Below are 102,199 nucleotides of genomic sequence, written 5' to 3'. Positions count from 1 at the left end.
TATCACTTCACAAAACCTGATTCATATTTGTGAATTTTAGAAAAGGTGGAAGTAGTATTTTCACCAAATTTGCTCCCTACACATCCTTCTAATGAACCACTGTGTGTAAACAGTAGTGTTTCAAGTGTATTGAGTCTAGGTTTGCATTTATATATATTTGTGTAGGCGTACATGTGTATTGTCTGTAGGGCTGGGTATTGGAATTCCTTCCTCTCATGGTATCAAACGATCAACAGATGAAATCCAAGAAGCATGGACATTTGGTCATCAATCCGAAAATAACTGACCACTGATTGCCGCTACTGACCAATCCGAGTGTACCACAGAGCCGTGTAATAATATATATTATATACTTTAACAGATGTGTTATGTGACAGAATAGAAAAAAAAATAGAAACATATATATATATATATATATATATATATATATATATATATATATATATATATATATATATATATATATATATATATATATATGCACCGATCAGCCACAACATTAAAACCACTGACAGGTGAAGTGAATAACATAGATCATCTCATTCCAATGGCACCTCTCAAGCAAGTGAACGGACAGTTCTTGAAGTTGATGTGTTGGAAGCAGCAAAAATGGGCAAGCGTAAGGATCTGAGCCACTTTGACAAAGGCAAATTGTGATGGCTAGACGACTGGGTCAGAGCATCTCCTTCTTCTTCTTTCGTATATCATCAGATGGCCAACTCAGTGTCATATAGCCACGCCCTCGTCTCCAGTCCTAGGTCAAAAAGGCCAGCTTCTGAGGGTGGGCTGTATAGGGGTCAGCTGGTGATTATGTGCTCGGCAGTCTGTTCAGGTTCGCCACACTCGCATGATGCACTGTCGGATAGGCCCCACTTCAGAGCATCTCCAAAACGGCAGGTCTTGTGGGGTGTTGCCAGTATGCTGTGGTTAGTACCTACCAAAAGTGGTCCAAGGAAGGATAACCACTGAACCGGTGACAGGGTCAAGGTCGCCCATGGGCTCATTGATGCGGGTGGGGTGCGAAGGCTAGCCCGTCTGGTTCGATCCCACAGAAGAGCTACTGTTAAAAAAGTTAATGCTGGCTACGATAGAAAGGTGTCAGAACATGTATGGGGCTGTGTAGCCACAGACCATTCAAAGTGCCCAAGCTGACCCCTTCTCCACCACCCAAAGCACCCACAACGGGCACGTGAGCATTAGAACTGGACCATGGAGCAATGGAAGAAGGTGGCCTGGTCTGGTGAATCATGTTTTCTTTTACATCATGTGGATGGCTGGGGTTAGGGTCCAATCTGAACCGGCATCTGTGGGATGCGCTGGAACAACAAACCCGATCCATGGGGGCCCCACCTCACAACTTCCAGGACTTAAAGGATCTGCTGCTAACGTCTTGGTGCCAGACACCACAGGACACCTTCAGAGGTCTTGTGGAGTCCATGCCTCAATGGGTCAGAGCTGTTTTGGCGGCATGATGGCGACATACACAACATTCGTGGTTAGTAGTGTGGTTAGTGTTTAATGTTGTGGCTGATTGGAGTCTACGTATATATATAACTCTACTTGTACTGCATGTTCCTAGAGAATGTTTAGCTGGCTGTGACATACAGTACAGTGGTTTTATACTGTGACAAATGTATTTATTGTAAGTCACTTTGGACAAACGCCTCTGACCAATGATATAGTGTAATGTAATGCAGTCTCGTCTATTTTAGTGTGGGCACTGTGTGCGTGTGTGTTTACGTCTGTGCATAGCCGCCTGTCCAGCTGATCGCTGTGACATGAAGGGGATGTAGGGGGGTTAAGGGTCACGATGCAGCTGGATGCAGACCACAGCTGGAGAATCCTGCTCTTTGTTGGAGTCACTACGCAGGACCAACACCTCCCAACTGCATCAGGGAAGTTACAGCCCTATACAGCACATCTGTTTTCACCTAAAGGTATGATTAGTATATATATATATATATATATTTTTTTTTTTATATATATAATTATATGTTGTATATTTTATATGTGTGTATATAGTATGTATGTATGTGTATATATATATATATATATATATATTGTGTAAAAAAAGATATATTAACTTGTTCTTTGTATTAGTTACATAGGCATACATATTTTATGCCTTTTAAAGTTGATCAAATTATTTTCCAGTCTTGTCACACGGTTCAGAGATGCTCTGTACACATCGTAGTTAATATATTTTTTTGCTGTTAGTGTTATAAACAATAATAATAAAAAGTAAAATATATATATTTTTAATAGTGCAGTTCATTTGATTAGAATCAATTTTACACATAAATTGAATTAGACAATGCATTCAACAATTTAGACGGCTTTTAAATAAAAGTGCAACGCAATGTGCTTGACAAACATGGAAATTAAGGAATTGAATAGACCAAGAGAAATTAGTTTATCTTTTATACTGAGGAACCCATTTCCCCTCCACGTTCTGTGCTCAGTATTGTGTATCGAGTCACTTTGACACACACCAACAAAATCCAAAGTCTTGCTCGTGGAAAAAAAGCTTGCTCCATGAAAATCTGTCATTGTTGCCATCCTTGGCTGGCCTTCCTTAGATTAATGTAGAGGATTGGTGATAATCCCCCGATCAGTTGTGAGTCGCCACTCTGGCGATGATCAGAGTTCAACCAGATGAATCAGTGTAATACTACAAAAGAAGAGCGTTTTAGAACAGATGGTCCAACTGGAATGAAATGCCAGCATGTCATACAGCGTTCTAGTAATCTTTCGCCCACGAAAGTAAGCTACAACTATATGGTTTAATTAAAACTCTGTGGGTGAATGATGCTAGTTTAAATCCATATTGGGTTTTAAGACTACATTTCCATTACATGATATGGGCTAAAGGCTGCATGAAACATTTCAGCATCACTGGCCTCGTTGATCCAACATACAGTTCCTCGACAAAGTATTGTGGCAGTTTCGCCTACCACACACCAGCCAAGTGGCGTTGTCAGGGCCCTCCGGCACAGAGACACAGACGACGGGTTGTAGACACATGACTCAAGATTCAAGATTCAAGAGGTTTATTCGTCACATACATAGACATACTTTCATACATATATGCAGTGAAATGTAATGCAATGCACCCGGTGATAACACACAATATGTCCTAGGAAAATTTTCTTTCTAATAGACTAACTAACTGACCCCTAAAACGTAATACAGTAAGTCAAATACTTATAGAATAAAGTAAAAACGTATAGAATAAAATAAAATACAATAAAATAAAATGAGATAAAATGGAATAGATAGAAGGAATATACTTATGTATATGGAATAGGCAATTATGTATATACAGATATGTGCATTAAAGTGGCATGTGAATAAAGTGAGGTAGTGTTTGGGATAATACAGCACAGTATACAACAGTACGGCGCAGCAATACGGCATCACGAACAACCCTGAACAGTGACACAGTATGCGGTACAGTATGCTACATACAGTACAGTAGGTAGTTGAGCCTATGTGTATGGCTCAGTGAGGACCCCTGGTGAGGTCAGCATTGACAGTTCTTATGGCTTGCGGGAAAAAACTCCGTCTGAGTCTCTCTGTTCTCGCTGTGTGACTGCGGAGGCGCTTGCCTGACCGCAGCAGCTGGAACCGTCCGTTGTTGGGGTGATGGTTGGTGGGATCCTTCATGATCCTGCGGGCTCTGCTACTACACCTCCTGGTGTAACTCCTGCAAGGGGGGGAGGGTAGTTCCAGTGGTACGTTCAGCTGAACGCACCACCCTCTGCAGGGCCCGCCTGTCCTGAGCAGTACAGCTCCCAAACCAGGCAGTGATGTTGCCTGTCAGGATGCTCTCCACTGCTCCACAGTAGAAGGACTTGAGGATCCTCACCGAGACCCGGAGTTTCCTCAGCTACCTGATGTGGTAAAGACGCTGCCTCGCCTACCTCACCAGAGTGTCTGTTTGTAAAGTCCATGTTAAGTCCTCTGTGATGTGGACTCCCAGGTATTTGAAGCTGCTCACCCTGTCAACAGAAATCCCGTTAATCACCAAGGGCACGTGCGTCCTCGATTCTCGATTGTGGTCCTCGCCTAAAGTCCACAATCAGCTCCTTAGTTTTCCTTACGTTCAGGTGGAGGCCGTTGTCCTGGCACCAGAGTGACAGGTCAGCCACCTTCTCATGGTAGGCCTTTTCATCGCAGTCGGTGATCAGGCCCACGACTACGGTGTTGTCAGCAAACTTGATGATGGTGTTGGAGCTGGACCTGTGTGTACAGGGAGTACAGTAAGGGGCTGAGGAAGCAACCCTGGGGGGATCCTGTATTGAGGGTGAGGACGCTTGACGTGTGCTTCCCCACCCTGACCACCTGGGGGCGGGCTGTGAGGAAGTCCAGGATCCAGGCGCACAGCGGAGCATTCAGTCCGACCTCCTTCAGCTTGACAGCCAGTCTGGTGGGGACTATGGTGTTGAAAGCTGAACTGTAATCGATGAACAGCATTCTCACATAGGCCCCCTTCTGGCCATCCAGATGCGTGAGCGTGGTGTGCAGTACCTGGGAGACCGCGTCATCTGTTCTGTTCTGCCGGTACGCGAATTGCAACGGGTCCAAGGTGCGGGGAGGGAGGCGCAGATGTAATCCTTAATCAGCCTCTCGGAACACTTCATGATCACCGAGGTGAGGGCCACCGGAGGGTAGTCATTCAGGCAGGCTGGAGAGGCGATCTTTGGGACGGGAACGACGGTGGACCTCTTGAAGCAGGACGGGACCACTGATTCAGCCAGGGAGATGTTGAATATTGTGGTGAACACCAGGGCTAGCTGGTTAGCACAGGTCTTCAGTACTCGCCCAGATATGTCGTCTGGGCCCGCAGCTTTCCAGGTGTTCACCCGCATCAGAGCCCTCCTGACCTCGTGCACGGACACTGAGAGTGCGCGCTCATCCCCAGCGGTGTAACTCCAATTAGCCGGCGAGCTAGCGGTGCTGTTGCCAGACTCGAACCGCGCATTAAAGGAGTTCAGTTCGTTGGCTAGAGAGGTGTCCACACTCGTGGCTGGGGAGGGGCTGCTCTTGTAGTTTGTGATCGTCCGCAGCGCCTCCCACAAGCGTCTCGTGACCCCCCGCTCCATCTGTAGCTCCACAGTCTCTCTGTACACCCGTTTGGCATCCCTCACCGCCCTCCGCAGATTGTACGACGCCGCTTTGTAATTGTCCATATTTCCAGATATATTTCCAGATACCAGTTTATTGTAAAGAGTGGGCTAGTTGGAATAAGCCCAGGAGCTTGCCATGTGTCATGGCAAGGGCTCCTCTCCTGATTGTGTGTGGGGATGTGGCTTTACCTGTTGCTCGTTAGATCCAGGTCAGGTGTGGCTGCTCAAACACCATATACTCCTGAAACCAAAATGATGCCAGAGAGAATACCTGGCAGAAGCCTACTCAGAAGCCTCCCCCTACCAAGCAGAGAACAAAAAAGGGAAGAAAAAAGCCTAAAATACAGATTCTGACACAGGGTTACTACCTAAAATAAATAAAACACAAGTCTCTGAAACAGGGTTCCAAAAAAATTAACTGGTCCCATTCCATTCCAAATTGGTTAATTTTACCAATTTAACCAGGTCTGGTTTCCCTGGAACAACACGGGCCATCGGCTTCCTTCCCCCAGGGCGACGACAGACTAGCCCGTCCTCCCTCCTTGAGCGCGGGGCCTAAGGCTGCAGCGCTGGCTGGTGAAGACGTGGCCGGACTTGGCTGTTGCAGCGTCTGCTTGGAGGGGTGGCCTGCCTGCTGGGCTGCTTGATGATCCCGGTGGTGGCTGCTGGGCGGAGTAGCTAGCTGCCAGCGGTTACCTGTGGTGGTTGCTGCGGCTGCTTCTCCCCCGGTGCTCCGCCGGACACCCTGGATGTGTTGCTGCCAGCTGGGAGAGGGCTGCTGCTGTGTCCCTTACCCGTGCCAGAGAATCCCTGTTCAGGTGCCAGTGTGGCAGTTTTGCCTACCACACGCCACCCAAGTGGTGTTGTCAGGGCCCTCCAGCACAGAGACACAGAAGACAGGGCTGTAGACACACCAGTTTATTGTAGAGAGTGGACTAGGCCTAGGAGCAGATACACATGTGTCATGGCGAGGGCTCCTCTCCTGAGTGTGTGTGGGGATGGAGATTTTTACCTGTTGCTCATTGCTTGTTAGACCAGCCAACGAGCAACAGGTATTCTCATAATATTCATAATATTCATATCATAACAATTCATAACAGTTGTAAATATATGTCTGAGTTTGCTTAGGTCCAATATCTTAATACAATAACTTAATAATTCATCAAACTTGTCAATGATCTCCACTGGTGTAGGAAATTGGTGGAACACATGTTTTCAATGAATTCATGAAGATGAAAGTCATGCCCCCTCTCTCTGTGAGGTCCAACAGTAAAATGTCCTGCAAAACAAAATAAGGAAGAGTCTAAAGAAAGTCCCGGATCGAATTATAGAGAAACACAAACGTGGGGAAGGATACAAGACCATCTCAAAGGCACTGAACATACCTCAGAGCTTAGTGCAGACAATCATACAGCGGAGAACATTTTTTTTAACTACAGCCACACTGCCTCAGTCAGGTTGCTCCCTTAGTCATCGAACCAGAATGGCACTTGTTAGAGAAGCTACTGTTCTGGTGCCACTGGTGGTGATGGAGAACCGATATAGATGTATTTTCTGCCTTGTTCAGCCTAAAAATGGTGATTAAGGGATTCCCACCAAGAATAGGCACCTGGGATAAGACACAATAGTGAGGCAATCAACTCTGCAAACACTGTCAGGGAATAAGAACTGAGGGTCAATGGTTTCAGTGGGCCATGCCCACTGAAACCATTGACCCGTTGGTTGATTGTTCATCAGTGCGACAGATTCAAATCCCTGAGGATGAGAAGTAATCTGCTGTTAAAGCTCAATTTCTCTTGCCGTTACAGATCTGCAATCTCCCCACGCTCAGTGATAATCTCCAGTATGATGTGCAGCAGGGTGATGCTACAAGATAGTCATTGTAACAGTCATAGCAGGAATCCAGCCAGACTCAACCCTCGCAGGAACTCCATTCCCCCAACACAGACTCTTACTGCTAAACATCTTCTGGCATACCTTCCCAGACCACCCCCTGACTCTGTGCACTACACTCCTTATACGCACAAGGTACAGTATATTGTTCTGCCTGTACTACTCAATCATTTATCCAATTCAGCTTTTTTTGCATTAAACGTGTATATGTGAAGTTATGGACGTGACATTATCTCCTTTCTGCTTGTTGCTCTTTCTGTTTGTAGACATCTGTGAAATCCACCATGCTAAGCACAAGAGGAGTTTCTCTCAGTCCCAGTTTGAGTGGCTCCAACGATCCAAATCTCCTAAATTTCCCACCATCCTGTGAGGTCTCGCAACCCTTTCGGGCAGACGGCCCTTGCAACCAAACCCCTCAAGATCCTGCTGCTGAGGAGACCCATTGCTATTACACCATCGAAGCAGCTCCACTGGAGCAAAACGCAGAAAAACCGCAACACTCACATCGTGGTCGACAATTCAAGCGTTTCAGCTCTAGGTGGCGCACCACCACCCCGATCGGCAGACTCCCCATTCACACCGATAGATCGACCAACAAATCGGCCCACAAGCAGCACTGTAAACTGCTTGGCGAAGGGCACCTATTGTGTGGAACCGCCAACAATCAGCGACAGCGTTACGTAACCAAGGACGGCAAGTGTAGGGTCAACTTGGGCCCCATTGAGGACAAGAAACGGTTTATCTCAGACATCTTCACTACACTGGTGGACCTTAAGTGCCGCTGGTTTCTTTTTGTCTTCACCATGTGCTACATTCTTACTTGGGTGACCTTCGCAGTGATCTACTTCTTGGATGCCTGGCTGCGTGAAGACTTAGTTCACGTCCACGACCCAGAATGGCAGCCGTGCTTCGAGAATGTAGATAGCTTCCTGTCTGCCTTGCTTCTGTCAGTGGAGAGCCAGAGGACTATCGGGTACGGATCGAGAATGGTGACAGCGAATTGTCCTGAGGGTGTGGTGCTTCTGATGGCCCAGTCAATCCTGGGCTCCATCATTGATGCTTTCATGGTGGGCTGCATGTTTGTCAAGATCTCCCGGCCACAGCAGAGAGCTCAGACGCTGATCTTCAGCAAGCACGCCGTCATGTCTGAGCGCGATGAAAAACTTTGCTTGCTCTTCCGCATCGGAGACCTGAGGGAGAGCCACATGGTCGACGCCAAGATCAGGGCGAAGCTCATCAAGTCCAGGCAGACCAAGGAGGGGGAGTTCATTCCGCTGGAGCAATCTGAGATAAACCTCGGCTACGACACTGGCGGGGACAGGCTCTTGCTGGTGGAGCCCCAGACCATAACCCATGTCGTCAACAACACCAGCCCCTTCTGGGAGATGGGCGCCGAGCGTTTGAAAAGGGAGACGTTCGAGATTATCGTCATCCTCGAGGGCATTGTGGAGGCCTCAGGTTTGTACGGGTTGTTTTCTCACATTGAACACCACTTGTCATGAACCAATTACATCGTAACAAGATACAATGGTCCTGAAGCAAGAAGTTTTACTTTCTCTTAAGCTGCCTTTACACTGGATTTGACATGGGATCCAAATGAAGGGACTCACTAAAGCCCAATAATGGAAAAACAATGAACATTGACATCCACAAAGTCACTGAAATAAATAATAAAATTAAAAATAAATGAAATAAATGTTAAAATCAATTTTTTTGCCATGTAAAACGGTCAAATACAAGTTTCAAACAGGATAGACTGGACCACCAGTAAATCTGGTTCCTGCCAAGCAGAAAATTCAAAATGCAATAAAACTGTTGAATGCGGAAAGTTTTCTTAGATAGCTCGTACAGGCCATTGGAGAAAAAATCTGGTTATGCACGGTTCTTGCATGAGGCCTATCATGGTAAATTATTTTCAATTTGAAAAAAAAACCCTATATTTTATTTTCAAAAATGTATTGATCTTTGTCTCACTGTGTTGCAGGGATGACGTGCCAAGCGAGGACGTCCTACACGCAGGATGAGATCCTGTGGGGAAACCGCTTTGAATCCTGCATTTCTTTGGAGAAAGGAGCGTTCCTCGTGGACTACGGAGCATTTCATAAAACCTTCGAAGTACAAATGTCCCCACTGAGCGCAAAAGACAGAAGCATCGCTAAAGAACCAGAGGTTGTCTTGAAGAAAAGTTAAAGTAGTAAATCCATGAGATCATTTGGTTTAAAAATCCCATTTTTGATTGACATTTGACCTTTTTAAGAAACAGACATTCATTGTATGCATGTGGATGAACATTCACAAAACAGAACAATGCAAACGCAAACTCAAACCAGCCCCACCTCCTTAAGTGAGCAAGACAAAATTAAATAAAGTAATATAAATCAATCGATCAGATTTGTTAAATAACAACTTTCCAATGGAATTATAGGAATTGCAATGTGATCCACCCAACACACACAATGTTATGGATTGCTAAATTAAGCAAGGAAAATTCCGATAAATGAATCACATTTTTTTAATATTTTGAAAAAGGACGCTTAACAGCAATTTATATGTTATTTCAATCTTTACTATTGCACCACCTGTATTACAAGTTGTTGAAAAGGTTTTTTTCTGTTTCTTACTTGTCTCTTTAATAAATGTGGTCATGTTTTTAAATCCTAAATCCTTTTTGAATCTCTTTTTAGTGTATTCACTTAGTGAATAGCATCCGTTTCTGCAACTATCACTGCATTTTGCACAAGAGCAACAACAGCCCATAAGATAAGATAAGATATAGTGTGGTGTAATGTCCTGGTGCAATTTAACATGTCCATCAATAGCTCACAACAGAAAGAAACAGTTGACTGCATCCTTTAAAATAGATCAGCATCAGCAAAAATCTCCCTTTTTTTAAACTCAAATTCCAAATTTGTGTACTCATGTATTTGTGCAGAAGGCTGAGAGAGTGTGTGCGCGCACACACACAAACACACACACACACACACACACACACACACACATACACACACACACACACAAAATACCCACTAGATGGTAGTGTTACTCCGCCGTCGTACGGTCCTCGATGCATTAGGTTTCTGATCAATTGTCATATTAAAATAATGTAATACAGCATACACCAAGGCACATGTGCATAGTATGCAATGTTCATTTTAGAGGCACACTCCATACAGCTTAATTCTTCAAGCTTAAAATTGCGTAGTTCTCTCTGCTCTCTCTGTGTTCTAAATTGAAACACAACAGTCTGACTTGAAGCCTTTCCTTCAGACATTTTGAAGAACCCTTGTAATTATATCAGCAGACTGTAGAACAGGACCGTCCAGCTACTTTGAGAGATTAAAAATCTCTGGGGGGGGGGGGAGGCTCCTGTAGTCTCTTCCATAAATTGGACAAATAAAAATGTCTGACAATGACAACATCGTCTGCCTACCGTGACCTCTAATGTTATGATTATACATCCATGTACAATCACATTTCTATGGCAGAGCTGGCAATTTTGACTTCTTTTGATGAAAAAATTCTCAACATAAACGTGAAAATTACAAATATGAGTTACAATTTACTAGTAACTTAGAACTAACTGTAATCTATTGTGTTCCACTCTGCACGGACAGTAATTTACTCGGCAATTTACTGATCATGAACACGGAGGTTCCCGATGAGAGGAGGCTAGGAAGACCACCATCTGCAAAGATGATAAAGAGATGAAATGCATGCATGAGAGGCTCCGGCAAAAAATATACTCCTGAGCCGCCCGCAGAACTTCCCAAGTGACAGTCATTTCCCTTGTCCAAGGCAGGCACCATGTGTGCACTGAATGACCAAGCTCGCACAATCCCTTGAGTATCTGCGACAAAGAAAAGTGCTTCTTTTTAAGCCCTCCCCTCTCCCCTGTCAGCATATGGAGACTGCTACCTCCAGTCCATGGGCCCTGTTCCGCCGTGCGATTGTATTGCAGGGGCTCCCTTCAGCATCTCTGGTGTAAGCTGTTCCATCCACAGTATATCGCTGTGCCACTGCTGAGGTTTTTAGACCACGCCAGTGAATTGAACCTCCTGCAGTCTTCATTGATGGACTCCTCAAAGTATTCCCATCACCTCCCGTCAACATCCACGAGATCTGTCAGCAATTCATTCTCCTTGCCGAGAACGGCTTGGGCAGTGGGGCACCAAACATTCCCGGGCCATCAGCCATATATGCAGCACATCTCCGGGGCTGAAAGATAATTGGTCTCCATGGACTCTCTCGCTATTTGTTGCAGCCTTTCTTCTTTTCTTTTTTATTTATTTATTTTTTTGGGAAATGCATTGACCAGGAGTAGAGTTTGGTTTTTTTCCCTGAACCGGTCGGTGGACTTGTAAAGAAACGTGGTCATCTGAATTTAAAACCCTTGGCTTCTTCACCAAAAGCAGTGGAACACTTACTGTTTGTGTGTTGATAGCTTGACTTGAAATGAATGGGCAGAGAGGAGGTAGTGCAGTCCAAGCAGATTGTCTGCACAGTATGGCTAGGAAGCCAGCCAACAGCCCAGCTATTGTAGTTTTTGCTGGAAAAAGAAATTAGATATAACTCAGAAACCTCCAAAATAACCTTGGTCAATTTGAAGTGCTGCTCGACAATTGCATCTATGCAAAATGTATATATGGAGAGTATTGCATGTTAAGCGGAGTTCAGTCAATCGCAGTACCCGGTTCCCATCAGCTGTGCATACAAATGTGCTGAAGATGGTTGGGTCACAGTAAGAGGTGGGTCTATGGGAGAGGACAGGAAGCATTATGTTCCATTAGAGGAAACTCAGAGGGAAAATCTAACATAACAACCATCAACAACATACCCCCATACCCCAATCCCAAGCTTTAACTGGTACTGGGACTTTCTGTGCCGTTGTTGTGGATGTGCATGTGCTTGTGTCAGCATGAAGCCTGAAGATCTGACCTGTCCCGGAAATGACTTTTAATATAATGCTTTATATTTACTGTTCAAACCAGTGGCATGCGGTCAGGGTAGACATAATGTAACATCACATAATGAACATTCGACTTACAAGGCATACTAATATTAGATATGCAATTCTTTTTTTCAAATTCACAAAATACCTCATCTAATACATGTTTGTTAAACTTTGGCATATTTGGATGCTTCAAGTAATGAAAGGCACTCAAATTGGCCAGCTTGAAGGCATGTTGTTTGTCCACGGTGCACCGCCAGCAGCATTCAGAGTCCTAGCTGTGGATGAAGTCTGTACTGTCTTGGATTGTGACGGATTGTCTCGGATGAACATTCAACAAAAAAACCTAGCTACCTGGTAATGAATAATTGAATAAACACATGTGCAATAAACATGTGATGAATAAACACATGTACAAGGTAAAAGGTCAGGAGTGTCTCTCTATATAAAGGTGCGGCGAGTTCAGCATGGGAATAAGAGCATTTTCTGCCATGGCCAAATGTTTTTTTTATATCAGCCCAACCCCTGAACTGTGCCTTCACTTGTGAGTGCGGGTGTCTGCCTAGCAAACACACGTCCATATTAAAGAAAAAGTCATTGCAAGATTTATTTTAATTATCATTATTATTCATGAATTTAAAATAAAACATGTTGATGTACAAAATAGGAACATACACACAAATGCAATATACAAATTAGGTCTAAAGGAAGTGTGGAAGTAAACAAAAATACAAAATAAAAGCTATAAACATGAGGTATAGCACATATTATCCACCCTGTGCTATTACAGTCTGACTGATACGGTGGGATTGAGGTCGTGGGCACGAAAAGCGATGTTGCATGATGGATGTGACCGTGCCAAAGAGAGGCCTGCCTGTGAGTTGTTACTGCGACATTGTGGTGGACTGTAAGTGTGCATAGGTATATGTGTGTGTGTGTGTGTGCGTGTGTGCGTGCATGCGTGTGTGTGTGTGTGTATGTGTGTGTGTGTGTGCATAGAAAGGAGGGAGGCAAATTGTAGCCTGGTTCCTTTATCTGGGATGGGTGGAGCAACATCCTGCACGTGACGAGAATTAATCTGTATAAATGAACAAAAAACCTTTTCTCAATGACAAAACCTGCCATTCCTCCATGTGACACTCGACCTATACCAACGCTTATATCCATTCATTTATGACTCCATTTTACTGTTAGTTTAGTATTTCATAGTACGTTTGTGTCCTGTTATGTTTTGTGTAACGGCCAATGTTCAGTATGTCAGAAGCGTGTGCAGTGCTGAAGACAAATTTCCATTTCATTGTCAATTCACATGATGAAATTCATCTCAACAAGCTGAATGAACAGTAAAAGATGACTTTACAGGGAGAACACTGCACCCATTTACCCCTTGTATTCTATCGACGGAATATGGACTCGTTGGTTGATGTGCTTCTCCCAAGTAACGTAACAACCATGAGGACTCCGGGCGAGTCAGCGCTGGCTCCACTCCTGTCATGTCAAGCTGATCTTGGGGTCTTTCCATGAACCGTAGGCTCATCAATTTCTCAAATCGATATCGCGAGGAAATATAAATCTGATGACACCGTAAAAAATACGCTATTTTGCCTTGGCCCATTTGTCAAGCAACTTTTACCAACTTTTCAAGCTGCAGTGAAGTGGAAAACTGGCTGTTCATTTTTTTTTTTTCACTATTTTGCAATTGAACATTGCAAAGAAAATTCAGCTCAAACTTAAGTTCTTGATTCAACAAATCCACAATTGTTTTCTTCAGACGTAACCCAAAATATTTATTCCAAAAAAAACTTTTGAATTGACAAACAGAGTGAAGACATTTCAAATATTCATATAAGAGTGGCAATTCTTCATTTTCTCATACATTTTGGTTACCATGTCTTCCGACATAGTGAGGTTCTCCTCACCATATCACTATATCCTAAACCAAGACCCTCTGCAGTCGTATTTTAAGATGTTAAAAATATTATATGTTGTATATTAATTTTTGAAATAGGCTTTCCCCATAAGGGAAAATGACCATTTTGATTTCAGAATCTCAGACGCAATTTGCATTGTCATTTTATGAGCGATAAAATGAAATATAACATATAAAACATGTTAACATGTAAAATCGGTCTAACCAAGCCTACATAATGTCTGTGTAATGCCCTTAAAAAAGGGCATTACACAGACTAGGAACTTTTTGTTTTCATTGTCACTCACTTTCAATAAACAAATCCAGCTGAAGAAGATTATGAAACAATCCTATTGCATATACATATTCAATTACAAATAGTGAACCATGATCGGTCCACTCCAATTGTGTTGGTCTGTCTGTTTTCCAATACAATTTCCATGCTTTTTTTTTTCTCCCTTTTCTGCAGAGGAATATGAAATCTAGTGTCACGTTCTACACCTAAAACAGTCGTCCAATCATACTTCCAAGAAGCAATAACAATAAAGAAAACACAGTTTTGAATGGAAGGGGTCTTCACAGGAGCAACCAGTTACATGCAGCGATTAAGGAACAGCAATAGGAACAACGACTACATTGGCAAACGCGTCTCCTCCGAAACAACCCCAAACTCCAAAGCCCTAAGTTTCTAACTTTGACCTGCTGCACAAGTGTTGACTGTGTTTTGGCACAGGCTTTGTCATTGACTCGTTTGCCTGAGAACAAAACCATTTAGGCTTCGTACCGACCTTGAATGCCGGTCGTCAGGTCGCGGGTAGACGAGGAGATTTAACACACAGTATCTTTTTAAGGCTTCCTGGGTTGAAAAAATGGCAAACATGTCCTTTGAAAGTGACGTTTTTTTGTTTTTTTTTTGCAGCATAGTTATTTTGTTGACTAGCAGATCATAGACTTTCAGTTTGGTTTATTCCCATTTCTTAGTCTGGACCAAGCCTGTGTCATTTGGGGAGTGGAGCCAACGCCCCGGGTTCAGACCTGCACAATCCCATCAGAACAGGTCTCTGAAGCCGCAGGACTTGTAATGGCCGGGAATAAGGTTAGTGGAATTGAGAAGGAGGGAACCTTCCGTGAAATAAGACAGAGTTTCCACGTCGCTGCAGGGGCGAACGAGAACTGGATCGGCTCCCCAGTGAAGTTGGAAATAAAGCATCCCACTTAGCCTGCAAAGGAGGAGCCTCGAGGTGGAACGCATCCCTGGATGAGCAAAGAACCCGTGTTACAGTAGAAACGGTGGGGAAGAGGGTGGTGGGTGGGGAGGGAGCTCCGGTGAAACCCTTTTATGGCCGCCTCTGCACCGCGCTAAGAATACCCAGTAAGTGGGTTGGGGTCGTCAGCGCTGTAGTGTGTGTGTGGGACATGGGCCATGTGGGAGGCGGGAGATGGGTGATGCTATCATGCACGCTAGATATTAATCAACACCTACGTTTTTGCAGGAATGAATAGTTTCACTGTGGAGTGGTTTCACATCGATTTGAGCATCTAGGAGTTTTTGCGACAGAAAAAATGTTGTTGTTTTTTTGTTTTACATAGTGATTTATAACTGGCAATTAGTCCGAGGAAATAAAAATGAGTAATTCTCACAAAGGTTGTTTCAAAGCAAAACTGTTGTTTCAAAGTCGTTTTTTAAGAGGAAAAGGGGATGATAAAAGGGTATTTGTTATAAGTGTAATTACATGATTATAGAATATTATTATCAAAAATAATGTGTTTTGTGTAGATGTCAAAGATTAAAGTGCGACTTGAAACATAAGGACCTTTGTAGACCGTTGTCGTGGTCAAATTACATTTCTCCACAACACACGGGAACAAAAAATGTCGACTTTTGTCTGAGATGGCGTGGGCAGGTAGGGGTTGACATTACTAGAGTGAACGTAGTTGTCGTGTGGGAGGTGGAAGAAGAGTGATGTTGTGCAGTTCGAAAAGTGAATCACGGCTTCTACAAGGGGGCACAAAAGGGACTACGTTGACGGCTGATCAGAAAGGTGTACAGAAGAAATAGAATTTTCTCACAATAACAAATCCTTAAAGTCCCTAAATAGCACTGAGACGTCTCCCGACAGGGAAGATTGTTGCTCATGTACTGTAAGGGTAGTTCAATTCCTACAGTGATACCTTGCACTCTAGCCTCAAATTAACATATATATCAAAACTCTACCTCTGTGCCTAATAATTATAATACTCATGTCTGTTGTTTTTTTTTCGCAAACGTGAGGGACGTGATATGCAAAGAGAAATGACTCACCCTTTGACTTTGTCTGTCCACCATGGATTTAGATCTATTGATTATAAAAATAACAACCCCATCAATTAATTACTCTGAGATTATGGAGTCAATTTAGACCCACCCCCACCCCAGGGGAATCTGAGATTTGATGCTCTTCCAGTCCAATCCTTTTGTTCTCTGTACGATTAGAGGGCCAAAATTATTTCTACCTCTTAAGTAACCTTATTATTCGAAAAGCCTCTTATTAATGTTTGTCCCTGTTCAGCTGCTCTGTTCATTTTGGTTGTATCCGTGTCTGTAAATAGACCCTCGTCTTAGTGAAAGAAAGCCCCCTTCTGTTATATTACTCATCCAAGCCTTAGTTATAAGGTGCATATTGAGACAGTGTGCATTGAAAAAAAAAAAAAAAAGCTAAGGGTTGGCTTTAGTTCAGCCTTTATTAATTTCCCTAAGGTGAGCTGGTTGCAGCAACATAAAGAATAGGTTCCCTATTTTTCAACCCAAGCCTTAGTAAAATGTTGGCTCCCATCCGACCTCATATACCTGTTGAAAGTATAATGTGGATTTGGCTACACATAAATTTATAGTCATGTATCATCAGTATAGCTATGGCGACTGACATATCACCTAATGGAGGCTTGTAAAGTGAGTGTTTGTGAGTGCAATCTGCACCATGCCAAAAACCAGAAAGCGTGCCACTACGATGGTGTCGGACCCATCAGACACCATCACTGCCTCTTCAGAAAGCTTCCATCCGGCCGCAGGTTCGGCTCCATCGGCGCCATAACCAACAGACACCTGAACAGTTATTTTCCCTGAGGCCGTCACATTCCTCAACAACCCATCCTTGTCCCCTTCTCATCCCACGGCCGTCCACCACGCACAGAGACCTACCCCCCCCCACCCCCCAACACAACACACATACACACACACACATACACACACATTGTATGGGACAGTACATCCCCTTACTATGCACCATCCGTCCTGCCAGGACTGTGCAATATGTACAAATGTAGCACAATACAGAATATTTATTATTCTGAACATGCATACAATGCCAAACAGTATAAAGTAGCACAATGTAGCATACTTTATTATACTTTATTATTCTTAACTTGTACATAATTCTTGCATTTCAGTTATTTTTTAACTTTTTGACTTAACCTTTTTAACTCTCCCGTTGTTTCACCGCACTGCATCACCAAGTCAAATTCCTGTGTACATTGTACGTATGGCGAATAGAGCGATTCTGACTCTGACTCTGATTCTGAAAAGCAAGGGCCCAAGGCAGCTCCCTTGTGCAACACTAGAAGTTAATCATCATGTTTCTTCAATACATGATCTCCAAGACAGATGAAAAACTTCCTACCAGTAATGTAAGTGTTTATCCAGTTCAGGACACGTTCAGACAGACCAACACGCTTCTTGGGATGATCTATGAGTATACTGTACCGTGTCAAATGCTGCCCTCCAGCTCAAATAGGTCTTAAATCATTGACTATTTTGGAGAGACCAGCTTTTGTGCTGTGATTGGCTCTGAAAAATGGACTTAAAATGTCAGGATCAAGGGCAGGATTAAGGAGTTGGTCAATGAATTAACAGCATTCGAGGGCGACTCCCACTCTCTGGAATGATCTTTTCAATATTGGCTTTTCTTGCAGCACACATCAGCATTTTTATATGCAAAGAAGGATTCTTTATAAATGCTATGATGGACCTCAAATCCAGATTTCTTTTCCATTTCCTTTCAGCGGCTCTACGTGATCACTCGAGCTCCCGGACACAGCTATTTATCCACGGCGATGATTTTCCACTTAACCTCATTTTGACCTTGAGTGGGGCCATTTTGTTCTCTGTGTTAATCAGATTGTTATTGAACACATCAACCATCTCATGTACGCAGCAGTTTCGACGACATGAATCCAGTTCCATTACAAGCTCTGTGAACTTTGGTTCTGCTGCCGCATCTCGGAAACCGTTTTTGAGCTACGGTTTTTTCTTTCGTGCTCCTGGTTAAAATCAAATGAGCATCAAATAATAGGCAACGGTGGTCAGAGGAGAAATCCGGGAGGATGTGTGATGGCCGATAGAGCGTTAAAATAAGAACTGAAGCTTCAGCCATAAGGACAAAGGCCAGATATTCAAAACAATAGTATGACGTTGATAAAACCACACTGCCATACTGATATCGCATTGTGTTCATCTCTCAGTTATTAGAAGGCGATATCTGATGTCATTTATCACTGGCAACAACCCTGTCATCGCCGGCTCCTTGGAACCACTGGGTCATGGTGACACCCTATTCTGTCTCTTCTGACTGGGAGTCAGGACAACAGGAATGAATTACAATGATAACACTACTTGCAGTGAAAGTCACTTTCTAGTCTGGGTCGTATACTTGATTTATTATTAGACACGGCCTGAATAGCCAATGCTCTGTTCCACTTGTTCTGTCATCAGACTGCCTTCTCAGCTTTCCAAAAGCTTTCCAAACAGTGAGTATATCAGCCATGATATGTTATTATAATATAAAATATTAGATTTTTTTATATTTGAATTTAACCTCCAAATTGAACAAGCACTTCTCACATTATGAAAGCTCATAAGCGATTTCATAAGGGATTTATTTGATAAATATTTGTTTTCATATTATAGTGTTATAGTGTTATACAAATTATACAAAAATTCCAACAAACAAACAAGTAACTCATTGAAAATAAATTCAGTGACTTTTTTTTTTTTAAATCCTTTGTCACTTCTGCACCCTTTGCTAGTCAGCAGCATAATACCAATGTGCAGTAACAATATTTGCAACAATAATTAGGTTGCAATATTTTGGGGAGTGTGGCAAAAATCTGTTCCACTTTGGATGTGCTGCAGTAATTGCAAGTAAAATGTGATATTGCGGCTATTGAACACATGTTCAAAAAATCTACTAAGATACATCTACACTGTGTGTACACATATACACTGTTTTTGGAGGAGTTTTAACCAGTTTTTATTAATAGTTTGGGTATGATTTTTTTTGCCGTTACATATATTACCTGTCTGCCAATGGCTCACTTTAACACAGTCTATTGTTTGAAGGGTAATGAGGCTTTTCTCTGAACCGTCCCCACTCTCCACTGCACATTCATCTCCAGGTTTGATCAATGCCTGTGATGTCACTGGGTATTGATTTGTTAATGGAAATTCTGTAACACTGCAAATGGGAACTTTGCAGGCTGCAAGTTCCTGGTGATTGCTGATAACCTTCCAAGCTGCACGGATCACCGCCCTGAAAATGGAGCTTTCCGCTCAGTGCTCCACAATGGAAGTGGAGTGGGGCTCCAGTGTGGGGATGGAGGTCAGAAGAAGAGCAACCAAAAACTTTAGATTAAACAAAAATTCTAAATCTCTACCGATATGAAGTCACTTTTTAAGAGGGCAAATGTTTTTGTACAAAACCTATGGAACCTTTTTTTTTATTTTTGAATGCTACCACTAGCTACAACAAATTGCTGTGTCTCGAAAGCTTGTAATGTCTTCTTCACAACATCACACCCCAATTGTAAAAAGAGAAAAATATGTCTATGTGAAAGGACTTTGTTGTTGTATGTGGTTGTAAAAATGCAATTTTGTGCAAATTTTTTTTTTTGTTTCTTTCAAAACAAGCTGTTTTGTTTTATATCCCTCAGTGACATCACATGGGGTTCACAATTACCGGTAGCTTTTCCAGAACTTTCTCTGTTTTCAGCCCAAGCCAATTGGAGCAATGCTTCATTAATTTAAGATTGGTGCCCACAGAAAACAGCCTGGACTGAGCCTAGAGACGCTGAAGCACTGAAATACACTACAAGAAGTGCATTAAGCTGTATTTGTAGTGTACAGTATATCCTATTTATAGTTTGCAAATCTTATTTGCAGGGAATTGTTTTAATTCCTAAGAAAAACTGAAATATGCGGCCTTTTATGCAGGACCACCATTGACCTATCTAATCAAACAATCTGATGCTGAATATAAAAACGACCATTAGCATCACATACGTATTAAGGCGCCCATCTATCCTGAGTTCCATTATTGCAAGAAGACTTTGAAGTAAATTGATAGCGCAGTGTAGCGCAAGGTCACCCCGAAAGAGCGCCGAGTCAAACGCAGCAAAGCGGACCAATCAGAGATTTTGTGTTCCACCCCACTTGTAAAATGAGAGGTACGGCTTTGAGCGAAGGACTACTGATACACAAAAGGAATGCAAAATTAAGGCTTGGAAAGAAAATCTAATTTGGACCGCATTCTGAACCGCCTATTGAACCAGAAGAATGTTGGCTGTAACGTTCTGTCCCTTGGACGATGCTCACACTGAGTTACGTCCGTCAGAGGACATTGCCTGGAAATGACTGCAACTGTGTTATATTTGAACCTGAAGGGCTGAGAGCCCTTCCACTGGCACAAAGCCTGTCTTTAAAGCACTTTATTCCTGGTAAGAGAGCCATAATGACCTTTATTGCTGCAGCAGCTAATAACACGGCACGCCTGAAAACCTCAGTCGTGTAATGGGAAACGTTGGCTGGAGCAGCTTTAGGGGAGTGTGGAGGGGAATGGTTCCCACTTTCCCCGAAGTTACTAGTTCCTGTTATTGTCCTTCTTTGAACCGAGCCTTATCTTTTCACCACAGAGCTGAGTAGGACGCAAATGTATGGTTTTAGGCAGTCTGCAGCCTGGCTTTAAATTGTGATGATCTTGTGAAAGTGGATATGTACAAAAGAAGAAGAAGAAGAAGAATCTTTAATTATCACGCACCACACCACACTACAACACATGCACACACACACACACACATGCACATGCTTTGGATGGTGGCCGGTGAAATGAGGCCTCTGCATTTGACCCACCCTGGCTTGTCCTTCCTCCGGGGCCACAGCCAGGAGCAGTGGGCAGCACTCGAAGACGCGCCCGGGGACCTGGTAACAAGTTTCCATCGCTGGTCAGACGATGATGGGTGCATGTTTTTGGTGGGGGTCCTTACTGACGGTAGGTGGAGGAAACCCCATGTGAGCACGGGGAGAACATGCAAACTCCACACAGAAAGGCTCCTATTTGGGAGATAACCCCCCCGGAGCACGGTGCCAACAGCGCCCCAGGCGGGAATCGAACCCAGGACCTTCTTGCTGTGAGGCAGCAGTGCAATGCACTGCGCCACCAAAAGGCAAAACAATGTATCTGGCTAAAGTAGTTTACGTCAGATAAGGTATAACATATGCGATCTTTGGTTTTAAGAACAATCCAATCAAAATGGCGCAGATAGTAGTTATCGGTAGGAGCCCGAAAACGCCATCTTTAAGATATTCCATGTGATGTTACCGCTCCTGGCTGAGTGTGAGCACCGACAGCAGCACTGTCCACCACAGAAGCGAGGCCGACTAATAAAAGTAAATTAATGTGCCCGGGCGGTAAATTCAAGTCTTGTATTAAAGCAGTATCGGAATTGGCCTCATCAAGTTCCACGGCTCGGGAATCATTGAGTGGCTAGAAATAATATCGCAGCCGGTGAGGACTTCCCATTAATGCAATAGATACCAGAAGGAGAGTGACGACCGTAACAACGGGCTGAGTTGCGCTGCCACGGCTATTCTGAAGACAAATTCAAAGGCCCGCCTGAAAGCCTGAGAGTCCAAGGGAAGATAAGGGGTGGCTTTCAAAAAAACACACCGACGGTTATCGCTGCTGCGCTTTCAACACTGGAAGGAGTTGAACGATTGTTGCAGACGGCGACACACGCTTATGTGGATGAGGCGATTTCTGTGCAGCTGCATCTCTGGACCGTCCAACATGTCGAGTTATCCTGTCCAGCTTTGATTGACGGTATGGAGCCTTGATTTACAGTGTTCTAGCAATGTTGACCAAAAAAAAGGAAAAAAAATGTATTTCCTTAAAAAATAAATAAATAACGTATTGGCAACACCAAGTGGTTGCATAACAGCTTTACTCTCTCAATGGGGAAGGGATGGTGTTGACGCTTATTCACAGTTTTTTTTTTAGTTTGTTTTTTTTATAATCTGCTCTGATTTTGGCAAGCGGGGCACACAACAGAACGGATCCGTGTGCCACTGCATCCAAGAGTTAATCCGCAAGTGGAATTTCAATTCCCAACCTGCGATGCCCGGCTTTAATATTCATCATAAATACAAAACAAGGAACCCTGTCCTTCAGCTGCCCTGTGTACCACCCACCCCTATGTTTTGATTTATCACCAATCAGCTAATCCCCATAGCCTGTCCAAGAGGGGACAATCACCTCAAGTGGAGCACGCACGTCAAACAAACAAGAGATCGACAAAACAACACAATTAAGTACGTAGAAAATCTGAACAGTTATGGCACATGGCCATTACCATCTGTAACAAATACGAGACAAAAAAAAAAAAAGATTACCAAGAGGGTGTTTAAGGGTGTGTGTGTGTGTGTGTGTGTGTGTGAGTGAGTGAGTGTGTGTGTGTGTGTGTGTGTGTGTGAGGTAGATATTGAGTGAGTGTTTTAATTAGTAGTGGTGTTTGGAGTCAGAACAGCATCATCATGTCCCCGAGCAGCAGAAAGACAAACACCCTGCGGCCGCAAGAATGCTCCAAGCCAAGTCCTCCGGCGGCAGAGAGTTCAGAGCCTCAAGACTGACTCACAAGATCAACCTCACACTGATCGTTGGACATCCATTCCTTGTCACCCATGACTTTTGATTCCTGAAGCCATCCACAGCTCTGGGACTGTGAGGAATGCTTCTGAACGCTGAGGACAACGGTCGATTTTGGCTACTTGAGCCCACAGCAAATTAATTCATATCCGTTTGCAAAACGAGTTTCACTTGAATCGGCGGGATGATCTAAAAGCGGCAGTATACTCACAAAGAAACGGAACTTTTTGAGCAAAGACATGCATCCAGAACAAGGAGCAAATGAAAATACATGTGGGATGCGCCAAAATGTGTGTGGTGTGGTGTTTGCAAGCCCCCCTGTGTGCAACGCTGCGCATCGGTCTGGGCTGGCAGAGTTCAGCCAGGTTTTCCAGCTAATTTCCTCACTGCATTGTCACAAATACACTTTGTAGTCGGTGTACTGAAAACTGTGTTTGGGGAAATGAATTATTGAAATAAAAAACACTTATCTTCTGATCGCGCAGAAATACAGTGCACGTCTCCTTTCAGCACAGTCCCCGATGGGCGCTCAGAGACTGTAGGGTCGGTTTGCTGTTGTGGCCATAAATCCCGCTGTACTGTATGCATGAACACAGCCTGCCCTCGGCACACTCCTGACCGAGCCCTTTCCCCGGAATCAATGAATGATTTAAGGCGTTGTCTCTCTGGTGAAATCCAACGACTTGTGGTTGTATATAATGCATCGCGTTGGAACCGGGTCAACGACTCACTGTTTGCTATATCAAGCGCTCTCTCTCTCTCTCTCATCAAAGTGTGAATCCACCTGACGGCTTGATTGTGTTTCATATCAAAAGGAGGAAAATGAGGAATGTGACACTTCTGGAAGCGCTTACAGCTTCTCGGACAAGCTCCGCCGGCACCTACTCAATCGCTAATAGATATATGGTTTGGGAACCCGACTGGATCCTGTCAAAGTAACCCGTGTAGTGATCAAAAGCAAAATAGGCTAAAACCATTGACCTTTACCGTATAGCCTCCTGGATGTTTGACTTGTTCCTCTTCCTCTCTGTATATTGTGTGTGACCTCTGCGGTTCAATCTTTGTCACCGTGATATTTGGTCTATCCACCTCCATAAACTGACAATACTGTATGTGTACACAATAAAGTAAAAATCGATGTCATTGACAAAGAAAACAAAAGCCGTTAGAAATTAGACTTCCCTTCTTGATCTGGGCCTCGGACAAACACGCCCAGTTTGAACGGGACATCCATCCTTTCAGAAAACGCTTTCTTGCACCCTATAATTCATTTCGCCTGGAGATCTGGCTTGGGGACCAGGGAAGAAAAACATCCAAATGTGATGATTTGAGCAATTACGAGTCGAAAAGAAACAAAAACCTAATTTGTCATCACGAAGGTTTGGTGTTGAGGTCTGGGAAAAAAAAATGAATTGGCCAGCAGCGCTGAGCCTGGAGCAAAGAAATGAAAAGTGAGGTATAGTGCAGGGTGATATCCCAGAAAGCCGTAGCGTGGCCTCTCCGAACTGACAATGGACGCCAGGCAGAGAGATGGACTCCCTAAACGGCAAGACCATCACAGGTTCACACACCCTTCATTCACACACCATTCACTCCTGTAGATAATGAACGGACTCCAATTAGGGTGGAGCTCCACGCCTTCGGAGGCAAGATAAGACAAGATAAGATAAGATAAGATAAGATTGCACGTTATTTATCCCCCAAAGGGAGAGGAAACCTGGAGGAAACCCACGCAACAGCATCGTAGCCTGAGGAAAATAAAAGAAGACGGCTTAGCTGTGACCGACCGGAGAGGGGCCAAAACACGTTGGGAGGGAACAGGGTTGTTAATATAATTGACGGCATGGAGAGGACGGGGAGGACAGATGCGTGGAGGGGAAAAAAAAAAAAAAAACGGTCAGGGATTCTCCCGCAACGAGACACTCAAGACTAATCCCCCATTTCCATTGGGGGGGACTTCCGGTTTTTACATTTCTTTTCCTTTTTTTTTCCTCCCCCCTCAACCAAAGCGAGTTCCGCGTCGGAACCAAAGGAATCGGAATGGAAAGTGTCGGTGTAGTATTGTGACACTCGCTGTCAACTTTACACACGCAAGGAAACAGGGCTGAAGGACAGAACACCAAAAACCATCAGCACGTCACCCGGACCATGTCACATCCAAATACGTTACGTGCGTGTGCCATCTGTGTGTTATCCAGAAGCAAGGTACAGATTCCAAACACTGATATGGCTCAATATTTTCTTAACTCTGACAGTGACATTATTTGACTTCCAATGGGCTCTATTAGCGACTGGTTTACTACACTGGATATTTATAGGCAGTATTTTCAAAATTTGTACGCAACCTTGTACTCTTGCGTGGGTGTTTACGTTTTCAGTCGTCCATCACAGACCGAGCTGAATTCCAAATAGATGATGCAATAGAACAAAAAAAATACGTACGTTTGAAGCCGATTCATCCTCGGCATTAAGACGTATTTTGAAATACACAATTCTGTCCTTTGTGCCTTGTAATGCTGAACAGCTCTGGCATAATGTACTGTGCCCATATTGTTGTTGTTGAGTGGACAAGAAAGATAGAAAAAGGGAAAGACGTAAAAAAAAAAACTTCAAATGGAAAAAAAACACTGGATATCGTTTTTAAAAAAACGTATTCATGACTTCACAGTGAGAAAATGAACCGGAAAGGAAAGTTGACATTTATTTGTTTTCTTCTTCCGCCGATTGAATGACGTCACGACACAAAGCGACAAACGACGCCGCAGACAATGGCGTCGTTTGTCGTTATCGGCCGATCAGAGCCCAGCGCTGACAGTCGCACACCTGCCTGCACTAAAATATTCTTCGGCACAAATAAGTTTCAAACTAAAGTCGTAATTCCGCGCTGCTGAACGGAAACCCTGTGTGAATCTCACATTTATTGGCCAGAGATAAACGTTTGAGAGAAGAAAAGGGAAAATTCATTGCAGCTGAATAACAATGTACATGGGGGTGCAGCTCTGCTCGTCATGTGACTCCTCTCCAACCGGATGTAGAGCAGGGGGGGGCAGAGAGAGAGAGAGAGAGAGAGAGAGAGAGAGAGAAAAGGAGGGAGGGGGAGATACAGAAAGAGGGGGGGAGAGAGAGAGATACAGAGAGAGACAGACAAGGGGAAGAGAGAGAGAAGAGGAGAGATATAGCGAGAGAGAGAGAGACACAGGGGGAAGAGAGAAGCGACAGAGGGAGAGACAGGGGGCGACAGGGGGAAGAGAGAGCGACAGAGGGAGAGACAGGGGGAAGAGAGAGAAGGAGAGAGAGAGAGAGAGAGAGACAGAGACAGAGACAGGGGGAAGAGAGAGGAGAGGGAGAGAGAGAGAGAGAGACCGGGGACGAGAGAGAAGGGGGAGAGAGGGGGAAGAGAGAGAAGGAGAGAGAGAGAGACAGAGGGAGAGACCGGGACCAGAGAAGGGGGAGACAGGGGGAAGAGAGAGAAAGAGAGAGAGAGAGAGAGAGAGAGAGAGAGAGAGAGAGAGAGGGAAGAGAGAGAAGGAGAGAGAGAGACAGAGACCGGGACGAGAGAAGGGGGAGACAGGGGGAAGAGAGAGAAAGAGAGAGAGAGAGAGAGAGAGAGAGAGAGAGAGAGAGAGAGAGAGAGAGAGAGAGAGAGAGCGAGAGAGCCGAAGGAACAGAGAAGGGGGAGGGGGAGACAGGGGGAAGAGAGAGAAGGGGAGAGAGAGAGAGAGAGAGAGGGAAGAGAGAGAAGGAGAGAGAGAGAGAGAGGGAGAGACCGGGACGAGAGAACGGGGAGACAGGGGGAAGAGAGAGAGAGAGAGAGAGAGAGAGAGAGAGGGAGAGACGAAGGAACAGAGAAGGGGGAGGGGGAGACAGGGGGAAGAGAGAGAAGGGGGGAGAGAGAGAGAGAGAGAGAGGGAAGAGAGAGAAGGAGAGAGAGAGACAGAGGGAGAGACCGGGACGAGAGAAGGGGGAGAGAGGGGGAAGAGAGAGAAGGAGAGAGAGAGAGACAGAGGGGATGAGAGAAGGGGGAGACAGGGGGAAGAGAGAGAAGCGGGGAGAGAGAGAGAGAGAGAGAGAGACAGAGGGAGACAGGGGGAAGAGAGAGAGGGGGGTGAGATAAGGGTGAGAGAGAAAGCGAGAGGGACACACACGCGCGCGTTGTGCGTGAGCGCGCGCGCGTGCGTGTGCGGGGGGGGGGGGGGGGGGTTGCGGCACGTCGCTGCCCCCCCCCCCCCCAGTCCTGCGTTGCGAACAAAGCGCGCGCCGCGGCTCGTAGTGAGCATGCGTCACTGGCGTTAACGAGGCTCCTTCCGACCCGTTGTAGCGCCGCTCTTCAGAGACGGATCCGGGGAGAACCGCGCCAGGTAAGAACCATCTCCACGCGTGTTGCGCTGTAGAGACGCGGGGGGGGGGGGGGGGGGTGACCGACACGCCCTCTGCAAACAGTCCAAGATGAACGTACAAGATGTACAAGTTGGCGTTTGCGCCGGTACATATTAACACCCCCGGACCCCGTCGATCGCTCGTTCCGCGTTCCGTAGTCGTGCGCGTTTCCCGTGCCGAAATGGCGTGCACGGGTTACGGCCCTCTCCGTGGCGCCTCTATATATATATATATTTATATATATATTTATTTATTTTTTGGAAATGATTGGTAAAAATGCTCGTTCGTGATTATAGGACGTGGGTGATTGAAATGGGCGTGCCCCTGACGCTCACAGCCCCCCCGCAGAGAGAGAAAGAGCCGCTAATGACGCTTCGACGCTCTCGTCTCGGTCTTCCCGTTTTGGTTTTTTTTGTAGGAATTCAGATGGAGCAGCCGAGGCGTGCGACCCTCTCTCCCGCATCCCGCTGAGCACCGGAGGGGGAAGGGGACACATCGGAGACTCGCGTATCGAAAGGGGGGCCTCGGCAGCGGAGAACCAACCGAATGACGGCCAAGACGTCAGGGGACGCGCGGTTCTCCGCGCTGCGCGGCGCTTGCCAGGACAACGGCACCTGCGCGGCGGCGGCGGCGGCGCAGCAGCAGCTGAACCGCGCCATCCTTCCGCCGCTCTCCTCCACCTTCGCCCTGGTCGTCCTGATCGCCGTGCTCGTGGGGATCGTGCTCGTCTCCCTGGCGACGTTCCACCTGCACAAGCGGAAGCTGCGAAAGCGGAAGATCCGCCGCGCGCAGGAGGAGTACGAGCGCGACAGCCGCGCCGCCGCCGCCGCCGCGACGGCCAAGGGGCGCGGGGAGCCGCTCAGACAGTGCGTCATCGTGCGCCCGCGGAGCCGGGACCCGGACCCCCACCCGGACCCCCACCCGGACCCCCACCCGGACCCCCACCCGGACCCGGACCCCCACCCGGCGAGCCCGAGCCCGAGCCCGCCGTGTCCCGCGCGGGAGCACGCAGACTCGAACGTCACGGCGCGGGACGCGGTGGACCCGCGCCGCGGAGAGGAGGAGGAACAGACGCTCCGCGCGGTCGTTTCCTCTTGACAATGCCGCACCGATGGTGACATAGACCAGTGGATTCACTTCCAATTCAGGGGTAAAAAAATAAAAATAAAAGAGGAGGAGGAAACTCCCCATCATCGCTTGGAAATAACCCGAGGAAAGCAATATGGCACAAAGAACAGCCCCCCGCCCCCCAAACACACACACACACACACACACACACACACACACAGCATCATCTCAACCTATTTGAATATTCATTGATCCTTAAGGACTCAATTAATCTGCTTATGACTGAACGTATAAGATAGAAAAGTAAAAATGTAGATTATAGAATAGCTTTGAGACCATGTCAGCAATAGAGAATTAGCTGCTTTCTGTAACAAAAAAAAAACAAAACGAAAAAAAACAAAAAAAAGAACACATAACAGTAAGGAGTTAGTTATAGCAAAGTGGTTATTTTGTTATTGCTAAGCTAAATCAGTTGATGCAGATTATATTTCTGTAAGAATATCTACTGTATAGATAATTTGCTTGCCTGAATTTGAATGTCTTCCCTGTAGATGACAAAAAAGTGAACACTCTTTAATTGTTTCAAGATAGGGCTATATATCATATATATAATATCGATATCATGACATGAGACTAGATATCGTTTGGGACTTTGGTTACCATCATACTGCGGTATAGTCAAACGTTGTCTTTTCCGGCTCTTAACGTGTTGAAGTAAACTTTTTAGACTGCCTTCCGATCAGCGACTTTATTAGTCCTAATATCCACATTGCTAATGATTTTCTCCTCAAATATTTATTTTGTGTAAATAACTCATAAAATCATCCCCAAAATATTGACAAATCGATGATCGGTATTGAGGCAAAGAGAAAAAAAAAAAATACTGCGATATTTGATTTTGTCAATATCGCCCAGCCCTATTTTGAGATGTTTGAACTTAAAATGCTTCCCAGAGTCTGGCACGCCAGTCTTTTTGAAATGTTCAGGGGAAGGCGTCACACCGGACGGCGGGTGACACAACTCGCTAACATGGCGTGGCGGCCATGTTCCTTTATATCTCCGCATGCCCTATGACACAGTAAGTTTATTGTGAGGCTACAGGTATCGTGGTGCTGTTAGGCGGCGCATAGCTGCATAGACTGTAGAATTGGCTAATTTATTTGCATATTGAGTTCCCTTCGAGTGACTACATATCTGAAGTACACCCATGTCAGTCTTTGTAGAAACATCTGTAGGTATAGCTCTAGTTCGCCTACTTATTGTAGAGTACCAGGCGTTTTTGCTGCGGTTATGCACACAATGTTTTTCCTTCACGTGTCAGACAGTGAACTTGAGTGCTTAACACGGTCTTTTCATTTGGGATTATTTTTAATGTAATCTATGACGTGTAATAAAGGGAGAGTCCTTGAAACAACGGGGGTTTCAGTTCAATTTTGAGCGGTATTTGTTTTGAAACTCACAATACTAATATTGTTTGTGTTTTGGTTGACAAAAGGCCCCCTAGCCTCCAGCATTAAGTGAATGCCGCTGCTTTCACACATGAACTCTGCGTAATTTCAGGGTTGCCGTGGATGTGTGAAAGCGGCTTATGTTAACCCTTCTGCAATTTTAGCAAACATTTAAAAAATGTTAATATGTTGAACACATAATGTTTCAGGTTTGGAAAAATTCTACACAAGCCTCCGTCCATCCATCACAAGACAGCGTGGTTTTACTGATAGAGGTCCACAGTGACCGCCCACTTTTAGAACGTCTCCGTTTCCGGAAGTGAATTTCCCATTCATTCGCTCCATTGACGTTTCAGAAAATCCTTCTATGAAGAGTTTTAAGCCTGGAACCAAGCCAACCGACCACGAGATGATTAATGACCATAACCCATTTGATTTGGAGAAAAAAATGATAATTGGGGAAAAAAAGGCAAAGGTACAAGATTGTGTACATAATTATTTCAAGAGTGATGGAGCTACTCATCCCATAAACCATTGCGAATGATAGCTTTCCAACGCCTTCCAACATAACGATAGTTTAACACACTTCTTGAATTTAACTTTTGTCATTATTATAGTGTCAATAATAATAATAATAATAATAATAATACTGATAATAGTGTTGAAATCATGGTTGCTCTGTGGTAAACAATCGCAGGCATAAAACTGGTAAAATGTCACTGCGGATGCGGTAAACATTTCCATGGTAACGGCTACACTTGAGGGTTGTGGGTTGTGTAGTACTTCTCCATGACATTGCAAATAAAACATGTTTTTTTTTTCTGAAAACAAGGTTGATATCACATGGACTTGTGGCCTCTACAGGTGCAGGTACCATTGTTTCACAATCTCATAGCTGGTGGTAGGTCTACCTTGGACGGTTACGACATTATGGCTAATAACCAAAAACCTCGATTCAGAAAATAAATGGAACTTTGACTTCGGGAAACGCACTGTTGAGCTCAATTGTGATGAGGGCAATAATCCCTCTTTCCCTAGAGGCCAATCTTCAAAGGGTTTTGGGAGGAGGAGGTTCAGGTCACAGAGCGCTTAACCTTCAAAGCGGCTGTAAATGTGTTGGCTTGAAGCGAAAAGCAGGGACTTTGGCCGCCGCTCTAAAGCATGTTTCTATTCCAGACGGCAAAGGGATGAACATAATGTCCAGACATTTCGGATGAAAAGTATGAAGAAGAAGGAAAAAAAAAAAAAAAAAAGCGAGATCCAGAGGTGAATCTCGTGCGGTTGCTACTTGAGCACTTCTTGCGCCGGTGTTTCCTGAAGCGCGTCTCCACTCCGAACCATTTCCCTCTGATGCCGACGGACACAAAAATGTGAAACTGTTCGCCCTGGAAAAGATAAATCATTTCACGAGCGGAACTGCTTTGTGTTGCAAGTTAAAAAAAAAAACACTCAAAATACCATCATATGATAAGGGGCTGCCACAAAGGGGTTAAAATAAATAGGGTTGTTTTTTTTCGACAAATAATGTCACCTTGGTACGTAATGCATGGGAAATCAACACACCCAACACATTTCTTCCTGCGCCGAGGCCTTCAGAGATCTCCATGATCCATCTTTCCGGGGTAAGTGGTCGTGTCGTCGAGCTCTACGTGGTGTCGGCGGGGGGGGGGGTTTCGGGGTCAACGGGACTCGGCAGATGAGCCGCCCCGAAAAGGTGGGGTCCATCCCGAGCCTCTGTCCTGCAGAGCCGTAGCGCGTACGCAACAGCGGCTCTTATCCAGTCCCACGCTCTGCTCCGTTCCAACGCGGTGACGGAGCAGGTATCACCGTCAGCACCAATCGACGCCTCGCTGCCGGGGCAAACGTTGCGCCCTCACTTGAAATGGGAGACAGCCAAGAAAACAGGCTTTCCTTCCCTATGAAAAAAAGGTATGTCGGCACGCACGTATTGTCACTGGTAATTGGTTCAAGTATCTTGATCGATACCTCTGATTCTATTTCAACTGGCTATTTTCTTATTTTCAAGGAGAAATCTACTATGTATAGTTGCGGTCAAACTCGTTGCTTGCCATTGTAAATGACTGTGCTATCGGCTGATAGCCGCTGGATAACTTGGGGCCTGGGACAAAGATGCCATAGTGGGGCAGTGCCTACCTTGGGACAACCCTCTCGCTTTTTTTCCACCCGTGCTTCCAATAAGCAGTCGTTAAAATCTCTCCAACCAAAGGATTTTGCCAAAATGCAGGGAGACTACAGCATTGAAAAATCTCCCACAAACCCAATGGAACGCAGGAGCCATCGTGGGGACCTCCCTGGGGCCGGCTTTTAATATCATGGAAACCAACACCCACGTGACGGCAATAGCAGCCCAAAAGCACCAGTTCTGTGATCAGCACCTTGAGAAACCATTTAACAGTCAGGTAATACAGGCTTAGTGATGACAATGCGCACAGCCTGTTTTGTGAAAATGTCAAAGTTGAAACATCGAAATTGAAATTATATAACTGGATGGCAGCACGGCAGTCATGTCCAAAACATGTTGTGCATCTATTCACTTTGGCAGACAGCACAGCTTGTCAGTGCAACGTTATCTTGCTGGTTCAGCACATAACGGGTTTGTATCCGATCAGGAGAATATAATAACGGTAATTAATCTGCATAATCTAGCATTGTTCGATGCATTCCTCCTGTTTCCCGTCTCATATGTACATTCATACGCAGACGGCGGCACCAGCCGGTCAGCACAACGGCGTCCTCGCAAACAAACACAACTTGTTTTTATTGTGCGTACGCTGGCGCACTCGTAGCGAGGGACGAACACAAAGACGCAGTGTCCTGCAAGCCCCGCGAGCAAACGAGTCGCCGCTTCACCAACGGTTCAGAGAGACCTCCCCCTGCCTGTCACCGCTCCAAACATGACATGGCTGGTGGTGTGATGTGTTGGTCAGAGTTTAGGGGCAGAGTAACACAAGCGAAGACAAAGAACAAAGAAAACCAACCGCTGCGCTTGAAGACGTGCTTGGGGATTAACATGGAATCCGTAACAGTGCAGGATGAAAACAATTATCCGGTAAAGGCAGCAGGGAGTCATTTCCACATGGCCTCCTTTTACGGAAAAGTGTACAAGACACGTCTAGGGTCTGAGTGGCACTTTTAAGGAGAAAAATAATTAATTTCAAGAATAAATACACCGGCCTCCGTCGACACCGGACGTGTTTCAGTTTCCCGTCTTTGCAGCCGAGCTCCACGGATCGGACTCGCCGTCTTTCCCAATGAACTACTGTAGATGTAACTGCTCCGCCCCCTTCACAGATCAGCGCCACTGGGTCAAAATGTACCACTATTATTGTTCACCCCTTTCTGCACCAATTATGTCATCTCTCTTGGTTACATGCTTTAGCAGTTCCGAAAAAAATGTATATACATATACATACATATATGCATACATATATATGTATTTTTTTTGAGGGACAACTTTGCCTGCTCTCCAGTAATTGGGTTCCTTTGTCACATATGTGGAGAACAGGCACAAGCTACATGCAGATTGATGAACCACAAAAAGTTCCAATAAGAGCCGTTTTGCTGTTTTCTTTTCCTTTAATTGACATGTGATATGAGTAGTCATGTGCCTACGTCTTGCGCTGGCTCACTAAATGCATTTTCTTGTCTGGCCTCCAGAAATGTGTCCCTCGGGCATGGTCCTGCATTAAAATGTTTCCCCATCAATTATGGAGTTTCAGACTAGCTGAGCGCTGGTATACAACACCAAGTACTGCTGCTTCCAGTCTGGTCTGCTCTCTCTGACACATATAGAGATGAAGAAATGAATAGATAAATAAAAATAAATGATGCATGCATATTAAAAGATCACCAAACTTGAATTAAAGGGTAGGTCAACCATTTCTCAACCGAAGCATTTCATCTTGGTTCCCATCATACATCATTTATTGAGAAACTTACCGCTCTGCCGCAGCTTCTCACAAGGCTTGAATGCCGTTCAAATGGAGCTTTTAAGAGTTATTATTTTTCAAAAACAAGAAGCTCCTAATAGTCAGTCTTTATATTTTATATATATATATATATATATATATATATATATATATATATATATATATATATATATGTATATATATATATATATGTGTTAAAAAAATTGTTACATAATGTGTATTTTATCAGGTTTTATTGACTCCTTTGCACTTCCGCACATCAGCCCTTAATTTGAGAGACTAGAAACAGAAAGTTGTGCCACTTCACCTCCCCGCAGGAGTGATGGCCTCCTACTGTAGCCAAGGTTGAACTTTGGGTGTGCTGTGGTAATTGCAAAAGTAGTTCTAAATGACAATGTGATTATTATGGTCAGCGGCGGCTCAAGGTGAAACAGGATGAGGGGCTCAAAAAGAAAGTCGAAAAAACCTGTGACAAACTCACACGGCAGAACAGTGCTTCAGTGAAGCTATAGATATGGCTATAAGCTCACTATCGCAGGATTCCATCTAATAGTATGTACTGAAAGGATTTTATCATCGCGGAAAACAGTTTGTTCATTGGCCCCGAGGCAGAAGGAGTTGTACCGTAACATAACATATAATGGCATAAAACGCAGAGACGCAGCAGTTTAGCAATGTTGCAGAGTCTGCAAACATCGGAAACAGAAAACAGACAATTCCCCCAGAAATTCAGCGTTTTTTGTATTCTTTTTCATCTAACTTTCTATGAAATCACAAAACACAAAACGTATTCTTTGACGTCTGTCCCTCTGAGTAAGAGCTGTGAATCGTAAATCTGCAAATACATGTCCCCGCCGACTGTTTACTTCCGTGTTTAACTTCAAAACATCTCAAAAACTGCTCAAGTCCAGCTGGCTCATAGGCTGTAGGTGATAGATCTACAACGTGATCGATGACGTTTCCATCGGCAAACACAGTCTCGCTCCGGTGTTTGCCAAAGCATTAGAAGGTATTTATTTGTATTTTTCAAGTAAAAGCAGGATGGTTTCTTGTTGCCTGGGCCAATGGAATCATTTCTTACATGACGACACTGCAAAGATGAATAACTCTTAAATGTTCAAAAATGTATTGACCCACAGAGGTTGGACCCATGGACGTTCAAGTTTATTGAAAGCTAAAAATAAAAAACATCTAAAAAAAATCAATGGACTTATAAGGTAGAGTCCCAAAGTCAAAACAAGAAAAAAATGGATTAAAATACACAGACAAAAGGCATTTTTAAATGTGAGGTTTAGGGCCTTTTGGGGGTGGAAAGGTCATGGTCGTTTAAAATCCAATTCTTGAACCCCCTTGTGTCAATGTATTCTAAGTGACGATAGAGCATTTCATTAGTCGTGTCTAGAGCAGATAGTTTATGAGCGAGTACGGAGGGGAACGCCGCCGCCTACTGGCAGGAAAGTATATCTGGAGTAATGATTGTATTTCACTATGTTTAGAATATATAATTTTACTTTTCAATAAGCGAGCTTTTTGAAACAAAAGCTGGATTTATATTTGTAAATTACCATGACACCACCTGTCCTATTTTATTGTAAATTGTATCGACAGAAAAACAAAAAGTGAGTCGTGTGAGAATGTGAGAAGCTCGAAACGAATGTATAAATGAAGACCAAACAAGGACAAATGATTGTCTTATATAATTTGTGCTTAAAATTACAGTTGATACAAAATAATATATATATATATATTTTCTTTTACAAAATAAAATAAAACAATCATTTTGGAAATGGAAATATTCCTATATTAGACTCTTTGAGCCAGTTGACCACAACAGAACACCGCCTTCAGATAATGGAGCTCCTTCATGGGGCACATTCACTTCATATTTTCTTATTGCAAAAACCTTCCAGAACCCAGAATAACTGATCTAACAACATACAGTTATTAAGTTATATTTGTACAATTCAAATTATATATATATTTTTTTATTACATCCTATATTTGGGATGTCATTCCTCATCCCCAAGACACTGAATCCGAATGTGGACGCAGCAACTTCAAAAATGATAGAAAGTCAATTTCAAAAGAAAAATAAATAAATCACTGAGATTGTGTTTTTAGTTTCAGTGTACATGCTAGTCATAGAAAAGTTTTGGACCCATCATCTCTCAGTGTGCCTGTCACTCCAAGAGGCACATTTCATGTCCCATATTGACTTGTTTACCTGGGGTTTGTCCTGATCCCTGCATCTTTGGCTTGGAGATAGATATATACAGGATACTCGCTCTCTCATATATATATATATATATATATATATATATATATATATATATATATATAAATTTGGTTTTTGGTGCTGAAATTGGAATCAAATGAGCATTTCAAGACTGCGCACTTTGAGTCCCAGGTTGTGAACCCCCGACAGGAAGAGCCAAAAAGCTGTAAATTCCTCAAAGCGACTGATAAATTATTAAATCCTCCATTCTACTCGTTCTAAAGTTCCTGCCAAAATACAAACCTTGAATATTTGAAAACAGCCAGTATAAAAGGACCAGTGCAACACTTCGATATAGAAAAAAAAAACAGTTTTGGATGGGATACAATTCCTCTCAAGTGTCTCTGTTGCTTCAATGTTATATTTTTCGTACTCCTTTATTCAAGCCTAAAAAGTCACTTTTATTTTAAGTTTGGGGTATTGACTTAAATCTATTTCAAGTAAAACCTCTTTACATTTTGTTTTTTTTTGGGGGGGGGGGGGGTTTGCAGAAAGCGGCCCCCGACACAACTGAAGAAATACTCTACAAATATAAAAAAATTCAGTTAAACACTAAGTAGACTACAACGAGAAAAATAAACAAACTATAGAATACAACTACAATGCTCTAATACTAAATACAATTCAAGAGTCAAGGACTATCTCTTTGATTTTGAATGATTCCCTGGGAAAGCAATACTCGTTCTGTTGACTAGTTCGTGTTTTAGGTTGGCGGTCACACGTTTGAACGTTGTTTGGTTGTAATATCCTACGGTTGTTTTCACCCCCACTGGAAACAGCGCCCAGCTCTCTGAACGTCCATTTTGCACCTGGCAGGGAGAGGGTTGCATATCACCGCATGGCTTCAATAGGTCGGGCTTGGACGCCCCGCAGAAAACCTCGGAGCTGTGCCTCTTGAGAAACTGGGGCCCGGGCGGGGCGGGTGTCATCTCATGGCGGCGGCCGGCAGGACGGCGTTGTCCTCGGTGCAGACTTTCTTCAGCGGTGGTGCGATGGAGAAGTCCTCTTCCTCCTTTGGAGAGGGAACGTTTGAGTTCAGACGTTAGGACCCGAGGCCACGAGGCGGGTTTGTTGCTAGAAGACGTTTCAAACACAGAGTGTTTAAAAAAATAAATATTATAAAAACTTTCAGTATCCATCTAGAGGTTTCCCTCTGTCCGCGGTCTTAATTTGGATGTTTTTTTTAAGGTATGGAAATCGCTGCCATTTTCATATGTTAATCATTAACAGTTTATAGCTGAGCTTGTTCTCGCTCTATGTCTCCCTCCTATAAAGAGGAAGAGGCAAAAAGAGAACAACAGACAGGAGAGGACGGGCAAACGGCGAGCAAGGCGTGCGTGATGACACCGCTCACCTGGGATGCGACGGGCGACAGGTCTTCTTTGATGAGAGTCGGCGGTTCGTCGGCGAGTTCGCAAGGTGGCGATGGCTCTGAAAACATCCACAGTGAGAGGAACAACTTTCCACTTGTTTCACAAAAAAGATTTTCAAAGGCAAGTTGGTGAACTTTCGAGTGAAGCTAGCCACAAACTTTATGAGTGACATCTGTAAAAACGGTAACGGTCCAACTGAGAGACTAAAACCACTAATAGAGAGCACGGTGGGAAAGTCCAAAAGAAACCCCAACCCTTTCCAAATCTAGTATTCATAGGCAGGCTCTAATGTGTGCTCCGCCTTCCGTCTGATTTGCTCAAAAACATGGATGGATTTTTTTTTGCCTGCATCACACCAAGTCGGACAAATGAGAAAAACAAACCCAAAGTCCATTCATTCCTCGGGAGCCCATTCATTCCTTCCGCGCGCGGAAAGCCGGGACATGCTGCGGTGCGGACAGGTTTCCAACTCTATGAGCGGAAGTTACGTCAGTCAAGTTTTAAAAACAAAGTCAATTAGTCAAGAATATAAAATAATGACGTTACTAACGTGCGATTTAGATGTCACCATATTCACTATCAATAAATCTTTTTTTTATATAAACAAAGTGTCTATATTTTCTTTTTTATGGCACTTTGCAAATACTATATTAAGGGGGTTTTAAACTCTCGTGTCATGGAAAATGGTTCATGTCCAGCTGGGCAAACTACTCGCTCTCCCATTCTCCCTGACATCATTTGGGACGAACCCGGATGCAGATCGCCTGGTGGCCACTAGGGGGAGGACCCCGCTGCCAAGTGCGATTACAGATTTGGTGTGAATCAAGCTTGACTGATAATAACAACATTTTACTTTCCATCGCCACTTGTGTTAGAATTGAAAAATGATGACGTCAAAGGAGGAATTGATTTAATCGGTTTCAGCGTCTCACCCTCCAGGGCCTCCTGTCCCAGTGTCGGGGGCTGCGAGCTGTCTGTGCGGAATGGGACCATGGTGGCGGGGCTGAGCGGGTAGCTGGGCTGTGGGCTGGAGGTACTGCTGCTGTCCACCTTGGGCTGGTAGGCGTCTGAGAGGGAGCTCTGGTTACTCGTCTCATCTGGGGACGAAGGCGGGATGAAGAGAGATTATTCTCATTGATTGTTTTTCCCATTTATGTACTATTGAATCAATTTGACCTGGCCGAGACGGCAGCTTAAGTTTCAGAACAACAATATTAACAGACACAGTATAGGGTCACACTGCTACAAATCCTAAAGCAATACCTTAAATAGTTTAATTAAGGAAGAAAAAAGAGATAGGTACCACAACACGGAAGTTACAAGTGCTTTAAATTTGTCCTTTGGTTTGTAGTCTTGCTGGACACTATTCCCAGCAGCCAGAGTTTTTTCTGCACTAACTGTGATCATGGATCATAGTTACAGTCGGCTCGCTGTACAGTAAACATACATAGGTAAGCAGGAAGGTCACCGAAAAGGATTTATAAATAAATAAAAAACAACATAGATAGCCAGCCAGCCCTGGAATAAAGTGTACAATGATGAGGAAGGGTTTCACAGATTGTTTGCAACATTAGAGCACTGTGAAAACTTCTAAATTTGTCAATAGCATTGCCTCAAGGGTTGACGCGGTTACCGGTGTTATACGGTGTTCAGACGTACACTGATTACATTACTTGCCCCCACCGTCGTTTTTTTTTTTTTATAACAACAAAACCTATGTAAAATATTTCATTAATTTTCGCATATAAGCGCCAACGTTCATCAAATGAAAAAATAAAATTCAAATTTGTCAAATACTAAGCGTGTTATCAATACTTAGTCTGACGCTAAGAAAGTGAAAGTGGCTCCTTGTGCGCGCACAGCAGAGTCGCCAACAGAGTCTGCTTATCACAGACGGAGAGGAGAGAAGGCTTCAGGAGACCCGAGATTAGGCAGAGATCGGGACCTGTCTCACTCCCTCTGCAATTAGCGCCCATGCATTACAGGGACACTCCATGGCATTCCTCACCGTGGCATCCCTAATTGCTTCAACTCAACAGTTCTTCCTATTTTGACAATATTCTCACATTTTGTTTTCAAATTTGGAGAGAAAGTGAATCATCAAATAACATTCAGCCGTGAGTAAATACCGTGAAAGTCAAGCAGAGATGAGTTGGCATTCTCCGACGCCAGGTCGCCGCCGAAGCTGTTCAGCTGCCCGACCACGCCTTCTAAAATCTTCTGCTCCTTCTGCTTACCGAAAAGGTAAGCCAAGAATAAAGAACACAGAACACGGCCAAATTCAACTTGAGCTACACCAGGGTCATTTAACCATTTCATTAGTGAAAAATAAAGCATTTTCTTACCACTTTCGTGTCCACGACAGGTACCCACTTAAAAATCTTTAAAGACGTATCTGCAACCGTCACCCACTTCTTCTCCCTATACAAAAAAAAAAAGGATTGACTGAACGGTGAATTATTTTTTCTGGCTAAAAATGATCATCATTTTGTCAGCTTGGTCAAAAGGTGAAAAGCTAAGAAAAATGGGAAATGGGATATTGCCCAAAGTTCTCAACAGTAGAAAAATCCATCGGACAGTTTTCTAAATTGAATGTCATTACTTTTGACTAGTAGAGGGTTGGGTTGGATCGGGAATCTCGTGGGACCCACGGAAGAGGGAAAAGTCTCGGCTTGCGAGAAGTCGGGAGGAATTTATTTTTCGCTAGATTTAAAGCTAAACTGGAATTCAGGCAGTGTGCTTTTTTTCTACTTATTTGCTGTAGTGAACAGTGGAGAGAGACAGGAAGTGTGGGGAAGAGACACTCAGCAAATGACAGCAGGCTGGGTTTGAACCCGGGTTGCTGCAGGCATCGCGTTCAGCTGAACGTACCACTGGAACTACCCTCCCCCCCTTGCAGGAGTTACACCAGGAGGTGTAGTAGCAGAGCCCGTAGGATCATGAAGGATCCTCATCACCCCAACAACGGACTGTTTCAGCTGCTGCGGTCAGGCAAGCGCCTCCGCAGTCACACAGCGAGAACAGAGAGACTGAGACGGAGTTTCTTCCCTCAAGCCATCAGAACTGTCAACGCTGACCTCACCAGGGGTCCTAACTGAGCCATACACATAGGCTCAACTACCTACTGTACTATATGTAGCATACTGTACCGCATACTGTATCACTGTTCAGGGTTGTTCGTGATGCCGTATTGCTGCGCCGTACTGTTGTATACTGTGCTGTATTATCCCAAACACTACTCCCTCTATTCACATTCACATGCCACTTTAATTCACATGCCACTTTAAATGCACATATCTGTATATACATAAGCATATTCCTTCTATCTATTCCATTTTATTTCAATTTATTTTTATTGTATTTTATTCTTTATATTTTTATCTTATTCTATAAGTATTCCACTTACTGTATTACGTTTTAGGAGTCAGTTAGTCGGTCTATTAGAAAGGAATTTTCTACTTTTTATTTTATTTAATTTTTTATTTTTTCCTAGGACATATTGTGTGCTATCACCGGGTGCGTTGCATTACATTTCACTGCATATATGTATGGAAGTATGTATATGTATGTGACAAATAAAAAAAATCTTGAATCTTGAATCTTGCCTATAAGGTACACATGCTTTACTGGTTGATCAGTGTTTGATCAACGGTGTTGAATGCAGTTTATTATGCAGCTGCTACTTCAACACGGGGGAGTTATAACAACAAATGTGTGGTTATTTGCCCAAAATAATTTCAGGAAATCAGTTAAACACGTTTTTCCACTAATTGGATTAGTACAGATGAGTGAGTGCGGGGCTGTCGTGCCGTGTATCGTCAGGGCTCGCTAGGTGTGCCGTGAAAATGTTTCAAATTCCATTAGCTCCTGTGTTGCACAATACAAACTGTAAGGCTGAACAGAACAGAAGCTCCGTGCTCATCAGAACAAGCTCAAGTTACACCATGAAAGTGCGAGCTACCAGTCGGCCAAAATCACACCTACTGTGTTTGTGCCGTTTGAAGTGGTTCACAGGATAGTGGTGAAGTGCCGTGGGGTTATTTCATTGTGAAAGGTGTGCCGTGGCAGAAAAAAGGTATTGGTCTAATCAGTGCCACTGCCAGTCATGACGTCATGGAGAAGTTGCTTATTGGTCGAGAATTGAACCGTAGCCCCGTTCAACGATGTCAGATACTCAATCCTGCAGCAATAGCAGAAAACCCATTGAGAGGAAGGACAGAGATGATTTGTCTAACTACCTTGTATCACTAACCAGCCCCCCAAGCGTCACGGTCGGTTTATCGACGATTTAATGGACCGCAGCACCGCATTCTATTAGGAGTATAAGCGGATGTTGATGTGAATTCATTTGGTGGCAGTTATCACGCTAGCCCCCGGAAGACAGAGCTCAGTGAGTAGAACTAACGGAGGACAAGGCTAATCTGATCGCTGGGGAAACCCCCATCTCTGAATCAACGTCCGGTTGATGTCAGCAGAGTCCTGTGTCGGACGGGAAGATGGGAAGTTCAACGTTTATAAGGCGCCGCCATTCGATGTATGTGCGTTGTTTAAAAAAAAAAACAACAACAAAAAAACAAACAAACAAACAAAGAAAGGGTTAGATCTGGATGAACCCGGATGCTGATTTGAAATAATAATAATAATAATAATAATAATAATAAATGAGTAAGTCAGTAAGTAAGTCGGTAAATAACGTTTCGAATGGAACTCTGGGATTTGTAGTGTAATCCATCCGACGCGGAGGGTTTAATGGATTACCACTTTAACGCCAGGATTAATTCGAACCAACAAATAAAAGCAGAGAAAACTATGAAGGCTAACACTAATGTACTAATGTAATACATATATATATATATAGCAAATATTATGTCCCCTGGCTTTTTGATTGGCCGTGTGTTTCGCTCGTGTATGTAACTCAACACAACAGTAGTAGATATGCTTTGAACGACTCGCCGTTGAGAGCTAGCCAAAGCGGGAAGAGACACTAAACTCGCCCGCTGTTCTCGCTCGGTATCTCCCGAACCACGAGCGTAGTTTGCACCTACCATCTCCGGACTCGCTCAATGGCCGCCATCACTTTTTTCATGTCGTCCTTGGCGCGACTTCGAGTCTCGGCCCGCACCGAGCGTCCCGACATGTTTGGGGATCGATTTTGGGGGTTTTTGGTTTTTTTGGTTTTGAAGCCGCGAGCCCTTCACCCTCCGTCGCTTCTTCCGAGTTCAGTTCGCAGAACTCGAGTTCTCGCGAGAGCTTCGAGTCGCGTTTTGCGGGAGACCAGTTTCTCGCACTTGAAATGGGTGTCCAGCAGAGGGCGCCCGATGAGTAAGAAATAATGTGGGTCGATCTACCCTTTACAAGGGCTCCTCCTCTTACTCAATGTAGGCTTCCCTTTTGATAAGGTAAATTAACTCACTCTCATGTTATGTATTAACATGGTATATTAACAGGGCAATCAATAAAATGAAAGACAAGTTTCAAGACATTATAAAAACCACATAGTCTTTATTAAAATGTCAGGCAAATGGCATTATTCCCTGTCAAGAGTCAAATCCAGCCCATTTAGTGAAGGCGAGGCAGAGGGCGATAGAGATCGAGATTTACAAAAAGGTCAAGTAAGACGGTGATGACGTTGGGACCGGGAAGTGGGCTCTTTCTTCCTTAGTGTGCAGGGGGAGCCGCCAACACGGTGTCCAGTGCGTTCTGTGCCTCCTGTATCTGCTGCTGCAGTCTCTGTTTCATGGCCTCGTTCTGGGCCTTCCTCAGCATGTCTTGCATATCCTTGATGGCAGCGCGGTAGCCCGGCGCGTTGTGGATCACGCGAATGGCCCGGTCGCCACTGCACACCAAGAAGCGACCGTTGATGTCGAACCGCAGGTCTGTGATTTCACCGACGTGGACCCCCTGGAGCTCTTCTTCCAGATTGCCGCTCACCGCGTCAAACATGGCCACGTCGCAGCCATCGCTGACGGCCACCACTCGGCCGTCAGGCGACAGCGCAATCCTGCTGCCCTGCGAGGAGTTACAGGACACGGTCCTCAGGAGGTAGGGGTCCTGCTGCTTTTTATACTCTACATCTGTGTTCCACAGCTTCCATGTGCCATCCTTGGACAGAGTGACCATTCTATGGTGAACAAGGAATAATAAAACTGAATTAAAGTCAAGTGAATACATACATACGCCCAAAACATTAAGCATCTGCACAAAAGCCTCTGCTAAATGATGATGTAATTGAATGCAGTTGAATGAACGAACTACGTGCACACATGATGTAGCGACGCGCCAGCTGCAAATTTCCACAGTCGTATCTTAGAGAAGTCGGTGGCAAGTCGATACAAATTTTTGTGACTATCGCTACTCGTATCTGGGATTAGTGGTAAGTAGAGGCAGTCGTAAGTCGAGGTACCACTGTACCAACTAACTCACTAAGGCTTTGTTTTTCTGGGCTTAACCATCAAATATTAAACAGGTTTCAATCAAAATCAAATTGAGTGTTTGATTTAGAGCCGAGCTAAACTCCATTTATACTTCTCAGGGGTGCAGAGCCACAGAAATGTCTGCTGTCGCAAACGCATTGAAATGGTCTCACCTCTGAGAATCATTGGAGAAGGCGAAGAAGTGAACGCCCGCCGAATGGCCCTTCAGGTCGAACGCTCGCGCCACTTCTTTAAATTCACCACTTTTACCAAAGCACACTTCCCACACTTTCACATCAGGGGTAAAGCCACAGGAGGCCACGAACCTGTTAAAACACAAGGCGACGGTAAGTAAACATCAATTTAAGCATGCTTGTTCTCAGGAAATTTCAACATAAAATTGAATGAAATTAATTACAATTAAAATCACATGTTTTCATGACCAGTCATTCAAATACATTCATACATCACCTGAGTTATAAATCAAGAAAATACATCACCCAAATCTGCCTCCTGGGGGATTAATAAATAAATATATATATATATTATATATTTTTTCCACTTTTGAAAGACGTTTTCAGGACCTGCCACATGGAGAGATGGCAGCATGAGAGTTGGTCATCTGGTTAGTGTTAATGGAGGCCAGGACCTCTCCCTTCAGATCCCAGATGTGGATGCTGGTATCGGAAGAGGCACTCATGATGAACTTGCCTGCGGGGGAAACGCACAGCAGGACGACAGAGGACAGCTGCTATTAAATCCCATTAATCCTTTTTTTTTATTATTATTATTCTTTCAAGGTAGTTAAAGGCTAAGTTTGCAATTTTTCAACCTAACCAAATCTTGGTTCCCATCATTTATGTTCGTAGCACAACCTCGCCTAACGCTTGACTATCGAGACACTCTGCTGCAGCTGCTTTCTGTGCTTGAATGCAGTCCAATGGGGCAAACGTTTAAGCCTTAACATTGAATATCATTTTCGAAAATGTCTGTCAAATTTCTTACAACAGTTTTGGCTGCACTCAAGGTTGTAATAGTTAACAAAAACTGACACCACACCCAGAGTTAATGTTCTCAAACTTAATACCTGTTTCCGCAATGCCAATATTGAGGATGCTGCCCTTGTGTTTCTGCATAAAGTCCTCAGGAGCAGCTTTGAACGTGAAGAAACCGTCGTCCTTCTTGATCATTTTGAATATTCGAATGGTATCTCCATTGGCCAGCCACGTGATAAAGGCCCTGAATAGTAAAAAGCAATGAGTTAGACCTGCTAATCCTGCCCTCCAGTGATGCAAAAAACATACTTCCCAATATTAACTTTCAATTACCGTGGAACATCGGTCTACAATAAACAAATAACATTACTCTACTAGATGTTGAGAAATCCCAGTGCTAAATAAACAGGCAAAACAGTTTTTGAAATCAAATTCAAACAGATGTGGAATCAAGCCTACCATTTTTCTTTTAATTCCAGGACTTTAGACACAATATATTCCTTTTTAAATTGAAGGTTACAAATCAGAATGTTGAACATTTTGCCAGTGTTCGGTGCCAATTCTCCTGACACTGAATATTGTACCTCCGCCTCGTGTGTAACCTCGAGAGAAAGCTTGGGCTGTATGTATTTCTATGGAAACAGCATCTAAACTATTCAGAGGACCAAACCCAAAGGGAGATAAATCCCACTTTTCTTTTTAAGCATTCTTGGTTGTTCGTTTATGACGCTCGCTACAATCGACAACCCATGTCATATTGTAGGACAAGGCCTGTGTGTATTTGTTGGGCACCTTGAGTCTGGGCTGAAGCGGACCAGTGTGGCGTGGTCCAGCTCGATGTTGGCCCTCAGACACTTGTGTTCTCGATCCAGGAAGTCCTTGGTGCTCCAGATCCTGACGGTGCGATCATCTGCACAGGAGGCCAGGTACTTCCCATTGCTGCTGAAGTCCAGGCATGTTACATTCCCGCCATGGCTCTGGGAGTAGCAACACAGATCAATAGAGGCTCAATACAGACATTTGGGGAAAGGATCGACCCAGAAAAGCCGCTTCTTGGGTCAGAACCACTGAGTAACTATATCTGTCACAATTATTACATGACTGGAAAAAAGAGCTTGGTTTTCTAGAGCTTACTGTGTTGTCCAATGTCCAAGAGCAATAATTCACTTACCAGCAAAGTGCCCCAAAATAATAATACATCATTCTCTATTTAGGGCTGATTGCTGGGGAAATTGCATTCACTGCAGTACACAGACGTTATCGGACAATAACGTCTTTAAGTTTTAGAGTGGTGCCTTTTCTAGTCGCAGATAATGAAAAAATAAATTCAACAAAAAATCAATTTTCTAAATAAGTGAAGGATCCTAAAGAACGAGGACCACTAAAAGGAGGAAACAAAGAAAAGCTCCAACCCTTCACTCACACACACACACACACACACACACACACACACACACACACACACACACACACACACACACACACTTTTAAAGGTAAATCTGACATGCCATCAGCAAAACTGGATTCACCAATCATTCTTGAATGTTGTACCTTTTTTATATGACAACACCGTCTGTTGGAACTACTTTTCTGCGTTTAATATTCAATGCTGATCCAATTAGATAGATCCAAACTTCCCATCAAAACATTTTGGTAGTCTGGTCTTGTCAGCCACAAACATATTGACAGGAAGCGTTGCAAAGACAGCGCTGAAGAGAAAAGATTTCTCTTAGAAGTGAAGTTAAGTTTACCTTCAAAGAGGATGCCAGCAGAGGGTGGCTGAAGGCTTGCTGGGCTTTGTCCTTTCGGGTGCGCTGCTTTTCCAGCTTCTGTTTCTTGGTACTGGGGGCCTTGTTTAGTGTGCTCTCTTCAGCTGCAGGAAGAGCGGTTGGCATGTACATTAAATAGGATGACTTACTAGTAGCTTGTTACCTTTAATGCAAGGAAGTCTTGAGAATACTACACCCAAATTATTGCCTGATGAATAAACGCACACCAGTCTGGATTTTGTTACACTCTACCCCCAAAAAGGCAATACATTCAGGAGACTTTATTACAAGTTGAACTTTTCCAAACAATATGAGATATTCCTTTATTTTGTAATAACTTAAAACCGACTCGCCCAGCCCGTGGCCTAGCCTTTTGATTAAATTGATCCTGTGCAACCATTCTGTATATTTGGTTTGTTTTAGACTGTCACGCCTTGTTATGGCCAAACAAACGATTTGCATAAAGCGATTCCGATTGTGATTATGACGTCTCCTATGGCGGGCCACCAACTTTGTGCTGTCCACGAGTGACACCTGTCGTACGAGTGGCCGGTACTTCAGCAAAGACTCTTAAGGCATTTCATGTTTTGTCCAGCTGGAACAAGAAAATCGGCGTCAATAAAATCTAAAAGTATTCCACTCCCACCCGTCCCCATGACTACTCAATCGTCTCAACTATTCAATAGTCACATGATACCCCACTCGTAACTGGAGTCAATGGAGTTCTGTCCAGCCGACAAGCTAACGGAGTTTAGCTAGTTGGCGCACAGTTCTTACCGACTGTCTCCGTGGTCTCGTCCGCCGGCTCCCTTGTTTCCACATGTTGTCTCCCGGCGACTACCACCACAACGAAAATTAGGAGGGCTCCGACGAGCAGAGTCAAGGCCAAAAGAGCAGCCGGCTCCATCTCCGAAGAGATTCTGCCACGTAGTTCGCGACGCTAGCGACCACGCCGAGCACTGCTGGGACGAGGCGGGCGCTGCGCTGCGCATGCGTCACAAATCCACTTCCGATGGGTCCGTCGCTTGGAAACCTCGTCGATAGTGATGCAGGGCGACTCGGTCGCAGCGAACGAATCTTTTTAAAATGACTCGGGAGTCTGGAGTCACTCCGGCACAAAAAAGGGGGGAGCGGGCATTACTTCATATTGAATGTAGAACATACCATCTATAGATTTACAGTAGTTTTTTCAATAGTCGGATTAATATTTAGGTGGCATTGATCGCGAGTGGTTATAATTTCTTTTTTGTTTGTATTTGATAAGTAGTACAATTTTTCATGTTTTATATTGACAGCTGAGTGACCAGGGCGGGACAGGCCATCCCAAGCAGATGGTTTGAAATAACTGGATTTGTTGAACAGTGTCGCTATCGTTGTTTCATCATCAATAACGTTTCCATTGATCCTCACTGGTTGAATAGTAAGTTATTTAGCCACTTTGTATTTAAATGACTCCCGATGCCTACAATATCCTATTGAATTTGTTATGCCAACATTAGTAAATTACGTTCGATTGGGGAAATAGAGTAATACTATGCAAATATTTTGATGATCAGAGAATGATGAAGGTTTAACATCTGTTGAATTATTATTTTTTTTTTAAGTCTTTAGAGATCAGAAGTCAGTATGTGATTGGCTCAAGGGAGCTGGTACACCATGTGCATGACTTCTGAAGAGGATAAGATTCCTTTTACCGTCCACAGGCATTGTATCATAGTAAAAAAAAAAAGAAAACGGAATAAAACATGGCTCCATTGGCTTATTCGGGTTGTGGCAGCTATGTCGGTGGAGCAGGACAGCCGGTTGTCCACAATCACGGACAACCGCGTTTCAAGGTTCTCAGCGGTCTGAGAGGGCAATATGGTGTCGTTCGCGATGGTGACGGAGAGGTCTGTGCGAGGGCAGTCGCTTCCCAGAGAGAAATAGTAGATTCATCTAGTCCAGATTGAGCTTCGGGTGGCGCCCAGACATGTTGAAAACATGCGGATCGACTCGTGTTTCGAGGGGGAGCTCTGCTCGGTTTCATCTACAAAGCGGTGATAGGCGAAGCCACGGGGGATCACACCACCGAGGGATTTAATGTAGGAGAACAGCAGAGGCCCCGGGGCTGGAGCCCTGAGGGACACCAGCGTTTAGAGCGCAAGGCCTGGACAGGGAACCTCTCCATGAGAGCTGGAATCAGCGATCGGCCAAGTATGACTCAACTCAGGAGCGCGCAGATCCTCTAGTTCCAAGCTCAGAGAGGCAGGAGAGAAGCATTTGGTGATCATCCGTGTCACTGGCGTCAAATAAGTCAAAGAGAATCAGGACAGACGATAGCGGTGGAGCCCCGGCAGTATGAAGATCCTCCACTACAACAGAGGAGAGCGGTCTCGTCGGAGGGCGAAGCCTTAAAAACTGGATTAAAGCAAAGGGAGGACGTCGTTCTGAGAGAGGTAGAGAGTCGATCGGAGACGGCTTGCTCAATGGTTTCGGATAACAAGCAGCGAAGTGACACGGTTCTGTGGTTCTGGACGGCAGCTGGGTCAAGGGAGGGTATCATTAGTAGAGGCTTGACTGGGGCAGACTTTAGGGCAGTAGGAACAGAGCCTGAAGACAGGGAGGAGCTGATAGGTGTGGAGAAGAAAACATGACACATTCAACCACTGCTCCAATCAGTGAGTCAACTTGCCTTTGAGAGATTATTTGGAATACACAGTGAAATAAATCACGATTGACAATGTTATTTTAAACATTTTATTTAAAACTAGCATATTTCTAGACAACTTGAGCCAAGGAAAGGTTATTATACATTTACTCAATAGTATATCATATACATACTCCCACTAACACACACAAATCACATCCCTAGTAGGCAACAGCCACTCCATTGGAAACAATGAACTCGGCATTTGACCACATCGCTACGCGGGAAATAGTGAAATCTCGATTTAGTCAAGTGTGACAAGCTGGAAAATCCATGCAATTGTGTCAAACTGGGTTACCCACAGAACGTGGTCAAATGTTGACAAATGCGAAAACAGATCCTCCGTTTACCATGTCAACTTGCAGCAGGTCACTTGGTTACCACTTGGTTGAGCGTTCTCACTGGTGAATTCAAATTAAAACCAAGACATGACTTTGAGAAAGCGCAAAGCAGCACATATTACCAACTTCAAACGTTTTATTTAAGTACAGCTTTGGTCCGGACCAAAAAACAAATATACTGTTAACACCTCCCTCACACCCATGATTTCAACAAGTTTGGTCAACACCTTGAAAATATAACGGTGGCGAAAAAAAACAAACATAAATGTACCTGCACAACAGGTGCTACATTCATCCTTTAACAGGTATTTTATCACAAGTCCTGCATTGAAACACATCATCAGACCTGGGAGATATCCACTATGAACATCTGCGTTCTTTGTCATTTGTGCTAATTAACCCACATTGCACTCCTGTTTTAAATAAGAGGAACTCTTGAGAAAAAAAGCTAAAATTAAAATTGTCCACAACAACAAACGTCAGGATTTTCATAGAAAAAAAAAATACTGTACACAATAAGTATTGGTTCAAAATACAAAAATATATCACATTGTGTTTGCCAGTTAGGCCAAATTGTGACCCTCGAGTAGAAGCCCCGAAATGTCTCTGGCTTACCAGCTGTCGTTGCAACAAAAAGGACTTCCTCTTTCCCAACAAGAACGTTATAAAACACGCTTTTTATGTAACGCTAAGTAATTTAATTCCATGCGCAGTTAAGAAAATGAAAGCGCATAAAGACTTTGTCCTTAAAAGACAATTTACTCTTCAGCTCAATTTTAAGTCCTGAGTTGTTTTTTTGTTTGTTTTTAATCCAGCATTGATGAACAAAATCGCCTCAATGTCAAATATAACAATCTGATAAAAAAGTCAGACAAAACACATTTCCTTGTTATTGAAAGACCCAATCTGGCATTTTTATGCAAATCATGGCTCTACACAGACTATTCTATTTATTTCCCCTCTTCTGCAAATGGAAGAGGGAAAATAAGAATTTCAGATCTCAAGGGGACTCCACGAATAAGCTCAACAGTCAAACAGCAGGGAAATAAAATAAACACAAATTTTGAGCAAAGAAAAAACCCCCAAAAAAAACAACACATTTTACTATTTGGCAAAGACTGGCAAATTTCTTGACAAGATTGTAGCGCGATAATTGTTATGCCACAAGATCACTACAATCTATACCAATTAATATGACCGGTAGTGGGACAATCTTGGCTAACAGTGCAGTTTCAGATTTGAACTTAAAGATACATTCTATATCCAAGGCCCTGAAAATAGGCCGGTACCATTAAAGCCACAATTCGAACAGAACCACCTCCGGACAGAGTTCACTGATGCGAAATTAGATTTTCGCCACAAAACAGTGAACACCAAAGAGAGCAATATGCGGACCTAAGTCCCGTGATTAACCAATCTTCAGGCGCAATTCAATGTAGCTCTGTGGCTTTCTCACCCCAATGGACCTGAAGTATTTCGGAGGGTGATTGTAATGTTTCAGGGTTCCTTATTACTTTGGATTATAGAGCCAAACATGTAGTGAAATTATTATCAAAGCAACCATACTTAAAATGAATTTCAGGCTGAAAGTATAGGGTTATATATGCAGTTATATATTTATACTGTTAAACACTTGAATGATGTTCAAGTGTTGATTTAACCCATTGCTCACTGCAGCAAGAGTTCCTTGCTTTCCCTAGGATCCATTTGGGGGAGCGGGGGAAGGTTTAGGTGAATGCTGACCATGAAAGCACATGAGACAGTACACAAAGCTGTGTGGCAGCCATGAGTTTTGATGCCGTTCAAGTGCAATAAATAAATAAATAGTACACATTCAGTTACTGGCAGGGTGAGGTGATAGAACAAATTCTTCAGATAATACACATGTATACCGGTGTGTAAATACAGGATGCTTTCGGGGTAGAAATGTGACAAATTTAAAAACCAAAAAAAAAAAAAAAAAGTGTTGAGTGATTTCCATTTAAACATCATATTCAGAGAATGTGGTGCGAGCATACATTTGGTAGAAAAAAAAATTGAGGGAGAGTCCAAAGAGAATGTGTAGAAATGATTAAAAACATTTAATAATGTGAATAACTTGGATAAGCTTTTGTTCAGAATCAAAATATTAATCGTCTTCTCATCCTGCGCCCCCTCCCTCAGAGCAATGCGAGAGTCTGCGCACGCACACACGCACACGCACACGCACACACACACACACACACACACACACGCACACGCACACGCACACGCACACACGCGCACGCTTTCCTGCAGTGGTGATACAATGGTGGACATATCAGCCCGATGTGTGGTTGGGGGGGGGGGCTTGATGATGAAACCGGCTCCGCTAGCCCCCTTAGCCCCTGAGCAGAAAGAATGGTAGAAGTTCATATAGTCCCAAGAGGTGTCTGTGATGCAGTGGGCTACTTCTTCCTGGTGTGCTGTCTCCGGGCCTGCAGCCTCTGGCGCGCGCCAGACGGTTTGGAGCCGGCGCCGATGGAGAAGGAGGGCATTGGCGCGGCGCCTGTTTTTTGGAAGACGAAGATCAAAAAAAAAAAAATCGTATTTTGTACAGCTTTCAAGGAATAATTAGGAAATTAGGAATAACTCGTCATCTCGTTAGCCGTCTTGGTGTTTGCTCAAAATGAAACTAGCAGCAAGCCACAGTGGACAAAAGGTACGTTAATTTGCACTGGCGCGGTACAATTTGTCCCGTCATAAGATTACTGCAATACAGCATTACATTTTAATTTGATTCACTATGAATTTTTTTGGCACAATGTAAACGTCCGATTTAATTCAGCTCCCTGTTTAAGCACAGTTTGACTGCTGAATAGGTTATTGGCACAGGTTTCAAAAGGAAAAAAAATAAAAAATCGAACGTTATCCTTTCAGGTTGGTGACATACCAAAGGGAGTGGAGGTAACGGAGCTGAAACCTTGGACTGGGGTTGCTGGGCTCCCAAAAGGAGTTGGACCCGCCGCAGCACTCTGGCCAAACGTTGGTGTACCTGGGGACAGATCACAGCAGTTATTAATAGGGCTCAACAGTATGTGTTGCCCTCGGCAACCAGACTGAGGCAATTGGCAACCATTTTGTGGCCTCTCGCTGACCCCTTTAACAAAAAAATAGGGACATCAAACCGTAAAACATGCACCCCAAAATAAATGCAATTGTTGAATTAGTTATATTCAAATAATACCGTTAGTTAGAAGCAGAACGCTGCATCTGCATTGGTATGGGCACCAGTGGACGGCAGTAGGGCAAGGCTATTACAGTCAGGGATGAAAACAACTTGCTTTTTTCACGTCAACTTGGGTGACTTGTGTGAATTGTCTGAACTGTTCTGAGGATTTTTTTTTTGCAGCAACCCATTTTAGAATTGTTTTAAACGCCGGAGAGAACGCCATCCCGGATCGACTTACTAGTGGATTCATTCCTTGATATTACGTTAGAACGGCTCTAATCTCGAGTTAAAAGCGCTCCAAAGCGATGTTGCGTTCACAGGCTCGGAAAACTGTAATAAGTGACGGAAGTGATGCATTATGGTAAACCGCAAAACATTCTGCAACCACCATAAGTATAGTTCAGACCTTTTTTCACCATACATGTGTTTGCATCTCTGAACAGTTAACTAAAACTAATCTAAAACTACATGTTAAAAAACATTTCAGCCAAAACTGTACGGATAAAAATGAAAACTAAAAGAAACGGTATTGTGTACTTACAAAACTAACAAATAAAATTTAAATGTACAGGAAATTTATTTTGTTTTAGTGGGGTTTCTTCAAGTCAATTTGGTCAAATTGGTCAACATATAACCCTTAAAATAAAATAATAATTTTGGGTTACAGTAACCTGTATATTTATTACAGGTTACTGTAACAAAGCTTTTAAACATTTTATGTCAAATTGTCATTATTAAGCGGATGTATAACTCTTAATTACTCAAACATTTCATTACATTACATTTACCAGACACTTTTATTCAAACACTTCAAACACTGATGGACGCAGCCATCAGGAGCAATTAGGGGTTAAGTGTCTTGCTCAAGGACCCTACAGCATGCTAGCAGGAGGAGCCTGGGATCGAACCAGCAACCTTTTTTCCTGAGCTACTATCCCCACCAAATATAAGGTGAATAAAAATGACAACCATATTTGCAGTTTCGGCAATCAGAGGCTAATGCCTGGTTACCAACCTAGCAACCACTTTTGAAAGTTAGTGTTGATCCCTGTATCATGTAAACCCAGCAGAAGAAATTATGATTATTAATTATTATTATTATTATTGCATTATTTTCTTATTTCCGAGTCCTTACCAAAAGCAGGTTTGTCCGTGGCCGCTGTCCCAAAGTTAAACCCGGCCACTGGCGCAGCAGGGTTGTTGGAGATCGGCATTCCAAACTGAGAGCCTGACACCGCAGCACCAAAATTGAAGCCCCCAGACGCTGGCTGAGCTGGGACAGCAGGAGTCTGCTGTGGGGCACTGCTGCCGAATGCAAAAGTGGTTGTCGGGGCAGTTTGAGTCTGAGTGACGGGACCAAAGCTGGGAACCACTGCGGCAGCTGTGGTGCCGCCAAAGGCAAAACTGGCTGAGCTGGCTCCGAATGCTGGCTTAGATGGGGTCCCGAAGGTTGACGCCGCGGTGGTAGCGGCCGACCCAAACGGGAAGGGGGCAGGGGCTGGAGCAGAGGTAGGGGCAGGAGCAGCGGCGGCAGAACCAAAGGTGAAGGGTTTAGCAGGTGTTGCCGCTGAAGTGGGGTAGGGTGGTGGAGCTGACTGGGCTTCAAAAACTGGTTTTCCAAAGCTGAAGATGGGCTGGGGCACTGGCGCCGCGGCAGTGACAGTGGCAGCAGTGGTGGTTGATGCATTGGCTAAAGGAAAGCCACCAAAGGATGCAGCAGGTGGATTCTGGCCGGCTGCTGCCTGGCCAAAGGCAAAAATGTTTTGGGTACTTGCTTGAGGGACGGGCTGTGTGGTGGCCGGCATGTTCCCAAATGTGAAGGTGTTGGTTGTGGGAAAAACAGAAGTGGAAGCAGTTGGAGCTGGAGTACTGATTGTAGCAGTAGATCCAAACTGAAAGGGGCCCCCTGCAGTAGAAATAGGTGCCGAGGCCAAGGTGCTGTTGGTCGTTGCCGGCGGCGCCCAGCTTCCAAACAGAGATTTAACAGCTGGTGGCGCAACAGCCTGTGTCGTGGTGGTTGAGCTGGTCATGGCTGCTGATGGAGATGTCATGTTGGCCAAGCCAGTGAATAGTGATGGGACAGCTGTGTTGCTGTTGGTTAAACCACCAAACATTGAGGCTGTGCTGGTAGAGGTCATTGTAGGGGCAGAGGGGACTGCTGTGGTGACAGACTGAGATATTGCCAAACCGGCACTGGCTGTAGCACTCCCAAAGATGGGGTTGAAGGTGGGAACGGCAGGCTTGCTTTCTTGGGCAGAAGTTGCAGTAGCGCTAGTGGTGGCCACGAAAATAGGCTTGAACCCAGACGCCAGGAGAGGGTTACTGCTGCTACCTGGACCTGTGCCAACAGCTGGGAAGCCAGTAGAAGGAGCAAGCGGCTTGGAATTGGAAGTGGCAACGGGTGAGGACAGCTGGCTGGTTTGTCCAAACAGGTTAGTTCCAGCCAGACTGAGTGCACTGGTAGCAGCCTTGGTGGTCTGGCCCTGCACCTGGCTGAAGGCAGAGGCCATGGTGCCGAGCGGCTGCCCCAAGAGAGTGGAGGAGGACTGGGACGATGGAGCCTGGCTGAGTTGCGAGGAAATCATGGTAGATAGGGGCTTGAGGGTTGGAGCACCTGGGTCTGCAGGTGGAACAGATGCAAACGCTGGAGAGGACAAGCAGAGGTCAACTATCAAGAAAAAAAAATACAAAAAAAAACATCGCAAGAATACAGATAAGAAATAAGTTTGAAGTTGGATGGATTTAGTACTTAAAATACAATAAGGATCCATCTTGTGGAACTACCAAGGTTAGAACTGTTAACAAAACATCAATCCAAGTTGCAAATCATAATTTACAACTAAGATATGTTCTCTAAACGATGGTACAGCTGGTTATTTGGCATTTATTTAAAATTCACATTACAGTGGACCTCTTATGCTTTTCCTTACTTCCTGTCATATATGTAATGTTACAATGTTGGATGTCCATATTAGACGTGGCCAAAGTGTCAAATAAAGAGGTTAACTAATGACAAAGTAATCGCTGTGAGTAAAACGCTCAGGCTTCTGACCACTGTGAATGCTGTTTCCAAAGTTCTTTCTACTCGGCACGAACTAACGTCAACTTGCAGATTTCTTTATATGGCCATCTGCTCCATCCCATCCACTGTGCATTTCTCCAAACAAAACCAATTAATAGTCTTGTTTTTTTTTAATTGAAGATGTATTTATAAAGATGTATGTATATGTATGTATAAAGTTACGGAGCCATGCTCAAACGCCATTGGCTCACAGAACTAGGGGCCTTGGGAGGGTTGATCTATCCACTGAAAGAGCCTGTTTTCAGACAGGGTGGATTGCACGCATGTTAGAAAGGCTCTCATACATAATCTGTGTGGAATTTTCAGCAAAAAAACATGTTTTTGGGACCCCAGAGACCTATATTAACCTGTGTGAAAATAAGCATAATAAGACCACTTTAAATTAGCAATGGAAAAAGTAGAAATTGTTAACAGCTCATAAAGGTAAACTGAAAATAAAACTAAAGTAAAACCAATTTTAAAAAAAGTGAACCAGAAAAACCATGGCAAGTTACCTGCTGTGGTCGTTGTGGTGGGAGCAGCTGGTGCAGAACCAGCGTTAGCGCTGCTCTTGGTCTTCAAAGCCTCCAGCAAGGTGGAGGCATTCAAGGTGGCGGCAGCCGCTGGTGAAGACTGCGCACTCGCGCTACTGACCAGAGTGTGCTGCTGCAGGTTGATGACTGGGACGGGCCGTGCCACGCTGCTGGGGGTGGAGGTAGTCACGGGGAGTGGGGCAGCCAGCAGGCTACTCAGAGTGGTGGTGGAGTCAAAAGTGGAGGTGGACTGAGAGGAAGGGTGCGTTGCGGCAGCGGAAGGGGCAGCTTTTTCTGGGTCTGGTGTAACAATGTGGAAAAAGCATAGTTACCATAAGGCACCTCAAGCATACTTTAGCATGCAAGTAAATAGAAGTGATTGGACATATTACATAATCAAATAGCCACACCACTCCCTTTTATCATGTTGTGGGGGTTGGTGATGGCACTGCATAGAAACTCACCCTCACAATATATTGTGGGATACAGTAGTGTGCACTATAGATATTTTATACCATGATATTTCACCAGCTGCAAAGTGGCAGCTAGGCTATGTGCAGCAGCGCGCGGGCACAGAGGTAATGGTATAGAAGGTAATGATGTAATGTGGCAAATGCGGTCTTTATTATTTACAAGTATTTACACAAAAACCTCCAGTTTTTACTATAGGAGGTCTCGTAGCAACGGAAAGCCATGGGGAGACGTGCATGACGCGGCACAGGACAGTGGGTACAGAGGTTTTTTTGGGAACAGTCCCTGAACTCAGTTGTGTTTATAATTGGGGAAGGGAGATCCAATTACAAGTCGTAACACGACAGCTCTGAGCGAAGAGGGCAAGGGCCTCCTCAGAATACGGTCAACTGCACTTACACCGCGGTGGATAAAATAAAAATCATCTGTAATCAATAGCGATTGATGGACTGGATTGCCAATTGACGATTTAATTGTAAATCTGCCTAAGCCTAGTGGCAGCCTTTCTATTTATTTATTTTTAATATCAGACATGTAACTTGGTGTCATTTTTCTGATTTTGTTTCCATAGCTGAGCAATGAATGTACGCATCTAGCATCCCCAACCAGCTTTAAGCAAACAGAAGCCGTTGAGTTATACGAATGCTTTTTCCTCACCAGGTTCCAAAACTTTCTGGATCTTTCTTAGAGCCGCTTTCTTCTCCTGGTCTAGGTCTTTCCCTGTGACAGTGTAGCCGATTTCTGGAGGCGGGGGCTGTATTGCAAAAGGCGTGTCGTGTCATTCACAATAAGGACGGAAAAAAGGTCAAAATAACAAAAAGCGTCACATTGTGCATTTCATTGTGTAGTCATACTGACCAGATAGATCTGGTCCTCACGGTTGTTTGAGACCAGCTGGATCTTTCGTTTGCGTTTCCCCCCGCTCTCAACAGAATCCGATGTCACGACTCTGTGGACCTTGGGCGCTGGGGTCAGTTTAGCTGCAAAAGAATAAAAAATTTAATTCAGGGTGCACCTGTTCCCAGTCGCTTTCCATAAACAGTGCATCCTGTACAGCAAATTGACCATTTTTAAACCCAGGCCCCACTAAAATGTTTGTTCCAATCATCTGTTCCAATAAATATTTAACATTGAAATAAATATTATATAAATATAGGAAATAATAAATATTATAACCCGTGCTGTGTTGCAGGCTTGGCATACAACACAGCGTATGTGTATGTCACTGCAACTAGGGCAGAGTTCATCTGTAAGTGGAGTCAAACTTATAAACCTGCAATGCCACAGGTTATTAATATTTACAGGAAATAAATATTAACTTAATATTGAAATTAATCTGATAACTGTAATTAATGTTTACATAATTAAATAAATTAACAGATAATATTTAGTGGTGAAAAATGCATTAGCGAGCTGCTCCATTAAAAAAGAAAAGAAAAATAAACATAAAAAAGAAATATATGGGTTCTTAAAATCTCCATAAATCTTCATCGCAGAATTGCAAGACAAATTAAATAAATGCAAGACGAATGACAGCAGAAAGAATAAAAACTTTTGTAACACTTGCAAGTAAAGGCAGAGGTATTTGCAGCCATCTTGTTGGACATCCCTGAGGATGTGGAGGTGGGGGACTGGACATAGTCTTCTCTGTGAAAAGAAGAACACAGGTTACATGCTGCAACATCATCTCTCGTGGTGTTCTTTAAAACTAACTAAGACTCGGGCTCGCAGGATGGTACCTGGCCTTCTTAGTGGCTCTCTCCGGGCTTGCGGCGCGAGAGGATCCAGGGGTGGAGAGGGGGGAGCTCTGTTCTGAAGCCTTCCACTTCAATCAAAAAATAAAAATGAAAGTAAAATAAAAACTCACACATTTAAGAGGTTTTCCTACTTGTGTGCCTTCTGTAATGTGATTAGGCCGACCCTTACCTTTCCAATGCCTCGGGAGGAGCTGTAGGAGCTGTTGATGGGGTTGCGTGCAGAGCCCGAGGTGCCACAAAAGGGTGAAGGCCCGCTCCCCGAGCTGATGGAGGAGGTTCGAGACCTCTTTGTGGTGGAATCCTCTGCCACAGAGTTCATGAGGCGTTTCAGGGAACCTGGCCTGGGGGTGAGTGAGGGAGGTCAGCACCTTCTTGGCAGCCTGACGCTGCATTTGCGCCATATGGAAGAGATGAGAACTTCCACCTTGGAAATTGTCAGTGCTGTTTCAAGTCCTAAAGACTCAAGACGTCACCACTCTGGGAATATACTATAATGGCCTGTGGGCATTAGGAGTGGGAATCTTCAAGGATCTCACAATACTATCTCAATACTTTGGACCCCCCCCAAATAGTAGAACATGTTTATTGGTACGGCAAATAATCATTAGATAGCTATTAATGATAATGGTACTTTTTATGTAGTTGTAACAGCTGCTTACGTACATAAATGAACAGAGTAGCAACAATAAAAGACTTCTGAGAAACTCAAACAAGTCGAAATCCCCCAGTGGAAAGAGTGCGTGGTCAAGACCAGGGGTCCTTATATCTACGTAATTCATAACAGTCGCATATGCATGATGTACAGGGTTGCCACACATTTTTCATTTCAAAATTCCATACTTTTCCAGACCCAAACTTCTAGGTAGATATTTCAGGCCATAATTGAAATCTGAGTAGATGTTTATTATATAAATAAATAGTTTTAAAATCCAACTGGTAAGGCATATGTTACATTCTGACTTTGTATGCTATTGTTGCCAAATAATTGCCAAGATTGTAGCTAGGCACTGTAGTTCATACAAATAGATACACTACGGGATTGTCAAGCCAGCCCTCAGAAAACCTGCATTTACCTATTGTGGCTGTTCAGTCCACACTGAGACAAGCTTAATATTAGGTTGTTTGTGATGCTACGTGTATATATGCAATTTAAAGACATTGCCACATTTTCTTTCAATTGAATTTGGTCTCGGATGTCTGGATTTGGTGCAGTTTAAGGCATGTGGGGCAGAGCTGTTTTGCAGGCTGGCGTACTTGCCGTACTTCTGACACAATTTGGCAAAAGTTACATTTACCAACTGGCCCCCGCTGGTCGCCCAGGATTTGCGTATAGTATACTCAACGACCTGAGTCTAGACACCAAAAGTTTGTAACATCGCATTTAGCTTGTGTGTACTGGTCTTTGGCAGTTATTCGTAGAATGTAAGAATTTCTAACAGATGGAAATCTGGCAATTGTTAAGCAAAACCTCAACTTGGAGTGAAATGGATTCGACCCAGGTTGAATGTGTGAACACCTCTGTTTGATTGTCTGAGTTTGGCTGCAAGCAAGTAGGCAATTCAAGCTGTAATTCCCATATGACATGAATGCAACATAAGCTGAGTGACTACAAATGAGTAGCAAAATGTTTTGTACCACAGAGTCCAGGGTCAGTAATAACAGAGACAAAAGGTTTGTATGAATCTCATAAGTTGCTTGGACATGATCAGTGTCAAAACGCATGATGCTACGTCAAACCGTTCAATTCACGCAGAGTGCACCGATGACGAGCGCTGCTCAAAATGGAAGCCATGTGACGACAGTAACTGTCAACTTTTCAAAAGTGCCACCAAACAGAATGTTAAGCAGCAACACTCAAAGGTGAAACTCTTGAGAATTGTAAAATGTGTCAAATTAGATATTCATTATAATCTCTGTTGAATGAGCAAAATGGCTATTTCACATTACTTGGCATAGGACATTGTGCTTGACAGTCATGGGTACACAGCTTGAGGACTTGAGGAAAATATTTGATACGACTTACTTTGGCACCAGGTGTGATGACACGCCATTGGGCAGCAGGGGCTCGAAAGCAGAATGTGCACTCCCGCCACTGTCATTGCGCCTAATTAAATGAAACTTCAATTAAACTCAGTCCAAATGGCTCAATTCTGAAATAATTATAGTGTTTTTAACCACACAAAAGCAAAATAAAGGGTCTCCATGGGAAAATGTCCTGTATTCATTCAATGTCGAAGTCCAATTTATTTTGAAGATTTTGAAGATTTTGATTTTGAACACAAAATCAGTTGTAAGCAAAACTTTCCGTATCCTATACAAGTGTTGCTTGAAACCAGTAGTGTTTCGCAATTGGTAACACGAGAGCCAATCAATTTGTAAGACAAAAGTTGATCTCTTCCCACTTGCCAATTGGTGTTTGGCCTAATGGACAAACGATTAAACAGTCAATCAACTCCATCTGATCGCGACTGACATTGACGACAGACTATTTTTTTTAATCTGCCAGGATAAATCCGAGCATTGAAATGGTGTAAGAGTAGTTTACAGTGTTCTGAAACTGGAGCGGAGAGGGCGAGAAGGAGGAGGCTCTTGAGTAACCACTTGTGATCAGATCTCACTTTCCCGCTCGATATGCAAATCTTGGGATTATAATCGAACAATATCTTCTTCTTTTACTTTGGGATGCTCCCATTAGGGGTCGCCACATCTACCCCTAATACCTTCTGTTCTGCACATCTTCCTCCCTTACACCAACAGCCTGCATGTCCCCCCTCACCACATCCAAAAACCTCTCTTTGGCCTTCCTCTTTTCCTCTTGCCTGGCAGCTCCATCCTCAGCATCCTTCTCCCAATGTAACTCTCATCTCTCCTACACACGTGTCCAAACCATCTCAATCTGGCCTCTCTCACTTTTCCACCAAACTGTCCAACCTGAGCTGTCCCTCTAATGTACTCGTTCTTAATCCTGTCCATCCTTGTCACTCCCAATGAAAACCTCAACCTCCTCAACTCTGCCACCTCCAGTTCAGCCGCCTGCCTTTTTGTCAGTGGCACCGCCTCTAAACCGTACAACATAGCTGGTCTCACTACCGTCCTGTAGGCCTTCCCCTTCACTCTTGCTAGAACCATTCTGTCACAGATCACTCCGGACACTCTTCTCCACCCACTCCACCCTGCCTGTACTCTCTCCTTCACCTCTCTCACCGTGTTGGATGGTCAACAATATATATAATCTTATCTCATAGAGAAAGATTTAGATTTCCTTAGTTTCTTACTTGTATGGGAAATGAAAAACATAAACCTAGATTTGGTGCAAAGTTATTTTTTTTTTCTGCTCCAGACAGTGGTGCACCGTGTGCACGTGGTGCCTGTGTGTTTGTTTGTTTTTTAATCTATTTATTTTCATTTGTTTTCTACATGCCTGAACCTTTTTTTTTTTAACAACTGAGTTAAGAAACTGTCCCGTGCCACGTCATGCACGTCTCCCTGTTGCTTTCAGTTGTTATGGGACTTCATTTTGTAAAAACTGGATTTTTTTGTGTAAATACTTGCCTTGTTGATAATAAATCCTGCATTTCTCTAGCGAGGAGACCGCATTTGCCCCATTATTACGTTCACACATGCACCTACCCTTGATAAAATTGCCAATTGCGGATCGCTAAAACCTAATGTCCATACATTTTAGTTGAAAGAGATAGCTATTCCACAGCTATCTCTTTGTCAAATAGCCTTGTGTTTTGAGGATACAGCCATCATTTCATCCACTAACCTTCTTTTACTGTGCTGCTCTGCTGTAAAGCTCCCGTCGTCATCCTTCACAACATTTCTCTTGTGACTCTCTTTGAGCGCCTTGAGCACACTCTCGCGGGAGCATGGGTCGAAACGGGGGTTCGAGCTGGGGGAGCCAAGACCCCCTGGAGAGCCCGAATGCTCCCATCTAAGAGATACAGAAGAGCCAGGACAACTTAGGTGAATTGTGCCAAACACATATACAACATACAGAACAGGAAAATTACATTATCTTGCATTGACTATTGGTCTTTGGAATGAATCACAATGTAATGAAGAAAAACAACGCTAGTTTAAAAGAGAAAAAAATTACTGCCAGAGCATGCTGGGTGAGGAACGGAAAAACAATGTGAATTACAGTGGCGGTCTCGGGGTGCTGTGATCCGGCCTGGCAATTTTAACCGTGACTGGACTGTGAACTGTCGGGAAGTTGCGAAGGGTGAGAACGTTCTTCTTCCTGAAACCGTACAGCTGGGTGGGCGGCAAAAGACCCACAGATGCAGTGCCAGACTGCTGCAGGGGATAGTGACGCTGAGGGGTGATGTTGAATCTGCCGGTGGTTCCTGGAGGCTCCCTGCGAAAGATATACGACAACACACTCCCCATTAGACACTCCTGAATCTCTCTCCCCCCAAAGGATTAATAAAGTGTTATCTTATCTTACATTCCTCTTTTCTTCTCCATTGTCGCTATTCGTTTTACAGGAGGAGGCCACGTGTTTTAACTTTTTTTTGTCAATTTGTTTGGTGATTATCCCCCTCCTGGAATACAAATGGTACTTAAGTTTGGTTGAGCAAAACGCGGTAAGTTTCAACTTCGATTTACCCTGCGAACGACAGCCGCCTGTTCGGAACATCAGCCGCATGGTTTGGTCGGGAGAGTCTCTCTCGGAGCAGCTCTCTCGGGTTGGCACCGACCCTCGGCCTCCCGGCGATGGCGGGCTCTTCCTTCGAGATGTAACTGCCCATGAGTATGTCCCGGGGACTGAACAACGCCGTGTCGCTCGCTCCAGAGTTTTGAAATGGCCCGCGGCGGGAGCACACCTCCGAACACCTCACGTCCGCTCTGTCGGCGCGAACCTGGAGGCTCGCGGACGGCGCCACGCCGTTCGCGCTCAGCCCGCTCAACCAGCGCCCCAGCGCGGTGGGACTCGCTCGTCCGCGCCGTCGATTTCGGCCCAGCCTGGCGGAAGTCGCCTTTCCGCGGCGGTGATAGTACGCCACACAAGCAATCCCAACCAGTGAGACGCAAAAAAAGACCGGGACCAGATAAAGCGCTAGGCCGATCGCTGCAACGGCTAAAAACACTGCGGAGGCGAGCATCAGCCGCCTCTTTTCTCCGGGGGACATGGCGGCTGCGCGCCGCCGGAGGACTCTGATATCCCATCATGCATCGCAGCCTCCCTTCTTCTGCCGCTTCATTTCCAGCGCACCGGCGCCGCGCGGCACGCGTGGCTGCCCCCGCCCCGCACCGGGAGTTGATCTCTATCCAACACGAGAATTAGAAAGCAAATACTAACCCTCCACGCTGTGGGACGAGGCTCTGACAGCAATGGAACATATACTTCCAATGACCAACTTCGACATCTATGAAATGTAAACGCGACATTTATACTCCCGTTACATTATGAACATCGTGTCACAAATTGGAGCGTAGTGGTTATTACGGCTTGGTGCTACAGCGATCGCTCATAAATGACGTCACTATTCGACGACGCCGGGGAGCGCCGCACTGATTATTAAGGCCTCGCCCAGCAATGGTGCACTGTCGGTGGTAAAGTACCAGATTAAGGCCACAGTTGCATTTTTTTTTTGAGGGAACGAATTCAGCGCACGCTCTACCTCAGAACCGGGACAAAACGAGGCCACGTGGCGCGGTGCTGGCAGTGTGGGACCGCGGCGCCACCATCTTTCCGACTTTGGCGTTTAAACCGGCGGCAGCTCAGCTTTGTAGGGGGAGTTGTGATGTCACAAAGACAGCACTTGATGGTTCCCCTCAGTTGCCAGAGCTCTTTAATAAGTGGGAACGCTCACATATTGTTATTACTAATTTTGTTATTATTATAGCCACATTTTGCCATGCTACTCCCACGGCCCGTCTCACCCGGTGGCACTGAGCGCGCCTGTATGGTATTCATCCCATAGCACTGCCGACCGGTAGATGTAGCAACTTGGGAAGATCATTTTAGAGGGAAATCCCCAAATATGTTTACATGCATTTCCATGACGACTGGATTTCTTTGCCTCGCTCTATTTTCCTTGAGGCAACCTCTTAGACAAAATGTTGGCACAAAAGTGGAATATTTTGTGAACCGCTGGTCGAAAACCTTCTACAAAGTGATAGCACATAGGATCGTGATAGTCACCGTATTGATGTGTGTTGAATGGATGTGGCTCGATATTGCAATGGCAAAAATTGGCTATAACACCACCAACCAGCCACAACATTAAAACCACTGACAGGTGGAGTGAATAACATTGCTCATCTCGTTCCAATGGCACCTGTCAGAGGTTATGATATATTAGGCAGCAAGTGAACAGTCAGTCAGTTCTTGAAGTTGATGTGTTGGAATCAGGAAAAATGGGCAAGTGTCTGGATCTGAGCGACTTCGACAAGGACCAAATTGTAATGGCAAGACGACTGGGTCAGAGCATCTCCAAAAGGGCAGGTATTGTGGGGTGTTCCCAGTATGCAGTGGTTTTTCCCAAGAACAACCGGTAAACAGGCAACATGGTCATGGGCGCCCATGGGCTCATTGATGCCCGTGGTAAGTGAAGCCCGTTGGTCCAGTTCCACAGAAGAGCTTCTTCAGGACAAATTGCTGAAAAAGTTAATTTTGGCTGTGATAGAAAGGTGTCAGAACACACAGTGCATCACAGCTTGCTGCGTATGGGGCTGCGTAGCCACAGACTGGTCAGAGTGCCCATGCTGTCCCCTGTCCGCCGCCGAAAGCGTCTCAAATGGGCACGTGAGCGTCAGAACTGGACAATGGAGCAATGGAAGACGGTGGCCTGGTCTGATGAATCATGTTTTCTTCTACATCATGTGGATGGCCGGGTGCGTGTGCGTCCTTTACCTAGGGAAGAGATGGCACCAGGATGCACTATGGGAAGAAGTCAAGCGAGCGGAGGCAGTGTGATGCTCTGGGAAATGTTCTTATGGGAAACCTTGGGTTCCAGCATTTATGTGGATGTTACTTTGACACTTACCACCTACCTAAACATTGTTGCAGACCAAGTATACCTCTTCATGGCACCGGCATTCCCTGATGGCAGTGGTCTCTTTCAGCAGGGTAATGCGCCCTAACACACTGAAAAAAAAGTTCAGGAATGGTTTGAGGAACATGACAAAGAGTTTAAGGTGACAAAGAGTTTAAGGTGTTGATTTGGCCTCCAAATTCTCCAGATCTCAATTCGATCGAGCATTTGTGGGATGCGCTGGAACAACAAACCCGATCCATGGTATAGTTTTACACTGCAAAGGGGTTTGAATAATTAATTTAGCTAAACTAAGAAATAAACTATTGATTTAACTTTAACTATGAACTGTGAAGAGAATGTACACACGTTATTGTGAATAAACTGGCAACCATTACAAACCTCTAGTAGGTCAGTCCTGCTGATTTTCAAATCTTTTTTTGGGGATTGGATTGAGTCTTCTGGTCTGGTCTTCATAATTACCACAACTCCCTTCTTGTACCAGTAGATGTGCCTAAAGCATTGGATGCATTATAGTGTTACGCACCTTTTAGGTCAGTAGAGGACAAGGCCCGCCTTAGAGGACAAGGGCTGCCGATAAGGCGATGTACAAGATGCTGAAGCCTGCAAATTCTCTGCAGCGGAGACTTAACTGGATGAGGCAGATATTTACCCCACAGCAAATGTTGCAGCATCCCTGCCCTGTCCTGTTCTTAGAAGAAGAATTTGAATTACAAGAATCTTTACTGATCACACCACACACTGCAACACATGCATAGACACACACATGCACATACTTTGGATGGTGGCCGGTGAAATGTGGCCTCTGCATTTGACCCATCCTGGCTTGTCCTTCCTCCGGGGGGGGCAGCCAGGAGCAGTGGGCAGCATTCGACGACGCGCCCGGGGACCTGGTTCCAAATGTCCAACGCTGGTCAGACGATGATGCCCACGCCCATGTGTGGGCATCATCGTGGGGATGGTGTGCATGTTTTTGATGGGGGTCCATACTGATGTTAGATAGAGGAAACTCCATGTGAGCATGGGGAGAACATGCAAACTCCACACAGAAAGGCCCCTAATTGGGAGATAACCCGCCAGAGCACAGTGCCAACAGCGCCCCAATCGAACCCAGGACCTTCTTGCTGTGAGGCAGCAGTGTAATGCACTGTGCCACTGTGCCACATGAGAATGTGTCAATTACTAATCGGTCAAGCTGCACCAACTAACGAATGGTTACAAAGGTTAACCTCGGTTCTATGAATGAAGGTCAACACGCCACAGTGTAGGTCAGCCTCTCCAAGAGGGTGAGCTTTCCAGGAGACTGTATAACAAATTGGCCGCACTACTGGTGGACACACCATCACCAGCTATAAATATGGCTGCATGTCCGTGTGCACATTTTCTCTTGCCGACTGAAGCCCATAACATTTCAGAGTGATCAAGCCAAGTGGCGTGTTGACCGTCATTAATAGAACCAAGTTTACCCAATGTAATGGCAGCCAAATAGACCTTCGACGTTGACTCAACAAGCTCCATTTTGAAGAGGGACTGAAGAAACGATAGCACCACCGGGACGTCACTGACACTGGGTTCAATCTCCTGGAGGGGCAGCTCTCAGAGACATCCCTCACGCATGTGCCCAAAGATGGAGCTGTTGTGCTTTGCCGTGCAGAGATGGAGACCTCACACACCCCTGGCGGTTGATGTAGAACACCACCATAGAGCTGTCTGTCCAAATGACAATATGTTTCCCCTGTGCCATTGGAAGGAAAGCAGGGCACGAAACACCGCCTCCATTTTGAGTAGGTTCACGTGAACCCCATTCAACGAGGGCCCCCCACAGGTCCACGAAGGGGCTTTCCTCCTCAAAGACCTCCCCAGCCGGTCTTGGTTGGTCTGACAGTCCTCACACACACTTAGACTAACGTGACCCCTTCCTGGAAGCAAGGGGTTGAAAGCAACCAATCTGCCACAGAAAGGCAATCTTGGGTCAGACAAAGAAAGGCAGTCTTGGGTCAGAGGAAGTAGTCGCAGCCCATCCTCGTGTGGGCGCTCCTTTCTGTTTTGCGAACCACTGTCGCATGTGAAGCAACCCCAACAGCACAACCTGGGCAGCTGCAGCCATCAGGCAGAGCAGCTGCCCAGGTCTCACTTAACAGCAACCTGGTTCTCCACTGTGAACTTGGATAAGCTCTCTGTCAAAACATAGAGCTTGAGATCCTTTCTTGCCTCTCAGTAAGGTGGGAATAATGCCCCCAAAACGAGGGCATTGGGTATATTTGCAACAGTTATGGAGATCACACCCGGATCTGAGAGATCCATGGGTGGCGGGACGCTTGATTGGGGACTTAGGAAGAAGAATTCTCCATATCAGACCCTGAATGCCCCTCAGAGTCTGAGTGAAGGTCAGTTAACTCGTCCAAATTGTCCGATGCTGCAATAAACAGCTCACCAGGGCGACGAAGGGGGCCCCTGTGCCCCAAGTCGGGCACAGGGCACAGGGATACTCTGCTGGGCTGTCACAAGCCCCAGTAAGGTCTCCTGCATTGACTGCATAATAGCTGCTGCACGTCAACCTCCTCGTGTTTGCACTACCTGGCACGCCTCCCCCTCAGGGGCCTTTGCGCGCTTGAGTCCTCGCCCTCAGAACCCCGCCCTGGCAGAGTGGGACCTGGGCTAGGTGGGATGTCACCAGGATCAGAGCCATCCTGTAACCTGTCCACAAATTCAACCTCACCGCCACAGATTCAAACAGTGTACTGCCGGAATACGAAAGGGTGGAGTAGCCTACGGTATGTAATGGAAAAATATCGACCAAGATGATGAAACTGTCAAGCCCTCAGCCTCCCAGCGCCACTAGAGGCTGCTCTTTCCTCATCTGCTGCTCCTCCCTCCATCAAACTCCATTTACACCTGAGACTTATCATCATCAACCGCTGTATTTATTCTCCGGCTCCCCAGTTACTCATCGTCAACTAACTTACCCGATCTTTCCGTCCTGCTTCATCCAGCCAGTTCGCCATCCCTCCACCCGGAACCTGCTCCAACCCTCCTTCCCAGTCCTCACCGGTCCTATCCTGTCCAGCTCCACCTGGTCCGATAGTCCCACTGGCCCGGGCCCGTTCCAACCCGACCGGACCTCTCCTGTCGTCTCCGAATAAACCTCCTTCGTTTATTCGTTAACTCCTTCGTTTTACCCCTGTCTGCCTACTGTCTCTGAGTCATGCATTTGAGTCTCGATCGTAACAGAAACATATTGAAACTGCTGAAGCAATTGCAACTGGCTTTGTGACCTATTCATATGACTACACCCTCAGCAACTGCCTTTGTGACACCCTCACAGTCACGGTCCATGTGACCTACGTGATTAAAAACCCACCGAGCTGGCTGGTCCGGGGGGAGATGCTCTTTACTTTCCTATGTGCCGCCGATCGATCTTCTATGCAATAAACCTAGACTTAGTGACAGTTGTTGTACTCTCTGTTTAACCTGATCTATCTCACCCCACATAACTGAGTGGCTAGAATTTCCACCACAGGTAGCATTCACCCGTTTGGACGCAGAGACTCCTGTCAGATTCCATTTCTTAATATGACTTTTTTTTTTTATTATTATTTTATTTTAAATGACGGAGATCAAAGATTACTATATATAAGATAGGACATTTCAAATACAATACAATTATTAAGACCTGTTTATTTATTTATACATAAATCATTCAAAAATATGGCACTTTCATCAAAAAAGAGGACATTTTGGAATAACACAAATAAGAAAGAAAATATTAAAATACACATATTTGGCCACTGATTGTTTTTCAGTCTATATTACACAGTACCTCTTCCCATGGTGTCTGCCCACCCCCTTTACACACGTTATTCCACCTATAACCCCTTGATGGCGCTGCCAACTATATATCATCTCTGCTCTTTTTTCACCAGCATTATTTATAATATCCAACATGAACTTTCCCCTCAACTCAGATTAAATCTTCTCTCTTTACTATCTTTAGATAAAACCTGGCTTTGGCAATGAATGCAGAGGGCTTGCAATGTGATGGTGTCAACACATTTCCATCGGGCTATACATTTAATGTAAAGTGATTCAGGTAAATATGACATTTCAACACCCCTTTTCAGGCCACATTAATTTCTTCTTATGATAGCTGATATAGGCTATATGATATATATGTATATATACAGTATATATATATGATATATGGCAAGTGAATTGCAAAAGCCATCGCCTGATCTGTGTCAGTCTATGTGTCTTTGAGTGCTGTTCTCTGTGCGTGCGTGTGTGTGTGTGTGTGTGGTGGGGTCCTTTTACAGCATAATGAATGAGAGGCCGCGCTTTTACCATTTCCCAAAGGTGCAAACGTGTGTTGTGCCACTCCAAACCCTCCCGTTGCTCCGAAGCTCTACTCCATTATTCAGCGGGCTCGGGGGTCTGCAGGCCTCCTGCTGCCATCCCACTGAGCTGACAGGAAGGACAATGATGGCGGTGATTTGTGATTTCCTGCCCAGCGGGAGGTTCTCTTTGTTTAGTGAGGATCACACACATGTAAATACTGCCTACACCTTCATTACACACACACACACACACACACACACACACACACACACACACACACACACACACACGTTTTATTTTATGTGTTCCACCAACATGCAGTCCTCCCTCCCTCCTGGCGTTTTCCTTATTAGCTGATCAGTAAATAGCTCGGTGCAGATGGTGCGTTGCCTAAACACTGCGCCGGGGAAATTGGCTTTAACCCCCACATATTTGTCTTAGCGACCCCCCTACCCCACCCAACACAGTAGTGAGCAGGGGTTCCACACCCATTTACCCATTTAACCAATTACTGACCCTAATCTGGTTGTCCCTGTCTGTTTGAGTCCAGGGGAGATTGGAGAACAGCTGATCATTGTGTTTTTAATGTCGCTTTGGGTTTGAGGCCAAATATTATTTGAGGATGAGGTTCAAAAATGACTGTTCTAGAAACCTCTTTCCACCCTGAAATCCTTCTGTGAGAAATTCACGGTGGGTTCCTTATAAAATTACAAACAATTGCTGGTAGAGCTGTCCCCGTACGGGCAATTATATTTTATCGAGATTGAAATTCAAGTCCATAAATCCCCTCTCCTTTCAGCCATGACTTGCCTGGTAGATTTCTGGGTGGAGGCTGTATGCGTGTGTGAATACAGTAGTGTCATAGTGTTTCTGAAGCAGATGGCCCATTTGCCTCCTGACCACATAAGCCTTGCAGCTGGCCAGACCACAGCCAAAGCCTCTTGTCAGAATCAACTGTGTCAGTCGCAGTCAGACGACGCAGGTAATCCTTTGTCGGGCCCGACGTCAGAGGCGGCAGAACATTGCTGCGTTTGACAGAAATGTCCTGGAGCTACCAGGGCAACAGGTTTAATCCCCTGTAGAAACATATCCAAGTGGCCTTTGCATCCTCTGTCTGACGCAAAATGCATTTGCAAGCCAACGTTCCTTCTTTATTGGCCAATAAAAATACAACAGAATGTAATATTCTGTTGTTTTATGTTCATGTCACAATCCATCTGAAACCAGTGCAGATTACAGAAACCCTAATCCGGGGGAAACAAATAGTTGCATGTGTGCCCATGTCACAAAGTAAATTTGAGAGAGAGCGAGAGAGAGGGAGAGAGAGAGAGAGAGAGAGAGGGGCGTGTTCCCAATGGGATCTGCTGCATCAACTGTCTTATTAACTATTAGCCGGTGGGGTGTTACATTAATCTGTCTGAGGAGGCTAAACAGAAAGCCGGGCTTTGGCTTGGATGGTAACATTGCTCAGGTTCACAAGGGACCTTTGTCTGACAGAGGCAAAAAAAATTATGGGTTGGGTGGCTGGCATCCAGGAGAGAGGCACGGCTCTGTCCCTGGAAACCGCCATCACCACGCCTGCATCATTCACACATACGCTGTATTAATAGAAAATATATATTTGTATGACAGATTTAAGTACAGTCCCATGTTTTACATTCTGTTGTCATGCTTACGCCATAAGTGAGATTGTTCCTACAGGTGTCTCGACACATATTTGTTGTTACGCTATTTTCAATGCAGGCCTCGTTAGGGTGTTGGATCCCATCATTTGTGACTATACATCGCACAGCAACACTGAACACACAAAACTAAATGCAGGTTCTCACTTCGCTTAAATGCAATCCAATGGGGCAAAGTCCAATTTAAGACTAATTTTTGCAATTGTTGCAGTGCATCCATAGTGTAGTGTTGGCTACTTTGGGTTGCCAGCAGGAAGCGGCGCAACTTTCCATTTCTAGCCTCAAAAGTAGCAAACAAGAGCTGATTTGCGGAAGTATGGAACGCTGAGAAACCTGATAAAATGAATTGAGCATCCCATTTGTGAGTAGGAAATTCAACCTTTTCTTTAAGGCTTAAACAGTTTCCCCATTGGACTGCATTCAAGCAAAGTGAGAAGCTGCGGCAGAGTGATACGTTTCACAACAGTAAAGTGTTCAGCGAGGTTGTGCTCGGCCTGGATCAAAAAATAGCAAAGCCATCCTCCATCCCCCAGGGCTATACACTGCCACTCCACCTCAACGCTTTGACTCCTTTGACTATTTCATGGTTTTGCAGCAAACTGAGGCAGTTCTGTAAAGACGATTGCGTCCTGTCTGAGCTAACAGTTTCCTTCCGCTGGGGTTTTTGACAACGGGGAATTACGAAATAAAAAACATTTTGGCTTTTGCTTTAAATCAAATGGAAATCTTTATTGACTTCTCATATATTTCCAGCACTTACTTTCTTTACAAAATACATTGACTTTTTTTTTTTTTTACGTACATTCTTTTCTCGAGGTATAAAAAAGTAGGAAACCAAATCTGGCTGGAGGGAAGCCCCAGACAGACAGCAGAGCATACGCTAAAATCATGAGATGAATAAGTGAATAAAAAATAAAATGCTAAAAAAATGGCTATATTTACATAACGCAAAACAAAATCGATTCTATTGGTAAAAACTTTTTGTGTAAACAAAATGGAACAGAAAGGAAGGAGGACAAGTGTTCAAAGGAGGAAGTGGTGAGAAAGGCCGTGAAAGAGATTAAAATGAACGTTGCATGTTACAAAGAAAACTGAACTTACAGTATACTTGAGGTACTAAGATAGCGATGAGCGTCAGTATTTTTCCCCCTAAATATTCTTAAGTCCATTGAGAACATGACTACAACTACGTCATTGTGTGATACATCATTAAGTTAATGACTTTCTCACATCTGTCGCCAAAAAACGAGAAAGTCAAATTTTTGGTAGCACAAAAAAAACTTGGGTGTTGCTGTAGTGGTGAACGCTACACTCACCATTTCAAAAGCGAAACATTGAACCGGCAATGTGTGACGGAGAATGTCGACCTGGTACAGTATCTGTTTGAATGACAGCTGTTAAAATGAATGTGAACTTAAATCATTTGAATATTTCTATTTTTGTCGGATTATTTTTGTCCCAAGGTGAAACACATGGCTCATGCAATGTGGTTGCTAACGCTGATGCTACCATCTTCTTCACACTTTACTTTTGTCGTCATCGGTGTGCTGGTACATACGCCCAGTGATGTCATAACCCATTGGAAAAAGGTTGAGCCGTTTCTCCACTTTCGGAAGCCTTCTATTATTTGATGGTTTGATAGTTCTCTCGATATACTTTCCAAGGTACTTTTCCTCCACTTTGGCTCCTTGAGCGCGTCTACAAACATTCAAGGAACGCCAGTAACAGCACACGACAAAAAATAAAAAATAAAAAAGAAGAAATTCAGAAATTAAGGAATTACAGCTCGTTTTAGCCTTTCAGTTTGCTACAGTCGGACACTGCTGGGCGCTAACTAATAACTTGAAGCCAAGATAAAAAAAAAAGTGACCCCTTCAAATAAGACCCAATAAATTAACAATACACAAAAGAATAACTTAAAAAAACATGCGTGAATAAATAATAGAAGGCAAAAGCAAAGTAAGATAAGTATAAAAAAACAAACAATTGAGACATTTTTTTTTTTTTACAGTCTCACAGTCAAAGAGTTTCAGGTGAGGTTCAGTATAGTTTTTTGTGTTAAGATAATACAAAAAAAAATAAAAAGGTGCTAATTTGCAGGGTGAGCGAGGCTTCAGCCTTTCAGGTGACGGCGAGTCACCAGTGATTCGTTGGCTTCTTCCAAGGGCGTAGGGTTTTGAGTGTTAAGGTCAAAGAACCACGATCATCTGCAATGACTTGGAACCGTGTCAGTTTGACACAGCGGAGCCAACTGGAAGTATCGTTTGCTGATACCGCCTTCCCCCACTCAGCCACACATTTATGTGGACAGACAGACACACACACACACACACACACACACACACACACACACACACACACACACACACACACACACACACACACACACACACACACACACACTCATTCCCATCCATTGTCCTTTATCATGTGGGCCAGTTCTATGATGAACTTGCCCTCCTTGTACTTCTGGCTGCTTTCAAACGCATGCTCCTGCGGACAGGGAAGAAAGGGGGAGATCGACAGAAAAAGTAAAAGCAGAGAAAGAGAACAAAAAGGGGAAGAAAGAGCGAATTAACTCATATGAATGAATAAAGTGATATCCTATCTTATTTTATGACGAGTCGGTGTCCCATGCATCACACTACAATTTAGAGCGTCTACCCGCCATTCTTCTTCTCTGTCTAGTTTATCCAGAGGGTCCGTGATCAAAGCTATGATTCTTAAACCTCACCTGCTCGGCAATGAAACATATTCAATTCAATATCAATTTAAATCAATGTATTGAGCAGAGAAGGTATTACATTTTTGCTTACACTTGGACCTTCAACCTACCTGACTGATCCGACATTAAAAAGGGCTCTGAGAAAGAATGATAGGACTTGCTCATTGGATCCTGAATACCGTGCTGCTCAACGTGGTGGACTCTCACATATCGAGTATCGTGTGACACCCTAGCCAAGAAGAAACTGCAGTGTCAATTGGGCCTACCCTTTCATTTGGAAATCACGTTCTTCCAAAGGTGACGTCAAATGGCCCACTGGACGTACAGTGAATACCTTTCCCAGTGGAGATAATAGGGTCAGGAGAGTGATGGTTTGATTGACCAGACAAGGCACCTATAGAGTATACTCAAGATCTGTCCCAGGGGTTGTGCTTCTGCTTATAGGAACCTAGTGGTATATAAAGTTATACCAAGTGGGATGTGTGTATCTCTGGGTGATCGTCAAATGTTAATAAGCATCAACTACCAAACTCACATATTTCCATCCAAGGGTGGTTTTACAACTTTCGCAGTAGATGTCGGCTACGGCATGGAGTCCTGTCAGCAACAACCTCTCCTCCGCTGGCCCACAGCCCACATTTACCCTGAAAAAGAAGAAGAAAAAAAAAAACCGCTGGGCTGGGACTTCGCAAATGTAGTCCCAAAAATGCAGTGACAACACCAACAAACGTGTGTTTGCAGAAATCAGTACACTTACACTGAATTGAAGAGGTAAGCTCTGCCTTGACTTCCTTGGAATGACTGAGAGAAAGAGAGATAAGGATATGGGTGAAACCATTAAATCATTTATCCATTCTTGGTATAAATATTGGCTTTGTTAACCTGGGGCTCCAGTCAAGAGTTAATTAGTTCATCTCTAGCCAAAATAATCAATCAATCAAAACTTTATTGTCCCCAAGGAGAAATTTGTTTGGCAAGCAGAGAAGACGCCTCACAACAGCTGTACAACACAGATTTAAAAAAAATGTAAAATACACATAAAACACATAAAATGGAAAAGACTGTGAGGTGTATAAAAGGAATTAGAATGGCTAAAATTATAAGTCAACCACATTCAGTTATTTGGGGACAAAATTATTTTTTATCGATTTGACTTTACTATGGGAGCTCTGTATCGCCGTCCAGACGGCATCACATAAAACTCCATTCTATGAGGGTGGTCGGCACAGTTCAAGATGGCGTTGGCTCTCCTAAGCACCTGCTGCTTTAAAATCACAAGATAGCTGCATCGGGTAACTAAGCAATGATACAGTAAGATAAAACAGATTAGATAAAACTGTGTTTGCTACACAGATTAAAGGAATAAAGTTTGCATTACAAAAACAGATAATCTCACGATCTGTATTTTTTACAAAGCTAAGCTTGCTGTCGATAACAGTTCCCTGGTACCTGTAGCTATCCACCACCTCAATAACTTTCCCTTTGATTATGGTGTTATCAGGTGCCACTGGTAGCTTTCCATCCTGGGTTTATGAGACATTTAGCGTAAGGAAATTGTTGTCACACCAGGTGACAAAGTCATTGACAACTGGACCATGTTCCCTCTCGTCATCCTGCAGGAGACTAAGAAAAACTAGTGTCAGCAAATGTAACAAAAAACGTGTTTGTCATTCATTGTACTGTGACATTTGTGTATAAAATATGCAGCAAGGCCGAAAGAACCCAACCCTGGGGAGAACCAGTGGAAGACAAACCCTTCAAAGACTGAATATCATTCACCAGGACACGTTGAGACCTATTGGATAGAAAATTCTCCACTAACTAGCCCACAGTGTTGAGATCGAAACCAAACTGTGCCATCAGCTTCCCTGTTAAAAAGGTGGGGCTGAATAGTCTTAAAGGCAGAGCCTATAAACAAAAGCCTTGCATGGGTCTTTTGGCCCTCCAGGTGTTGATAAAGTAATTGGAATACATTGCCAGGCTGATGAGCGAATTGCAAAAAGTAGAATCTAACGTCTGTTCCATCAAAATATTTTCCTTGAACAGTTTCTCAAAAACACTCATGGCCAAAGAAGTGAGAGCCACTGGCCTCAAATCATTTAGTTCCTTGGGGACGTTTTTTTTGCAACGGGAACAACAGTAGTCCAAAGTTCCTCGGAACAGGACTTCCAGGATTGTCACACAAATTTGATCAGGACCTGAACTTTTCCTGGGGTTAGACCGTTTATCCTTTTCAGCAACATCCTGCATAGTAAGGCTATGGTGGGGGCTAAGGTAATCTTACAGACCTACTGTATGTCTTTACTAAAATAAAAGCGGAGGTAAAAATCATTGACTTCATCTGCAGTATCAGAATTAATTTATTCAATCCGATCGGTCGACTCCTTGACTGGTTGACATCATAGCCTCCCAAGCAGACCACTCATCTGGGCTTCAATTTTGTCCTTGTACTTTTGCTTTGCTTTTTGTAGATGAGACTTAGTTTATTTTCTAGTATCCCTCAAAGCAATCAGACTACCCTCCCTGAAAGCATTTTTCTTTTTGACCAGTGCTGACTGTGTCTTTAGAAATCCACAGTTTATTATTAGGTAATATTTTCATAATTCTTGTCAAAACAACCGGGTCATTGCAGAAGGAAACATACTTATCAGCCACAACATTAAAACCACCCAATAATAGGCGTTTTCGGACCAAACAATTCTAGGAACAGGGTCAGTCCCCCGAGAACTAAAAACCTTCAAGTGTAGGAAGTAGGAACGCTGAAGCCATTGGGGTTTCAGTATGAGTTCCATGCTCCGTGTTGTATTGGTTTGTAAACTTTAACTTATTTTGCCTTATCAGTCCACCAGAATCTGTTTCTGTTCAAATCTGAGGCGAGAAATAAGCAATCCAGTTGCTGGACATAATTTCAAATCTTGTTCCGACTTTCGTAGGGCAAGGGCTTGCATCGAGACACCGCACGGACGTTTATTAAAATTAAACAAATACATCTTTATTTTGGTTCATTATTTTTTTATTGCCGCAGAGTGTACCTCACCGACCAGAGCAATGTGACCCGGTTGGGGCGCACTGAGGACAGGCTGCCACAGTCGAGGGTCAGCCCGTGGTCTGGTTCAGTCGAGTCCGCGGCGAGGTCAGGGCAGAGGGGCGCTGTTTCTTTTGTTTTGGAAATAAACTGTGTGTAATAAAAGACATGTTTACTTTACATTCAGCGTCTTATTTTAGTCTTAGGTTGTTACCGTTTTACACGGGTTGCCTGTGCTGCATTGGCTCATGTATTTGACCAATCACCTTGCACTTAGGTCACTGGAAGTTCCTCTTTTGCAGGTTAGTCCCTGCCCTGGAGTAGGAACTAAAAAAGGGAGGGTTCCTCCAAACGTTCTTAGAACTATGAAAAAGGGTGTAGGCTATTTTGTAGGCCCCCCCGTGCCGCCAAAACAGCTCTAACTCATTGAGGCATGGGCTCCACAAGACCTCTGAAGGTGTCCTGCGGTATCTAGCACCAAGACATTAGAAGCAGATCCTTTAAGTCCTGTAATGCCATGGGCACACTACACGACTTTCAAATTCGTCAGATCGCTGTACTGTTTACACTACCAAACTTTCTGTCTTGCGATCGGGTATCTTGCAGTCTTGTGGTTTGCACACTGCATGACTGACAGGCTGTCACAAATTACAAGATCTTTCACCGGGAGGAATCCCAGACGAGTCTGTCGTGTCTCCAAATTTTGTTTTGTCACGAAAACACGCGCAAAAAGTGACACTGGGAATGACGCAATACCATGCGCGTGACAGGATTATTTATTTTTATTGTATTCTTGATCACTGTAAAAAGCAGAATTTAAAAAAGAAATATAATGTCACACTTGTAGGCATGTGCTGTTACATCACTATACACAGGAATGGAGCCCAGTCTTGCTATCAGGGGAGAGAGCAGTGACACCACAGCAGCTTTTCAAGACTCTTGAAGGCTAACTACCCCAATCTCCTGCAGCTGTGTCCTGGACTGCAAATGCTTCCTGGACTTTTGACGTTTGAATGATAGAGGTTATGTTGTTGGCTTTTTTTTTTTTTTTATTTCCCGGTTGTCCGTGCTGGCTATCCCCACCTGCAGATGGTGTTAAATCCACTCCCCACTACCACAGTCACAGCAGCTCCTATCAACACAATAAGCAAAATGATGATAAAGCATTAAAGCAACACAGTTTTACTATAGCTTGTGTATTTTCTCAGTGTTTGGACGGGTTTCTTGGCTTGTCTCATTTCCTCCCACCTCCAACAGACATGCAGGTTAGAATAACCGGAAATTGCCCCTCGGTGTGAATGCGTTTGACTCTGAGACGGACTGGCATCGCCCTCATCCTTTGCTCACGAAGCCGTAAATGATCTAGAGCTTGTCAGCGTGTCCGGCTGGGCAGACTTGCATGCTGAGAGTATATGTGTGTTCATGTGGGGAAAAAATATAATAGTTCCCCAACCGAGCAAAGGAACGGATTAAACTTGGGTTGGTCTGGGGCAACACAATGACCACCAGATGTTGCCACTTTCGATGAGAGGTTAGGAGCATGGAATTTCATTTTCATCACACACAGACTGCCTGCCAAAGTGACTGCCTGTTTGCCAAACTGTACTGAAGCCCTCCTTTGTATGTGCAATGTTGTGAGTGACGTGGAGGGACAATCACTGCAACCCACACTCCTGAATGAACACGTCTGTGTGTTCACATGCAGTGAAGCCTGGGCTGGACTTAACGCTGCTGGGACACCCTGAACTGAGCAAAGCAGCCACATAAACCATGTAGGCAAGACTTGACCTCTGTTTAATGTTAACAGAGCTTCCCTGCCTATTTCTGTAAGAATGAAACAGAGCACACAGAGACCTCAGTTAAGACTTCCATCACAATGAAAACATAAACAAATCCCTAGCAACAGGGAAGGAAATTACATTCATCTATCCATTCTGAAAAAAGAAATTGCATTCAAGGGTTGCATAAAGTGCTTGTCTATTGGAAGCCAACAAGGTTTGCATTAGGCTTTGGCAGAATGACACGAAATTAAAATGCTGACAGTAAAAAGGTAAGCCCTCCAAATTCTTCCAAAACCGAAAAATAAAAATTAGGCTTGGGCAGAATCGCAAATGAATCGGCAATCCCCTCCATCGACTGCCAATTGACATTAATGACAGACGATTGTGTTTTTTATCTGCCAGGACAAATCCGAGCATTGAAACGGTGTACCATGTCAGTGCAGTTCATGGCGTTCTGAAACCGATCACGGAGAGGAGGAGAGGGGGCGGGGGGAGAGAGCCCCTCTCTTCCTCTCCCCTCTCCGCTCAGAGCAGTTTTGAGCCCCTTTCACACATTGTTCCAGGTAAATTACAGGGATAAGCTTTCTGGCACCGCTAGTGAGTTTCACTATTCCCACATGCAGCTACATTCTGGAACATTTCAGTCTTGCGGCATTTCACACATGCCATGATAATGCCGGAATGGATGGCGCAAGGAAGAGTCCAACAGAAGTCACTCCGTGCGGTCCCGGCCCACACCGGTGAGCGACAGACGAGCAGCAGCACACGCAGCTCATTTACTTGCGCGAATAAAGAGGCTGTATGTGGACGTCCCACGCAAATAAAAAATATGCCTGTCAAATAAATAAACAAGGCAATAAATATATAAATAAATGTCAATATAAATGAGTAAATATATGCGCGACGGACCAGGCGGAGGCGGTGATGCACTCCAGCCCATCAACCAGTGCTGGCTGAGGTGGGGGGATCTTTCATTCCGATTCATGGGATCTTTCATCACTTTCAATGCGCCGCGGGGTTTTGTGTGACCCTCCTGTCTATTTATGCGCCAATATCCGCAGTGGAAAAGAGGTATCACACAATAGGGGCGGAGTTTTTTTTAAATTTCGCCTCCAGACAGCAGTGCGCAAGCCAGTTCCCCACTCCCATGACGGTTTTCCTCAGATTTTATTTTAGATCCATTTATTTCCGTTTGTTTCCTACATGTATGAAACAATGTTTTTTAAAACACAATTATGTCAAGGGACTGTTCCGTTCCGTCCCGTTACAAAAAAACCTTGTGTGTCCCTACTGTCCAATGCAGCGTCATGCACGTCTCCCCATTGCTTTCCATTCCTAACTTAATATTGTAGAAACTAAATGTTTTTGTGTAAATACTTTACTTGTAAATAATCCTGTACTTCTGTAAAGGGGAAACTGCATTTGCCCCATTACTTCGCTGACCCCCAGCGATCGCAGGTTGGAATTTTGCACGATCGCCCAAGCCTTAGTTTTAATCAAATGCAAAATGAATGTTGAATCCATCCTACATTTCTAAACCATACAAAACACACACACAAAAAGCCAAGTTCAACTGAGACAATTTAGAACAGGTTTTTTACAAGAAATGGTGTAACATTATTAGAAGTGACGATTTCGTACAAAGCTCTTTTGTAAGGAAACCCTGACAGTCACATTGATGGAGCACTAATGAATGTGATGACAAAATATGACGCTGGGTTTGAAACACCCAAATACTGCTGGTAAACAAACCTTTGCAAAGTGCTCTAACATCAAGACATCAAGAAAAATACATAGAAATGAGGATTAGGCCAAAAGGCCACACGGATTAGGCCGAAATAACCCCACTGAGGGAGAAGGGTTTATGGGCATGGCTTGTGTGCGACAGCTGCTTGATGCCTAGTTGAGCAGCATGATTGTCTTTCATTTGCCTCACAAGACGGTACGCATCTGTTGCCTTAGACGCATTTAGTGTATACGCTAGTGCAGTAGCACATTTCCCCCCACTGAACACCAAAAGCAAATCAAAAAAAATACACTGCTACACTATAGGTATGCGCCTTCCCAAGCTGTCTGTTGGCTCAGTGAATTTGCAGAGTTTATAAGATGTGTGAATGTCCCACAATACCTTTGCATTGGTAAAGCATCACATAATAACATGCTATTGACAAAGTTGAATACGAATGGCTCATAATGACACAAGATGAAAAATAATTAGCACAAAAATCTGACTGGATGGGAGCATCTCCCAGCATGCAATTATATGGGAGCATGAAATTCAAATAATGCAATTGTGTGGCACCAAAATGATACCACAGGAACCGCTGGATACTATGGAACTGGCCTCAAGCCCATTAATTAGAACAAACAACTGAACTAGCTGTGTTCATAATGCAGGTCAGTGGGCAGAGATAGGTATACCTTGGAGATGAGCTCATCATGGTTAGCCAGGTGGGCACGACAGTGGATGCAGCTGTAGGTGCGGTGGCAGTTGGGCAGGTAGGCCTGGAAGGTCTTGGAGCGTGTCATGTCAACAGTTGCAGGGCAGAGTGGACTGGCACTGTTACTGAACTGCCTTGCTGGGTGGTGAAGAAGAGCTGTCCCTACCCTGTTTGTCTCACAGGGGTAAGACCAAGGAAAGGACCAGGTAGGAGGGGCACACCTGAAACGACACATGGAGCTTTAGCCCTTGAGCCAAAGGATGTAGCCTATGCCAATTGCTGCCGCTAAACAGGTTCTGCTTGGTCCTATAAAATGTAGGATTAATGCAAGATTGAAGATTTGGCTAGAATAGCAGTTATTAACAGGCCTTTGCAAATTATTGTATAGCGATGTGAGTTGGGTATCTTACTTAAGGTCTTAAAGGCAACTCATTATTAGGACAAGTAGTGGGTGATGGGAGTCTGTTTATGATACTGATCATATCAAAGACCTTTAACAGCCTGAAGATCACACGTGTCACACCTTGGAGTGTCTATTAGAACTGGGACATTTCAAGTTAAAATTATTCTTCATTTCTATGTTAAGCTGAAGCTAGTCAACTCATTGCTACTCAGTAGATGATCCCGTCTTTGAGTTAAATTGAGTACATCAGTTAAATTAAAAGTATTATTCTACACAGTGATTTTTACCATTCTCATTGATCTTTGACTAAGACAATGACCAGACAGATGACATTGTAGGATTAACAAGTCTCAAAGACAGCTTTGCCCTAGGCTACCATCACCATAGGGGATGGTAGCTCAGGCGGTAGAGCTGTTGGTCTAGTGATCTAAAGGTTGCTGGTTTGATCCCAGGCTCCTCCTGCTAGCATGCGGTAGTGTCCTTGAGCAAGACACTTAACCCCTAATTGCTCCTGATGGCTGCGTCCGTCGGTGTCTGAACAATTGTAAGTCGCTTTGGATAAAAGCGTCTGCTAAATGACTAGATGTAAATGTAGGTTCTCAAATACTGTATGTGTGATGAAGTGTCTTTTTAAGGCCAAAGTAAAGAGTGGGTAAAGCAGTGAGAATTGTCTGTATTTTACAATTGACTGGACAGGGTAGTGTGCAAACTGGAAAACATTGTGGGCTTTTCTACAGCATTGTACTTCCACACTACAGTTTGTTTTCATACAGCTACTTGCTGTATGAAAACGCATTGCATCCATTATCAATGACACCAGCTTAACATTCATGTTTCATTGGTATTGATAGCTGAAATGACAATTACAGATAAAAAATTGTCCAAATATTCACAGAATTTGGCAGGAAAGGATAAACTAACAGTTGTAGCTCAACACTGAGCACTGTTATACCTCTTTTCCACTGCATGAAAAACCTCCTAACATCTGGCTTTTCCCTTTAGTGGGAAAGGTTACACACAGCATTCAGTCCCGGGACAAATTACCCTGTAATAGTCACAGGTCTTTATCGGCTCCAGCTCTGATTGGCAGTGATGGAAACATGACACCCGAGTAGACACACAAATTTTCGCTCCTTTACCAGCGCGATGCGACAAGCGCTGAAGTTCACACCAGAAACAAAAAGCAAGGCATACTTGTTCACTGGCAATGGGAACGTGCCAATCGCGCATTTTTAGCAGGTTTACAGCCTTTTGAAAGAATCTGCGTATACACGCAAATTTTGGTGTAAAATTGGTATTGGGGATCTTGGTGCAGAATGAGGCAAAATTGAGGACAAGGTGCTGAAATTGAGGTCATCATGCTGTCTACTAGGGCTGCCCCCTGAAAGTTGACGAATCATCGAATCATCATTCGGAAACCCGTCAGTTGACTGAGATTCTTCAAGTCAAGCATTGCTTTTATTTGGCAGTCAATGTGCATTACAATAACCGGAAAAAAATATAGAAGCTTACAATATGCACAAGGATAGCATTTCATTGAGGAATAAATAAATAGAAAATCCATATTCAAAATTTTCCCTATACCGTTCGCAGTACCAGCAGTAACATCAGACCTTATCGATACTACAGCGTTCAATGATTTAGCCCCGGGGTACAGTACCCAACCCTAGGCATGAGTGATCGCTCATGCACCGTTCCTTCTGGCCCCCCCCTCGCCGAAAAGTGGAATATTCGCATTGAACAGCCGAATCCGTCGGGTACAGCCCTACTGCCTACAATGTCAACAAACAGAAGAAAGGAAGAAAAGGAAGACTATTACAACAGAGGAGGGGGATTGTAGGCAGATGTGGAGGTTGGCATTGCATCGAATGTCTCGCCTGCCTGAGTACACTGTCTTATCCAACTTGGGACTCCATGTGGTTTCTCCATGTGTGCTGTGCTCTTGCAAAGTCTATGTAGAGAGGAGTCTCCATACTAAAAGGAAATATTGTCGAGGAGGAATTATTCAACAGCGGAGTTCAGTCATGCTGAGGGCTCGCTAAATTTCATTGACAAACCTATACAGAGTGCTAAGTGATTTTTATGTTGTACACAGAACCATCTGAACAAGAAGCAACTCAGGCACGCCTGCATGTGTGACTCGACAACACCCCACCATTATGAAGGGCAAAACTCCCTGCCATTATGGCATGTAGTGTATTACATGCACACATTATGGGTTGCTACTGTGGGCCCATTTAGTGTAGTGAATGCATTGAGACAGAACAAAGCAATAAAGTGATTAAAATGTTATGAATTAGGATTAACTTAGATTAAACCAATTAAGTTAGGTGTTTCTTATGTAATAGATTAACTATATGTATTTTTTCTTTTCTTTCAGGTGTGCTGATTTCCCTCTGACTGTACTGCTCCATTCTTTCGGCTCCGGTGGTAAGATGTTAAAGTGTTGATGGTACTTGTATGGTACAAAGTTGATGACCATTTATTTTTGTTTTCTCTGTATTCAAACTGAGGAGACTGGCTGAACACTATTGATGAAGCTGGTTTAGTTGGAGGCTCTTTAATATTGTTAAAACCATTACAGTGAAGAAAGAAGTTAAGACAACTATTCAAAATGCCATTTTCTAGTGAAAGCCAGCAGACTGACAAGAAACTACCCCTGATCACCGCTGACCTACAAGAAAGGCCTGACTCTTATCCCAGTTCACTTTAGCTGGCGATGGTCCCCCCATGCTCCACCTAGCTAGAAACTTCAGTAATAAACAATTCCCTGGGTCCTTATGGAGAAGTTAATGTCATTGTCATAAGCAGACATTGTTAATGGGAGGTTCTGAGGTCATTTAGGGAGAGAGCAGAGTTTCCGTTAGAAAAAATTGGTGCCGGTTCACGTCCGCCGATTTCAATGTCCTAGACAAATGAGAAAGATTCCGCTCAAATATTAACTGTGTTTATTGAGCTTAAAAACAATTGACAAGTAGGCGATATAAAGAATGAAATCATGAAAGCATGTAGATTTATAATTTTTATTTAATATTTTAAATTAATAAGTTCCATCAGTTAACGGCATTTTAAAAATAAAAAATAAATAAATATTAGTAATATTACTACTTGAAATCAAATAATTTCTGTTTGTGAACAATAGTTAACAAGTGCAGTTGCTTTAATTAACATTTCACTTCGATCAAATTTTGATAAAATCAAAAACAAAATAAATATGGCAAGTAGGTCTAAATAAATAAAGTTTGTAGTGTCCGTCTTTATCGGCACGTCTCAGCTACATATTTATATTTAAATATCCATAACACAATGGATATTTAGCATCTGCTTTGGGTCGGAACTTAAAAAATAAAATAAAAATAAAAAACAACTATGGATGTATGTGGCCCTGGGGTCAACATACATCCTCTTTCTGCTTCTCCTCCGAGATCATCAAACTGATTGGCTGTCCGTTGCCACTTGCTGAATGAGGAAATGAACAGATCTGCGGAATCTTTATCATAAAAATCCTCAAATTATCGGATAACCGAAACACAAGGAGAGAGAGCACAATCACCGTTTTTACACCAAAATAAGCCTATATGCAGGTTTTTTTTTTTAAGTGGGTAACACTCCTTCAGTCACTCTCTCCCCCCCCCCCAGCCGCCACCAAAATAGAATTGAATTCTGTGGAATCACTGAACCCATGACTATTGCAGGGTCATTTGTCCTGGGACTGAACGCCCAGGAACGCCAGGTGTAACCTTTCCCACTGAAAAGAAAAGCCAGCGGGTGTTAGCAGGTTTTTTGTGCGGTAAAAAAAGAGGCATAGGTAACTGCCGTCGACACAGAAAGCTGCAGAAAAAGAGGGCAATTTCTGCTTTAACGGGAATTGGTCACTCATTCCTACCCTCTTTGAACATGCACCAAAGGCTTAAATGTTCAAAACGAAAAATGAAAAACATAATCCACAAGATCAAAGTCTTCTTGGTCAAGGGATAAAATATTAATTTTCAAAGGATAAAAATTCCAGATCAAATAAATCCGATTTTTTAATGTCTTCCTTTAAATCAGATTTTTTTTTATGTCTTCCTTTAGGCTATTTTATCAGGCCTTGGACAACACTTGATAGTCTGTGCGGAACCAGCCTCCAGTTTTTTCAGTCATGCTAAATCTTCTTTTCTGGGAAGAAGAAAAGGAAGTTGGCAGTGAATACCCATGATGACAAGCTGAACCTCATGGAAATCTGCCTCAAAGCACTCCGAAATGTTAGTGTGCTGATAGGAGAGTTTTTCCTGGAGCAAGACCAGAGGCCGGCTGCTCTGGTCAGCTCTTCCAAAGTAAGCTCACAGTCCAGGGCAGCTGCAGTCTTGAGGCAGCTCCTTCAGAAGCTCTGCAGCAAATTGATGAATGGCAGTAAATTTATTTTCCTGTGGCTACAGATCCTTTACGTCAAAATGGAGCTTGGTGCATCCATATCTCTAATGCTTGTAAAATGGGCTGGAAGTAAGGAAGTGTATTAGTGGCAAATGACCCACATTTACACTTTATCCACCTCCTGCCATTGATTCGAAGACCCAAACTCAGCTATTTAATCTCCACCACTCCCCAAAACATACAGAAATCTCACAGAGGAAGCCATGTAGCAGTTTAAGATTAAAATGCCAATACGATCAAAATCTGATCAGCATTTCACAAACTCAGAAGTAGATAAAAAGTCAAGAGAGACAAATAATAAAGAAGTAAACAGTATATTGTTTTATTCTCGCTGTTTGTGGAGTGTGAGTGTTTGGACTGTGGCCAAAAGAGACATCGTAAACTACTGTATGTTTCCTCTGCGAGTAGATCCAAACAGAACCCTGGTGTGGAACTTAGCAATCTGAGGAACTGCCTTTTATCACCAGGTGCTGCATCCCTTTAAACTGTGGAGAACGACCTACATCCACTGAGAGGAACATTCCCTGCCATTCCCCCTTTCTCCACTACCACTGAACTGAAATAAAACTACAGCCATTACTGCATCCCAACAAAATTGTTTCCTTCCACCGACAGTCTAGCGAGGTATAAGAACATGACAATAATCAATAGATAACTAATAGCAGTGTAACAACACACATATTTATAATAAACCATTCGGTACAGGACTGAAGGCTTGGTGCAGCCTACGACCCAAATATTTACAGCAATGCCTTGCGTCACAGTGTCAGTGTGTTTTCAAAGTGTTTTCGCAGACATACACCACTTAAGTTCACAGCTCGAGCTCTGCTCGCAGTGAAAATGTGACACAATTTATTCCAATTTTCTGCCTGCTAGCAGGGCAGGAATATCTGTTCTTAGGTACGTTTCCAGAATTTATCAACACTGCAGCCAAAGTCCGACAACGGGGCTCAACAGTTACTTCTAAAAGCAAAGGGATTACTGATGATTACTAATGAAATGGATCACTATGTCACTTTAGATGAGTAAAACAAAGTAAAACAAACACTTCACTTCTCAAAAAAAATTGTAAATTGATTTGTTACATCCCTATGAGCCAGTCTCATCAGTATGTTGAACAAAAACAAGAAACATTATGAGGACATTATGCCAGTAAAAGGTGCACTGTGGATTGGACATAGATTGTATGTTTACACAGTTTAATTGTGCTCAGGTATGTCTCTTGAAATACGTATCAAAATGTTTCAATACAAATGTATTTTCTTGCATTTACTTTTTTTTTTTATCCTGCCGTCCAATCAAACTGAACTTAATGTAGCTAACATGATTGTACACCGCAAAATCACCATCCCATAACCTAGACTGTGCAGTTGAACCAAGATAAACGGTCCGCGCCATACAATCTGCTTGCTGAGTCAGGGCACCAAGTGGAACTAGCTGGCACTATATAGAGGGAGGAGGGGATAGGGGGTGCTCTGAATAGAAGTGCTGAGGTAAGAACATTATGGGGAGCATTGGGGCACAAGGGTCAGCCACGTGGAACTAACTCCAAAAGACAAGGGAGAATGCTGCTAGTGGTGATGTGTTTGTCTCCATGCTTCGACTGTGCTGAGTGACAATTACACGCGGAATTAAAACTGTGCCTGAGGAGTGTGTGGTTTTCGTAGGAGTATTGCATCAAATCACTGAACCACATTCAAGGCATATCGTGGCAATTTAAACCAAATAGACTGAGCCTGTCTGACTGGGACAGCGTGCACTTAAATCAGCTTTGGCTCAGAACTCTTTGCACTGACTAAGGGTTCATGTAAGACCTTGGTAGGCAAGGAGAACACCTGTTGGTTAACCATGGCCAAGCTCCGACAAAAGAACAATCAATGATTACTTACTTCTTACTTCTTTCTGAAAAATCCTGAACGCTTCTTTAATGTTCAAATTTATTTCGTTTAGAATTACCAATATGGCGGAATCAGAAGGTGAATCGCTAGAATTATATAAACTATATGCAAAGTTATTCAACAATATTTCAATAGTCAGAACTTAAGTTTAATTTGGAACAACCTGAAGAGATTCAACTTGACCGAGAATCTAATGAGATGCTATTGGCAGCAGTGTGACTCAGTAGTGAGAGTGGGTCATCTGGTAATTGGAGGACTGCTGGTTCAATCCCCAGAAGTGTCCTTGAGCAAGACACTACTGTAAATCTAGCGCATGAAACTGGCGCCTTGGATGGCTGCCTCTGGGATCGGTCGCTGTATTCCCCCCCTGGAAAAAAAAAAAGTGTTACCTTATAACAAGTTGGTGTGTATGTGTGTCCCGATCCTGACTTGCCTCTATGCTTTAATTGACTATTTAGCCAAGATGTCCATACTGAGGCGTGTTCACAGATGAGACTCCACCGGCAATTGACCAATTACTTTTTATTCATAAATCTCATGGCTCAAAAGTAACCAAGCTGACGACAGATTTAAAGAGTTCAACAGAAGACAAATTTTAAACTGAAGCCATTGTTTTCGCCGTTAAATTGGTGTGGCCCGATTTCGGCACCCACAATTTTCAATGGTGATTTTATAACCCAAGCCTTTTTTTGAACTGTTAAAGGTGACCACTTAAGTACACAGAATGTAAAATGCATGCTTACGCTATCCATTATGGAAAAAGGCTGGATCATTTGGCACTGTTTGGTCTGTATGTGTGTGTGTGTGTGTCAAAAAAACACTAAACCATGTGCTTGGCCCAAAATATCTTTGCCAAGGGCGAACCCTCACCAACACACGCTTCATTGTTTCGCTGGCTGAGCAGCATCAATCAAACCCAGAGCGCGTCTAAATGAGTCCTGAGCAACCGTTTCATGGCTCCTGGACCCCAAATCCTGCAAGAACATACAACTGTGCATTGCAGTGTGACAGGTAATCCTGGATGGATGGTAGTTTTGCCTAGCATTTAATAACGTGTTACTATAGAATTGGGTTAGCTGTGTAACGTTGAAATAATAACAGAGTGTAACTTGATAGCTTTTATACGGGCACGTCCTCTCCCCGGCTCTCCACCCGGAGACCATCTAACCCCATGTTGCTAAGGTACGCTGCCTCACACAGCAGGGCTTACGAGCGCGAAGCGGCTCGTCCATCCAGGCCTGCCTGGGTAAAAGAAAGAAAAAAGAAAGAAGCCAACAAACAAATAAAAACAACGAGCCGTGTGGCAATGCGGATGCTGGACGTGTGCGAGCGGACTTGACGCTCGAATCCTTAAAGTCGTACAGATCACACGGCCATATACACCGCCTCTAAATCAACACCTCCAGCGGGACGCAAACTGGGTTTTGTTTCGCTTGAACACAACAACACTGTGTCAGGCAGAGAGGTGGCGTAACGAAAAGCAGAAGCACCTTGCGTAGCTTTCCAAAGGGAAGTGCAGACGTTCCGAATTGGCATTGCGAGAAGACAACAAACACTTAACAGAAGTAGACTCCTTTCCTTCAATGGGGTTATATGAGACAACTCTTTAATCGCAGCCTTGTCAACATGCGTTCATTCTGAGGGTACAATAAAGAATGATAATTTTTGCACCACAGAAATACAAATATATATATATATATATATATATATATATATATATATATGTATATGCAACGCACAGGACACACACGTACAGACACAAGCCTGACTGTCCACGCTCTCCGCTTCGAGTTTCGTCAACTTATTCTCCCGCCAGTGACGCAGTGTTCACCCGAACTGAATAAATATGACGCCCCGACGCTGTCTTGTCTGGGGAAAAAAAATAGATAATTACTTTGGTCAGCTGGTTACGCGTTGCATGCTGTCCGCGCGGTCCGTCCAGGTTCGACTTCGTCCGCTGGCGACGAGCGGCGGAGCTCCATCGGACGCCGCGTCCGTCCGCCTGGCGTCGCTGCGCGGAGTTGGCTTTCCGCGGTGTGACGTCACGGCGCGGACAGGCCTCCCGGCCGACCGGGGAGCCGGGCCCGGCGTGGCAACGCTGCCCCGATTGGCGGAGACGCGGAGAGAAGCGGCCCAATCACGTCGCGCTGTGGCTCATATTGCCACGCTGTCCCGCGGACGCCGCGGCTTTCGTCGGTCGACTCCGCGCCCGGAGACACAGGGGTCGGCGGTCACGCGTTAAATGTGTCGCGCCGTTGGTGGATTTTCGTTAACTCTGACCAAAGCGACCCGCCCCGGCCGCCCGACTTCGAATTCCGAGTTAAAGGCCGTTCCTTTTTTTTTTTTTTTTTTGTTCGTTTGTTTTTTACTTTTCCAAGTAGGTTTGATTTTTCCGAGTTCCAACTTCAACGGAATGCAGCATCCTGCCACGCGGATCCTGAGACGTCGTACGCGTGGTTCAGACGGACACCGCGCTGGGGGCCCCCCGGTGTCTTAGAAACGTAACTCTGTGCCTACATGAGGTTTTAAACATCGGCGACACAGCGGACTCAGAGCGACACACCCATTGAATCCCCACATAACCACTCAGGAAGCCCCACATTCCGTGTTCCTGGCCCGTTTAAAGATCGAGTATGCGGGTGATGTGCACCACCTAGTGGCGAAAGTGCGTGATACAAATTGGCATAAAATGATTCAACGACGTTCCCAGTTCAATCACTTTATTCTAAGCAGTAGTAGTAATACAATTAAATTGTTGATTCTGAAATAATTACCACCAATACTGTCAATTATATACACTTGACACACTAACACTGAGTAGTACGAAGACACAAGCACTTTAAGAACTTGATTCATTGCAGCGGAGGGCTGATTGTTGTGGCTCGCAAGATGTTCCGCAGCACCTTGTAACCTGTGAGCGGCTGGTTCTCCTTCGGGGGAAAGGCGGGTCCGCGTTCTGTCACGTAAGAGTAAGGGAAACGCAGCACCCACAGGCTGTCGGGGGGCAGCACCACCTCCGTCTGCTCTGGGTGGAACACGGGACACGGCGGAGGGCCTGGCTGGACCTGGAGGGTGCAGAGAGGGGGCGAAACACCGAATGAGAAACATCTTATCAATTGCATGGAGAGGGGACTTCCTTTAAATCAGGAACACTTCAGCTTCCCTTTGCGGTTTTAATTACATTTAAAAGCAATAAAGAAAAAAATCCACACCAGACTATTTGTGCTGCCTTCGCGTAAAATCAGGAGGTCAAGTTCAAACAGACATGTTACAATAAATGCACTGTTGCACACGGTTTTGACTAGTTCAATGAATGTGAGAGATTTGTCATGGACCAAAACAAGACAACACGATTAAAAAAATAAAAACATTTCAATTAGTTCACCTGGATTCCCCTAAAGAACAGATTTTATCCTTATATATTACTGGACAGTGCATTCTGGTAAAGGTGAACACTGCTCTAAAGTAAAAATGGTGCAGATATTTGAGATATCCATTATACAACTTTTTTGACAGTAGTGGACTGTAGTCCACTACTGTCAAAAAAGTTGTATAATGGGATTCGTGTGAAGTGGCAATATGCAAATATTTAATAAGTAATACATGGGTTTACAGTTCAACAGAGCCACAGACGGATGATCGATTTTGTACAGAGTTCACATGAGACTACTAGAAGATGGTGGTAGCATTGATATTTCTGGAAAATTTGAAAAAAATAAATGAAAATAGGAGGAGATAAGACTAATTTTGTTGTTACGGTGTACAAGTATGTTAACGCAGAGGGCCAAATCAACTAACCTGTGGGTTGAGTGTGATCTCCAGTGGGGCATCGGGCACCACAATGAAGAGCCGGGCCAGCTGAGCATAGTGAGGCTTTAGGCCACGGCCCTGGGTGGGTGTGGGGATGTACAGCGGCATGTCTGTATTGAGCACCCGGCTCGCGGGCTCCTTGGCGCCCCCGGGCCCCAAGACCTTCACAATCTTATCAGGCCCCGAGCTGATAAAACGTCGGCCCCTGCTGTCCTCGTACTCGAAGCCCACATAAGCCCGTGCCACATCGTCCCTTCTGCGGCCTCTCCCCAGTCCACCTGTGCTCCCGCGCTTACCTGCAGGAACCTTGTTGGGGGCGGGCCACAGCGAGGTGCCTCCGCTGTCGAGGGGGTCCATTAATCCAGTGTCGTCCTCTGAGCGAGAGCGCACCACCAGGTCCCACGGCAGGAGGAAGGAAGAGCCGGGAAGGAAGCCCGGCTGCTCCAGGCCCGTGTGGCAATTGTAGGACTTGGCCGAGCCCAGTTTCATCAAGGACCAGCTCGAGAACTTGGGGAGCAGCCCCTTGGGGCAGCCTGAGTGGAACATGCCTGGGAGGTACTCCACAGTGGAGGGCTGGCGGTCCACCAGGCTGGGTCTCTTGTGCTGGACCGGTGTTTCGCTCGAATCCGTTTCCCCATACGGCTCCAGACTGTCTGTGGACTGTCCCAGGCTGAGCGCCAGGCTGAGGCTGGTGTCCCCCTGGGTGTGGCCCTGCACGATGTTGTTGGGGGCAGAGGTGGCATCATCTGTGGTGGTGGTGGCGGCAGCCCTCAGCTTCTCCCCCTCATCAGGCACAGAGCTCTCGGATGGGGATGGCGGTGCATCGTGGCAGGCCAGGGCTGGTGCAGGGTCTGGCGTACTCGGCTGGAAGACTGGGAAGTTGATTCTGTCCAACTTTCCACAGCATTTCTCCTCCAGCATCTTAGAAAATGGGGACAGAGAAACAATATATTAGGCCTAGTTTGTATACAGGCATAACCACAAGCACAAAATATAAAAATTGTTTGCAATGTTCTAATTGATAAATAGCTTTTGTTTTTGAGAAAAGAACCTACGTAAGACTAATGCGGGGTTCATGAAACATGCGAAATCCCTCGATTTTGAGGCGCTTTTGGGCGCTCTTCAGGTGAATCAGATAATGAAAACCAACTGTCCCTAAACTGGAAGCAGCTGCCTGTTCATGTTGATTTGGATAGGTAGAGGACATGACACCATACAATTTACGCCATAAAAGGCATGCAGACTTAAGGCTTGTCTGCAAATATCTCCTAGAGAAAAGACCCAGGAAAGAGAACAGAATCGCTGTCAGCAAACGTATCAGAGTGCATCTCCCTCTCCATGTTAAGTTGAAGTACGATAGATTTTGTGCTTTAGAGACGTTTTCATCTTACCAAAGAACAAAATGAGATGAAAAAGACGAGTGCCTCTATATTTGTGGAAATGTTCAAGTAAAATTTATGATCAAATCGGCTCAGACGCAATACAGCCTTGGGGAATGGGAGTCACAATGTGTGTTGGATATCTTTCAACAAAACTTCTCAAGCTTATGCCTTATCATCATATGTGACAATCACAGAAGTGAATGATGAGTACGCTGACCTGGTAGAAGTCATAGTTGGCAGACTTGATGTCAAACGGATCTTCCCGCTGGGCCTGCTTCCTTCCACAGTTGCACGCGCTAGTGGTTCGCCCCCTGCTGTTGTGGTTGAGGATGGGTGGGTTGTGATCCATCTCTGGTTTTTCACCTTAAGAAATGACAAGTTAATATTCTGTCAATAGAGTTTAAATACATTAGCATCTCATTTCACGGTTCATACTCGAGGGAACCCACACTGGTTACTTTTCCAACCGCACTAAACTTCATGTATACAGTGTACAGATGGCTAATGCAACCACATCAGATACTGTCTAATACCACATTATCAGATAACATTCAAAATCGCATGTAAATTCAACTCAGTTTTATCACATTGAACTCTGAAAAGTCAAAGTATGATATTAGGCAAAAGCTCCCTAAAACAATTCAGACCTCAGGTTGTATTGATCCGCTAATATATTGTAATATAGAGTGTTGACCCGAGGGAATGTTTCATCATTACGTCAGTTTGACATCATCACTGTGACCCCCTTCACACCTGGCATTAACATGTGTCTCAGATGACCACAATCAGAATCAGATCAGATGACCACTATAGAATGTATTAGCATAAGTCAAAAGTCTGTTTTAAGAAAACACTCAGATCTACAGATTAAAGGGATAGTTCAAGTAGAACTAATAATAGTTGTCACCCCAAGTCTTCTGCAAGACAATAGTTTTCAAATAGCCTGTTCTTTTTTTATTTAAGCTAATGTACTTCATTTATGGTCCTACTATACACTATTTCTGAATTGTGGGACCACTATCAAAGCATATCCGCAGCCAAAGTCAAGTGACATTTGGCAAACACTACTGACACAGAAGAAAAGACAATTTATTAATCCCCAGGGTGAGATTTGTCCTCCACATTTAACCAATCACAGCTAGGAACACTGGGAAGCCAGGGCAAGGCTGTGCCCAGGGGACCAACTCAGACTTTTGACAAATGCCTTGGTCAAGTCCATCGGCAGGAGTCTGTAACCTAACGTGCATGTCTTTAGGATGGGAGGAAACCTGAGTACTCAGAGGAACCCCATGTGAACATGGTGGGATTCCGATTTCCACCCAGAACCTCAATTTGTCGCTGTAAGGAAAAGTGCCAACATTTACAAAAATAAGAAAACCACAAAGATTCAGAACAAAGACTTAAGGTTGGTCCAACTTAACACGGGCACCCTTATTTCGTGCGGCCCTGCCTGTTTGGCTTCTCCATGCCCCACAAGAAGACCTAGGCTATATATTTCTACCTCTCCATCGATTAAAGTAGATGTAAACAATTTACCAGACTGAGGCAACAAGTGGAACTTGTGAACACAGTGTTGGTCGGTGAGACTCCGCTCCTCGCACAGCTGGTGGCCGTTCCTCCAGAACTTGTAGCAGTCCTCATGCAGCTGCAGCGCGTAGTGTTGGAAGGCCACGCCGCGGGCGTGCTGGCTGTAGACGCGCAGGGCTTGCGCCAGCTGGTTCTTGTGCACCGCGGTGGTGTAGTTGTGCGGGAGGTTGGACTGGTAGGCGCTGTGCGCCAGTGGCAGCGCTTTCTGGCACCGGTTCTCGGAGAACTTTGCGTCGGCGTCGAGGAATCCCTCCAGCACTTTGAGTTGGCTCTGCGCTTTGGCGGCCAGGTCGGCGGTGTCCTCCTCCGTGTTATGGATGAGGACCTGGTGGAGGACGCGCGCCACCTGCGTCCACTTGGAATAGGTCGGGAGCTCGAAGTGCGAAGGCTGCGGGTTGCGACCGACGCTGTCATCGAAACCTTTCTTGGTCAGCACCAGCTCTACGTGCTGCCAGAGGAACTCCTTCAGGCTGCAGTCCGCCGGCTGTCCGCCCGCGGACGTGCTGCTGGAATCAACGCCAAAGTTCGGCTGTCTCGCCAAACGGCGCATCTTTTGGTAGCGCCTCGGACCCGACATCGGCGCATTCGCGTCTTGTTCGCGCAAAGTGCAGTTGGAACGGAGGTGTCCGAGCAACGCGGCCAGGGGATCCTCATCCGCCCCCGGTACCACGTAGACGAACGCCTGGTTGGCGGGCACGGTGAACAGACAGTTGCTGCTTTGGTTGGTGAGGACCCGACTTTTTCGGAAGATGCGGTAGATCTGGTCCTCCAAGGCGTGCTGGAGCCGTCTCCTGGGGGAGTGCTTTTTGGGTTTGTCGGGGGTCCCTCCCGAATCCGTCCCATTTCCACTGGAGACTTTCAGGGCCCCGTTCAGCTGGAAAACGAAGAGCAGGCGCGGGGGGCAGGGGCGGCAGTTCAACTTCCATTCTTTGGAGACCGGGCAGTCCTTGATGGAGGCGCGGACGAACGGTAGGACCTTCTGGCGCAGCGCGTCCAGGGCGCGGAAGAGCCGGTCGTAGGTGACGTCGAAGGCGCAGTTGGGGTGCACCGCGACGAGCACGTGGCAGAGGGAGAACAGGTAGAGCAGGTGCAGGCAGTGCCGCTGCTCCGCGTCTTTCCAGAAGTCGTGGGCGTCCGAGTGGCCGACCTCCGCGGAGAGAGACTCGCACGCCCGCAGCAGCTGCCGGGCGTCGCAGACCGAGTCGAGCACCAGGTACAGGACGCGGCTCTCCTGGCTGTAGAACACTCGAATGAGACCCCCGTCGTCCTCCTCGAGCCCGCCGAACGCCGGGAATAGGTGCTTGTCCGCGAGTGTGTTGATCAGAGACTCTTTGGGCGGCCCGGGCTGGATGGCGGTTTTACCGAATATACCGAGAACGCACAGACCTTCGTCTTTGTATAACGCGTCCTCTATTACCTCGGAGCGCAGGAGTGCTTCAACACACACAGGAAAAGACATTTTCGTACCGTCCACCTCCACCACCATCACGATCACCTTAGAGTCAAAACAACACGGGGAACAAATAGTTTGGCGCACCGACTTCCGGGTTCGTTTGGTTAAAAATGTTCGTGGACAACAAATGTCCTCCCGAGGCGATTTAATAAAATGTTTCACACATGACGCAGGGTTGAGCTGAAAACAATTGAAGCATAAACATCTCGATATATGGAGGATAAAACGTACTCATATGGATTATGTATTTCATTTAAGGAAGCCTTATTGGCATGGCGTTCTGAAAACGAACGTGCCAATAAATATAAAAAGAAATTGAGGTTGTTCCGTTGAAGTCGGAAATTGGAAAAATCAAACGTCCGAATTTTAAAAGTGCAAAGGAACAGCCGTTTTGAGACAGAATTCCAATTTGGAATCCACAAGAGCGTTGGAACGCACAACTTGGAACCCATGTTTTCATTAACGGAGTCAGTGGACCGCATCGTTTATGACCTCATTCCAATGGAATGCAGAAGTCCGCATACAATTTGCAAATAAAAGTCTTAGTACATGAAGTAATATAATGTTAGTACATTGTAAGATATAAATATATATTAATGATGCGTTTTAATAAAATTGAGGCAAAAGAAATAGAAAAATTAAAAGTCTATATTTTTATGTAAAAAAACAACTACTTAGTCTAAGACAAATACTCTCCCTGTTGTATGCATTTGTAAATTATCCTGCCAGTTGCTGTTTCTTTTAACTTTTTCAATACATAAAGATGAGAAAACGCCACAGAGAGTCTATCCAGTTATTTACAACAACAAAAAAATGTTGCTCTTTGGTAAAGTATTGATTCATATGACACCAATTACATCTTGCAAGAGAAATGGCTGGCATCTCATTTCTTCATAAATTATGCAGCCTAACACCTACTATGTTAGTAAGGTGCCTTTGGTCATTTAGTTTAGTTCACCAGATACCAGTTGCCCCTGATACTGCAAAATATTTTTCTTCAAAGTTTTTAAAGCAAAAACTGGCAACGAACACCTATTACGTCTAAATTTAATAAACAACTATCGCATGATTTTCGAGTAGCATGTTCCTGCAATAGAGAAGGCTGCCATTTCTGGACTGCATTTCTAGGACCTAGAAATAACTCAACTCAAGGCCCTAAAAGCCTTATCACTGTTTACCAACGGGATATACATTTCTTATGAACAATACTTGACAAATTTTTACATTATTTTATTTTATATTATATATATTATATTTAATCATATTTGATCATAATGCATGTCAATATTTTTGTTGTATTTACTAGATAACTATTGTAATAATTATTCATTCATATCGCTTAGCCATATGTAACAAGTTACACAAATATATATTCCAGTTATTCACTTCATATATTTTTTATGTGTTTATATCTTAACCAAATATAATTAAGGTCATGTCTTGCTTTGGCACACTATAAACCTCTATAATATACTTTAAATTCCCCCAAAAACAATTAAATGCTGAATACTACTGTGACTAATACACAACACCAGCAAAAGGAAAGTTTTAATTGTATTCTTCTACTGTACAACACACTTGATTATGAATCTAAAGAAGTATTAATAGAGAAAATAAATGGTGTTATCAGTATTTTCCCAAGTGGGGACTGGAAAAACAGAAATTCATAAAAAGATAAAATAAAATAAGATAAGGAAAATCTGAAATTCTCTTCAATGGTTCTTGTGTAGCCCCCCCAGGGTAGATTTTGAGAGGATCAGTGATGGAAGAAGTACACAAACCTTCTCCTGCCTCACATTTACAAAACAAAACTTGAGATAAAATATTGCAATTGTTAGGAATCTCCCCCAAAATATATAAAAAAATATATATAGTTACAGGCTTTCAATACCACAGCCAGTTGTAAGACATACAAAAATAAAAAGGCAAGGCAAGCTTATTTTTATCACACATTTCATACACAAGGGTAATTCAAAGCGTTTGACATGAGGGATACAATTATTTTTTAAATATAAATGCAAAGAAAAAAAATTAAAAGATAAATAAAATAATATCACAGAGATAACTGGTTAGATTCAAAACAGGCCGAGTCGGGTGCATCCAAAAAAATATATCAAAAAACAGACTAAAAGACGAGGTTAATGTGCAATTTACAGACATTTGTTCAAATGCGTTAACTGGTTAACAGAATAAATTAGCTACAAATGCACTACGGTTAAAACACACATTTCTGAAAAATAAATGTGCAAAAATTGTTGGATGTTAAATCTGCATGCCGTGGTCTGGGCGGCGGAGCAGGGAGCCACCGAGGTCTGGATTGAGAGGCCGTCTCTAGAAGAGAGAAAGAAAATCTAGAGGTTTTTTTTTTGTTTTTTTTAGTTATTAATTTTAATAAGATACAACATTGTTCAGCTGTGTTATGAAGCAGAAACAAGATGAACAAAATGAGATTAAAAATTTGTTTTCTTTGGAATAGAAACTTACAACAAAAATAATGGAAACCTTTTCATTTGTTTAAGAACTAACATTTTGAGCAAGTGCCTAGCAAATACCTAACCTCTCAAAATCCAAACCTTTGTTATGTATTCATGCCTTGCCCTCTAATTATCCATCAACATTGCTGTATCCTATGATTTTTTGCCTGTAGCCTGGTAATCCTAGAAGGGGAATCCATCTTCTGTGGCCCCTTCTCAAGGTTTCTCCCCTCTTTTTTTTCTGAGTTTTTACTGGCCAAGATGAGGGTTCAGACTAGGGGATGGGGTTGATTTGTATGTGAAATGTGAAGCATTCTATGTGAAATACTGTACTGTGATTGGGGGCTATATAAATAAAAATAAATAAATAAACTTGACTTGACTGTTTCAATGCCATTTGCGTATCATCTGTATATTAACAGCATCTACAGTAATACTGAATACTGTTGGTGCTGAATAAATACTGGACGACCTTTCCAAGTGTTATTCTCATCCGAGAGGAATAAATGCATTGGGTTGAGATCATGTTTTTCTGTACTATCTGACTTGTTTTGGATTTTTGTATTGGGAATATACTGTGGTACACTGGACCAATAACTGACACCAGTGTCCCTATCGGTGCTCATCATGAGATAAAGACATTCCTATGAGCAGCAGCTCTTTTGCTCCATCATCCACATACCTGTCAATGTCCATCTCACCTCCACCCTCGTCAGTGTCGATGACCAGCTGATCCTTGCTCATCTCGATTCCATCCTCCTCGTTGTGCTTCATCCTGGCCAGGGGCTTCTTCTTCTGGCAGCGTCTCCACATCACAATCAACCCTGTGACTAGACAGGAGAGTGAGAGGAGAGATGTTTTTCTTTCGAGCAGTCTTACCTTGACATTCATGCATTCACACTGTAAGATGTACTAATGTACAAAGCCGCCAAATTCTTTTGTATGTGCTCATAAACTTTGTAATGCGGCTTGTCAAAATGTGTTTACTCGAGATGGAGCAATTCAGGATCCATCAAGCCTCTGTCAAAGAACAGGTCAGAAATTATTGTTAATAAAAGATTATCACTTCATAGTCTAGGTGCATTATGCTGACTGTGACAAACAAAGGGAGTTTATTGCTTGCACTACATTTCCTGGTTTAAAATCAGAACCATTTTTTTCTCTGGTTATTGGTTATTTCCTGTTCCTTCTGAACATCTCCCCAATACCCGTCTTTTTATTTGCTTGCAATTTCCAATCTTTGTTGTTTCTAATGTTATTTCCAATGTTTGTTGTGGGCAGATGTGGAAAAAAAAACATGATTCATTAGACCAGGCCACCTTCTTCCATTGCTCCATGGTCCAATTCTGCCGCTCACATGCCCATTGAAGACGCTTACAGCAGTGGACAGGGGTCAGCATGGGCACTCTGACCGGCACTGCGGCTATGCAGCCCCATACAGCAAGCTGTGATGCACCGTGTGTTCTGACACCTTTCTATCATAGCAGCATTAACTTTTTCAGCAATTTGGGCTACAGATGTTCTTCTATGGGGTTGGACCAGACAGGCTAGCCTTCGCTCCCCACGCGCATCATTGAACATGGGCACCCATGGGCACCCATTACCCTGTCCTGACCCTGTGTTCACCGGTTGTCCTTCCTTGGACCACTTTTGGAAGGTACTAACCACTGCATCCCGGGAACACCCCACAAGACCTGCTCAGACCCAGTCGTCTAGCCATCACAATTTGGCCCTTGTCAAAGTTGCTCAGATCCTTACACTTTGCCATTTTTCCTGCTTCCTACACATCAACTTCAAGAACTGTATTACGGTATAAATATCAAACCCCTTGACAGGTGCCATTGGAACGAGATGAGCAATGTTATTCATGAAGTGAATCATGAATCATGAAGTGTCATGAAGTGTTTCGAGAGGCTGATTTAGGATTACATCTGCGCCTCCCTCCCCCGCACCTTGGACCCGTTGCAGTTCGCGTACCGGCAGAACAGATCCACGGATGACACGGTCTCCCAGGTACTGCACACCACGCTCACGCACCTGGATGGCCAGAAGGGGGCCTATGTGAGAATGCTGTTCATCGATTATAGTTCAGCTTTCAACACCATAGTTCCCACCAGACTGGCTGTCAAGCTGATGGAGCTCGGATTGAATGGTCCGCTGTGCACCTGGATCCTGGACTTCCTCACAGGCCGCCCCCAGGTGGTCAAGGTGGGGAAGTACATGTCAAGCTCCCTCACCCTGAATACAGGATCCCCCCAGGGCTGCGTCCTCAGCCCCTTACTGTACTCCCTGTACACACATGACTGTGTGGCCAGGTCCAGCTCCAACACCATCATCAAGTTTGCTGACGACACCGTGGTCGTGGGCCTGATCACCGACTGCGATGAGAAGGCCTACCGCGAGGAGGTGGCTGACCTGTCACTCTGGTGCCAGGACAACAGCCTACACCTGAACGTCAGCAAAACCAAGGAGCTGATTGTGGACTTTAGGCGTGGATCACAATCGAGGACGCACGCGCCCTTGTGGATTAATGGGACTTCTGTTGATAGGGTGAGCAGCTTCAGATATCTGGGAGTCCACATCACAGAGGACTTAACATGGACTGTTCACACAGACACTCTGGTGAGAAAGGCGAGGCAGCGTCTCTACCACCTCAGGCAGCTGAGGAAATTCCGGGTCTCTGTGAGGATCCTCAAGTCCTTCTACTCTGGAGCAGTGGAGAGCATCCTGACAGGCAACATCACTGCCTGGTTTGGGAACTGTACTGCCCAGGACAGGCGGGCCCTGCAGAGGCTGGTGCGTTCAGCTGAACGTACCACTGGAACTACCCTCCCCCCCTTGCAGGAGTTATACACCAGGAGGTGTAGTAGCAGAGTCCGTAGGATCATGAAGGATCCTCATCACCCCAACAACGGACTGTTTCAGCTGCTGCGGTCAGGCAAGCGCCTCCGCAGTCACACAGCGAGAACAGAGAGACTGAGACTGAGTTTTTTCCCACACACCATTAGAACTGTCAACGCTGACCTCACCAGGGGTCCTAACTGAGCCATACACATAGGCTCCACTACCTACTGTACTGTATGTAGCATACTGTACCGCATACTGTGTCACTGTTCAGGGTTGTTCGTGATGCCGTATTGCAGCGCCGTACTGTTGTATACTGTGCTGTATTATCCCAAACACTACTCCCTCTATTCACATTCACATGCCACTTTAATTCACATGCCACTTTAAATGCACATATCT

At 44.3% G+C, this 102,199-nt stretch overlaps 7 protein-coding genes across 7 annotated transcripts; 2 read left to right on the top strand and 5 right to left on the bottom strand.

The window, feature by feature from the left end:
• Positions 1–6,823: 6,823 nt before the first annotated feature.
• Positions 6,824–9,212, top strand: LOC307240431 (G protein-activated inward rectifier potassium channel 3-like; the record flags this gene model as incomplete). Its single annotated transcript, XM_080014215.1, has 4 exons — positions 6,824–6,846; positions 6,938–7,157; positions 7,289–8,480; positions 9,007–9,212. 4 exons carry the CDS (start codon positions 6,824–6,826, stop codon positions 9,210–9,212), a joined length of 1,641 nt encoding a protein of 546 aa, XP_079870341.1.
• A 17,851-nt stretch (positions 9,213–27,063) lies between these two features.
• On the top strand, positions 27,064–29,681 carry LOC307240253 (uncharacterized protein). The gene is made up of 2 exons (XM_080013975.1): positions 27,064–27,188; positions 27,626–29,681. Exon 2 carries the CDS (start codon positions 27,754–27,756, stop codon positions 28,303–28,305), a length of 552 nt encoding a protein of 183 aa, XP_079870101.1. The 5' UTR covers positions 27,064–27,188; positions 27,626–27,753; the 3' UTR covers positions 28,306–29,681.
• A 5,216-nt stretch (positions 29,682–34,897) lies between these two features.
• On the bottom strand, positions 34,898–42,530 carry bcl7ba (BAF chromatin remodeling complex subunit BCL7B a). Its single transcript, XM_080013743.1, has 6 exons — positions 42,367–42,530; positions 39,667–39,742; positions 39,451–39,550; positions 38,254–38,418; positions 37,303–37,379; positions 34,898–36,960 (listed from the first exon to the last, which is right to left on the bottom strand). Exons 1-6 carry the CDS (start codon positions 42,456–42,458, stop codon positions 36,874–36,876), a joined length of 597 nt encoding a protein of 198 aa, XP_079869869.1. The 5' UTR covers positions 42,459–42,530; the 3' UTR covers positions 34,898–36,873.
• Positions 42,531–42,813: 283 nt separating this feature from the next.
• Positions 42,814–47,457, bottom strand: tbl2 (transducin beta like 2). The gene is made up of 7 exons (XM_080013381.1): positions 47,276–47,457; positions 46,481–46,602; positions 45,522–45,706; positions 44,822–44,973; positions 44,319–44,445; positions 43,908–44,060; positions 42,814–43,442 (listed from the first exon to the last, which is right to left on the bottom strand). Exons 1-7 carry the CDS (start codon positions 47,403–47,405, stop codon positions 42,980–42,982), a joined length of 1,332 nt encoding a protein of 443 aa, XP_079869507.1. The 5' UTR covers positions 47,406–47,457; the 3' UTR covers positions 42,814–42,979.
• Positions 47,458–51,951: 4,494 nt separating this feature from the next.
• pom121 (POM121 transmembrane nucleoporin) lies at positions 51,952–63,675 on the bottom strand (the record flags this gene model as incomplete). The annotated part of the gene is made up of 13 exons (XM_080014214.1): positions 51,952–52,052; positions 52,437–52,538; positions 53,851–55,359; positions 56,292–56,609; positions 57,438–57,534; positions 57,639–57,760; positions 58,348–58,427; positions 58,520–58,605; positions 58,707–58,878; positions 60,561–60,641; positions 62,307–62,474; positions 62,685–62,900; positions 63,152–63,675. 13 exons carry the CDS (start codon positions 63,673–63,675, stop codon positions 51,952–51,954), a joined length of 3,576 nt encoding a protein of 1,191 aa, XP_079870340.1.
• An 8,600-nt stretch (positions 63,676–72,275) lies between these two features.
• Positions 72,276–90,701, bottom strand: LOC307240387 (protein yippee-like 1). Its single transcript, XM_080014165.1, has 5 exons — positions 90,142–90,701; positions 81,514–81,754; positions 75,044–75,087; positions 74,822–74,930; positions 72,276–74,054 (listed from the first exon to the last, which is right to left on the bottom strand). Exons 2-5 carry the CDS (start codon positions 81,619–81,621, stop codon positions 73,965–73,967), a joined length of 351 nt encoding a protein of 116 aa, XP_079870291.1. The 5' UTR covers positions 81,622–81,754; positions 90,142–90,701; the 3' UTR covers positions 72,276–73,964.
• A 397-nt stretch (positions 90,702–91,098) lies between these two features.
• Positions 91,099–96,517, bottom strand: smg8 (SMG8 nonsense mediated mRNA decay factor). Its single transcript, XM_080014346.1, has 4 exons — positions 94,976–96,517; positions 93,657–93,802; positions 92,046–92,978; positions 91,099–91,312 (listed from the first exon to the last, which is right to left on the bottom strand). Exons 1-4 carry the CDS (start codon positions 96,510–96,512, stop codon positions 91,100–91,102), a joined length of 2,829 nt encoding a protein of 942 aa, XP_079870472.1. The 5' UTR covers positions 96,513–96,517; the 3' UTR covers position 91,099.
• Between the last annotated feature and the right edge of the window lie 5,682 nt (positions 96,518–102,199).

Source organism: Zeus faber (genome assembly GCF_960531495.2).
Source record: "Zeus faber genome assembly, chromosome: 14".
In the NCBI taxonomy this organism is placed as follows: Eukaryota; Metazoa; Chordata; class Actinopteri; order Zeiformes; family Zeidae; genus Zeus; species Zeus faber.
Note: the sequence above shows the minus strand (reverse complement) of the source record. Positions and strands in the feature narration are given on the sequence as shown.

Bases quoted from the DNA above. Each gene is read 5' to 3' on its own strand.
- smg8 (XM_080014346.1), bottom strand. From the start codon at position 96,512: ATGGTGGTGGAGGTGGACGGTACGAAAATGTCTTTTCCTGTGTGTGTT. The intron at 93,803-94,975 runs GTAAATTGTTTA...TCATTTCTTAAG, and splicing joins CCACTTGTTGCCTCAGTCTG to GTGAAAAACCAGAGATGGAT. The intron at 92,979-93,656 runs GTCAGCGTACTC...CCATTTTCTAAG, and splicing joins CCAACTATGACTTCTACCAG to ATGCTGGAGGAGAAATGCTG.
- bcl7ba (XM_080013743.1), bottom strand. From the start codon at position 42,458: ATGTCGGGACGCTCGGTGCGGGCCGAGACTCGAAGTCGCGCCAAGGAC. The intron at 39,743-42,366 runs GTAGGTGCAAAC...TTTTTTGTATAG, and splicing joins ATTGAGCGAGTCCGGAGATG to GGAGAAGAAGTGGGTGACGG. The intron at 36,961-37,302 runs GTGAGCGGTGTC...CCCTCTCCAAAG, and splicing joins TGTCGCCCGTCGCATCCCAG to GAGGAAGAGGACTTCTCCAT.
- tbl2 (XM_080013381.1), bottom strand. From the start codon at position 47,405: ATGGAGCCGGCTGCTCTTTTGGCCTTGACTCTGCTCGTCGGAGCCCTC. The intron at 44,446-44,821 runs GTATTAAGTTTG...TTTCCCCCGCAG, and splicing joins TATTGGCATTGCGGAAACAG to GCAAGTTCATCATGAGTGCC. The intron at 44,061-44,318 runs GTCCTGAAAACG...GTGTTTTAACAG, and splicing joins GCCATCTCTCCATGTGGCAG to GTTCGTGGCCTCCTGTGGCT.
- LOC307240387 (XM_080014165.1), bottom strand. From the start codon at position 81,621: ATGACACGCTCCAAGACCTTCCAGGCCTACCTGCCCAACTGCCACCGC. The intron at 75,088-81,513 runs GTATACCTATCT...TCTTTCTCTCAG, and splicing joins ATGATGAGCTCATCTCCAAG to TCATTCCAAGGAAGTCAAGG. The intron at 74,931-75,043 runs GTAAGTGTACTG...CTTCTTTTTCAG, and splicing joins GCTTACCTCTTCAATTCAGT to GGTAAATGTGGGCTGTGGGC.
- LOC307240253 (XM_080013975.1), top strand. From the start codon at position 27,754: ATGACGGCCAAGACGTCAGGGGACGCGCGGTTCTCCGCGCTGCGCGGC.